Raw genomic sequence first — 109,718 nt, forward strand, 5'->3', positions numbered from 1 at the left:
TCTCCTAATTGCCAAAATAATAATTACCGTAGTCCTTTTTTAACTTAGTTTTTTAATAGTAAGTTTTTTGTTGTTAAGGATATCATTGCGGACATTGTCCATCACGATTAGGAAAACAGTTTTTACGACAGTTGTCACACGTGTTTATTGTGTTATTCTAACCTATTCTTTTATACTATACTATCCTATTTCATGGCTTTTTGGTTTTGTTATGACTACTATACCTAGAGTTCCTGTGTGGTTTCTAGTTTAAGGTTTTAAGTAATTTCCAAGCTGCCTGGGTTTGAGTACTAATCTTGTGATGTTTTAGGCACTCTCTCCCCTGAAGATGATATCAGTTTCCAGACCACAAAACGTCGTGAAAACATTGTTTGTTTTTAACTAATTTGTGATGGAAAATGTATGGTGATTGTCGGGCTTTTATGACGTGAAATTGTGGCTTCTAATACGTACAAACACGAATACATAATGCAAAACACTGTATGGCCATATAACTAATTACGGTGTGCAGGTTCAGGGTTTACGTCTTAAAATGAATAATCTTATTGAGAATACTTTTTCAAATAAACTGTTAAAAATACTAGAAAACAGTGAATTAATCCAGTTTTCCCCGCTAGTTGACCACCGGTTTTAAACCTAAGCACAGAAAACATACTCCTAAGCTAAGGTGCATACAGTTAGCTGAACACGAAGTATTTTTTTCTAATTCTTCCTCATCCCTGGGATTGTATAGAGTCGTCATAAACGCATACACGAAAACTTGTAAAATTTTAACAAATAATTGAGCGTATAGCGAAAACGTCGCATCATGTTGTCTGCAGATGGCAGTCATCACATAGGTTTAGAAATAAATTTTGCATCAAAACACAGCACTGGAATCATATAAAGTTGTCTGTATTCACGATATACAAAATGACAAGGGTCCTTTGGTTCAAATTATTATGGTCGAAATATCAGGCGTTAGTTTGTTTCCAAACTTTCTAATGTGTTAAAATTACATTTAGGCAAAGAAGTAGCCCTAACTATAGAATCCTGACTCTAGTTTACTCTTGGCGTTGGACTTGTAGAATAAGACAGTCCCAAGTCTTAAAAATATCATAATTTATTTTTGTCTATTAACGGAATACAGCAACACATATACTCTTTCATGCATAAATCGTCATTTGCTTTGCTAAAGCAACATGTTCACGCTTAATTCTTAAAACAAAAGCAAAACACAGATTGGATGCCGATTCATTATTTGGTTTACATTTTTAACAAACGAAAGTTGTTTATCATGCTTTGAATCTTTTTATTCCGTTATACTGTGTTTAATCAACTGTTGTTAAAATTGTGTCACGTCGTATGTTTCGCAAAAATAACATCAACATATACCATTTTCGCCATTTAGACGGATAAATGTAGGCCTCAACATATTTTATTAATTTCAATTTGTTTTAGTTCTGTTGGAAAGTTATACCAGTATCTTTATAACCGTATCGCCTGTTTACGATAGCAAACAACCTGGAAATAATGTTTGAGCTATTTTACAAATTTAAAAAAAAGTAGGTTATTGTAGGGAATAAGTCATCCTAAACATGATGCAGTATGATATCAAATATAGTTAATTGCAAAGGCCTCGGCTTCGCCTCGGTTGCTGTTTAGCTCAGTTGCTCTGTTTAGTGTTCGTTGAAAATTACAGATTTTTGCCATTTCCCAATATTTTTAAAACTTAGGGATTTTAACTTAGATAGTTAAGCTTAGGATAGGCTACAAATTTGAACAATTCATTTCCGATTTTGAGTTTTAAAATACCGAAATGTGTAACTACCTTTAGTAGCCAATCAGCAATTACACCATTTCATGTTCTTCCCTCACGTAATACGATGCTGGGGACCTTTGAAAAATAAAATACTTAATCAGCAATATAATTTGCATTTATTTCTGACTTTGAGAATATAAATAACTTCTTGATCAGCATTGTACGTGTTATTAAATTTACGGAAAGTAAATAAAAGAAACGTCTTATAACACTTAAAACATATATTTACGCTTATACTGTTACTCACAAGACGGTAAATATACAAAAACGATGGTAAGTGGTGATCGATTTCGATTGGACACTCCAATCATCATCAGACCCAATAGGCGAATGTGTATTCGCCTATTGGGTCTGATGATGAATGGAGTGTCCAATCGAAATCGATCACCACTTACCATCTTTTTTGTATATTTACCGTCTTGTGAGTAACAGTATAAGCGTAAATATATGTTTTAAGTGTTATAAGACGTTTCTTTTATTTACTTTCCGTTTGAGAATATACAACTCACTGGTAATCACCTAAAATAAAATGGTTTGAACACGGATATTTTTTTACATTAGAATAGTACGATGCCAACAAACCAGGGGACGTACTTGGTGAAGATGAGTGAAGGATGATTGTTGAATGAAGGAAATTATTAAGTTTCCAACTGGGATCAGCAAATAGTTTAGCCAGGACCATTTTGTAAGTTCCCAGGCCTTGGACGACTTGAAACCATAAAAAGTTACTGGCTTTTCCAAAGGATTGAGCCGGCAAACTTTTGATTGTTTGGAAATCAACCACTCAGCTACCAAGATTTTCAAAACTTCAGTGAATTACGAAAACTGCTAAACACGTTCGATATAATTCAGCCGTGCCCGTTGTGAAACTGAACATTCAAATCGACCATCAAGACAAAGAATTGTTTTCGTACTGTCCCCCGGGTTTAGTTTTAGTTTTACAAGATTGTCGGACAGTGTCAAGATAACGCAGTGCGGAGGCGGCATTATCATTTCCGAGGACATTTAGGCTTCACTTGGGTTCGACATCACAAGAAACATGGACCTCTCCAGCCTCATCTTGTCTTTAGTGGTCATCTCTAGTAAGTATCAGTTTCAAATATTTCAAACATGAAGCACAAAAACTCGCTTCAAAATAAAATAGTTTGCTTGAAAGTGTTTTGTACACTTTACACTTATAAGTATAATTCACGTAATATTTTCCACAGTTAGTTTAATAGCTTCTTTACTCATTATATGCCAAAATAGGATTTTTCCCTGTATGTGGTCTAAATTCTTGTGAACAAAATGATTATGACTAGATCCGTCACAAGTACAGCATTGCGAGAGCTACACGCAAAAAATTAAAAATTAATAATTACATGCAACATAACACAAAACAAAAAATATTCAGTCAAAACCAGTCAGCACGATTTTCCCACGGAACTTTGGACAACAATCGAAGGCGAGGGCAACTATTTTGTTGTAATTTTCAACAATTTGAACAACGTATAACTCCTATTTATCATTTAACGAACGTAGGCTATATAAACAAAACTTCAGAATTATGAAAAAACTAGATTTGAATTAATATCCGTTAAAATACATATCTACAGTAAAAAAAAAAAAAACCATAAAGATGTTGTCCTTGTAATATCAAAATGCATTGGAATAAGGACAAGTTATATGAACATTTCCAAGTATTAAGCGAGTAAAAGCCCGGAATCTCAGGTAGGTAGTAAAAATTAGGGAATTGATTAAAAAGTTTACGGAAAGTAAATAAAAGAAACGTCTTATAACACTTAAAACATATATTTACGCTTATACTGTTACTCACAAGACGGTAAACATACAAAAAAGTTATAAAAATATACACGACGTCGTCATTCGCCTATTGGGTCTGATGATGATTGGAGTGTCCAATCGAAATCGATCACCACTTACCATCTTTTTTGTATATTTACCGTCTTGTGAGTAACAGTATAAGCGTAAATATATGTATTAAGTGTTATAAGACGTTTCTTTTATTTACTTTCCGTAAATTTAATAACACGTACAATGCTGATCAAAGAAGTTATTTAAAAAGTCTATAAATAATATATGACGTGACCGCAGGTAACAAGGTAACACAGACTTACTGTAGGAGTAGTAGATTGTTGAAAATAATCTTTTTATAAATTTGTCTGTGATTCTACCCTATTTCAAAAAACATAAAAATAACTATTGCCACAGACAATATAGGCCTACCACCATGGTCTGTTCTCTGTGCTATTACAAACCATCGACAAATAGCTTTATGTAGCCGACGGCTTTCAATGTTCTTTGTTTTAATTATAGCCTAATTCAGACAACAAAGATTTCAAGAGTTGTAATAATTTGTAACGAAGTTATATTTTATGTCACAAGCCGTAGATAAAAAGTATAAGTGCATTTGAGTAAAAATTATTTACATACATACGGAACCCATTTTATCACTATCGCTACTTCTTTGGAATTTATTTGGGAATTTGCATTACTTTAAGGTGGGTTTACTCTGTCACAACACATTTGACAGTTAGGTTGGACCATAGATAAAACATACTCCCTTAGTAGATTTCTCATCGTTATGGAACAGCTGAAGACAATTTTATTGTTAGTTCTGTACGGTTTATGTAGAGGTCGTGTTTTGTTTACAATTTGTTTCCCGTTATTACAGCCATTTAAAACCTCGTTTAACCAAATAATACGATCTAATCATAAACAATAACTTGTCCCCTAGTTATATAACCAAACAGTAAATCACAAATCAAGAAATTAACCCTAAAATAATAGAAACAAAGTTTCGTCGACACTAGCGCCCATGTGTCACGTACATGAACTAGACACGAAAAACGTGCTTCAAAATTTACAATGGGATGAGAAGTCTACTTGTGTTGGTTAGTCTATGGTTGGACGTAATTTTGAGTAAAACTAAATTAAATTGAATATCAAGACGGCAATGGTACTAGGCCTTGATGGCGCTAGAACTGATTAAATTATATTCAAAAGTTACGCTGACACAACAGAGGGTGCATATTTTAAGGAGACGATGAGTGATGGGACCATGGCTGAATGAGTGAGATGTGCTTTTGTTACTAACTTGACTACGACCAGCAACTTGTACCTAGTTCACGACTATTTGTTAAAACAACCCCAATGCTCAAGGATAGCTGGAACCAGTTTTGAACCGTACAAAATCTTCCGACTTGTACAAGATCGAACCGGTGACCTCATGATTAATAGAACGTCCACTCAGCTATTGCCCGAACTTATAGCGCTTTCCTGTATTAGGTTAATACAAAATTCGCCAAAAGTGGAAATGGAATTAATAATTTCAACATTTCATAAGTCGTTATCTGAGTAAAAAAGAGATTATTCTAAGTCATCATAAAACGATCAACGTTTGACCCATGTCAATCGTCTTAAATCGAAGCTAAGTTGCCTTTTTGTCAGCTGCCTTTTGCTCTTGATGTTTAGTAGTCACTGATGCACATTTCACCCCGTTTGTGACATATTCAGGGTATATGCACCTATAAACTAAATAGCTATATTTACAGTGATTGTTAAGCAATATTACAGTATTTACATCACGGTTCACGAATGTCACGACTACAAGCGGTCAAGTCTAAGTCAAAACATTCTTTATTCGTTATAGTATCACATTAACATGAGCTTGAATAGAATCATAAACTAAGTTCAAAATTGCTCACAGCTAATTAAATACATAAAAGAGTACTAAGATTACTTTATTATTACTTTTAACAAAACCATGATTGAATGATTACAGTATTTGGGATTCAAATTAAATTAACTGTTTTTTACTAATACTGAAGAAGTCTGTTTAGTGAGTAGCAGGGAGTTCTTATAAAATAGTATTTTAAGAGCTGCTTGAATTTATTAAATTGCGTTTCTCTTCGGATGTGAGCTGGTAAAGATCAGTTGGCAAAGATCGGCATCAGCAGATGTCAAAACAACATCAAACTACAGGTAACGGAAATGGACCAAAAAGATTACTTAATTATAACTAATTCTAGAATCTTGGTGACACTACAATTATTGGAATTAGTTTTAACACTTCAAATCGCCTAATTAATTCGTCATGTGCTACCACTCCTTTCACAAGAGGCTCGTCTCAAATTAACTTGCGTTTGCTGAGTTATTTTAGCACAGTTCATGCTTGAAATGTTTAGCACACCACGTCACAAATATGTAGCTAACTCGTTGTGAAAGTAGTTAACTGGTTTACTCTGCCAGCACCAAGAACTGGTGCAGTAGGCACGGAGGACGGCCGTCGGATCCGGTTCAGCAATAAAGTTGAGCGTCCTCCCCCGTCCTCGGCTATGCACAGTTATGTCCTCCGTATATACCTCCCTCTAAAATGAAAGCCCAATGCACGCTTGGTTCACCATACGAATAGTTCAAGTGCATTGCCTTCATAATTGATTTTTCAACCCTCAATATCGAGGGTGTTGGGTGCGGTGTTATTAAATAACTCGAGGAGGCTGAAGTGTAGACCCTCTACCATTGACTATACGTATAGTCAATGCCTCTACTCATGTAATTTAAAGCTCCAATACACTGAGCTTATAGGTTGTCTAGCTTGGTAGGAAGGAGTCATGGAGAAGGGACGATTTCGAACCAAACTGCAATTTATTTCTAGGCTATTAATTGATTACGTCACAGTAACAACATGTTTTTGCTACATAGTACCCTTTCCCTTTCAATAAGTTAAAAATGCTTTGCCACAGCCGTAAAACAAAACAAAATTGTATTCTACCGACAACATAACTAATTACTTGATAAAACAAGATTTTGGATTTGTCTTAGCAAGGTTTCGTCTGAAATTTGTACTAAGTCTAGACTTTATTTCAGATCTATGTTCGCTTTTGTCAATGTCCCATCGTTCATTTAGCGTTTTTTTTTTCTGAAATGCAACAATGCAAATTTTTTCATTATTCATTCAAAAAGTTTCCCAATGAAAAGATTTAAAACATTTTGAGAAGCTCTGCTGGGAAAAAAATGTAATATATACAGAGTGTTCAAAAAAGGTGGGGACATAATTTAAGTAGTGATTCCTTGGGTCAAAATAAAGAGAAAATGACATATAAATTGTTTTCTAAAATCGCTTTGTTAACCAAATATCCGTAATTTTGTATTTTTTACATAAACATTTTTATCTTTGAATTTGTTCATCCAATCTGTATGGAACTTGGTATGTATGTTGAGGTAGAATAAACCTGTGTTAGAAAAAAATCAACTGATTAAACTAAAAATTTCAAAATCGTGGCATTTTAATTTTTCTAACTTAAATTACTCAAAAACTACTGATTTTATGAAAAATGTCAAGAACACATATATTTATAATTTTTAATTCGTCCCTATCAAACGGTACTAAGTTCCAAAAGATCGAATAAGAACTAGCTTAAATATTATGATTTTTAGTTGTAAAATGGGGCAAACCGGACTATCTTAGCCTTATTATGCCCAATATTACATCTATTAAGGCATATATAATATGAATAACAATTTTTTTTTCTGATTCTGAACTTGTGCTTTCCATAACATTTTGTCTCAGGAAGGGAAAACGAGGCTTGCACTCTCCAAAATTAACTTTGTGATACTTTTGTATTTGGTCTAATAAGAGCAGTTTTAATAACAGTAGTGAAATACCAGCTGTAACAAAAACAAATAGCCCATATATGAAAGTTTTAAAACTAAGATATACAGTATAGTTAGCTTTATACTGTAACTACAGCGAATATTGCACTACAGGAGTAAGCAGTGAGTCGGATGAAGATTTGGACTACCAAGATTCTTGTCTACCTCAGTTGGCAGACAGATGTTTCAAGGGTCTGATGACTAGCCTAACCTGTGAAATAGAAAGCTTAAACCACTGCTCTCAGTTTGGAGACTTCTGCAGGTAAAACGAAAAATATACCAAACACTAACCTCCTATCCTATGTTTGCAGCAGCAACCTCTAACTAACTATATTTTACTGTTTTCAATATCTATAAAAGTTTCAGCAAGTAAAAGTAAAATTAATGTTTAATAAACAAACAACAGAATGGTGAAAAGGGTGATTTTGATACACTTTCTCAACTAAAGAACCCTCCCGGAACAAAGAACCAACTAAAGGCTCTCTCTAAAGCCTAACTAAAGAAGCTAATGTTATCAATGTGTCAGCTATACTCGTGGAAAAGTTCATGCAAAAACTGATTAATATTGTTAATTTAATATTCAAAATATAAATTAAACAATGTCTGTCATATGCAGTGATTTCACTAATAATTTACAAGTATATTTATTTGATACCAAATTTAAAAAAAAATTTCCAATTTTACTTACGAGGTGTTCAATTTTTTTGAAAACATATCACATATTATAACAAATGTTTAGTATTTTTCTTTTTTAATACTTGCTGTTTTTTATTGGCTCTCAAGTCTAAAAATAGTGAGGAACAAACACTGAACCTGCGAACAGTAGCCGGCTCGGGGCACAGGCCCAACAGGAGGTCACGCTAACTTATCCACGACTATGGATGAAATATGCCTAGGCAAAGTGGACAATGGTATAAATAATTTCATTTTTCGCCTTCTGTTCTTGATATAATTATGTTACTCACTGCGGCACTTTTTCAACATGTGTCATCTTCAGATGTTCACCAAATACAAAAAACAAAATGACGATTAACGTTGTTTTTTCCCACGTAACCATCACGGTTACACTGAGTGGTAGCGGTGGTAGGGTTGTGTTGAATGTTTCGGGAGTAGAAGGTTGAATTTCACCACAGGTTCGACTGGGGGTGTCAGAACGGGGAGATGGAAATTTCCGAATTATACCTCAGGACTGCACGATTGGTTGGAGTGAATAAATAATGTCAAGAACCGAACAAAGCATAACAGGTTACTCGATTATAACAACTTCTTGAAACCGGGTAGCATTGCAAGTTTAATTTCTTGTTTTGGCAAACATGTCTTACATACATACACATCATATGAATATCACCTGTGAGTCTGGATTAGATTCTACAACTGAATTGTGCTGAGTAAAAGACTTTTCTCTTTGTTTTCAAATATCTCTTGAAAATGCTAAACTACAGAAGATTGAAATCTTTCAATTTTGCTTAAAGAATTTCTTTGTTTGTATTTACAGTATTGCTACTGAATCATTGCAGTGTGCTTCTGATATTATAGACAGCGACTGCCAAAAAGGCCGATCAAACTTTGACTCTTGGCTTAAAGGTCTGCAGGCTGCGAAAGAAAGAGTTTGTGAAAACAACGCTGCTCTACTCAGGGGTAAGCTACTTCTATATAATTATAAATTAAATCTTCGCCTTTAATAAATAATGTGCCTACCTACTTTATCATATTATACTGATAAGACAAAATTGTTCAACATGTATCTATCACAGTGCTACTTTTTAAGAGATATCAGGGGCGTTATTTGGGGGGGGGGCTGGGAGGGCATTTGCCCCCCCCTGGTTCCTGGGTCAGAGTGGTATTAACTAATTATGTCGTTTTTATTTTCACTAGTCCCGTCTCCTGTCAAGTTAAAACGTCATCACAGTGGCGACGTCACACTATGGATGATTTCTATTACCTACTTAACAATGTTATATAGCAGTAAAAGCATCCATTACTATTTAGAGTAATGTGCAGGGTATCATAATGTGGGCAACTTAACCTTCCATCTGGCGCATTGATTTTCAAACACCAAAGGGCGCTCACGGAGGTTACCGGGAGTACAAAAACTATACAATGATGAGTAAAAACATTTTAATTGCAATAAAATTGTAAGAAAAACATTTTTTATGAGTTATTACACTATTACTTATAAGTTGTATATACAATTTTAAAAAATATAAAAACAAATAAAAATACGTAGGTAGCCTAAGTGTTGTGGATAAAAAAGACCAACTTTTTGTACTTATACAGTACTATTGTATATTTAGAAAACAAATTTAAAAATTGTATAATATAAAAACACGTATATGGTCTAATTAAAAATAATCATTTTGTACAAGGACAACTCATTCTATCAAAGCTCTTGTAGACAAAAATTGCATCAGTGTATGACATAAAAACAGCTATGGTATTATGAAAAAAAATTATTTCATAAGGACAACTTACTTTGTCAAAGCTCTTTAGAAAAAATTGCAATGGTGTTTGAAATAAAACACCTATTGTCTAATGCAAAACATTATTTGTTAGAAGGACTACACGTTTTGTCAAAGCTCTTTTTCTTGAAAAAAAAGTTTTCCGAACTAACGCACCATTAGTACTTTTTACTAAATGTTGTTCCTTGTACTTCCTTTCAACACTAGCCAACAATCTCACAATTAGTTCTTCTTCATGGTTATTGCCAACCACAAAAACAAAATAACATATTCATAGTTATAATACAGTATAATGTTTATTTTTGTATAAACAATATAAATAAAGTCGTTGTTTGGACGGATATATCCGTCTTTAGCCCAGAAAAGAAATTTCTTGGAACGGATACATCCGTTTCCCACCTGGAACGTAAACGGATATTAACAGATATATCCGTCCATAGCCCAGGAAGGGTTAAGATTTTTGGTGTATTGTGGTGATAGCTAGTATATTTGTAAATTGTTGGCTAATGTTTTTATTATATGTTTATTTCTGGTATTGTAATTATGTTTAGTTAGGGTCTCCCTAAAAGTGGGTAGTTGTTTACAAAGCCACCGTGCTATTTCCGAAATAGAGTGATCATAAAAGTTAGAGTTTGACAATTTTGAAACAGTTTTTACTAGGGACCCAAAAGGCACTTTGCCAATAGTTTGTATTATTTTTTTTGTAGTTTAAACATATTTTTTGAATGAGGAGAGCTACCCCAGATCAAGGTTATTATTAGAGCAGAGGGTAATCTGTTATCAAGTTTGAAGAGCACAAAACAAAGTTGTTGCTTCTTACAAGTTGATTGATTCAAGGCTGCTTGCAACAGCTTATTAGTGTTTCAATTAACTAGATCAATAATGAAGCTATTGATACATGAATGAAGCGAAGGAATGTTTACTCAATAATGAACTTTGTCACAAAGACAACTCTAAGGCATGGAAATAAAAGAACAACTCTGTCAATTTTTACAAATTTCCATATTAAAATTACCCATTGATTGGACGTATTTTTTTTTTTATTTGTAATTTTAGGATGATATTGTAGTGACAAATATACACTGGTTTAACCTCTTTAAGCCCAAGGGAATAACAGATTCAACTTTTTTTATATTGCTTTTTCCTATCATACAATTTGATTTTCTTATAAAAGAAGTTGGGTGTGTTCTGACCCAACACCGCCTTATAAAGGCTTGGCCGTTGATCAAACCTAACAAACGGTCTTCACTAACAATACTGAACTGGTAAACCTAACACCCTTTGTAGTTTGAAGATAATCTCAAAGATTGCACTGCTTGCAATACATGTCAGATTGTCAGACAAAGCTTTTAACAGTTTTTTGTTATGTTCTCAAATATAGAGTTCGCGCGGCTTATCTTAGTTAAGCCGCGCAAGTGCCTGGCCACACGGGGCGGATGAACCGCTTCCTGTTGGGTTTTCCCAGTATCAGTACTCTATTAAAACATAGTTCAGTTCCACTCTTTTTAGTTGTCATTGACGAAACACTAATGTTAGTTTGTGCACTAGAAGCGTGTGGTGATCTGGAACCAAATGTTAACCGAAATCATTGGGTCCATCCTTTCATAACAAAAAACCATTTGTTTTTCAAACCTTTTATGAGCACATGCGAAACCATAATTCGGTGTTCTTTAAACATTGATCAAACACCACACAACCGGTTACAAACACACAAAATACAAACTAAAAAAAACCACTGGAAATGCCCGAAGAATATCTCCAATAAGCGCGGTGCCGCGCGGTCGAACCGTATCGTGTGGCCACTCTCATAAGACTGCATGTGTCATCCCCTCCAACGCGGCTTAACTTCGCGCGGTCGAGGGACGACATGGCGCGGCTCAACCGCACATGCGGCTAAACTTCGCCTCGTGTGGCCACTCTCATTTGATTCAATGTGTTGTCGAACCCCTAGTGCGGCTTAACTTCGCGCGAAGATAAGCCGCGCGGCTTACATTCGCCTCGTGTGGCCGGGGCCTTAGAGTTGTAAGTAAAGGGTATTATATATAATATTACTCCTGAAATCTGATAAATCTGGCTTTCAGGTTTAATATCCCTAATATTTGTTTGATGCACAGCCTTGACAGCTACCCCATGCTTCAACATTGAGGAGTTTCTTGAGTGTGTTGAAGACAAAACGAGAGTAACTCACGTTCTTGATCTGCTTCAAGTCAGCCTCAATAAGGACGAGTGCAAGTAAGTGCTTTTCATCACTCCGTACAGAAAGTAGAATTTTTTTATGACAGCTGATATAAAAGAAAATATTGCTTCCCAAGTTCTAACTTAGACATAATTTGCCTCCAGAATTGATTAATTGACATAAAATCAGGTTACTATAAACTGTGTTGTCAATCAATCCTATATTTGTCGTGATGTTTCGGGGTTAAAACCCCATTTTCAAAATTTTTCTCTTCAGTTGTCAAATTGTCAAACATATCTTCCTGAACTTGCCTTTGTCAATAAGACATCACACATAGACATTTTAATTTACAAAAGTTACAAGCCCGTCGAGGCTGGCCCTGGACAAAACCAGACTGCGGGCCTCGCGGGCTTGTACATAAATTTTGTAAATCTAAATGTTTCTGTGTGTGCTTATGTGTGATGTATTATTGACAACGACAAGTGCAGGAAGATATGTTTGACGACTGAAGAGAAAGATTTGAAAACAGGGTTTAAACCCCGAAACTAGACACCACGACAAATATATGATTGATTGACAACAGGTTAGTAACCTCATTCTATGTATAATTTGGAAGTAATTTTGTTCTAAATTTGCTTTCCCTTTCTCCCAATCAGTTCTCAATTTGCTCACTACACAAACTTTTGTTTTATTTCATATAGAGGGTTAGTAAACAGTCTGGAGACACCCTGTTAATTTTTTAACAGACCATACTAGAAAAACAAAACCTGGCAAACCTGTATGGCATGTTATGAAGTACTTTTTGGGCATAACCGCCACTTGGTGTACATCCCCAAAATGGGGGATTTTGGGGGAAACTCAAAAATTTCAAATTGTAAGACCCATCGAGTGACCCCTCATTTTGAAGGTCCTCGTAAAAGAAAACCAAAAATGCAAACTAGAGGTATCTATCTTAATCCAGTAAAAAATGGCAGCCTAATTGCTTCTTGGTTCCCAAACCCATAATGGGGGATTTTGGGGGGAACTCAACAATTTTAAATGTTAAGCTCCATCGAGTCACCCCTCATTTTGAAGGTCGTAATAAAAGAAAACTAAAAATGTTATCTAGAGGTCTCTATCTTGACACAGTAAAATATGGCAGCCAATTGAATATAAAATTGCAAGTTAATTCTGATTTCTAAAGATTTCAATCAGCTGCCATTTTTTACTGGATTGAGATAGAGACCTCGAGTTTGCGTTGTCAGTTTTATTTTATTACGACCTTCAAAATGAGGGGTCACTCGATGGGTCTTACCGTTTGAAAATTTTGAGTTTCCCCCAAAATCCCCCATTTCGGGTTTGGGAACCAAGTAGCAATTAGGCTCAAAACGTACTTCATAACATGACATAAAGGTGTGTAGAGTTTAGTTTTCCTAGTGTGAACCGTTACAAAATTAACAGTGGGTCTCCAGACTTTTTACTAACCCTGTATATACAGTACAGTAGACATACTCCCTCTTATCCGGACACCTTTTAACCGTAGGCTTACATCTGTTTAACTGGACTACACTCGGCAGAAATTACATCTTTTTAACCTGACAATTTTTATCACATTGGTTTAACCGGACTAGATCGGCAGTACAGAAACGACTGTTCTCATGGGAAAGATTTGAGACCAGTGATCATGTGTGATGTGTCTAAATACAATGCTCTACTAAATTTAAGTCGAATATCACAGTCCCGAGGAGTACGGATAAGAGGGAGTCTACTGTAGTGAAATCAGCTGATTTCACTTTTTAACTATCTAAATGTAGGATTCACCTTAAACTAATTTTACTGTGTTTCCAACATGTTTAGAGTGTTTACTCCACGATAAACATAACCTTGAATTTATAATTTTTACACTGTCGTGAATGTAATTAACACCCAAAAAAATATCGTAACTTCTTGGCATTGATAGTGATAATAAATTTAAACTTTATGTGTAAGTAAAAAAAAAAATTACAAACACTATAAGGGGATTAACAACCTGATTTCCAAAATATAAAGAACTATCAAAATGATTATGTTATATTTCAGCCTGTTACTGACCGCCCTTCCAACATGCAACGTGAGGGCTCACGCAGCTCACTCACAGTGCCACCCACCCCAAGATGCCATCAATGCCATCGTCTTGGCCTTCTTTTCCAACACTGAATGTGGACAGTGTCATCCCCGCAGTGGTCTCCTCGTATCTGGGTCTCATGGTTTACTCTCCGAAGGGTCTTTCAGTCTGCTTCTCTTCTCTTCGGCTTTGTACCTAAAATTCTACTACTGACACAGACGTGAAAGTTGTTCAAACAATTGTGCCTCTATAACTTAGTTTACATCTTGATTGATATCAAATAATGACTCTTATGTTAAATGAATACAATTGTATCAAAGATTACAGCCTAAGTAGAATGTTAGAAATTAAGTTATGTAAATAAGTGTTGATAAAGATAGGAGGAATGTAATTTATTCTAACTAGATTTATTTTTCACCTAGATTTATTCTTGTTAGATTTGGCTGTAATTTAACGTTATGAAGATTTGGCTACTCAAAATTGATCTAATTTACCCCAATGGACCTAATGAGGTAACAGTATTATCCTATTGACTTATTTATCTATTTTTCTGTATTTGTAATTAAAGATTTTACAATCATATACCATATTCCCTTTTATAAGAATCAACCTTTTCTCTCACGAACGAGCAAAAAGTATCAATGTAATGAGAAGTAAATGTTCTTCTATAACTGGGAAAATGATAATCACATTCCAAAGTACTAAAATATAAAAGTTAAATTGTGCGTGCTGCACAAACTTGACTTAGCAAGTTTCTAACTTTCTAATTAAATTTAGATCTAAACTTTTCACAATCCATAAAATTACTTCTTTTTATTTGCTATCCCAAAATATTAAGCTACAGAAAGTACTTAGAAGACCACGTAAAAACAACAAAAACACCTTTTGTACAAAACAAAAACGGCATATTAAAGCCGTACAAAACAGTAAATTAACAGTAAAAACAGTAAAATCTAAAGACTCTTCTTCTGCTGACTTTGTGTTTGACTAAATCAGCTGATTTTAAAATGCTAACATGAAGTGTATTTTGGTGTTGTTTGTGTACAAGTACAAGTACTGTTTCATGTTTTTAAAACAAATTGTACAGTCTTCAGAAGAGGCCGACTACAATATTATGTTCTCGTACAGCCTGAATATGGCACCAACTCGGTGCTGAAACTAGTAGCTGTAAGAAATTTTTAGGGTTATCATAATTTCATAAAGCAGGTATTTAACAATTATATATTTATTGGTAGTCAGGAGGCTACAACATCAATATTTACCTGGTTTTTGCAAGTTGCATAAAATACCACACAGTCTTCATTATTAGATTGTTTATTAAGTACTTCTATGTGCATTTTGAACATTTGAATATACTATTGACATGAGTTGAAATTCCACTGATCGCAGATTGCCGCAGCTGTTTAGGTTGAATAATCAAAACCCTACTGCACAGTATTAGCTTACCACTGGGTTTTCTTGATATGTTGTACACACATTTAATATTTTCATGTTTGATGATATCTATATCATATTATACGATATTACATTTATCAAAAAAGGACTAAAGGAAGTCATTTAGTTTACAGGAAGCTGGGTTTTTTTTAGTCACTAAAAAGCTAATCACATACAGGACTGGATTTCTAAACAGGTAATAGATTTTTTAAATTTATTCCAAATAATATTTAAAAAGAAATAGATCCAAGCAACTAAAAAAAGTATTGAAAGTTTTTAATAAATTTGGCAATTTATTCTTTTGAAGATTTTTCTACCTCCCTCAGTCACTTGAAATTATCTTACTAGATTTCTAATATGTATTTGTTGTTTTTATAACCATTCCTCATATTTTGCTGTTTTTATCCTGTTGAATTATTTTGACACTATTTATTGTACAATGTACATAAAAATGAATAAAGATGTTTGAATTGAATAGACTTTTGAAAGAATAGTTTCATTTATATTTACTATTTGTCATTCTTATGAAAATGGTTAAATTAAATGGTAGAGAGCATTTCTTATATATTTTACCCCAGTGTTCTGGTTTTTCAAAAACAGATAACTTAATGTTTAGTGGTTTAACCTAACTTAGAAGTTAAGGTTCTTTTAAATTTTTAAGTTTTTTAGTCATATTTTGTATGCCTTACCAGCTTGAGGATGTATTTTATTTTTTTTCCAAATTCTAAATCTCCTTTGTATTTTGGTAGCTGGTATATAGTATATAGTATAAGTAGTGTTATATAGTCAATGGTCTTTAGGTAGGAAATAGAACTTTCACAATAAAAACAACTTTTATTAATGGACAATCAGTCTTATAAATTGAGTAAAATGAGTACAATGACAGATTAAGAGAATACCAGTATCCACCGAGGGTTGTACAGTCAAGGGTGAAGTTCACCAACTCCAAATTTCACCAACTTCAAAAGTAAAGTCCTGAGAAGAAGGTGCAGTAAGGGTTGCCATGGTCAGATTGCATGCATTGCACGTTCTTGCGTTGTTGGCCACACGCCATGAAACGACATTGTGGGTGATGCATTGTGAAGCATGAAGTATTGATAAACAAATCTAACCACGGGGAACGGTGGCAACCCCTGTAGAAACTTCTGGCTGGGACTGTACTTTTGGAGTTTGTTAAACGATGGTTATTTAAAAATGATAATATTGGACTTAAATCACTCTGTTTATTTACTACTAAAACTAATAGTAAATTACTATTGGTTTTACTGCTAGATTTTACTATTGGAGATGGTGAAATTTGGAGTTTGTGAAACGTTCCCAGTCATATTGGCATAAAAACAACTAAAGAGCTTTAACATTGAAAATATACAAAACCACATTAACTATTTGTGAAACATTTGTCGTTTGTTCCACATGATGAAATAATTAATTTAAGTTTGGCTTAGGCCTACAATAACTTAAACGAAAATGAAACATGACAAAGATAAAATACTAATTTGGCAACAGTAGGTCTACTTAAATTAATTTATAATTGGTACAGTTGATTGTTAACTGTTAAGAAAAATGTACCTGAATTCATAAGATTATTTGATACAACATTGTAGGAATGTTAACAAAAAATACAAGTTAAATAAATAACAACATAACTATTAAATACAAATTTTGTTTGAATTGGTGGTGAACATGTGTTAAGGCACTTGCAAATTTACAATATAATAACAACTTGGTCAAGCCTTTTTTTTACTATTTTTATTTAACTATTAACAATGTTAACACATGACGGGTTACAATATTTAATTTTACAGAATGTTGTTTACAATTGAGCATATTTCTGTGATGGACAAGTTGAAGAAATTTAAATTTATATTGTGTCAAGAATGTAACATTTCTAGTTGGACACAGATTAACAAGAATTTTTTTATGGTAAAATACTTTACAATTACAATAATGGGGTTGAATTATAAAACTACACGATTTAAACTTTTGTACTTGATATTTGATGTTAATTGAAAATGGATGTTCCAATCACATAACTTAAACTAGGTAGAAAATTTAAGCTCACCTGATCAAAAAAATATTCTATAATAAGTATAGATGTTTTACCATCACAGATTAAGTTTTAGTAAGTTTTTATAAAGTCTATTATAAAGTTATAAACCTTAGTGCATTCAAAATTTTTATTTCGCTAAGTTTACACACTAATAAGTTAACAGAAATTTCCCTGTCCTAAATTGTTGTATTGTTTTGTTTTGTGTCCCAACTAATTACTGTTCTTTTTACAAACTTTTGTTCAATAAAATTTTGTTCTTAATGGGCCTATTTAGACCCTTAGTGAAACTACTTAAATTAATAAGTAACATAAATATCTAAATAAATAACAAAATAAATTCGCGAAGCGATGAGGAACTATTTAGCTTTGATAATCAAGTCTGTTGAGCCCCGCCAGCTTCACCAATGGTAAGGCTAATGAGAACTCGGCAACAGCATGGCAGGGCGAAGTAACACTAAGTGGAGGTTTCTCTTCCACCAACTATCCACTTCAAACTTCGTACTCAAACAATTAACGTATTCATAAATAAATTATCTATAAGATAGGTAACACAAAGTTGTCAGTTATTAAAAACTGGAGCATAGTTTCTCCCATGAAACACACAACACAGAAATAAATACTGACAAATCACTTTATAATCACAGTGGGTCTGAACTTAGCACCGAGACGTTGTGAGGTGATTGGCTTCATCTTACACAGAGAAGTCCCACTCTGGCGAATCATTTTCTTCACTGGCCCTCTGGTAAGCTAAAAACAAAATTGTCTTAGTAATGAAATCCACTAAATAAGGAACGGAAGTAATACTAGGGAGACCTAGAACTTGTTTATCTCTACAGTCGTAATACAAAGTGTAATTTTGTTCACTTCAATGGGATTGCAAAACAACAAAATTTGTCCACCTTTGACTTTGCTCACTCTGTATGAAAACTTACGCACAATTTTATAAATAAATCACAAAATCAACTTGTTTCATCAATAAAATTAGTTTGAAAATACAACTTTGGGTCCACTAAGGTTTTATTTCTAGCTTTACTATTCCCAATTTATGGTAATAGTATATTACGTTACTAGTCCTGAAAATAAGTGGATACGGGGGGATTACCATACGAGTCTGGTAATCTCATTTTGGAAGAGTGACGTATGATAGTTTACGCCATACTACTAAATCCGTTCATATCCTTGTATATTACCACCAAATAAAGGACTAAAAATCACTAGTCATAACCTCTAAGAGAGGTTATGTTTTTGTTATAACTACTCATTGCCACCTAAATACAGTATAATCAGCTGATTGGTGTCCGGTAAAACCCATTACAGTACAGTAGTACGCAATGAAACTCCATTTGATTAGGCTGGTGGCAAACAGCTGTTTTCTGGACTAAATCCTTGCATGGGAAGTTCGTCAAAATAGTGTAGTGTGGCGTAAAAGGACTTTATTTAAGAACAAAGCTATACTGCATTAAATATAAACTGTTGTTTACCATCAGTCAATCTTTAATTTATATTCGTTTAAGTGTCGTCTACATAAAATAAAAAGTGTTACAATAGTAGTAACAAAGTAAATTCAAGAACGTAACAACAATAGGCAGTAACAGATTATTAAATATCAAAGAAGATTTTACCGACAAAGTTACATATCCTCTATACAGTAAACTGGAGGCAGAGGGCACTGATAACAGCTGACAGATGACGTAGTCGTGTGAAGAAGGAAGAATGACCCTAGGCCTACAACCTTTGTGCGTTACCGTAATGTTGTTCTTGCTGAAATATTTCGTGTGATTCGGCCGATTTGTCAATAGTAGTAAACTTTTAAATAATGTGTGTCCGTATTCTTGTTTGTATTCGTATTCATTGTTTTATTTTAATGTATGACAAACACTTTTAATGTGAGCTGTTTTAACCTGTGCTACAGAGCTGAAGATGTATCGTAGTTGATACAAAACGCGTTCTGCTACAGAATTCAACTGTTTGACACCTTACACGATGCCAGTAGGCAAGCCAATTGTCTTGGCCAATTGTCATCACGTGGTTGCGGAATTGTCGTAGGCCAGGCAAGTTGAACGAGAACCTGTTCACACGTGGCCAACACTTGCCCAGGCATTTTACAGTGAACCAGGGTACTACTGCCAAAAGACAAGACAGCGCTATTGGCCTCTACACCGTTTACACGGCGCCAATTGTCACGACAACTGGGTTTTCGAGGGGTGGGGGCCTCACTGGGCCCAGCTTATTGTCCTCAGTTTACTCCCGGAGACAACTGAATTTCGGGGCAATTGGCGGGCCAATTGGCCTGAAGTGTTTTTACGAAGCCAGTAATTTCAAGCCAGTCAGTTGTCTCCTGACAATTGTCTCGCCAACTGGCATCGTGTAAACCCGGCTTCAGGCTACTGGTGAACTATACTGAATAATTGATAGGCGTCTAGGCTTTAGTAAAGAGTAAATTTTTACCGTAGCAACAGATACAGTGTGTATATTGTACTAAAACAGTGCAGAACGTCCACATCATCTGTCTCTGGTACCGTCTGTCTGTGCCGTCCCAATCCAGAGCATACTTAGCTTGAATGGGACATTTCAAGTACATAATTTGTTTCTTTTGATTCCCAAGGAATTTCACGACAATTATATTAAAATTTATCAGATTCCAGGGAATATTATTACCAATGTAATCATAACTTAATAAATAAATAATTGTAGTATCGCAGGTTACCAAATCTGAACAATGATTTCTAAAGATAATTAATGATAATGTGTTCAAACAACTTTAAAATACCTGTTTCGTACGAATGGTATAAAGCCGGTGGTCCTAGCTTACTCAAGTGTTTGACCAAGGTGTAGTCAACTTGTTTGGCGTAGGATGTAATGAATTTCATTCTCATAATATCTTGGAGTCCAGCCCTGAGGCCTGGATATGACATCACACATTGGCTCACAAAGTAGACGATATCCCTCGAGTATTGTTTCCTTCGGTAGGGTATGTCTCTTTCCACGACTGAAACATTTTGTTCAAATAAATATTTCATGAACGCAACACAATGTTTGTATATAAATACTATAAATTATACCCCCACCGCAGCAAACCTGTTGACTAAGTGAATTTCCATTTGCTTGATCTGATTGGATTTTCACTTTAATATTAATTGTATTAATATTATTAAATATTAATTGATGCATATAAGATTGATACCCCTTTTTAATAACATTAGGTATAACGAGTACTTAGCTTTGATACTACAGGGAGAGTAATAAAGTGTGTTTAAAATTCAAATAATCATTTGTTATTAAAAAATAAATAAATTGGCAAAATTTTATCAAAATATATCCATAGCCAGCAAACTACAACAGGTTACATATTCTCCATAATAATACATGGAAAGTTTAAATTAACATTTTTTTTTAATTTTCTCTGAAACCAAAAACACTTTAAGGAACACTTCAAAAATGGGAAAACAATTTTTACCACATAATTACCCTCAGTAAAACCCTAATCCTGTGGTGCTATAATGCTGGTTCGCGGACTCGTTTGAATAAACAAACTGCAAACAGTCAGTTAAGTTCACAAAAACCGACAAAAAAAGGTGTCTCAAAGTTTCTAAAAGTAATGTCACATTTCAGTCAAGGCACAATACATAATATCCAAACTAAACATTTACAAATTTACAACTTATAGGCCTAACCTAATCATGATGTAAACTGATAAAGTAAAATCACAACAAAACTCGACTTGATAGTTGTTGGTCAACAGAGATTCAGGTTAGTTACTCAGACAAAAATTCACAAAAAGTAACAGCTGGTAACTTCAGCACCAGTGGTGCAATCTAAAACAATTGAATACCACATGCACAGAATTTCATGGACTTTCGAATGAGAGAATTTATCTTATGGATAGTTATATATTTTAGTGAATAAAACCTGTTTTACGACTGCGACTATTGAAGTCGCTCTGCAACTTCACAGACACGTAAAAGTTGTTTGATTTGTTTTTGTTGTTGTGAGATCATATGTAATTATATCAAAATGATTTTTGCGCCATTATAAAGGAAAATTCTTTCTTATTGCATTGGTACCACTTGTTTCTTTTGAAGCGTGTTACTATAGTTTTATAGTAACGGTACTGGACTCATAAGGATCGTTAAGGCTCAATATAATCAATCTAGTGTTTCTAGCGACATTCTGAGTTGAATCATAAAGATCTAAAATTAATTACTGAGCCAAACCACATCCATATCACAGCCATTTTGATGATCTAATAATTTCTAATGCTTCTAATTAAATATAATAAGGAAAAGAACACTGAAAACTTCCACTCGTACCTTAAGGGTACGAGTGTGCTCAAGGTATAATTTACATATTAAGCTGAAATAAAATTATAGTTCCCTAAACCCCTTAATCCCCCCTTTACTGAAAGTTAGAACATATTCTTAAACATCTTATTCTTAGGTTAACTTATCAATTCGGCGATTCCACTCTTGACCATCGAAGTCCGTCCGCTCGCTCTGCTATCCGCCGCACAACTCCGACGCCCTCCCCGCGCTTCATATCCCCCCCCCCCCAAGTTCTCCAGCGATCAGCTGATTTACCGTGACGCGTCTTCGCTGTGACGCGAGCGTCACACTTTGTAGACAAAAAATATCACTTGTTATAATTTTTTTTTTAATAACCATGTACCATGTCTGGCAGTTTTGTGACGCCACTACAGAAACCACCTACCGCGACTATTATAGTCGCGCTGACAGTTGGAGGGTTAAGAATAAACTAAAAGTAGTAAGTAGAAAACAAGTAACAAAAAGTATTCAAACAGCTGTTGTGTTTTATTTCTTATAAATCTACAGTTTTACAATAGAATATTTTTTTATTCTCTCTGTAATATTAGACATTGACAAGGGATATTATTTACATTTGTACGGTTGCCAATATGGTGCAACAGATGTAATGTGATTCTTTACGTTCAAGATGGTCAGACGTTTGTGTTCCTACTTTCAGTGATGATAAGTCATTATAACTTAGTAACAGATTTATTCTTTGTTTTATAAATGGGGGGCCATACAAACTACTTCGATCGCATATTCTCGAGTAAGATTGACAGACTTTTGTGCGAAAATGACAGTGAAAGTGACAGCGAATTTTGCGGCGTAGGCCTATCGGACAACGACAGTAGTGATGAGACAGTGTTTTACGTAAATAGCTGTAAAACATCGACTATTGTAGATATAATTACCACTCAAAATACACAATTACCATACAACCGTACAAATACATAAATACATAAACAGCTACATAAATTTAAAATGTTTATGTAGGGAATTGAAAAAAGTAAGGGAATAAAAGCAAGAAATGGTTAAAAAATGAGTTATACTACATTTTTTGACATTATTGCTTTTATCTATTTAAGTTGAAGAGCCATATGTTTATGATTTTTTTACTGAAACAATCCAAATCAGCCATTTTTTATTGGATTCTAAAGGCTATGCTATTGAACTAAATACCAAGTCTCTCTTTGTGAGAAAAAAATTATATAGTTCAAATTAGAAAATTTTTATTAAAAAATTGAATAAAGAATAACTAAAGTATCTCGATTTTGGTCGTAAAATGAAGTTGAATGGGCTAGTCAGGTCTTGAAAGGCTATTTCAGTTATTTCTTATTCAATCTTTTTAAACTTGGTGTGCGTGAATAGGGAATTGTATATGCTAAATAAAAGTGTACTTAACATTCTTTCATAGAATCAGCCATCAGTAATTTTAGTTTTAAAATTTTAAATGATCGCCATTTTAAAATTTAGAATTGTACAAAGATAATATCTTTTCTTACATGGGTCGCTTCTACCTTAACAATGCGGTTGGAACAATCCAATAATAAAAATGTACATGTACAAATTAAATTAGTGGATACCTGGTTAACAAAGGGATTTTGAAAAAAAATGTTGTTCCTGATTTTCTCTTTATTTTTACCCAAGGAATAACTACGTGAATTATGTCCCTACCCTTTTTGAACACCCTTTATAATAACAATACAACTGAACGATTAATTGAGTTTTCAGGAGGAAACTCCTAATTTACAATGATTGGGAAACACTGGTTCTTGTTCAGTATGAGTGTTATTTGGTGAATCATTTTAGAACAAAGCATTGCAGAAATAGAATTACATTACCTTGTTTTTGAGTTTCTGGAGTCATTTTTGTCTCACTAGAGGGCAGGAAATTCCTATCCCACAACCTTGGCGGTGGTTCATTTAACACTCTCACCAAAATCCCCGGGGGGGATACATCTGAATGGGGCACTACGCCGTTTCCCAGCTCTAGTACGGTCATGCCAATACTGTAGACATCTGATTTCAAACCGAACCCTTCTCTGTTCTAGAAATCAAATTGCAAATACAGTTACAACATAAGGATTTTAATAACCGTACTAACTTCTAACATTCAGTTAGCCTTATTGAATTGTCATATTCAAAAATAAGGGGGAAGGGAAATACTATCCATTTGTATAATAAGAAATATTTGAAAGAGTATTTATGTTTTTACAAGAAATAGGCAATTGGAAAATTAAGCGATTTACTCAAAACATTTCTAATCATCAAACACAACTGTCACCTGAATTTGCACATATTCCCTTGCACAAAAAAAATACTTACAAAAGAGTCATCTTGACTTGTTTTCCTGACAGCAGTTAGTGGCTACCCGGATGTCAGGCTCAAGACCTATCAATACCTGTCTCGACACAGACACACCACCCCAATACAACTGCCAAGCTACTCACACTAAAATACGATCACAAAGAATTGACAACTTACTACTAGAAGTGTCATGTGTAGGCCTAAGGAACAGACGGATGTCAGTGCAAACGGATAGCTTGACCTTGAAGTTTTTTGACATTTCTTTGTTTTGATTCCATTTTATTTTTTTCAAATGAATTGTGGTTTTACAAAAATAATAATGTGGGAGTCTACTGCATATAAATAATGAGCAGAAATAGTTAAATATACTATTAATTTCAATATATTAGACTAAAAACAAATTTAAAAAATTGTCAAGTAATTGAGGTAAATGAATAGTCTTGGACAATGAGGTTATGTAAGCGGAAGCATATTGTGTCGGCGGCACGGTCGGACCAAGCGAGGAGTCGGACCATCGGAGGTCGGATTAGCGAGGTTCCACTGTATAATTGAAAATTTTGAAGCTTTCTGGAAACTTTAAACTGAGATTGATTTATTCTTTTACACATTTAAATCAATTTAAAACAACAATTTTTAAACAAACATAAATTTCAATGGACTGATTGTCGGATTCAAACCTTAAAAGACTTGGTTAAAAACATCTCTACTAACCTGTTGTAACATCTCAGGAGCAAGCCAGTTGAGATGTTTGCTCATGTCAACTAGAGCATTTGGGTCTGTTATTTCCTTCTGCCCAGGAGGAAGTTTAATCATGTGTCTGAAGCCACAGAGCTTCACGTGGCCTTCTATGTTGACTAAAATGTGGCTCGCCTTTATTCCTCTGTAAATTAAAAACAATATCATGCAAATTAACTATTAGTAGTGTAAGGATAGTATAGCGATAACCATGATGCCGTAAACAACATAAAACACTGGTCAGTGGTCATATCGTATGTGATTCTGATCCCTGACTTGAATTCAACAATAGTTTAATATCCAAAAGTAAAAATAAAACAAAGGCTGTGTGGTCGCTTGTTAAAAAAACTATCCAACCATTCGAGAATGTCCTCAGGAATTTCAGAACTTACAGCTGAGAGATTCAATACGTTTTTTATATCAAGTGTCAAGAAAATTGCAAAAAACATACGGATCATCATGAACCTGATTTCACTTTTTTTCTTGGAAAAGTAGATATGAGACAGCATATTTTTGAGTTTAGATTTACGTGTCGGTTGAAGAAGTTTTTAAAACTATTAATAACTTACGTACAAGTAAATGTTTGGATATCTATGGATTGAATTCAATTATTCTTAAACACACTTCTTTTAGTATTTGTGAAGTATTGACCAAAATATTTAATAGGATGATAGAAAAGGGTGTATACCCAACAGTACTTAAAAAAATTGAAGTGGTTCCAGTTCCCAAGAAAAATAATGATAGTTATGAAAGCTTCAGACCAATATCAATTGTACCAACCATATCAAAGTTGTTTGAATTACTAATCTATAACCAGGTGTATGAATACTTTGAAAGTAATAACATGTTTACTGATAGGCAGTTTGGGTTTTGCTCTGGGAAGAGCACAAATAATGCTGTTGTTAGTTTAGTTATAGATGTGGTTAAAAATATAGAGAACAAAGATTAGTTTGCTTTCGCTCTTTTGACAAAAGCATTTGATACTGTTAATCACAACATATTAATACACAAATTAAAATTTTATGGTTTTCAAGACAATTCAATTAAACTTATCAATTTGTATTTAAAAAATAGAAAACAATTTGTTAATTTCAAAAAATGAGTTATCTCTTGGAAAAAATATAGACATTGGTGTTCCTCAGGGATCGTCTTTAGGGCCACTGCTATTTAATATCTATATCAATGATCTGCCATACAATTTGATAGGTGAAAACATTAATTGTTTTCTTTATGCTGATGATCTAGGCTTGAATATTTGTTCTGAATCTAGAGATCAAATGAATCACATCCTGCAAAATGCTACGGATCTGATTCATCAATGGTGTAATGCAAATAGATTATGCCTAAATCTAAATAAATTGCAAGATTTAGAAATTTGTTTCTCAAATAGGCAGCCCCTATTAAATGAGGTAAAACCTTTAAAATTTCTTGGAAGTAATCTAAGTACAAAACTAGATTGGAAGGATCACATTGACATAACCTCAACCAAAATGTCTATACTGCTTAAGAAGATTAAAAGGTTGTGTAACACAAGATGTTTTGATAACAGTGTATTATGCACAGATACATAGTTTATTGAGCTACAGAATATTGGTGTGGGGGTTCCAATCATATACCAAAAAGTTATTTAAATTGCAAAAAAGAGTGATAAGGCTTGTAAGTGGTGTACGCTCTAGAACTCACTGTAAACCTATATTTAAACATTTCAAAATTTTAACTTTGCCTGCAATATATATTCTTCAAGTTCTGTTGTATTTAAAAAATAATTTAGAAATGTTCTCAGAAAATGCAAATAAACATAATTATGAAACCAGATTTAAAAACAACTTACAAACAGTGCTTTGTAAATACTCAAAGAGTCAAACAAACATTCAATACATGGCAGCTAAATTGTTTCATAATTTATCAGTGGAGTCTCGGGAGTTGTCCTTGAAAACTTTCAAATCAAAATTGAAAACATATTTAATACAAAAATGCCCATATACAGTGGAGGATTTTTTTACATGTCAAAATATTTCTATTTAATTGTGTCTGTATTTATATATGTATATATATATATTTTTAATACTAGAACTTATTATATTGACTGATTACATGTAAGTATTCATTTACTGTATTAATAACAGCATTATGTATTTTATGACGATTGTTAAAGCATTGTGAAATGTCTACAACAATAAATTGATTTGATTTGATTTTGACTAGGTTAAAATACTAACAGCTAAAAAAGATCAAGTGCTTGAGCACCAAGAACAACCATTTTCAAATTGATTGCTAATAGTGACTAATAATTACTCACATGAAGCAAAGAGAGGTACAGTACGCATTACATAAAAACATAACAGTGTGAACACATGAGAAACTTGCAGGTTACCCACCTGTGGATGTAGTTTTTTGAATGCAGGTAGCTCAAGCCTTGTAGTAGGTGTTTCAATATCATGCCTATGGCGCCCTCTGATAGTCCATTGGGGTAGTTAGTTGCAATAATATGGTCACAACTCATGTAGTTCATCAAAGGAGTCACCATGAGACAACACATGTCACTGACAAAACAATGCAGCAACGACACCAGTTTGGGATGCCTCACATCACGCATGTTGAGAGTTTCTTTCTAGAAATGTACAAACATCAACACATTATATGCAGGCTTGTTTTTAATAAAGGTTGGTGGCCACCACATGGGCCACAGAGGCCCGTGCAAGGAACGTATCCAGCAAAGCAAAGGGTGAGACGGTACAGTAGAATGGTGAACGTTACTGATATAAAGAGTGGCAGGGACTGGATCCGAACCAATGACATTGCTGCCCTGGGCTTGAATTCCGTGGCGCTGCCGACTCACCCCATTTAAAGATCAAATGAATGTTAAATGACAAACCTATAAACATAATTTTTCAGGTGATACTGAATGTTTGCAATACAAATTGAAACCCAAGATCTCGTATGATAGGTCACCTTGTTTGTCTTCAGGCTTATGTAACTAATCTTATGATTATAGATAACTAGTTTTCGGTCATAAGACTTAATGTCAAAAACATTAAATTGATAGTCAGACGTTTTCATCAATAAACACACTTCAACACATAACATTAACATTTAGGCTAAAAAGAGAAAGAAACAGTTCAATAAACGCTAGACCCCCATACTTAAAATCAAGACAAATTGAAGCAGGCTGCACGGCAAACACAACACAAATAGCTGTTTAATGCAAGTAAGGTCAAAGTTATGTCATGTTAAAAATAATTACTGTATGTCACTGTTAAGCATTGCTGAGGTAGCACTAGCAAGTCGTTTATAAAGTAAAAAATAAATTTCTAAAAACTCCTAGGAAAACTTGACTATCAGGAAGAATGTGTGTTGGTAGCCAAATTTGTAATTTTAAATCACCTAAAGAATACCTTAGCTTAACACAAACTATTAATTCAAGTATCGTTTTCGTTAAAATGTAAAAGGTATAAAAATAGATAGAGGCTTAAAGCTATTCCAGAAAAATACTCTTTAATTCATTGACGTCTAAGTTGTGCCAAAGCTGATTCCATTATCTCTGGTAGTTTAGTGTCTAAAAAATTTAGAAATAAACTACAAAAGTAACCTGCTCCAGGGATATATAGTTAGGGATTATATATATATAGTTATATACTACCCAAGGCTAAGTTAAATACTCACCTTCAATAAATTATATTGTTTTTCATTTAGCAGATCGAGATCAATTTTTTTCACAGCGAGGTACGTTACATCTGCCTTCTCCTCGGAGGTTGATAGTATCCCAATGAAAACTTTTCCAAAGGTCCCTTGACCAATGATATTATCTCCAATTTCGACGGTTTCATTGTGAGAGGGGGTCGGAAATTTGTTTGGGAACTGTTCCGACAAAGTTCTGAAATAAAATTACCCAAATAATTTTATGTTTATTTTTTTATAAAACAGTAGCAAAACTCTCTACTTTGACAGTGATAAATTGCTTATTGCAAAAGGTCAATCATTTACCATTATTAAATTCATTCAAGCATCAATGTAGACTTCAAGGTCAAATCAAACCTACAAATTATTGACTTTTGCACACAAAAAAGTAGCAGGTGATATAAGTAGGACCATAAATTTACTAAGAAATATAAATTCACACTACCAACCTGATAACTTGTATCAGAGAACTTGTTGATGCCATCGCAACAGAACTGCCACTCGCATCGTCTTTCTCTGCCATGGTTTTGCTGAAAACCTTTATTTGATAAGTTTAACAAACATGTGTTTTTAAACTTAATTCTAGCCTAGATAAAACCAATAAATACAAACCCTTTAGAAGCCCTTAGGAAGCTACTTATGGAGAATAGTCAGACTGGAATTCCGCTGCCGAAATAAGCTTCGCGCGACCGCCACTCTACTCTATTTCTATCTCTCTCTAAGCCAATTCTTTGTCTCACTCAGTCAGCTGAATTGGCCGCGCGCTCGCGATAGTTAGTCTACCTAGCAGCCGCGGCAGGAACTATCGAAAATTCAAATATTTCCAGACTGAATTTTTTACAAAGGCATTGCGTTTCTTAAAGGGTTTGTATTCATTGATAAAACATTTTTCATACTTTCCTACAGTAAAATAATTGTAGTAGATATAATTTCCTGCCGCCACAAACCTGTAGACTACAGTTAGCGAATTTCATTTCCCCCAATTTGATTTTCACTCAAATATTTTCTTTAACCTTGTCAGATTTATTCCCTATTAAAAAAAGGTTTGGTAATAATAATCTATTGACATTGTATACAAAATAAACACATTGCCTACATTAGATAATACTATAGTTTAATAGTAAAATTAATAAAAAAGAATGAAAGAAACATGGTTATGATACAAGTTAAGATATGAAACCCTCCCAAGCCCACATGTTCCTTACTATGTGTGGTCCATTAACTCGTTTACTGAGTAGAACACTTCAATTCAATTCAATTTGTTTATTCACGGCAGAAGCCATTGTACCATACCATTACATATGGGAGATAACAAGCAATAATAAATACCAAATAATACAACAACAATACAACAATAGACAAACAAACAACAAAACACAATACAACAAAACAAACAATAGGTGAACACAAGATGCATAAGAATAGTAATACTAAATAGAACGTACACAAATAAGTAACAGGTGGACTCTGAACAAAAAAAGCTAGCGTTACAAGAAGATATGCACGAGGATATACAGGTAACATGCAACGTGCAAAAGGCATAATAATAATACTGAAAGAGAAACAAGATGCATACAAATCATAATAGCAAGACATAGCAATAATATCAATAAATAGTGCCACACAATGTGAGTAAAAATCGGACTCTTAACAAACCAAAAAAAAAAGAAAGAAGCTAGCATTGCAAGAAAAAGTACAGGTGGTTAACAAGCAAAGACATGCAACTGAAATGAGATACAAGATGCATACGATACATAATAAACACGACATAATAACAATACTAATAAATAGTACATACTTGTCAATAGTAACAAGTAGACTCTGACCAAGACAAACACAAGAACAGGATCAACATGAACGAGAGATAATGTATAATTTGAAATTGCAAATCAATGTACTCCCTCAGGGGGGTAGCCGCTAGCATTGACTATATAACCACAAGTTGTGGTTATATAGTCAATGCCGCTAGGAATCAGAAGAAAATCGCAAACGTAAGCATAGGTTGATATGCTCATCAAATTACCAGCAAAAAAATTACAAAAATTACCAGCCATTCAAAGATTAAAAATGGCCGATTCAAGATATCTTTGAACGACTACCATTTTTTGACTCGGTTGTCTGAGTTCAAATTTGCAGCATTGTTTTCTGCTAATAACGCCCTTTAATTCAATGTACATATCAACCTATATGCTCCTATATGAGATTTCCTTCTGACTCCTTGCGGGACGTCCCCATGATACAATAGAAAACTGACAGTTCCTTCAAAAAGTAGATTTTTGGTGCCGTTTTGATTTACCAAATCTGTTATCGTTTGGAAAATTAAGACCGTGCGGGACTTTATATACACCCCGTATAACAGATGTATTACACTGGTATATGCCTTTAGCAATAGCACGGGGGGAGAGTGTTTTAGAGGTGTCTCAGCGAATAAATTACTGATGACATCTTCTTACGAACATTATCAATGTGTTCCAACTAAGTTAGCTCTTTATCTATGAGCATTTCCAGAAATTTGGAAACCCTGACCTCAACGACTGTATCATGGAAAATTTTATCATGGCTACAAGTCGGTATACATTCAGTACGGTGCTGTCTCTGAATATCATGTCACCTGCACCTCTGCTTTAGTCGAATGTCAGTTTGATACATGGATTACACCATGTTTTATCTGCTCAGCAGCAATTTGAGGTAGGGATATAAGGCCAGTTTCACCAGTTTTTGCAGACAAGTCATTTAGCCCATTCGCCATCTCTACAGGCTCCCGAAAAATATTTCTACCCACCTACAGTTGAATTGGTTGTGGCTTTTGAAATGAGTTTTTTTTTTTAATTTATTATCGACCTAGCCTATTTTGAAAGTATGTGTCCAGTATTTTGGTTACTTCATAGATTTTTGCTGTCCTTAATCGGTGTTTGTTATACTATGAATTGTAAAAGTTCCAAAATTCTATACTGTAAGTAAGTTTTTTCTACTGATCCTAGTAGACTTTTAGTCTTTCCCTTGAAACCACGGGTGATCCTGGTCCGTGATTCCAGCTTATAGTATCTTAAATTCTTTTAAGGGCAGCATGCATCTAGACGGAAATCGAGACAAGAGTTGAATGAATTTCCTCAAGGCAATCTATTTTATATGTATAGCCCAATCTTCTTATTCTATTTCTCTGCGGAGCAGGATTACTTTTTTGGACAGATGTCTCTGCTACATCTGATAGATCATGAGAGGTGGAGTGGAACATTATCTACAATAAGAGCGAACTGAGTGCGAAGAGCTTATATGGCAATGGAGATGGCAGACTGAATTCCTCATCGAAAAGTAAATGCTCCTTACACCAAAAAACAAGAAATAAATTTACTCCTTGGGAGAGGAAAGTGTATTCAATGAGCTAATAACCAGACATTAGATGATGAAACTAAGTTCAAAGCAAATTTCCGGTTTACGTGTGAATGTTAGTGAGTTTTGTTGAAGAAGTGAAGAAGCAAATCCTGAGTATTGAATAAATGCCGAATGTCGCAGTGTGAAATTGCAGTGGTATTCGGCAGGTAGGAAATAGGGCCTTCATGTTGTCAATGGCTGACCGTGATGTTGGTTTCACCCAGGTGGGTGAGCTCATGGACCACTTCAACTGAAACCCAATTAATATGTCCCTAAAAACAATGGATTTGAAGTAATTTTTCATCAACCTTGGCCTATTCATTTTTTACCCCATAAATCACAACAGGACTACTTAGGCTGTGTTCATGCACGAGGAGCGGCATCGCTATAATATAAACAAATACCCGCTCCAGTGTGTAAATTTTGACAAATTGTACAAGCGAACGGAGTGGGGGACACAGTTTTACCAAAGTGTAACTCTCTAGTTCACATGAAACAAATAACATTTAACCGACTCCAACGTGCGCGTAGGTAGGTTGGCCAAGTTGGCAACCCTCGCTGCAGACGCTCCTGCTCCCTGCTTTTAAAATTATAAATGTTCGGTAAGAACGCACTTTAGGCTAACCTAACCTAACCTACCAAACTTAGTACCTAGTATCCAAACTTATTCTACATATAGAGCAAGAAGGCTAAAGAGAGCCTGTATTGAACCCTAAAGCAGCCTAAGTGTGTTGTTCACCCACCTAAACATCACGATTATGTGAGCAATCACATATAACTTTTCATGTTGTTACTGTTATCACCTGGAAGGAATCACAGAAAAAATACAATCAACGTCCCTCCTAGTTCATAAAGGCATGCCTAAAGGATCGGTCTTAGGACCCCTACCCTTCATCTTGTTTGTAAATTACCTGCCTGACTATATGGGAGAATTCTAATAAGCTCTTATGTATGGTGGTGACACAACTCCTACTAAATGGACAAACGACCTGGCGGTATTATCTTAGATTGGCCTCAATAAGGCATACCAACATTGCAACAGAAACAACCTAGTTTTAAACACAAGCAAAACCAGCTAGATAGTACTTGGAAGAAGGGCGTCCAAAGTTTGCATCATCCCAGAAGTGAAAACGGAGACACAAGTCAAGTTTTTAGGCATCACTATGGATGAAAACATCACCTGGACCGCACACATAGACATCCTGTGTAAAAAACTAAATACTACCGTCATAAAACAAATAAAATCTCCTAGTAACCTAGAAACAGCAAAAAGCCTATTCCTCATTGTGAATTCCAAGTACAATATGGCCTTTCTGTATAGAGGCAGTACAACGAAAGTCAGCCTCAAAAGAATTCTGACATTACAAAAGAAACGTATCAGGATCCTGGCTGGCCACCTGGATGGTTGCAGAAATGCTTTCAGAGCAAGGAAAATAATGTAAACAGTCTCTCTGTATACCCTAGAGACACATGGATAGAAAGGATCTGCAAAGGAACAAGGGTATTCACCATCACAAACCTTAGAAATGGTAAACTGTACATCCTGCCAGCTCACCACCCAAATCTGTCTGAAACTAAACCATCCAAACATCAACAGAAAACTCCACAATTCACTGCTTCAAGGGATGCACGTACCAAGAAAGGGAACTTGCTGCGATCGGCACTGAAAGCATGGCTCCTGAACCACCTGTTTTACTCCCTCAAAGAATTTTACTATGAAAATCTTACCCACAGCTGACTCCAAATTTTAATCCAACAAAATTATTATTTTTATGCAACTGCAATTTGAAACTATTTGTAATATCAACGGTTGTAAATAAGATTACTCTGATGCTGATACTCACTTTAATACAGGAACAGCACTGTCTGCTTTTATTACTGCATCAACCAGCAGTCTTGCGAGGAAAGTCTTCCCCGACATGGAAAGGTGCATTCCATGCCGGGTGAAATAACTTCTTCTTATTTTATTGAAGTCGAACAGTGTTACTCTTGAACACTGTTCACATAGTTCTTCTAGAAATATGTTGACCTTCTTCGTTTGCTTGTTCACAGAGTGATTTTTGGAAAGGTCATGACGGTGGGGGAGCGTGGCCACAATAACTGTGGTTGCGGTCTTGAGACGACTAGCTAGTTGCTGCTCCATATACCTAAATATGTTGTCCTGTTCTCTTGCCGCTACATCATTAGTGCCAGCTATGAGGATGCAGCAGCTTCCAGGAGGTGGTGCTGATCCAGATGTTACATCTAGTAACTTCGCCCCGGGCTTACACATTCCTACCACTTTAGTGGTGTGTACCATAAATGTTTTCATTAGTCCGGCAATGTGGCGAGCGTGGCTGTCACCCTCTATGCATATATGTGAAAAAGAAGTACGCCTAACGTTATTTGACATATTGGAATGTTTTAGAGTTGAAGGTAAGGTGTTTTTATCTTCCAGCCACCGTCCAATGCTCTGCTGGCGTTTATCATAATTCAAATGTAGCCTATTTAGGGTAAATTTTGAAGAAGAACTTCAATTATAGTTTTAAGTCTGCAACAGGGAAGGTAAGAAAGTGTTTTAGTGAAATTTTAATGGCTTATTACCAATATAAAATGAATAGTTTTGTCCAAATTTGACAAATTATATGCATAAACAAGTAAACTAAATAAATAAATCAATAAACTAAATGAGCTTATTAATAAAAATAATAATAAGTTTTTGGAATTTTATTTGTTACTATTCGGCCTACTCAAAACAACACTGTATAATAAATTATCTAGCCTATTTGTTTTTAAGCTTTTTAAGCTACAAAATGGATTATAAAGAAATTTAAAATGTTAAGTTTTGACGATAAAAATGGCAAAAACCTATTTTTTATTGTTAGGCTAAAGTAAATTTGCTAGGTCTGCAGGTTTGCTGCCACAGAGGTATTCATGAGTTATCTTTCACAAAATTCTTACATTATTAGTTTACTATAGTGTATAATAAATAAGGTTTGTGCTTTGCAATGGTGCCAACACCATGAGTTTTATGATGAGTTATAATGAGTTTTATGACTGAGAATACAGAACCGAGAGATACAGTAGAACCCCTCTTATCCAGCCACTATAGGACTGAGCTGGATAATGATTAGGCCGGAATATCCCACCTATTATAAAATGAATAATTGATACCGAATAATAATAATATGTAAGTACTGAATGTAGGTAGTTCAAATAATGTTGTAAAACTCTTTTACCTACGACCGTTTATTAAAGTAGCCGTTTCATTACAGTTATTAGAATTGAAAAGTATCTCATAACATCATTGTTTACTTTCATAACAGCATAGTTTTACTCATAACAACACGGGTAACAGACCAATGAGGTTCAAGGATTGGGAGAGGAGAAGTAAAATTGTAATGATTCGAAATTCAACTAATCAGCTGTTCAGGCCAATTTAATTGTTGATTGGTGCAATTAGTGTTTGATACAATAAGAGGTTATAAACGAAAACATAACCCCTTTTAGAAGTTATGAGCAGTGATTTTCAGTAATTAAAACAATGTCGTAGGTAAAGTAGTATACGCAACTCGCGTAAATAATGTTAACGACACTCGTAGAAGTTTTTAAGGCACTCGCCAAGGGTTGTACCTTAAATTTTCTACTCGTGTCGTTAACACTATCTTTACGCAATCGTTGCGTAAACTACTATAGAGATTGTTTTTTTAATGAAAATTAAAAAATAGAAAGAACATTTTTGTTCAATCACCACGTTACGTTTTTGTTTCCATACAATCATTTTCACGACACATTGTACAATGCTGCAGGCCTACATAATAGACACTGCAACATAATAAACATTACTTGAAAAACAAAACAATTACTGTAGGTACTTAAAACGAAGCACACTGAAAATAATCAAACATCTGTTTAGAGGTTGGTAAGCTTAAATACTAGCTCAACTGAATGGTGACAGTAAAATGTAAACAAACAGATAAACCGTGACAAAGCTCCAGTCGCGGAGAATAGTGCTACAAGGGTAGGCCTATATATTTTGGTTTTGCCTTTCGAGAAGTGGATAGATAAACCAAGGACAGTTAAAACAGAGGCCGGATATGAGGAGTATTACTGTACCTACTAGGTCAGTGATTTTGATTAGCCTACGTACACCAAAGATGTTTTCTGAGTACAACACTCTTTAGTAGGATTATATAAAATCAAAATAATAATCACATTTAATAATCCATTTTGTAACTAACTTTAGACACAGTCCCCGCAAGAACCAATTGTTCTTGTTTAAGTTACAAACTTTAAATAGTCCACTAACTTAACAATTAAAATTACTAGGCCTAGACAAAGCTTTAAATATCCTGCTTCTGACTCAGTAAATTTCCATTTGACCCATTGGCACTAAAACATTTCTATAAACGTGTAATTTATTCGCTTTTAAAAACATTAGATTTAAGAGTAGGCCTACTTAGGTTAACTACAGGCTACAGGGTAGGTTAACAGGAGTGTGTTTTTCAGTAAAAAATGTTAATATGTTACGTTAGTATGAAACAGATAAATTTGCTAAACCATAATTTACCAGTACCCAGCTTACTAACATGCAACCTACGTACAAACACACTAATGAAATGAAATGAAATGAAATGAAATGAAATGAAATGAAATGCTTTATTGTCGTTAAAACTGAGTACAAAGTTCATGACAATCGTCAAAAGAAAAAGAAAACAATCAAGATGGCAACTAAAACTAAAACTCTAAACCAAAGTACTCTTCATGTTTATACAGGCAAGCCTGGGTTAGAGTAGTTTTTAAAACATGTTTAAATTTTGAAACACACAGGTTTTTGATGGATGCAGGCAAGAAATTGTACATTTTAACACCTTGGTACTCAAAACTATTTTGAGTGGCTGTATACTTATGCCTTAGTGTAGACAGATTATCTTTAGATCTAGTACAATAGTTGTGAACATCAGATATCTTTTCAAAGTGAGAAATGTTTTCTTTTACATACAACAAACTTGCCAAAACATACAAGGATGGAAATGAGAGAATGTTAAGACTCACGAAAAGGGGCTTACAATGTGTTCTTCTATTCACACTACAAATTAACCTCACCGCCTTCTTTTGTAAAGTAAAAAGCAGCCTGTTAGCACTACACAAAGGCATACCAAGTATAGGCTAAGATAGTATGAAAAAGATAAATAGGAAAAAATAAGCTACCGGTGTACAAAAACAAACTAACTTACATGTACAAGGACAAAAGTTTACTTAATTCTCTGTATGTAAGAATAATATGGAATCCCGTCTCAGTTTTTCTCACCTGAAACCAGAAAACACAGTCAGTTTTTTTTTCATTCACTACTACGGTACATAACCATTTGTGTATACCCTTATCAAATCACTTATTTGGCCATTCAATACAAGCAATGTAATAGGCTTAGTCATAAGCATTAATAAAACCTGCACAACTTTAACTAAATTAAAATAATGAAAAAAAAACAAACATGCTAGCATAAAAAGCAAAAAAGCATAAGCTAAAGCAACTGTTCAAAATAAGCTAGGGTAAACTTACTTTATATGCTCCTTTTTTAAGATCTACATAATGTTTTGATAAAAAATGTGTGCAAAAAAGTTTATGCTTAAGTTACCTTTGCCCCAAAAATCCCGCTCCTAGCCTATAGTTTGATAATGCTGTTTTGCAAACTCGTGTTTGGAATTTCATATAAATTGGATGATATCCAGGCCTAGTTGAATTAGGCCTATTGTGTTAGCTTACTTACATATTTTTGAAGATTAAATTTTGCTGCACTTTTCTTTACGTCCTACAAACAACCGAATGATAATATCAATTATTCAATTGTTTCATTCGTTATATCATTTGGTTAGTTAGGTTAGGTTAACCTTACCTAACTAACAAAACAATATATCGAGCAATCGATATATCGATCGATATTTTCATTTGAATGTGTGTAGGACATAAAGTACAGTGAAGCCATAAATTTAACTTATGGCATAGATAAATATGAATGGATGGTGTTTTTGGCCCCTAGGAACACCAAAACCAAAAGGTTGGTCCTCGGTTTAGTTCTTGGGTAGTTAGGACCTATTCCCTCAAGGGAAAATTTGCTTAGTAGAATGGTAGCCCAAATAAAGAAAACTAAATATTTCATGCATTTATTTTTAGCCTAGGCATAACTTAGTGTCGACATCGACACAGGCTTCCACTATCACCCTTACTTTCTCTCTATGAGTGCAGATTATGTTTTATTGTGGCCAACATATTCAGTAAACTCTTTTAAGTAGGAATTGTAGGTTTTCTGTTATTTTAGGTTAATAGGCTTAGCTGAAGTTTGCCTAGGTCTAGTGATAGAGCACTGGACTTTGGTCCTTGAGGTCCCGGGTTCAAGAGTAGGCCTAGGCCTACCATTATTTTAACTACCAATGGACTTGATCTACAGTAATTGATAACACCGCCAACTCTAGGCCTGATAATTATTCCGTATAGGTGCCTCCAAACGAATTTTGAATTTTGATATTTTATAGTTTTTTTACCTCCTGAATCCAAATATACCATTATTTTTCACAGCTGATGAATATTTCTCAAGATATTGCCGTATAATATACAACATTACAATAAACAAGGTAGGATGAATGACATTTACAAGTGGAATGAACTATGGGATAAGTAAACCAACAGCTGATTGTTTTCAATCATAGTCAAGCAAATGGAAGTGACAACCTTAATTAGGCTAGCCAACTCTGATTCTGCAATATGAAAATCACCTGATTAAGTAACACTTTTCACTTTCTAAGACAAATAAGTTAATAATGTATTATTGTTGCCAGTATTTTATCCTTATTAATGATTTATTGATTTGGTATTTCGCCGTTTAGAAATTTCATAATAAAATGGTGCTATTCTAACATAACCTAACCTAACCAAACCTCTACAATGTGTAAGCAAACTCCTTTTGATGTCAGAAAAGGCGCATGTCAGGGTGATAGGTCGTGCTTTATGTGAATTGGTGACTGCATTAAGTCCTTTGAAGGTAGGTTAGATTAGGTAAGTTAAAGTTTAGGTTATAATGTATCATGTTGTTAGTTTATGTCGCCTGCAGACTGTTTTTGTTAACACAGACACAGAAAACATATTACTATAACCCAGAATGCCAACCGCGTGGTAAAAAGCATTAAGTGTTTTGAGAGAGCTTTGCCTGTCAATCGTAGGCAACGCTGGTGGCGCTGCCTACGATTGACAGGCAAATCTCTCTCAAAACACTTAATGCTTTTTACCATGCGGTTGGCATTCTGGGTTATAGTAGTATGTTTTCTGTGACGCAGAGGATACGCGTCCGGTAACAGGACGTGGATTAGGCGTCCGGCAGTTACTGTCATAACCTAACCTAACCAACCAAACTTGCTGATAATGAAAAAAATCAAATGAAGGTTAAATTCTCTTCATAATATAAAATTATAAATGCCAAAAATTCTAACAAAAGATGTAGGCCTACAGTTAAGAAGAAATTACATTCAAAGCAAAATCTGTGACAAAAAGTTAAAGAAACCGTTGGGTTTCGAACCAGGGACCTCTTGGATATCAGCCGAGCACTCTATTTACTACACCACGAACAACGCTGGGCGAACATCGTATCGTTGTGGTAATGGCGTTCCGGGACCCCACAACCCGGTGACGTCACTACCGGACGCCTAATCCACGTCTGGTTACCGGACGCGTATCCTCTGTGTTTTGTAAAATTAAAATCCAGAAAAAACACTTCAAATTACTATTCCAAAATGCAAGCATCTATATCTCCATAATGTGACGAAATTCCTATTATATGCTAGAGAACATTAAGTTATTTGACTACAGAATCACTTGAAATGTTATACATCCTATCTTGTTTATTGTAATGTTTCTACGGCGATATCTTGAGAAATATTTATCAGCGGTGAAAAATAATTGGGTACCTATATTTGGATTCAGGAGGTAAAAAACTAAGTATAAAGTAAGTAAGATATCAAAATTAAAAATTTTTTTGGAGGCACCTATACGGAATAAATACCCTAGGCCTAAGTTTAATCAGAAGTAATGAAAACATCTAGCCTACTGGCTAGAGCCTATTAGTAATCAAGATGTGAAGAGTCAAAATAATGAGTTGAGTACACTCAAGATAAGAATGAACTCAAATCACTTAGTTTTCAACTTGAGAAACCTGCCACTGGACTCGCAAAACTAAAACTTAATTGGCTAATCGCGAGTCAGACACGAAAATTCCACGTTATTGGCCAAAAGCAAGTTAGACACACAGAAACCTATCCTATAATGCCATTGGCCAAAAGTGAGTCATAAGTTACCGTACTCACAAAACATGTTAACAAGCTACAGACTAAGTTATTAGGGAGATAGGTCTAGTATGCCTCGTTAAACTACAAATTCATGTAGAAGACCCAAACTAGCCTAGGCACAATATGATAGGCCTAGTTAGCCTTGTAACTCGATTGTGTCAAGCTTTGAAACCAGTGCCCTTTTTGAACTGTTGTGTCTAATATCTCATGATGGTTGGCCTATGCGTTAACTAACATATTAATACCATCATAGTTTGGCCATCTTGGTGTTGGGCCTATGCCTATTAGGAGGACCTAATCATGCCTAAGGCTATGAGGACCTAGACCATGTTAAACTAAGGCTAAGCCTAACAAACTACAATTAACTTACGGAAAGGCTACAATTCCTAAGAGTTGTTTAAATATGTTGGCTACAATAAACTGCACGGATAGTGAGAATATGGAAGGTTTTACAGGAAGCCTAGGCCTAAGCCGAGATGCTGACACTAAGCCTAGTGGTACAAATAGCCTAGGCCCAAATACATGACTCGTTAGTTTTTCTTACATTTTTAGATGAGACTAAGTTTAATACTCATTAAGTTACTCACTATTTTATTAAAATCTTTAAAACGCGATAGAATTTTGGACTGGTCAGAACTCAGAAGTGTTCGTTCAACAGGTTCAGAATAATAACAACAACAACAGTTAGCGACTTAGCGGGTTAGCGTAACATAACATAAACGAAGAAATGGCGCGGCCCAGGCGCGGTATCAAGCGATCAAGAGCCATGTGCCATGGAGTAGGAGTATTATAGAGTACAATCATAGACTATATGAATAGTACAACTGAATAAAAGTAGTTTGGTTTGATACATCAATCTAGCTTTTTATGTTTATACACTTACATGTTTTCTTATTAAAATAATGGTATTTATTCCGTATAGGTGCCTCCAAACGAATTTTAAATTTTAATATCTTACTATATAGTTTTTTACCTCCTGAATCCAAATATACCATTATTTTTACCGCTGATGAATATTTTCTCAAGATATCACCGTAAAAACATACTTAACATTACAATAAACAAGATAGGATGGATAACATTTCAAGTGATTCTGTAGTCAAATAACTTAATGTTCTCTGTTTTCGTATTTCGTAACATTATGGAGATATAGATGGTGGACTAATTACATGTAGTTCTTATTTAGGCATGTCAGGGTGGTAGGTCGTGCTGTATGTGAATTGGTGACTGACCCATGGGGTTTTTCCCGATGCATTGAAAGTCTCTAAAACCGTACCTATCTTCAAGAAGGGTAACCCTGAAGATATGGGAAGTTACCGGCCTATCTCTATAGTGCCTATGTTCGCAAAAGTTTATGAAACCATATTAAAGAATCAACTTGTTAAGCACTTTGAATCAAACTGTCTGTTTAGCGACTCTCAATATGGATTTAGGAGTGGTAGAACCACCACTACTGCAGTTCTTAAGCTTGTCACTAAAATAGTCGATGCCTTTGAAGAGGGAAATACAGTTGCACTGACTCTAGCCGATTTAAGTAAAGCTTTCGATTGCGTTCCCCACAATCAACTGCTAGACAAGTTGTATTTGTATGGTGTTAGGGGGTCAACACTGCATGCCTTTGAATCCTATCTCTCAAATCGAAAACAGATAATGGCTGTAAGAGGGGCAAACTCACAACCACTGCCAGTTAAACATGGCGTGCCCCAGGGATCTGTGTTGGGCCCTGTGCTTTTTTTGGTGATGGTGAACGACCTCGGGCAGCTTGGTAACGTCTTGCTTTTTGCAGACGATACGACCATCTTTGCAGAAGGAAGTACTCCTGAGAAGGCCAGGGTCAAAACTGAACAGTCTTTTGAGATTACTAAGAACTGGTTCAAAGTAAACAAGCTCTGCCTAAATGAAGGTAAAACCCAACACATGACCTGTAGTCTGTCTCGAAATCTTATCCCTGGCAACCTGCCTGAGGTTAAATTATTGGGCTTCACTATCGACCCCAAACTCACCTGGGAAAATCATACGACAAAAGTTTGCACTAGGCTTGCGAGGGCATTACATCTCCTCCAGGAGGCTCAAACCCATGCTGACAAAGCAGTATTTGTTGACTGTTTACTTTGCTTTGTTCCACAGCCATCTCAGCTATGGGTTGGAAGTTTGGGGCCATGCAGCTGGTTGTAAGGATGTACTTCTGATACAAAAGGCGGTTAGAGTCATTTCATCTGCTGACTACGACGAACATTGTAGACCCCTTTTCAGAAACCTTAACATCCAAACAGTATATAATCAGTACATCCTTATCACCCTAAATGACTTAAAGACCAACATTGCCAATTATGCATTGAGAGAAGACCTACATGTCCACAATACAAGGTCAAAATCCAACCTTGATATCCCTTACTGCAGACTGAATAAAAAAAGAACAGTTTCCCTATGTTGGCTGTTAGGATAATACAATGCAACCGATTGCCCCAATACTTGAAAAACATTCGAGCCCAGGATTTTAAAAATCAACTGAGAGAGTGGCTACTGGCAAGGCCCATGTACTCCCTGGACGAATTTTTTGAAATATGCGTCTAACCTGAAGCCTAAACTGCAAAATGTAAATTTTTAAATATGTATATTAATTGTAAATAGTTTGACTCTGTCTATCCAGCAAGAGCTGGTCATGGACGTCGAGGGAGGTAATTCAGGTAATTAAGTGTTTTGAAGTTAGGTTAGATTAGGAAGGTAAAGTTTAGGTTATAATGTATCGAGTTGTTAGTTTATGTTGCCTGCAGACTGTTTTTGTAAAATTAAAATCCAGAAAAAACACTTCAAATTACTATTTCAAAAAATGCAAGCATTTTTTAAAAAGTAATTTGAAGTGTTTTTCTCAGGATTTTAATTTTACAAAAACAGTCTGCCGGCAACATAAACTAACAACTCGATACATTATAACCTAAACTTTAACTTACCTAATCTAACCTACCTTCAAAGGACTTAATGCAGTCACCAATTCACATAAAGCACGACCTATCACCCTGACATGCCTTCTCTAACATCAAAAGGAGTTTGCTTACACATTCTAGAGGTTTGGTTAGGTTAGGTTATGTTAGAATAGCACCATTTTATTATGTAATTTCTAAACGGCGAAATATAAATCAATAAATCATTAATAAGGATAAAATACTGGTAACAATAATACATTATTAACTTATTGGTCTTAGAAAGTGAAAATTGGATTATTGAAAATCTTTTTTTTTATAACAGGTATGTATACAAATAAAATCTGTCAATGATGACCAATTTGGTATAAAATGAACATGATTTTTTGCCAAATCACAGTAATTCATTGTTTTATTTGTATTAAAATATTTCCCCTCCACTCCCTAAAAAAAGTCCCATTTTAAAAACATCTGAACAAAGTCGAGCGTCGAGTTGCAGTATTGATACGTTAACATTAAAATCACCCACCACAATTATCTATAGGCTTTATATTCTTTTCTAGACCGTTGGAAATAAGTTCTAGGAAGAGGTCAATAGCTAGCTATTGTCCAGGGGGTCGATATACAGCTATAGTTCGGCCGCAAAGCGACCTCCTCCAGCATTGGTTTAGCATTAGAACACAGGTCGTTTTCTAAGCGGCCGAACTATATAAGATTGTTTTCGTTACCTGCAGTTACTTTTGCAGCTGTAATCTCGCACTTCCCTTCTTCGCAAAATTCCCTTGCTTCGATGCTTTAGAATCAATGCCCCCTTGCTAGTATGCATACACAAGCTTATTCATAAATTGGCAACAATACGCACTTACTAGTCTTAAAATAAAAGTCTTAAAAGTCTTGAAATGGTGTGGCCTTGTTGTCGTACCAAGTTATCAATTTTGTAAACTTTTTGTGGTGGTTTAAGTCTTTCAATGGCTTCAAAAAGTTCCGCTTTCCTTGTTGTCATTTCTTCGTAGTCTTTGCCGTGTTTTGACAACCACTCAACCATTACTTTCTTTGTTGAAGACTTATTAGGGACTTTGTCTTCCTGTTCTCCATGGTACGGAGCGTTGTCAATGACTATGACTGAATTTGACGGTAAATTTGGCAATACACGTTCCCTAATCCATTTTTCAAAGTTGGAAAAATTCATTTGGCCATGGTAGTCTCCTTTGGCACTGTTTCCCTTATAAATAAGCCGACCCCCCTGCAAAAACCCTTCGTTCGACCCAATGTCTACGACAATCACGCGGTTTGACGCGTTCATATCAGGCAACACACCATCGACGTCTACACTTTGCCAACATTTCTGGAACGTTAAATTACTGTCCATCCAAGTTTCGTCCAGATAGAAAATTTTCCTTTTTTGTTCCCTTAGCTTTCTTATCTCTCGCAAATACTTAAACCTCCAATTAACAATGTCAAGCCTTTCAATCAAACATTTTCTTTTGGAACCACATTTCTTCCACTTGAACCCCATATCTTTTAAGAGACGCCGAAGTGCCCATTCGCTCCATTTAAAATTATTCTTTCTCTAATAATAGTTTTTTACATGTAGGGACAATTTTTTTGTTCGTGTAAAAATCGCGTATTACATCTACAATTATACAATTATACACGCCTATCAAAGCTATCTATTTGTACTTTATGGTGGTCAGCCTTCTTGCGTTTTTTCCTGGGTGTACAGAGTTTTTCATCCGGAGTTTGTTTGCCGGCTTTTCTAATTCGTTTAATAGTTTTTTCTGACACTTTACAATAGTTTGCGGCACGTTCCGTTGCCTTTTCTATCGGCACTAATAACTTTTTGTCTTTACATTCGTTGTCACAACACTCGATCACCCGTCTAATTAAATCCCTCTCTCCACTATGTATAGTAGCACCATGTTTTCTTAAATCCATAGCTACAAGGACCGTCCAAAACAAAACGAACTCACTACGCGAACACACGAGACTACACTGAATCAAATGACATGACCACATGATGATAATCCACTTACCAAAACAAAGATATGAGTAATTATGTTTACAACAGTTGTTTACAGACAGACATCGAGGCGAGGCGCTCAGATGCTTAGCGCCTGCAAATAGTGCGCGATAACCTCCAAACATAGCTGCGTATAGCTTTGGCTCAAGGGACTTCTTTACTCTCGCGGACAGTACATTATCATAGCTTTTTAGCTTACAGCTTTCGAGTTCATGATCCCTGAGATTATGTTCGGACACAAAACAATATATGGTATTTCGTGTACCAATAACATTTCAATGACCTCATTTTTTGAAGCTAGGCCACGTATATTTTGATGTAATAGTTTTAGATGACTCGGGAGAGCCCGCATATGGCAGGCTCTGGAGCCGTCCACGGTGAGCCCAATTGCCCCCCCCCCCTGTTTACATATCTAATCAGGTTACCGAAAACCGATTTCAAATATCTCAAATAGTTAAAAAGATAAAGGGGGGTGGAAATTAATTTTCAGCCACCCTCATGGTTATTTGGATTTGATACGTTTTAGGGCGCCATTTTGTTATTAGTGGGCCGATTTTCGTTTTCTTCATGTCAATTGTTTTGTTTCGTCAAGCCCTGTAAAATGATACTAAACTCGACTATACTTGTCATTTGAAAATTTTGGGCTACCCCTACCCCCGATACCCCTAAGGGCAAAGTTTTCAAAATTTACCATAATTATTGTAGCCCCTCATATCTAAGAAGGTTGCCGCAAACCGATTTCGAATATATTAAATGGTTGAAAAGTTAAGGGGGGGTGCAAGTTACATTTCAGCCACTCTGTATATGTAATAAGTGAGGCAATTTTTTTTTGTAATCAGTACTCCTCATTCATTGGTGAACGGAGTTCAACATTTGAAGTCTCCAAACAATTCGTAAAAAGTAAGAAATTCGTAAGAAGTAAGAATTTCGTAGTTTCGCAAGGTTTAAAATTTTGCAATTTCCCATCCTCAAAGGGGTGAGGTGCCCTAAAATGTCCAGTTTTTCATCTAAGAATTACATAGGAAAAATCCTATATTCTTATATGAGTAATTTTTGCTTTTATGTATGTATGTATGTTTGCTTGCACAAAGATCTCGAAAACTGCTTCGACGATTTTCTTCAAATATTCTAAATTGTTTATTTCTGGCCTAAAAACGACTTTACTGCACGTAGAAAAATGAAACTGAAAGTCACATTTTTTTAACATTGGTCTTATGGGTTGCTAAGTAACCATGTTGGCTGAATTAAATACAGTAATAAGGAAAAAGTAAACTAAAGACTAGTAGTAGTGGAAGTAAACCATTTTGATCACACAACTCATAAGGTAAACACAGATGTAACGCCACGAATTTGGTTTTTATATAAAACATGTATACCTTATATTATCGTTAAAAAGGGTTTTCGAGTAGTATTAGTAAAACAAAGGTGGCGTATCGATTAGCTCCGGGCCACAAGTGTGTGTAATGATAAAGGTGACATTGTACTACTGTTTTCAAGAACAGTAGGCCTATAAAAAAACAGGTGTTATACGACCAATTATTTCAAATTAAATTGTAAAACTGATTCCAATCCGACATATAGGGGGGGGGGGGGCTATCCCCAGGCCTATATAAAGCCCCTGTCACACGTAGCTTGTTGCAGCAGCTAGTTCTCGCTGCAAGATCCAGCAGCTTTAGTTGCTAGTTCTCCAGCGCGCTAGAAGTCCTGTCAGACGAAGCTGGAGAACTAGCACTACAGCTTACAAGTTTGGTGATGTAATTGGAACTGAGTGCGTAGTTAACAAAAATAATGTCATCTGTTGGTATTAGAAGTGATGTTTTGTCTATGATCAGCCATCGTAGAATTAAAAAGTGCAAAAAAAAAATAAAATTAATTGTAATATATATATAAGCTTCAGCTCCTGTCACACGGAGCTGGTTTTCTCGCCGCTGGTAACTAGCAGCTAGAACCAGCAGAAATAAATATAAATATTAAATATTTATTGTAAACAAAAAGCTGCCAAGATGAATTAAAACATGTAAACATTGTTATTTTCCTATTCTTTCCGCAAAAAGTTGAAAAGAAAATTAATTTGTCATTCCTTTGAAGACTCAGGGGCAGAGCCTCATTTTGTATACGTCAGTGGTTATAGAATCTTTCTCATTTCCTATAATCAATGGAAAATCACAGAATAGTAAACTAACCTGATAGTTCTATACAATAATTTTATATATTTAACCAGTTGTTAGTAAAAAAAATTATATTGCACTAAAAATAACTTAACATTTTAAAACAAAGTATAAATAAGTCAAACCTATGCATGTCATTATTATCCAAATGCCAAATTTGTGTCACACACGCTTAATGTTTACAGCTGTTACGTTAAGCAAATGGTATTATACCAAAAGCTATATAGTGTAAAATGTTAGCGTCGGCTGCTAGACTTTTAAAAATTTTAAACTTATTTTCTAAAAACTGATACCCTAAACTAAAATTATGGCTTCGACATTCCCTAGTTCTCAATATTCTCTTTCTTTCAACATAAAAATTATGAAAATCCGTCAAGTGGTTGATTCAGAATCGTGAAATAAAAAACCCCTGTCATGTTTTAATATATAGGATATTTCCATAAATACTCCATACATATTTATTCCCAATAGTATAGTATGAAATAAATAAATTCCATAAATAAATCATTGTCACACTTTATTCGTATACTTACTTGTTATAAAAAAAAATTAAAAAAATCCCTAACTTAGTAATTTTTCTCCTTTTGGGGTAGAAAGTTTCGCTTTGCTGACGTTATAATTATTCTCGATCAAATGTGTCTAGTTATTAATGGAATTCAAGTATATCTAACTGTAAGCATTTATTATGTCTGATGCAAACTTACAGTGAAATGAACAATATTTTAATTTGATTTAATCGTGTTGGTTTACGGTAGTAAACAATCATGTTCATCATGAGGAACTTTTCAAGTCGCCGCTTATGAGAGGGCCTAGTGTTTTGCTATCTACTGACCAATGCCTTTGCAATCTTGTCTCGTTTTATTGATGTATAAATGTAGCTCTGGTCATTTAACACAGACACAAGTATGAGAGAGTGTGTTGCGTACATCCACGATCACGTCAACTTTCACGTGCGTTTTGCGGTCTTGATGACCATCATCTCAAACCAAGATCCATCAAATTTGTTTCGCTTCTCCTTTTTATTGTTTTTGTGTTAATTTTCGTTCCATTTCACTTCGACATACGTTTTCTTCATTTAATAGGTTTCAGTTTGGTTCTCGATTCCTAAATCAATCATCATTCCGCAATTAGGAAAATTCTCGTTCTTCAAAACGATATATCTTTTCTTTAAAAACTGCCTTCTCTTCATTGGGAGCCACATTTGGGATATGGTTTTATTTTTCTTCAAATTATTTACTATCGAATGACAGAAGTGTCTTTTGCACAAACACGTTTTCCTAACCGAGTAAAATCGCTTAGTCCATAAACACATTTCATAGTTTAACTTATTTCAATTCCATACATGGATAAAATGTTGTCATATTTCAAAGCAATTACTTGTTTTGAATATCTTTTGTGAGATACGCTTCGACTTCGACGAAGAGAGATTCTCTATTGGTGCATCGTGAAAAGATTGAAAGGACCACCCATGAAAGACCCTGACGGTTAGTATATAGCCTATCATTACTCATTAGTCAACTAAAATAATTAAAAGAGGTCATTTTTCTATTTTTAGGGGCCTATCGATAATGACATTGATATTACGAGTAATGGACCAAACAGTTTAAACATTCACATACACATTTTTATGTCTGCAAATGTAATTCAAATTGAGGATTTTATTGTAAAGTTATAACAAAAATAGTTAAAAAAATTTAAAATCATGTAAAATATCATAAGATATTTCAGTGGCTTATCATCTGGTGGACCATTTCTTGTTAACCAAGAGGTTTATAAGAAAAAACGAAAACTACTATTGTGGCGTCCTGAAATTTCAAGGTTAAAAATGCCATTTACGCACGAAACAAAAATAGGTTATTGTTATATATCCAATACTTACTGCATTCTTATGTATTAAATCATAATTTCTTAAAGCTTTTTGGGCGAAACTAAAAATCAAATATCTTCAATGTCTTAATATTGCAATAGTTTGTTTCAAAGATTCAAAACGGTTTCCTTAAAAATGTTTCTCGTGAGATCTTTCTATGGCGGCTTGTTTAGCGAATTTCACATATTAGAACACTTCGCAGCAAACCTGCAGACTAAGCGAATTTCCATTCTCCTGGCTAGATTTACACTAAAATATTTCCTTAAAACGTCAACATTAGTTCATATTTAAATAACATATTAATGTTAACGAGTACTTAGGTTTGCTAAAACGAAAAATAAAATCCGTTTCTGGTCCAGGTCTTTAACATTAACATATGAGACCTACGGTTTTAACTTGCCATGACTTAAACAGTCCACCAAATTAATTAAAAGCAAAATGTATTTTGACTGGGTTTGGTTTAAATTTCCCACTTTTCAAAATTTTGAAAATATTATTTAAGTACCTTATATAATCATTTAAACTATGTTTGTTATTTGTTCATAGTTGGGTTGCATCAGTGATCAGCCGGTAGTAGTAGAATGCTATCGTGGTGGCATAGCAGTGGCTTGTGAAGCCGTTCTAATTTTAGCTTATGATAGCTCTGTTGTGGAAAGGTGCCAACAGAAAGTAGACAACAACATTGCGTTAGTTGTCAACAAGAGGCAGACCAAATTGTTTGTTTATAACAAAGTAGCAAAACCTTTATTCACACAGTTTTTGAATGGGTATTCGGGAATGTGTGAGTTCATCAGCCTCTAGTATCCGAAAAAACTTGATTTTTATTCACGCTTTCAGGTTTCCGTGTCTTGTTTATAACGAATTAACCTTTTTTAGTTGTATAAATAGTTCAGTTTAATGAAATCTAGTGCGGGTCCTGTCCCTACTTGTCTGGGCTACTACGACCAGGCGCTTAAAAAAGGAGTTTTTGGAAAACGAACTAGAGGTAACACATCATTATTACTTGCACGATATGTTTGTTTATAAGATATTATTTCCTTAATCATGTCAGATTCATTATCTATTTCGGTTTAAGAGTACTTTTTCTGCTACAGGGAGGGTAATAAAGTGTGCTTTATTAGTAAAATGTTCATAGCTTAATACAAAATAAATAAATCTGCAAAATTTTATCAAAATATATCCACGAACAAGCAAGCTACAACAGTGTATTTATTCTCTATAAGACCATTATGGAAATGTTAAATTAAAGGGTTGTTGAATTTGTTTCGTAACCATAAATGGTATAACAACGCTCCAATATACACATTTTTCAAGCTTTACAAAATGGTATATAAAGAAATTAGATTGTTACATACTAAGCTATTAACTTTTCATTTAAAATCAGTTTACTATCTTTCCTGTAGTGTAGTAGGAAACCTACGTATCGTTAAACTGGAAACTTCTAAAGTGTTGAAAGAACTATTTTAGTATGCAAATGGAAATTCGATTGGTCCGGTACCATCGAACGCGACTGGTTTGGTACCAAGGAAGAGCTGGTTAATTGTTTACAATTATGTCGTTTAATTTGGTTTAAACTAGTTTAATGTTAAAACCCGAAACAACAGGAAACAAGTATTAAACTAAATGTCCCTACATTAACCAGACAGAACTAAGCTGATCCATAGGATGGCAAATTAATCTTTAAGGTAGTGTGTAGTGTACCAAACGGCTTTAAAAGTGGCAAATTTTCCGGGGAAGAACCCCCAAGAACCCCCTCCTGGTCTGGGACACCCCCGTTAGGGCCCTTAAATTTTATTTGTTCGAATGCGTGTAGTTCATTGTTGTTGTCATTCGTAGGCGAGTACTGTGAGGGAATGTCCCATATAGAGAATAGCTATTGCCGTAGCTGTCATGGTAAGACCTGGACCCGAGGCCGTTTTACTTTTTCGTTTTGATATCCCCAGTGGCCAAAAACACCATCCGTTCAAACTCATATACACGGCTCTTCATTTAGGGTCCGTTAGGACGATACATCGAGTGATCCGATTTGGACGAAATTTGGTACGAACGTGTAAACCTGCGTTTATTCAAACGAGTTTGCGAACCAGTAGGATCGGGCTATGGAAAAAGGGCTATGGGGTAAAATTGTGGATTCTATTTTTTCCCCTTAAAAACCCAATTTTCCCCATTTTTATCCAAACCATTTTGAAGAACTAAAAAATCAAATAATTCAGTATCTTGTAGTGTGTTTACAGTGTATTGGTTGTTGGTTACAGAGGAAATAAAAAAAATGAAACATTCCTATGACGTTATTCTTATGACGAATAAGTAAACTGTTGTATATGGATCCTGTTTGTGAATATATGTCGATCAAATTTAGTAAATTTATTTATTTAACACAAGTTATGCACATTTTACTAAAAAAAAACACACATTCCCTCCCTGTATCAGCAAACCTAAGTACGTGTTAATCCTAATGTCATTTATGGTAATTAGGCAAATGGAAGTTCGCCTAGTCTGTAGATTTGCTGTGGTGGGTGTCTTATCCTACATGACAAGGTTTCGAACTGGGCAACTTCACAAGTACTGTACCTGAAACTGACGATGGTTTTCGTACACCAAAACATGTCCTGAACGAGCATATTCTTTTTGAGCTGTCTGGCGGAAATTTGGATTTATTCTTAAATTGGATCCACGACCTCATTGGCCATACCACATAAGCCATCAACCAGATCAACGACGCAATAATAGACAAATATTTAAGATAAGAAATCGTTTAGCTAACGTTAAAATGGTTTTACTCTGTGCTTCGATAATATCTCTTAGATGCGATTGATTTAACAATTTACTTAATATATGATGCAGTAGTTTATTATTATAGTTGTTGTCTTAGGAAGGGCAATGCTAATCAAACGATAGTTTGATTAAGAAAGTGCTCCGGCAGGATATGGTGATGGGAACTGAACAATTAACCCATCAGAAAGAAGCCCCACTTGACCCAAATTAACTCCCTACTTGGTCGAGAAAGTCTTCAGCCAGAGCATAAACAGATGCTGATGTGATATAATTGATGAGGGCTAAAGGGATTGCTTATGTGCTCTACCATTTTATGCATCAAACATCGTTGTCACGGAATGTGTATGTATACTCGTGATATACACGTAACTCTTATATTCTGAGAAACTACCTTATTAATTTGTTATTTCATATGATGCACTATACGAAATATATAGTCCAAAATGTTGGATGGGATTCGAAACATGAATTTAACTAAAATAGACAACATAATCCTAGAACTTCCAAAGCGTACTGTACGTCTTTCCATTGACTTCGCTGAAAACGGTTGTTATTACCAGCTCAAATTTATGTGAATGAATGAATGTTATACATGATTGTAAAATAGTTATATAACGCAAATAAATAAATAAACTTTATTAAAATAGTCAGCCTCTTAGTCACGGATATTTTTAATTGAATACGGTTGGTATAGAGAAAGAAAGGTCCAAAAGTATAGCTATACAGGGTGTCCCGTAACTCTCTGGACACGTATATAGCGTTCGTTATTGCTTAGGTCAAGACAAACACATTTCACCATAGGAACATGGGTCTGCGGTGACTAGTTTACCGACTGTCGGTATTTATGTGTTTTTACAAAAACATTAATAACTCCTAAACGGTTTTGAATACAGCGTTGAGATTTTTCAAAACTGTTTATCTTATTAAGACTTATCTTTGTTTAAAATTATACTAAAAAATCATTAACCGTTTCAAAATGGCAGCACTTTAATATTTGATGCCAAATTTCACGAAAACCGTTAACTTAACTAACAAATTGCAAAAGACAAAACATTTAGTAAATTTTATGTAGTTTTCAATGATACCTTATTTGTTAAGAACGGATAAATAATAACAGAGAAATGCCTTCTTTCCAAATGCATGACAACTTTTCTCCATTTAAACAATGCTAAACAACGTAAAAGGAGTATTAGCATTGTTTAAATGGAGAAAAGTGCTCATGCATTTGGAAAAAAAGGCATTTCTCTGTTATTATTTATCCGTTCTTAACAAATAAGGTATCATTGAAAACTACATAAAATTTACTAAATGTTTTGTCTTTTGCAATTTGTTAGTTAAGTTAACGGTTTTCGTGAAATTTGGCATCAAATATTTTGAGGTGCTGCCATTTTGAAACGGTTAATGATTTTTTAGTATAATTTTAAAAAAAGATAACTCTTAATAAGTTTTGCATAATCTCAAAGCTGTATTCCAAACCGTTTAGGAGTTATTAACGTTTTTGTAAAAAACACATAAATACTGACAGTCAGTAAACTAGGCATGTTCCTATGGTGAAATGTGTTTGTCTTGACCTAAGCAATAACACTGTATACATGTGTCCAGAGAGTTACGGGACACCCTGTATAACGTAGTAACCAAAGTTAAGAGAAAAGTATTGTTTAATAGAACTAAGTAAAAAAATGATTAAAATATCAAATAAATACAAATGGGATGTATAAATACGTACGGTAATATTGTTGTTGAATGTGTGCAAGACACTTCTATCCATATCAACTCTTTCATAGTAAACAAGTTTCTTGTAAATTCCCTTCAAACTCAATTTTCGCTGATCGTTGGTAATTTTAACAACCTTGATGACACAAGTGCAATAATAATAGAAAAAAATCAGTTGGTGGTATTAATTGAGAAGGAAAACTACTTAGCATTTTTACAGGCACACCCAAAACAAATTGTCGTGAAAATGTAATTACCAACCAATTACAACTAAGCCTACTGCTGTCCCCCTGTATGCACACAACAAATACAAGTTACATGAAACATTCAAAGTTATCCACCTATTTACTCTGTAAGGGAGTAAATCTTAAATCTTTACAAAATCTTGTTCCTTCTGATTCTTTGATACACCGGAGGAGAGTTGTGAACAGAGAGGCAATAGATCAAATATCTCATCGATTGTTGGGCGGAGTAGACGAGTAGTTGTAGACTTCAGACTACTACAGCGACTTCAGTTTGCCGGGAGCGCTCTTGGGAATAGGTTCTCTCCATAGTATGCTAAAGGTATGGATACAATTTCTCTTTACGAAACCAATTCCATTGGTCAGTTTTGCTGTTACATTTTGCAATGATATCATTGCATTTCAAAACAAACTATGTATACACAAATTTGAACTGATCTCGTTATAAATAATATTTTCCCTGTATATTGTCTTTTTAAAAGATAAATTTAACTCAGCAAAACATTTATCTAACGTTAGCAATTTACGTCTTGAACAAACTGCATATACATACGCTACTCTTAGTTATATACTAATGATACCTTTAACCACACCTTTGATATAGTTATATGACATACAACACTGTAATTAGAAAAATTGTATGCATTTACTACAATATATTCAGTTATGTGTACTGCAGTTACTATAAACTGTTGAAATGTTCATCGAAGTTTTGTTTTAGCGAATTTACTTATAGGGAAGGAGCTATTACCGTAGGCAACACGGAAAGATCTAAACCAGGGATCGATTCATTTTTTAATGTGTCCAAGTGGCCAAAACACTATTCGTTCAAACCGTTATATTTACTGTGTGTGTTTGTACGTGAACACAATAACTAGAGAAATATTGGCTCAACTTTGATGGAATTCAACCTGAATGCGTAGTGCTGGATAAACTTAAATGAGTTCGCGAACCGCCAAGATCAGGTCATGGGAATGAAGTGTGGGATTTGAAAATTTTAAAAATTTTTGGGGTTTTCCGAATGTTTACCATTAAATCATAGAAGAAGTGCAGAGCTTAAAACCCCAATTTTGTATTTTGAAGCATTGTTAATCAAGTTTTTTTCTTACTTCAAGTTCTATAAAACAATACTTTTACGTTAACTTACTGTGTATATCGCCTATACTTTTGCACCTTTCTGTATACCAACAGTATTCAATTTAAAGTATTCGTGGCTAAGTGGCTGAGTATTTTAATAAAGTCAATTTATCTATTTAAAGCTTATTAGTTATAGGTTACGGGAAAATGAAAAAAAAAAAAAAAAACTGTACATTTAAAATGCTCTCGTTCTAAATTGCGTACCGTACACATTGTTGTCATGGCAGTATGTTAAGGTTTGTGATTAAGCACCTGAAATTGCCAGTCAACGCACGCGTGTGTAACATTTATTTATGCATTATAATGCAATTTGCGTTTATTCAGGGTATGCAATGTTCGTGCATACGCTGAAGTGATTATTTTTTTATTATTGTTTACGTATAATCGTATATAACATTTCGAAAGTTAAAGATTTGTTCTATGTTACACAGATTAACTTTGGACTGAGTAGTTAAACTTTGTCCTCTTGAAAATGTTTACATCGAGCTATTATCTTTCTTACGTCAACGAAGGCACAAATTCCTGGAAATATCAGTTCTGCCCCTCAGGGCTTGGTAGTTATCACCGCTTATCAAACAATGGGGTCGTAACCCCAACATCAGTAATTTATACAAAAAATCTGTTACACACGTTTTCGGTCCAGTCTCAAAATTATTAACTGATGTCCAATAACTGAAGATGGATGTTTATATACACTACACATAATATTGAAATTTATATGATGTAGACAACTTACAATACCAGCTCCGCTGTTAAGTAACTGTTTCTAATTAACTTATTCTACATAATTAAAAATTGCAGAAATTTCAAACTCTTTTACTAGTCATCGCCCGATTTAACTTAACCTTCCAGCATTGACTCAAAATTATACTAAAGCAAAAATAATTGTCGAATAAATAAATAAATAAATACACTCATTTTCACATATAGCAAAGAAAACGAATTCTTTTGCTTACTTTCACCTGTTCACATTGCTCGACTGAGTAGCACGTGGTTTTCCGGGGTTTTAGCACCGATTTTGGTATAGCTTTTCCCCGGAAAACGTTGAGTTAACCTACTATAGACGAATATTAATCGAGAGGCTAGCCGTGCTTGATAAAAACAAAACATTCTAAATAAACATGACTAAACATAATAAGAATAACCGGTATTAGGAACCACGAAATAATAATTGATGAAACCTAAACTAACCTACTACTGACTTATTACGCATAACAAAGCGTTATTTTTGTTTTCTTTCTGCAGATCTTACCTAGACAAGAATTTGTATTCTTTTACAGAATATACATATCAGTAAACAGTAAAGTTTCCAATTTAATTAAATTAAATCCTCACATTTAACCCGTATAATTTGACAGTAAACTTAGAAGTTACCATAGTGTTTTCGCAATCAACGACTATGCAATATAGACATATTTTAGTGTTGGAAATAATCAAGATGTTACCTATCAGCAAGAATCAACATAATCGATTGATCTAGACAAATTGCGCAATCGAGGGAGTAATTTTGACGTTTATTTAGTCTACATCTACTTGATGATGGTCCCACGGCGAGCCTGACAGCGTGAGAGACAAAGCGACAGTTGTCCGTCCTAAACAAACGCCGGTTGTTCAAACTAATTTATTACCACTCGAATGGAGGCAACAACTAATGAAATCCAGGGGCCTACGTGGACAGTCGCACGCACTGGAACTGATACAACTCAACGAACTGTTGATTGGTGATATCGACGCTATGTTGATGCATTGGTGACGATGCATGTGTAAACGTGAACTTTGACCTTATATTGTTAACAAACATAAACTTTAACGTCAGCGTGTTCATACCTTATGATCCCCTTTATAATCTAGTGACAACCTAAATATCTTTGCATGACATCCTCACCTTCATAGCTCACAATCGACACTACTCTTACCTATAGCTTTAATTCCCCCCATTATGTCCATTGCCTATTTGATTACCTTTGTTTTTTAGCCTGCAGTTCTTGTGTAGGTCCTACACAACACAAAAACAAACAATCAAACAAAGGTAATCAAATAGGCAATGGACATAATGGGGGGAATAAAAACTATAGGTGAGAGTAGTGTCGAGTGTGAGGTACGAAGGGGTAGGTAAGATGTTTGTGTCATGCTTTTCACCAGCTTGTGTGGCATCTTCAAGGGCCTCCGTATCACTTTACACTGACACTATAGTGTACACATGTGTGGTCACTATAGTATCACGGTCGGGTTGATCCTAGGAGGATGTTTAGAGGTCTTTCTTCCTCAGTTTAATTTTCGGTCTAGGGTTGTTGGAATTTGAATTTGGGCCTATTGACAATCGAGGGTAGTTTGAAATTTCCTGTTTTATGGTCGGATGGGTGAATAATCCACATTCTAATTACCAACACTGTAATATATACTTACGAAAATATTTACACAGGCGGTCATAGTATCACGGTCAGGTCAATGAATTCAAGTCACGAGTATAAAAGATGAATTCGAGAAGACCACTGAAGAAGCCATTCAAGGTGGATAAATGCATAGCATGTGACAAATATATTACCTACAAGAACTCGGGAAACCCCACAAAGGTAATTCAAATATATCTATTACTATTGCCCTCTTGTGTTATAGCCAAGGAAAAAAGCGTAAGGTGTTAAAAATTGTATACTAAAAGAAGTGATGCAAAATAGGAATGCATTTAAATTCAATTGAACTGGACATGAAATAATTTCACTTTAAATTTAGACTTCAGATTTTGCAACATGATAAGACTAGAAGTCTACAGGCAGAATTCTATACTGCGTTCAAAAAAATTAGGCGGGGAAGAATTGTATCTCCTCCACTTCATCCTATATTTAAAACTATAGCACAACAGCTGAGGTTTGCCAAAACGTCAATCAGCTGCAAACATACAATTGCTAAAACTTAGTGGGGGAACCTCCCCTCAAACCGCATAAATTTTGTGAAAGGACTGTAGTGTCCATAGGCATTGATCTGCACGGTATCCATAGGCACCTAAAGTGATAATGCCGCAACCCCTATGTCTAGCCTAAAGTAATGTGAAAAACAATTCCGGGCTCGCGCCTAGCGTCTTTAGGACAAAGAGATAGGCATTGATCTCTCGGTATCCACCAGCACACTGACTTCTGTCCTCAGTAAACCTTTTCGAAAACCTGAACTAGCTTTCTGAAATTAGACCACTCTGACCTCTCGCTAGAACTGGCTCTCGTCCATCTAAAAAATACCGCTCCTCCAAACACTACAAGTGTTGCAACGTACCGTTTCTTGCCAAAGAGTTAAGAAAACTGCTTTTCCCCGTTTAAACGTCCATACGTATTGTAACTATAAATCTATGTTGGGTAGATCGCAAACCCTTAAAACGCAGTTATAGAATTGCATATTCTGTGTACTTCAACGTTAACGTTACATAACTTACACTATTATCACTCGAGTAATTTTATCCTAAACATGGGGTTATTTTTAAGCGTCAGTGTCTCGGTGATGAAATGGGATAATTTGTACGATTGAAGTTATTAAATTAGTGTAAGTTCAATAAATCCTCTAGAAATTGATTGAAATTGAATGAACGATACTTTTTATCACGACGCAAAAATACACACATACAAAATACCTAACATAAAAATCAGTAGTATTAAACTAGTTTTTGACTACACTTTATCCTTAAAAATACACTTCACAACGAACACATTATATGGTTTCAAAATTGTAGATTGTTTCGATAAATGTATTAATAAATACTTCGTCACTTACTTTAATTGACTTAACATTTTGTAATTTGTACCTCCGGCTTCTTATATTCCACTTCTTATCTTTCCCGTGATTTATCTGGTGGAAGGTGATTAGTTAGTACCTCTGCCCGACCTCTGCCTCTGAAGCAGCGACCACAGTGAAGCTGTTTTCATCAAATAATCAGTAATGTTAGACATACTTTGAGCAATTTCAAACATGCACTATGCTAAAAATACAGCAATACAAACTAATACTTGTTTCTGTATAGATTTAGATTGTGCAACAATAAAAATACCCCCGCCGCAGCAAACTGCTGACTAAGCGAATTTCCATTTGTCTAAATTGATTTTCAATTAAATCTATTTAAATAACATTAGGTCTAACGAGTACTTAGGTTTGCTGCTACAAGGAAACTAATAAAATGCGTTTTTTAGTAAAATATTAATAGCTTAGTACAAAATAAATATATTTGCCAAGTTTGATCAAAATATATTAATAAACAAGCAAACCACACCATTTTACAATATTCTCCATAAGAATAACATGTGAATTTTAAATTTACAATTTTTTTGAGTTGTCTCCGTTACCAATAACCGTACAAAAACACAGGATGCGGGATAAACCAATGCTTTGATGCCTGAATTTTTTAAATGCTTGCTTGTTTGTTTTACTATAGTATTACATAAAGGTTAAAATTTAATTATTTTACCATACGACTTAAAGGTCACTCGTGATAATGACGTTTACGTTTAAACAATTCAATTATTCAATTCATGCAGAGTTTTATTTTCATTTTTTTACTTTTTTTATTACTTTACAATCTGTTCTATAATAAGGTGAACGGCAAGTAAATACCATGTAATACAACAAATTAACTTTTGAGCATTTAAAATAGCACTGTAAACAAAATTTTTTTGATAAAACACTAATACAGCAATAAAAGTTATGCAGAATTGAACGGGATTTTCTCTACCTGGTGAGCGGGAATTTTTGTTTTGTTTGTTTGCAAACACTGAATTGCAATTGAACATGAATGAGAATTGAGATTGAGATTGAGTCTGGAGTGAGAGTGAGAATGAGAAATGAGAATGACAGTTGACAGACGAAGACGTCGTCCGTCAGCACGTCAGCAGAGTTCAGTTTTTCAGTTCAGAGTCTAGAGTCTGAAACTTAAGTTTGCCAGTTTGCGTATTTTATGACTGCAGTCAAGTGTAAATTCGTTGGAATCTTTGTGTACAGTGCAGATAAATATTTTAATGTTAAAGGTTTTCACGGAAACCTTTAATCTCAAATGTGCCCTTACTTACATAGATTGCTTTAGTTTGCAACGGTCTTTCATACTGGTATGGTTGTAGTCTAACCTTTAATATACCTTTAATCTCCTTCAATTTTCTTTCTACAACACATTTTTTTTTAAACAAAGATCGAACATAAAAAATGCTTCTTATGAACAAACTTAAATCTTAAATTTTCTATAAATAAATGTTATTTAATGAACAATTGAGTTAGGCCTAACTTACTGTAGGTTACTTAGCGTTAGAATTACCTATGGTAGGTCAATACTTAACTTATGTCTCTGAAAATAGTTGAATACTTAGTTCTAGAACGTTCCTAGATCTTGGCTAATAAGTTACCGTACAGCCATCCTTAAACTGTGAACTTCTAATATTTTATTAGAAATGATAACTTGAATGTGTTAGCGAGCCCCTTTTTGCAACAGCAAACCCAATTAGGCCCTACTCATTCTGCCTTTTGCTGTTTTGTGAAAACTAAGTTAAATTTCTTTTTACAGTAATTCCCACACTTAAATTGGGGACCAGTAAAATGTTCGACAACTCGAAGTTAATGATTCATTCAAAATTTAAGTAAACTGTCAGATAACTTAGACTAAGCTTAAGTATTTTATCCTAAGCATAGAATAAATTTAAACACCATTTATATTACTTCATCTATGGCCTAAGTAAGTTAGGTACATCCTTTTGAAATCAAACAAACGAGATATCACTTTTAGTAGTAAGGCTGCGGCCACATGGGCGTTTTTTCACGCACAAACGTAGCGTGAAAACTCGTGAAAAATATGAGCAGTGTTAAATGTAATGGGGAGTGCCACACATAGAGTGTTTTCCCGCAGTAACGGGCGCCTATTAGTTTCAATGCTACTCTAATTTCTCGTGTGTTTTCACGCTGCGTTTGTGCGTGAAAAAACGCCCGTGTGGCCGCAGCCTAAGAGTCAACTTAAGTTTACATAGTACCTAGGCCTAATACAGTGAGTTACCCGGCATCTAAATTGGTGCCTCCAAATTTAACCAAAATTTATTTGAAAATTGAGAGATTAACATACAGCAGACTTGGGTGTTTTGTTGGCCCGTTTCCTCAACCATGGCCAAATTCGTTGATTAATAAGTTAACTTAATTACTCTTCAAATCGTCAAATGTTTCTCAAAAGCTGTAACTTCCAACTATTTGATAATTAACTTAACTAAGTACTGCACCACCCTTTTTTGTAATAGGTAGGCCTACCGTAAGTTAGTCGATAACTTAGTTGCTAATAAATATCGTAAATTTGATTAATCTTTCCAGATTAACTACCTAAGCCGAACAAGACTGGAATTTGAATCACTTCTAAAGACATTATACATATATGCAGTATCGTCTGTGCATATAAACAATAGGCTACCTTATTATCTTAATGGTCTTGTGTTAAGTTAGGCATTTGAAGTTGCAAATTCTTTATTCCTCAAAACACCAACGGTGGACACAGTGAATATTTTATGGTGTGAATTGAAAGACCAACTTGGAAATAATCTAAAAAACTGTTGTCGCATTAAAATGTTTGTGGGAGCTAAACCTGAACGTACTAAGTGGCACTACATCTCAACTTTGGTTAAAAAACAATTCCATTCTGATGGAATACCTGGTGAGTGTGAATTAATAATTTATTTATAAGTATTATGTTCCGAGTATCATACTGCATCACACATCTGATACCGTAGAGCTTTCAGCCATTTTTCTTGTCTTGTACTTGTACTTTGTAGTAGAAGTTTGTTCATTGAGCTACAGTCTTGGTTCCGATATTATCGGTCTTGGAGCTCAAAGGGTTAAAGTTACGGTACTCCCTAAGCACAATGAAACTTCAATAACGAGTCACCCTTGATAACAAGTGTCTTTCAAATCCCCTTGTATTTATTTGACCCCTAATCACATGCTATTCAAACCTCAATGAGAAGTCGACTTGGTCCAAGTCTTATTTAATAATCCCCATGAGAATCTTGTTATCGAGGGTCCACTTTACTCTCTGAGCTTGAAGATACCTAGGCCTATTTGTTTGGCTCCAGTCTTTTTTATTACATTCAGTCCAGGAGTGGAGTCATCCATTAAAATTTTAAGTTCTAAGTTTTAGACCTCTTTTAATCCATTTAAGCATGAATGTATATTCCTTTCTATACAAATTCTTGTGAATGATAAATTTCTCACATTATCTAAGGCTCCCACAGTCACACTCAACTACAATATCGCTGTCTTAAAGAGAAAACCTTATAGTCGTATTAAAGTAAACTTGATCTGACGTTTTGCCTCCATTGCAAATTACCATCTTTAGAGCAGTAAATGGGGCTCTAGATGTAGTTGTAGTGGGGTTTTCTCGTTTCCCAATCTACTATGGTTGTACCTTTTTCTTGAATTAATTTAATGCTTGTATTGGCATTGACTAACAATTGCTACTTAAATTTACGATAGTTTGCCTGCGTCTAAACATGTGCATTAAGTTCTTTAAATGTGCAATTATCTCAGTGCATTAAAGGATCTATTGCGGCAGCAATGATAACTGTCTTGTACTAAAAAAAATAAGATGCAAGTTATTAATTACTCTGTGATTCCTAGACATTTAAACATCTCAATGTTTTAGTTAAAACCAGGCAAGTCTACTGGTTGTACTTGATATACTTTTTGATATACTTTGGTCTACACATTAATGAAAATGGTAATGTTTCCTATATATTTTATGCTACCTACTGGTTTAAAGGATTGACAATTCCCTTGAAATTATTTTCCCGCTTCCCCTTTTTTTGCTCTTGTTCGTGTCTACATTAGGGGCATGTTGTGTTGAAGAATCACAAACATTTTTAAGAATCACAAAAGAGGTCTGAAACACTTAAATTTTTATAAAATAATAGTGGTTTAGTTACCTTTACTTTCGTCCCAGTTCAATAAAAAGTTGTAATATCTACAACCATGGTTTTCGACGCTAGTTGCGTCATGGTCACGTAGTTAGCCACGTCAAGTCGAGAAGTATCTTGTCATAGTCGGTCGCTTGGACGTCGTCATATTTACACAAACACGGACACGGACATAAACACACACGTACATTGATTAAAATAAAAGGTTCTCGTGGACGGAACACAGGCCTGTGGTGAACAGTTAATTTGTACCGTCGCGGGAGCCGGCTGGAGAACACTCATACTTCTCGACTTGCTAACTACGTGACCATGACGCAACTAGCGTCGAAACCATGGTTGTAGATATTACAACTTTTTATTGAACTGGGACGAAAGTAAAGGTAACTAAACCACTATTATTTTATATTTGTCTTACCAGTTCAGGGGCAAGCCACAACAATGAGTAAACTTAAATTTTTGTTCAAATGCCAGCAGTTGAACTCGGCCATCTAGAACTGAAGTCCAAGACGCTAACAACTCTGAGGTTAGCAACAAACCCAGAAACAGTTGTGTTTCACTTACATTATATTTATGATGGTTTTGCAGGAGGAGTGAAGATGGCGTGCAGCTCTGTAGCCTTGGCGTTGGTGTTGTGGATAGTAGTTCAGTTCAGCAGCCAATCAGGTATGACTGCTGTTCTAGAGGCTGCTTCAGCTGTCAGGATGCCAGTCAACACCATCCAGTCATACCTTAATAACTATGCAGGTCAGTAGGGCCTAGTTTGGTCACAACAATAATCGATATTTATGATTTTAAAATTATTTGGGGAACAGTTTTGGGACCCATCAATTACAGTACCCGATAATATGTCCATACAGCAAACAAATATTGAAATTGAGGCTTGAATCCAATTAATACTCCAATTTCTCTTGCCATAAGTTCTCTGGTGATCTTGATCCCTTGATATCCCTTGAAAATAATAACCAAGCCTAGTAACAAATTTTGGTCATGTTCATGAATTACTTGTTTAAGTACCTGTTACTAAATAGTAATGTCATACATTTTTGTTACAGAATTTTGTTTAAAATATGTTTGAATTAATAGGCCTTGTTGTAGGCTGAAATTTACCTTTCCGATGACACTGTAGACACACATTCCTGAGTACTACAAGAGGCTTAGCAATACCAGTCAAGTTCTATACTTTCCTGGCAATTCTTATGTTTTGAATTACTTCTGAACACCTCAGGAGTAGATAAGTAGAAGTAGTAGTAGTAGTAGAAGTAATGCAAAACATAGGATCCTACTGAGGATCTAAAAAGAAGTCTGAATCATCTGAAGTTTGATAACAATCATTAGATGGCTACACGTTTCAAAACCACACATCAGGTGTGCAAAATTACTAAACTATAGCACCAACTGTACTAATCGATTAAGGATTAAAGATTAAAGCAAAAACACCTGTAGTTAAAGAAGAGCTCAACAAACAGGTTGTGACCTTTTTTTATGTGACCATGGACAAAGCAGTATGTGTAATTACGATCCAAAGTCCGATCTAAACGGATCCGGACAAGAAATACACTATTGTAGCCAATATGTTTAGGTCAAGTAATTTTGAACACGTTGCTTAATTAAATGTCTCTCATAAAATCCAAGACTTTGTCTGCGCAGATCCCCCAATTAAACCCACCTCAATGCCCATAGTTTAAAGTAATGCTTGTTGTATTTAATTAAATGCATATGTTGTTTGAGGATACAAATATACTTGTATACGTAAATCCAATTTGAGGAGTATTTACTGTTTGGCGAGTTGCCACAAAGAGGTAAAATGAATCGGTTAGTGTTTCAAGTGGTCATCATTTAAAAAATATTTAGTGAGTTTGGTGAAAACAGCAACCACTAATTTCAACCTATTATTTTTTTAAGAATAGAAAAATGTCTGTGTAATTTGGATTTTCCTTATTTTTAGTTATTCAGTGACTGGGACGGTGGCGTCATCCTGTAATTCAGCTCCTAGGAGGTCACGAATTAGGGATATTTATAGGCATGCACAGTTGATGCGATACTCCCTGGTGTGGATTAACGTCCGCACTAGTGAGTACTGTGACTAACCACATCCTAGTTAGACCAATTCGTTAATAACAAGGCAAAAATGTGGTTTGGATTCCACTATAAACTGTAGGTCCATTAGTTGCCATTAGCTGTATGGGCTATTAATGAACAGCTGTGTCTAAGGAATATGTCTGCCTTAAGGCTGTGTCACACTAGGCTACTTACTAGCTGCTATTTAGTAGCGGCTAGTGAAGTAGCCGCTAGTAAAAGCTGTCACACAACAAATGTCGGTAGCGGCTACCTAGTAGCAGCGATTCAGCCAGTCAGTGTCAATCCTGTGAAAATGTCGTCTGTTGGTATAAGCCGGGTTGAATTACGGCGTTTAATTTTGATGTGCGTTAGTGATGTTTGTTTCTTTTTGAGCCCATCTTCTTGCACCGCAAACCGGAATAGTCTAATTCCTGCATCAGTTGTGCAAATGCCTGTCTTTTTACTTCCCGCTTTAAATAATCAGGGCACTTAATATCCCAAAGGCATTGATATTTCCAATAAATGTTTAAAAAGTTAATTATGTCCCCACCGGACCACTTCACTTCACTCATTTTTCACAAATTTTAATTGAAACCAACTTTTCCACAACAAACCAAACCCAAACATGCACAGCCACTAGCCGCTACTACGCTAGTACACATGTCACACCGGCTACTCGGTAGCCGCTAGTCAATCACGTGACTCACTAGCCGCTAGTTAGTAGCTCGGAAAATTGGACATGTTCAATTCTCGACGCTAGTGAAATGAGACTAGCGCGCTACTCCTACCAGCCGCTACTGCCTATGTCAGATTGGCTATGAGTAGCCGCTATTTCGCTAGCGGCTAGTAAAGTAGCCTAGTGTGACACAGCCTTTAGTCACTAACAAGACTACAAGATCGTGTCACTCATCCTACACTCATCTCCATCCATACTTGGCTTAAAATACCTACTTTGTATGGTCGCCATTTCAATGAAAAGTATTAACAGTGTTAAAGTATACATAATTAAAAATACCATCAAACCAATTCTGATTCACAGACTGGCACAGTTCTGACAGAGTGAGAAGAGGGGCCAAACGTCTCCCACAGCTAGAAAACAAAGAGCTTCACTCGACCATTTCCTTTGTGGAGAATCAGTTGACCATGATGGGAAGACACGAGAAGAACATCATGAGCTCAGATGTGAGGGTAAAGCTAGGATCTGTGCTGCACGGAGCTTACATCGAGTCTCTGCCAACGTCTGATGCTCTCGTCCATGGCAAAGATGCATTTGTGGCACTGAAAGCCAGCCAGCATATTGGCAGCAAGTATTGTAACAGGTCAGTTAGTTAACCAAATTTATAATCGACTATTGCTTTGTTATTTTCAAAGATCAAATACTCTTTGTTGATAATGCTTAGTACATTACAATGGATACATTATAAATAGATAGGTAATAATTGCCCACAACATTGGGGGGCCCTCCCTTCCCCCCTGAACCCGACACTCAAAACGGTGTAACTTTTAACTATACAATATAAACGCAGCCAAAAGAGAAAAAAAAAACCTTAATAAAATCTTAAGTTGTTTTGGGGACTGGGGTTAACAGTTAGGAGTCGAAAGTAAGCCTTTACTTTGGATGTTAAGATAAGGCAGATTATTTTAACTAATTCCAACATTCTAAACTGATTTGTAGAAAACGTTGGTATACGGTAGGCTACGGTGCCTACCTAACACCTAATTTAAGCATACCACATTATAGTAAAAATAAAATCATCACAGGAGTAAAATGTGTAAATAAATCTACAAATATTATGTTAAAAGCCATGCGGAAATAATAAATTATACAAATTTGGATTTGTGTTGTGGTGGTGTTGTGTTGTGGTGTTCATTGGTGAAAGGGGGGATTTGTGCCACTGCACCAGGTGGAAAATATGTCTACCACTGTGACAGCATGGATATTATTTTTCAAACGACATCATAACATCATAAAAATCATATTAGCCTATATAATAATATTATAACATCATACATCTATTTTGGCAAATACTTGTAATTTACATTAAGTTATGTACTTATAATTTCTTTCAATTATTGTACAGCTTTTCCAGATAGTTTTTATTATCATTACAGTATATTTTATTTAACATATTAAAAACATTCCATGTATTCTAATGTAGTAAATATTTTATTGGATTTACACAATTACATGATTCACAAATGAATCTCATTAATTCCGTTTGGTTTTAGGGTATGGTTGGTTATCAAACCAAGGTAAATTTCAATCTTGTGTTTAGACTGGGCATCGACGACAGAAACTGTGCTTTGCTAGTCTCAAAATTTTCGCTCAACCCAACGAGTCTTGGAACCAAGTGTGCCAACCATTACCGTCAGGCAGTGTTTTGCTCAGATGTTGCAAAGTACCGGACCAATGATGGTTCTTGCAACCACCCCCACCATCCTGCTTGGGGTCAGGCACTCACTGCCTACAGTCGGTTCCTACCCTCGCATTATGATGATGGTGAGTTTTAACACCATTCTACGTACTATAGATGTAAGAAGTAATATAATCTTAAAGCAGTGATTCAAGCGGTAAGGAGTAAGCACTCGAGATTACTAGCTGGTGCCACCCCTTGCATTCTTGCCACAACTTGTTTTTGTTTAGTTATCCTTAAGTTTTGAGCTGATATCAACATGTTTTAAGCTAATATTAAGGTTTGAGACCTCAAAAGAGTGTTCTAATGTCAAATTTTTTTTACATAATGTTTCATTTTACAATGTTTTTACCCTGAAGATTAAAACCCACTCTCAATGTGTTGAGGTTTGAGGATTAGTGCTGCAACCCAGTCAGACTATTAGACTAGTTCATCATCGCCTTGTACATAGTTTTGTTCACATATTGTCCCATAAAGCTATGGCTATTTAATCAGTGTTAAATCTGTGCTGGTTTAAGTTTGAATCTTGAAACTTAACAAAAAAATCACAAAACTAAAACTTTTCCAAAATTTTTTTGGTTTTGATTTAAGATTCGGTTTTGACACGGAACTAGAATCAACAATAAGTTACAATTCAATAGCCCGTATTCTGTTAGTGTTGTAAAATAACAATTTAATCTTAGAAAGTGTTCACCTATTGAAGTTTTTATTTATGTTAAAAAGACAGTAAAAATGTTGAGTTTAATAAAAGAAAATGTAAAGCATTGATGGCTGCTGCAAATAGGCAGAAATCAAATATCCATCCAATAACCATTAAAAAGCTATCTAGAGTAAATCAAATATCTGAACGATATACAAGGACATACTTTTCTTTGCCATTTGATTTAAAAAAGTTTTTTAATAAATTGTTGGTCTCATGAGTTCTTTTTCTTTTCTAAATGCCACATGGGAAATGTCTACAATAGTTTATTAAATGCAAACTATCTATAATTGACAATGAACTTAAAAAGTATGAATCTGTTACTCAGGGTTCCAGAAACCTCGAGGTTCGACTCTTACCAGAGAGCTGCCGAGTGCTAGACTGATCAGTACGACCCTGAGTCAAGGGCTGGACTCCCCAGACACAAGTATCACCTTGGCAGCCCTTCAGTGGGGCCAGTTTGTGGCAGAAGATATGACACACACAGCTGTTTCAAAAATGTGTAAGTATTGCTGTAGTCTTGACTATCTGAGCTAAACCAGCCACTGCGAGGTAAGAAGGAAGAATGTTTAAATGGCATAGAAGATAAAATCATCAAAGAATCTATTTTCCATGTTTTTTTTTAACCTATCCAAGGCTTAAAATTATGCCCTCCACTACTAAGTTTTCTGTATTAAGACAGTCATCACAAGTACCGTAAAAAACAAACAAAGTAAAAATACAACTACTGTAGTAATTTATAAGATTATGCGATACTCGTCCACTCAACCACAGATTGCACTATGATAAAATGTAGGATTACAGAGAGGTATTAAGGAATGTTTTAACGAACTGTGGTATGCAGTTTGTAACGATCAAAAAGTAGTTAAGAGTAAAGTGCAAGGGTTATGTATTTTCAACAGGAGGGAAAAGGATTGTCTTTACGTTCCCAGTACATTGTATACTCATATATTGTAAATAGAAACAATTTCACATTTAGACCCCGATTAACCACAATGAGTGACAGTGAACATTCTTTACCAAACTCCAAACAACAATAATAACCCTTGTATAGAGTGTTTTCATGGCATTATCTTTCATTACATTTGACCCAAACTTGTCGTACATCTATGTGCATTTGCTTGGCTTCCCTATTTTACTTACAAATTTTCCTGTTGCAGTTGTCTAGATGAATATGTGAAATACAAAAAAAGGTTGTTAATGTTTGTGTGGTTTTAGTTGTTTGTAATAAGTTGTTCTGCATAGGATGATTTTTGGAGCAGTAACGGTTTAGGTGATTAGTTGCACTTTTAACAAAGTGAAATTAATCTTTGTAATGTGATTTCCCATTGTTGTGTTGTATTCACAAATAATTTTGTGGACGCCAACTTTACTAGATTAATCCTGGGTCTACTTGAATGCTCTTTTAGTAATGATCCATGTATTAGAATGATACTGACATATTGGTTAGCCAGTTCATTCTTTGATGTGTGATTTCATTTACAAGGGATGTTAGTTAGTTATAATTCTTTTAGTAGCTGTTTGTTTTTCTTTTGGATATGTGGAGCTAATAATTTAAACACTTTTTTACTTCTGAATCTATTATAAACTTTTTGTGCTTTTATATTGATTGTTATTCAGAGATGATCAGACACGATAATATTGAATCTTAAGAATAACATGAAGATGGGGCTGACTTCTAGTTTTGGAAACAATCAGAATAGGATAATTTATCTTGCCATATTTTTTGGATATTTTTAAATAATTGTATTAAACTTTTGCTACAAGTAACAATACATTAATATCCTTTGTACTCTGATTTACTTGGCTGACAATATTTGAGGTAGGCTACATTAACTAAATTTTTCCTAATCACACAAATGTTGTAGATATGTCTCTTGCGATTAGGATAATATTAAGGGATTCCCACTCTAACAAGTCCTAAAATTAACAGGATCTTGGAAAAAATCTTAAATCTTCCAAACTTTTGATTTGTTGACAATCTCTACAATATCTGTTGATTTTCGTTCGTTTGTTAAGTTTAGTCATGAGATTGTTTTTTCTTTTTAAGTCAAGCCTTAAAACTAGGGATGGACGGGATTGAATTTTTAGTTCGGGACGGGACGGGACGGGATTTTTATTTCCTTCCCAATTTTCGGGACGGGACGGGACGGGATTTTTTCTGTGCATAAAAAGAAAGTCTTGAGTATTGCAGTTACCAAAAAAAAGACTTACAAAATCAATTTTTACCGTTTGTGGTACTGATCTATAAAAACCAAAAAAATGGGTAACAATATACAGGTACCTATAGAAACTTGTGACTCGCGGTCACGGTGCGATCGTCAAAATGACCGAGGTCACGGGGTGATCGTCGGTATGACTCGCGGTCACGGCATGATCGTCAGTATGACTCATGGTCACGGCGAGTTCGTCGGTGGGACTCCACGGTCACGTCGTGATCATCGGTATGACTCCGCGGTCACGGAGCTATCGCCGGTATGCCTCGCAGTCACCGCATGATCGTCGGCATGACTCCGTGGTCAAGACGTGATCGTCGGCATGACTCCGCGGTTACGGCGCGATCGTCGGTATGACTCGCGGTCACGGGGTGATCGCCGGTATGACTCGTGGTCACGGCATGATCGTCGGTAGGACTCCACAGTTACGGCGCGATCGTCGATAGGACTCCGCGGTTACGGCGCGATCGTCGGTATGACTCGCGGTCACGGCGCGATCGTTTGTAGGACTCCACGGTCACGTCGTGATCGTCGGTATGACTCGCGGTCACGTCGTGATCGTCGGTATGACTCGCGGTCACGGCATGATCTACGGTAGGACTCCACGGTCACGGCGCGATCGTCGATAGGACTCCGCGGTCACGGCGCGATCGTCGGTATGACTCGCGGTCACGGCGCGATCGTTGGTAGGACTCCACGGTCACGTCGTGATCGTCGGTATGACTCGCGGTCATGGCATGATCGTCGGCATGTCTCCGCGGTCACGGCGCGATCGTCGGTAGGACTCCGCGGTCACAACACGATTGTCGGTAGGACTCCGCGGTCACGGCGCGATCGTCGAAATGACTTCGTCTCCTGCGTTCGCGGACCTATAGCGGCGTCATCAGCACTCGCGAAGCGGCAAAATCGCCAACGATCGGACCTAATCCCGTCCCGAAAAATTCCCGATTAAAATGTAATCCCGTCCCGATAATCGGGAATATTTTTTTCCCGAAAAATTCCCGAAATTTTGGGACCCGTCCATCCCTACTTAAAACAATAACAATTGTGTGTAATTATTTTCCTGAATTCAAACACACACAAGTGTTAGTTAACATAAGCTTTCTTTGGTTGACGATGAACTGTACATAGATTTCATCAGCACATGGCTTATAATGTATGATCTTATCTCTTATGATGAAAGACCTTCTTGTATGGTTCGACGTTGGGTTGTTTGTGACCTACTGCCTGCCAAAGTGCAATATCTGAATCTTTTAATGAGTTATTTAAAGCAATTGTATTTAGTGAATTAATTTAAATGTTGGCTTCTTTGTATGAGAAAAACAATATTTGTTGTTTTGTAAATAGACTGAACCCTCCTTCATGCCAAGGAAAAAGTTACTCTCCTCTTTTAGTAGTAATCCCCCCCCCCCAAAAAAAAAAAATTGTGTGCCAATAAATATCAGTACAGTACCAACATGGATACCAATATAATCAATGTCTGTACAGGGACCACTGGAGGGAGCATTGCCTGCTGTGATGTTGAAAACCGTAAGCTTTCTCCTCGGCACGTCCATCCCCTGTGTTTCTCCATTGAGATTCCCTCTGATGACCCGGTGTATTCAGCCAGCCGACAAAGCTGCATGTCATACGTCCGCAGTCTTCCAGCCATGCGATCTGATTGTACATTCGGCCCTTTGGAACAGGTACAGTAGAATCTTGCCATTCTATTTACTACTGCTGTAAGAAAGTGCACATATTAAATGGCATGGATAATGTAAGAAGGACATAATAAAAAATACCTCCTTAGCAAACCTGCATTTATCTGATAAGATTTTCTCAAAACTATTTCATAAGATTCATTCCCTATTTTAATAAGATTAGGTTTAAAGAGTTCTTAGGTTTACTGCTACAGGGAAGGTGATAACGTGCCTTTTAAGTAAATGTCAATAGCTTAGTATAAAATAAATATATTTACCAAATATTATTGAACCTGAATATCCTATTTTATCCATTTTGAGCCATAACTATCCATCACAAATACTATCCGAACTGAAATTCCACTAGCCGCACACCTGTCAAACAATACAGTGTAACATAACCTCAAAGGTAAAGAAGTAAGTGATCTAGTACACCCCTCTTCGGTGAGAAACTAAACTTTCAAGATGAATCTAGGTCATTTGCTCGCAGCGATGTGATTTGTCCTCCAAGACCAGCCGGACAATTTGGTGGCCGATCCAAACAAGCCAAACTGAAGGGCGGCTACGGCTACTGTAGCAAATTTGTCCATTTATTTATTTGCCCCCAAAAATTCAAAATTGAAAAACAATGACATTCAAACATTTATTTAATTAAAATTGTATGTTTCAGCTGAACCAAGCAACTCATTTACTGGATGGCTCTATGGTGTATGGCAACAGTGTAGAGAAGGCCAACTCTCTAAGATCTCGAGTGTTTGGGCGACTACGGACTGTACTCAAACATGGCAGAGAGTTTCTTCCCACTATCGACAACCTCAATGTCAACTGTCATGTCGGAAAGAATAGCACATGCTATCAGACTGGTAAACTTGAGTTTTGGTTTATACTAATGTAGGTCCCATCAAGTGCGGGGATTTTGTGAAATATTTTAGATTAAAGTTCATGTGTATGCAAGATCTAAAATTATTTTAACACAGATAATTTACCTTTTTCTAAAAATGGATTTAATCATTGTTTCATCAATCTGATCTTATATTTGGAGAGGACATACATAAAAAAGTAGTGTGGATTAAATTGTGTTGAATCGTGATTTATCCTATTTTTTTGTACTAGTTAGCATAATTATTTTTCACCACGTGTATTAAAAGAAAGATATTTTTATCAAACTAAGCTGCAATTAAATTCTGTTTCTAAAATATATGGTGGATGGGATAGCTTTCTCATGCAGTAGAGTTGTTTTAAAGAAACAAATTGTTCCCTTCCGTGTCTTTTCCCCTTTGCAAAGCAAGGTTATAGTGGCTAGTTTTCTTAGAAACCCTTGATAATTTGCAGGTGACACAAGGGTCAATGTTCAACCCCATCTCGCAGTGATGCACACGTTGTGGGTGAGAGAACACAACCGTGTTGCTGAAAGGTTGGCAGCCCTGAACCCCCACTGGAGTGATGAGCGGCTCTACCAGGAGGCTCGTAGGATCGTAGTAGCTGAGATTCAACATATCACTTACAATGAGTGGCTTCCTGCCGTTTTAGGTTGGTAAAATCAATATTATTTACCTCTAAACATTGTTTAACTTTCTTAGCTCCAGAAATAATTTAGTATTTTATTTTAAATCACAATTTTCCCTCATCCATTAAAGACAAAAATCCTTGGTCGTATAAAACAGATTTTCAAAGGACACACGTGGTAAGGATGAGTAAAAAATAAGCAAAATGCCTGATCACTCATGTAACTCACAAGTATACCACCCTATCCTATCAACTGTGTATGTTTATTTTAGCACGGTAAACAGGGAAAATAAAAAATATAATAAAATGAAGATTTCAGTTAAAACTATAATTGACATTTTTAATTTATTCCAGATGTTTGTCGTAACCAAATGTTTTGGTTGTCTTGAGTAGCCTATATCAAGTGAAGTATGATTTATTTTCATGGAAAAATTTAGTTTTCTAGCCTATACAGAAAACAATTTACTCTTATTAATTTGGACACTCTTATTGCAATCATTTAATGCCGGTTTAACTTATTTTCTTTCATTAATTTGGACACTCTTACTGCAATCAGTAATACCCATTTTATGTCGGTTGAACTGTTATCATATCATGTTGTATTCTCAGGTCTGAAATTCATGAGGGGAGAGCCATTGCTACAGCCCAAAGCTTCAGGTTACAGCAACCTGTATAAGGACAACGTGAACCCTGGAGTCAGTAACAGCTTTGCCTCCGCTGCTTTGCGATCATTTAACTCCATGTTGGAGGATCAAGTCAGGTAGTCAACAAATCTATACCACAAATACAAATGTCTTTTTAAATGCTGCCTCATCTATGAATAATGTCAGGTAGCCTACAAATGTTAAACAGTTACGTTTTGTTTGAAGAATTATTAAAGTTATTTTTCATCAGGATTAGTAAAAATTAGGTTTTCAAGAAATCCTTCAAATACCATAAATACCATAAACCCATTATCACACAAAAATCAACTTCAAATAAAGAATTACTTGCCGTTTCTTTTCAAATACAGTCTTAATTTATGGAACAAACTTGGGTAATCTACAAACCTTATCCACCTCAAACAGGATATTTCTTTAAAATGCAGCCCAAATTAGAGATAAAGTCAAAGTCTGTATTACTCAACTGCTGTATTACCGTACTACTGTCTGTTCGGGGGCCTCTCTTGGGGCCTTTTTTGCTTAAAAAATTAACTTCACTGATAAAATCTGTTTGGGGGTTTTATTTTTGAGGCAACCTTTTATTCTCGTTTCACAACCCAATAGGCTGCAGGCTGGGTCGTCTATCGTAATACCTATCGTTGCTAGAGTGAACGACTCTAAACTGTAACCACAGTCTAGAGTTACACTTCCCAGTGGCCACTGTCCTACTGGGCATAATCACCAAAAAGTATAATTTTTAGAAGTTGAAAACAAAATATCTAATAATACTTTCATTTAACCTACTACTGGAACTAATTGACTCAACTTAACTTTGAGTACTCGTAAAAATCCCCATTCCTAAAAAAAACAAGCAAACTCTTTTAGATCTGTCACAGATAATAGACTGTATAATTATTGTTGATAGGTTGTACAATGAGCATCGCAGCCCGATGATAGAACCGATGAATCTGCAGAGATTGCACAGCCGAGAGACGATGCACAAGGATGACAAGTTGGATGCTCTTGTGCGAGGTTTAGCCACTCAGAGCGCTCAGAAGATGGATCTTCACCATTCACACAGAGTAAGTCAAATTGAATAGTTCTTGATTTCATAAAACTTATTGGTGGCATCATTTAACGCCGATAACAAAACAGTTGACCTAGTTGAAACCAAGTATGTATCGATTCTCAGATACTTAGACATTGGTATCGGTATCGAGAATCGATTGTCAAAGTCGATACTGATACCAATATATACGTCTGCGAAGATTGCTATCGTAAAATTATCCCTTATGACACATGATGACGATGTCGTTTCCGTAGCCGCAGGAGACGACAATATGTTTATACGACTGCTGGAGATGATCAGAATTTTGCCAAGAACGCGGAAGACGACGATATTGTCTACACAATCGCGGGACACAATAATGATGTGCATACGGGCACGGGAGATAATCAGAATTTTGCGGAATCAAAGATTACGAAAGAGAACGATAATGTCTACCATTTGGTTGTAAGATGGTTCTACTTCATTTGTTCCTCCGTTCCCTTCACAGTTTACATTACCATTACCAGCTATAATTTTCCAATAGAAAACAATACTTACTTTGTTGAATATGAATATTAAAATGTCTACAAATCAAATCAAATGTGATATCAAAAAAATTATTCTTTTTGCTCCGGTGCCACTTTGACTGGTGACACAGGTCTGATATTTTCTATGTATTTATTTACCCTCTTAAATTTGAACAAAACTGTAAATGAAGCTATATCCTTCAACTATCAGACATGTTGTGACTATAGTATTTTTTGCAGTTCCAGCACAAGTTGTTCTCTTTGTCGGAAGATGCAAGTTGGGGCTTGGACGGCCTAAGTCTGGACATACAGAGAGGACGAGACCACGGATTGCCTTCCTACAACTCATTCCGAGACAAATGTGGCATTAGGAAGGCCAGATACTTTGATGATCTAGCTGACACTATTCCTACCCAGGTACCTAATAAGTTTCAACCACCACTCAGGTTATATACAACTTAAGAATATCCCCAATTCCTCATGAAAATTCCCAGTATTTTAGTCCCAAATATCCCGGAAACCCTAGTGTATTTTACCATGTATCCCCAATTTTCTAACTTTTTTTTACCCTTGAGGTATTTCATGCTGACCTGTTGGAATTGTGTTGTCAGCTAATTTTATTTTTCTGTGAACTGCGATGTGCTCGGTAAACAAACTACAAAGCAACATCTTTGGTCAGCTAAGCTAAAAGCAATCGTGACATAGAAAAAGTAGTAAAATTTGCCCCTGTTGCAAAAATGTTGCACATAATTTTATTATATACATAAAAATCCTTTAAAAATTGATGGTTAAGATCCCATAAAACCCTTTAAAATTACATAAATATTGTTTTGCTGGTACTGTGAAAAATAAAAATAAAACTGCTTGAATAAAAAATTACAATATTTTATGTTATAGACCTTTTAACTTTTAACAAAATGGTACAACCCCCATTTCTGTAAAAAGCATGATTCAAATGTTGCAACTCTTGTGTTTTGCCCATAACTCCCATTATTGTCACATGTAATATTTTTGCAGACAATATCCCAGCTGAAGAAGCTGTACAAGAGTGTGGACGACATAGACCTGTTGGTGGGAGGAATGGCAGAATACGCGTCTGAGGGAGTGGTAGGCCCTGTGTTCAAGTGCATCATCGCAGAACAGTTCAAACGAACCAGAACTGGTGATAGATTCTTCTATGACAATGGCTTTGTACCCGGTGCCTTCACTGAAAGTAAGTCATAGATTTATACCATTGACTTAAAAGTAGACATAGGCTACCATCTATACGGAACAGCTGTAGATACATTTGTTTCAAATATCGTAGAAAAGAGTTGAGCCTTTCACAGAGTGTGCTATTCAGTGTTGCCACCCGTCCCGACTCTGTCGTTGGACCTTTAGCCTGTGTTTACACCTATGCTTATCCTAGAGAAGGGGAGACCCGTCTCGATTTTTCCCTAACCAAAAGTGGCAACCCTGATGAAAAAGTTCTAGACTCCCTTAGTTTTTGGCAGGTACTATGATGGTTTGATACAATTTTATAAATTTTAGGTTGTTGTACAATTCAGTAATTTTTTGCCTATTAACCTACTGGAAAAAGGAAACCCCATTATTTTGTTTCTTATAACTGGTTTTAGTCACTCCCATTACAAAATCTACTATTTTCCTCCTATAAATTTACTTAAAATAAACAAGCATGTAAACTTTCAAAAAGAAGTTTTCCTCAAAAAAGCTAAAAAAGGGTTCATAACATAGCCTAAAGTATTTTTTAAAGTTTGTAAAAAAACTCTTAATGCTGTAGAACTTAAAAAAAAATTCAAATTAACAAATTATTATTTACACACCCTTATATTGCACAACCCTCCCTTACCCCTTCCAATATTCGTTAAAACTAATTATTTTTTAAAGATCCACAATGATAAACATAAGTTTCACATTGACAGAACTAAAGTGTTCAATAAAAATGGTAATTTTATAGCAAAACAACAATGTTCAATGTTCAATGTTTGTGGAAACCGTAAAATTATGTTGGTTTATCAAAATATAAAAGTATTGTCATGAACTATAACTGGAAAATGATTGTAAAACCAAAGTTATCAAGGTCAGGAGTTACATTCAACAATTAGATTCCCTGGTAAATTAGTGTATGCTGCAGTTACATTTTACATGTGCATTTTTTTTCATGTACATTTTCTGAGCAAACTATTATCAGTGAGTTTCAATGTTTCAGGTCAATTAAACGAGATCAAGCAAGCAACGTTGGCCCGAGTGTTCTGTGATAATACCAACAATGTTCTCACCATGCAACCATATGTGTTCAACAAGCCCCTTACCCCAAGGTAGGCTACTGCTGTTTGTTATACTTTCGTGGTGGAAAATATTTCAAATACGATATCGAAAATTTCATGTATAAAAAGTATTAGAGACGTTGAACATTGCTAATTAAATTTACGCTTTTTTCAGACTATTTCAACTTTAGAGCATATATTCTTCCTTAAGTTTGGGGGAACTATGTAGAATTCTTAAAACGTCCACAAATATTTAAAATATTTATAATTGCAATAGTATAAAATAAAACTTGATTATAATAGTATAAAAAGTGTGAGTGATAAAAGTTTGTGGTTAAATATAATTTTGTATATGGGGAATAAATCTAACATGCTTTAGGTAATATTTCAGTAAAAATCCAATCAGACAATGGAAATTCGCTTAATCTACGGCAGCAGGAGTGTTTACTTTTTTATCGGTTACGGTTATGTGACCCATCTGTTTACCCAAACTTGCTGTGGCTAACTTAGTTTAGATAATACATTATAGAATCTATTTGTACTTTGAACTTTCTCTATGTAAATTACTAACTCTATTCTGATGTTTCTAAATTTACTTTGTTTCAAGAGTTAATGGGAAATTTATTTTGCAACTTATATTGCAGCAATGATTTGGCAGCATGCAGTGAGTCAATAAGGATTCGGCGCATGTCGTTGGACCCTTGGCTTGAAGAACCCCCTCATAGTGTGTTGGAAGGCATCTAACCAATTCAGATATTGTTTTGTTACTAGTCAGGGGGTTTGAAAACCCCAGCAAAGGTACAAGTAAAATTTAACTCTGTTTTATCATAAATAACAATGTGTGAAAGTCAATTGAAATATCTTTTAGAGTGAGAGGCTCATTTTTTAATTTACTCTTTTACAGATCTTTTATTCTGAAACTGTATTTCAGTTCTTGATCAATGGGTTTTATAAACAATTTTATCATTTATCTTTCTTTCCGATATAATATAGCTTCTAAGCGAGATTATATAATGCAATCTATTTCTGTTACCTTTAAATACTCTATAGAATCAGTGGCTTCAGATTTGTCCAAATCCAGTGAAGACCATTTAGATAATAAGAATATGATCTCAAGTACCTGAACAACTTTGATGTTTTTAATACTTTTCTAGTAATAATTCACATTCCACATAATCATTGCAAACAAAATAATTAGTTTTAATAATCTGATACATGACAACATGTCATTGGCTGTATATTTTGAGCAAATATGCTAAGGCAGAGCTTTGTTACCGTTTATAACCAAAAATATGTGACAAGTATTAGTTTAGTTTAAGTAGGACTAAGCAAGACTAAAAAACCTAGACAATATGAATTTGATCATTCAAACAATCCAGAGGGCTAACCAATAAAACTGGCTGGGTAGCTCAGTGGTCATAATCCGATCCTGACAATCTAAAGGTTGCCGGTTCGATCCTGAAAAAAGTCAGTAGCTTTTTGATGCTTTGAAACTGGACCCAGCTGTTCCTGATCATTTGACTTTAAATAAGTGATCCTGGCTAATGAAACAGCTGATCTTAGTCAGACAGAGATAATCTCACTCCATTCTACACTCATCCTTCACTCATATTTGGGTTAAAATTCGCACCTAGGTGGCGTCCCCTATCTCAATTGATAAATAATAATAATTGAAAAATCCCTAAAAGTAGCTAATTTATGATTTAAGGGAGAGTCAAAAGGTATAATTCTAGATGGTATCGTAAATGTTTGAAAAACCATAGAAAATTTGACATTATTACACTAATATTAATTTTTTTATCATACAATTTGCCAACCTAAATAATAAGATATTTTAAGCAGTACCTTTTCTAAACATTAATGGTAAGTTTAAATTTGTTCTTCCTCAATGTGCTCCTCAATGTGCTCAATACTTACTAAATATAATTTATCGGGATCACTCTACACACCATGTGTTATTTTTAGTGGTTAATTTAGATTTAGACCTAATGTAGTTTTGAGTATTTTATGTTAGAAGTGTTTACTATCGTGTTTTAGTTTAAAATAATTCATTAGAATATATTTCAATTTTAACAATCTAAATACAGGACTGGTCCAAGACATTAATTTAAATTATAAAACAACTTATTCCTTTAACTTCGTCAAACAATTTTTTTAACTAGCAGGATTAGTTTTGTTAAAAGGAGTCTTTGATTCTTGTTCATGCCCTTTTGCTGTGAATAAGCTTAAGACTCTGTATTTCTTAGGACTAGCCCTATTTCAACATTTTTGTTTGAAAAAGTAATGAACGTTCATTGACGTTCAATATTCTGTGCCATATCTTAGCACATTTCAAAAAGAGGGTCCTCAAAACGTCCAGAATTGGCATTTTGTTTTTTGAACCATTGCAGATAATGAAACAAAGCTTTGCACTTAAGTATCGTACCCGAAAATCTACAGTTATTTCTTGTTATCTATTGTTATTTAAAGCAACTATCAATTTCTACAATTAAAAGTATAAGTAACTTAATAGCAACTTAGCTCTGTTCAAAATGTTCATAATTTTGAACTGCCACTGTTTTAGCTAGGATTAACTTTCTGAAGTCAGGTTTACACTACTATGGTTCCCCAATAGAGTCCTTCAATTTAATGGCTACTCAAGTAAGATTTTGTTCAGACTCCTTGTGAGTCGACGAAATTCATATTTGCATCAAAAAGTAAATTTTAGGTAGGCCAGTTTTGTTTGCTGATTGTTGTTGCATTATTTCCAATGGTTCAAAAAATAAAAAGCCGTTCCCAGACTTTTTCACCCTGTAGAGCTTTTACTAAGCTTTATACTTTATACTCAGTGACAGAGGTATATACAGTGTCTTTCAATCCTGATTTTGCTCTATTGCATGATTTTTATATTCCTCCAATAAAGTTTTCTGGTTATGTACCTACACAAAAATAAAATATATCAGAATTGGAAGACAGTGAAGTTTATACCTATATTATAGCCCATTAAGTTATGAGACTTTATAAACAGTATTTTGATCTTTTTATGCTTGTTAGGTTAAGTAAATATTATTCAGACAAAAATTCCTAGCAGTGTCATGCTATTTTTTAGTTCTTTTTGTTTAAAAAATAAACTTGTATAAAGTGTATGATAATTTATTTTCCTTTTCTATAAATCCTCCATGTTGTTTAGCTGTTGCAAATTCAACAAATTCTTTCAATTCAAAATTCAATTCAAAACATCTTTATTCATTAGTATTTAATTGGGATTTAATTAAGAAAAACAAAGTATCTAGTGATGTAGTAGTACCAAAGATTGATTCAGACATTATAAATGATTACTTCATTAACTCTATTATTGATATAAAAAAAAAACTGGACAACCAAAGGACATGTAGCTCTTATTTGGACTTTGTAGATGAAAAATTGAATAAAAATAACACTGTATTTAGTTGGGATGAAATAACACCTAAAATGATAGTTAATGCAGTAAAGAAAATGAAAAATTCTAATAGTAAAGATGTGTATGGAATGTCAAACAAATTACTTAAAAGTATTATCCATAGTTTAGATGTACCCCTTGCTATGAGTACAAATGCATTGTTAAGGGAAGGATTATTTCCAGATTCAATGAAGATTTCTCGCGTTTGCCCGGTTTATAAGAAGGGCCCCAAAAACGAGCCCCAGAGTTATCGTCCTGTCTCAATTGTCCCAGTCCTTGGAAAATTAATTGAAATACTAGTCTATGAACAAATCAGTGAATATTTTGAGGCAAATGACTTGTTTAATGTTTCCCAATTTGGATTTAGAAAAGGAATGTCTACAATTGATGCTCTTGACAATCTCATCAGGCAAATTCATCAGTCCTTTGAAAGCAAGACCTTTGCTCAGGGCACCTTTTGTGACCTGAGCAAAGCATTTGATTGTGTTGACTTTGAAATTCTTATTAAAAAGTTAGAACTGTATGGGTTTAACGGATCTTCTCTAAATTTTCTTTCATCTTATTTAAAAAACCGGAAACAACTAGTAAATTGTAATGGGAAAAAGTCACAAGAAAGGGAAGTAACTTGGGGCGTTCCACAGGGATCAGTCCTTGGCCCACTTCTGTTTTTAATTTACATTAATGACCTTCCAATGGCAATAAATACTAAAACTATTCTGTACGCGGATGATACAACTTTTTTTCATGAAAACAATAACCAACTTGTACTTCAAAATTTAGTCCAAGTCACAAAATTAAACGCATCCAAATGGTTTCATGCCAATGGCTTTCTATTGAATGACTGTAAAACTCAAGAAATAAAATTTACATTGAAACACGATTCTGCCTTAAATAATGAAAATAGTGCTGTCACTACAAAATTTTTGGGTCTTCATATTGATAATAAACTATCCTGGAATGAGCATGTAAATTATTTGTCTACTAGACTATCTCGAGTAATTTTTCTTCTTGGTCGTCTCAAAGATGTAATTCCAAAGAACTATTTGAGATCGGCTTATTTTGCATATTTTCAGTCTGTAATGAGATATGGATTGATATTCTGGGGTGGGTGTGGACGAATTAATGAAATTTTAATCTTACAGAAGGGGGCTATCAGAGCTATGAATGGATCAGAGCCAGACGAGCACTGCAAGCCTCTTTTTAAGGATTTTAAGATTCAAACTGTAATAAATTTGTTTATTTATGATCTTGCCCTTTATATCTTAAAAAAACCCCATTACCTAAAATTCAATAATCATAATCACAATACCAGATTTAAAAATAGTGCCTTGTTAGAATCACATCGTCTGAGTAAGACTAGCAAGAGCCACATAGTGTTATCAACTAAAGTATATAACCTTTTAAAACACAATATTGATGCTTATCCGCAAGAAAAATTTAAGTCCTTGTTTTATAATTGGCTATTAGACAACCCTTCTTATAGCCTGGACGATTTGTTCAAATCTGGCCAAATAAATCTTTGATTGTATAACCCTGCTGCTAACCTGTTGCTTTATCAGGTCCTTATATTGTTGTTTGTATAGTCATTTGTACATATTTTAGTTATTAAGCCCTCTATTGTTTTTTCAAAATATTGAAAGTGTTTTGATTTTGTTTTGTTTGACAATTGATGTATAATCATGATTTTGACTTTGTCGATGATCTAATGTATCCTTATGACAAATAAAGATTTTTATTATTATTATTATTATTATACAAGAATTCATTCACTACTTCAATAACATTGTATACTACATGAACGTAATATCATTTGCTCAGTATAATGAGTTCTCAAAAGAGCTATTCAGAAAGTAAGGAACTTTTCCGAATAAAATGAAAAGTTTGTTCAACAAAAAAATATATACATTTAAACGAACAACTAAATACTACTTTCTACATAGTCGCCATAGAAATATAGGCACTAATAGCGGTGGGCGAGCTTTGAAATTCCTTTGTCATAAAAGGCCTGCAAGCCCAACTACAGTAGAACCTTCAAACTCAACAACTCAAACTGTATTTATACGTACTGAAGAGTAACTTTGGAAACAAAATAAAACAATTATAATGCACTTAAAGTACTGTATTTATTATTTGGCAATAAGTTTGATAAGGTACATGAAAAAACATGTTAAATAACAAAAAAAAAAAATAGTTTAAATACTGTACAAAATACAAAACAATAATACAGTATATATCATCCATACACGGAACTACATTTACTGTGTATAATGTCAGTTTGAAGCAAACGTTAGTCAAACTCTTCATATGTACTGTAAAAACAAGCTACTGTAACAACAAAAATACTGAATAGGTACAATACTGTACACACAAAAAGTATGTAGAGAGTAATATTTAAAGGGAAAACACTAGTGTGATTAAAATACTAAACAAAATGCAACGTAATGTAGTTAAGTACTAAATCTACTTTGGCAAAACGGGCAAACTACAACTAAAGGGCGAACTACACTGACTACAGTACCTAGCCGAACAGACACAGGAAGTTGGATTTTCACGTCTTGACAGGAATCAAGACACAACTGACTTGCACTGTTAAGGCAAAACTTCAAATTATTGAGGCACATTCGTGCGAACTTTGACTTATAAAGGTAAACTTCGGGTTACGGAGGCTCGATGACGGAAAAATTCGAGTTACAGAGGTAAAATGTTACTGTTCAAAAGTTGGTAAAATTTGACTTATTGAGGTTAAATATTTAGAAACTTCGACTTATAAAGGTAATTTTAATATTATGATTAGTGTGGATTTCAAGGGGATTAAAAAAAAATTGAGATATTGAGGTTCCAGTAATTGAGGTTCTACTGTACCAGGGACATGACATTTTAGCTCCTGGTGGTTGTCATCAAAGAGCTGTGCTGATAACAATGTCTTAATTTCTAAACAGGTGAAAGTCAATCGAAGCAAGGTCTAGACTGTAGGGTGGTTGAGGGAAAATCTCCTATTTGAAATAATTAAGGAGATCTTGTGTGTGATTTTATCACGTTGTTTTTTTAAAATTTCACAATAAATTTCTATAGGTTTTAAGTTTATGGCAAGCAAAATCCGTACTACAGATGATAGCACCTCACAGCTAGCAGGATTTTCAACTGCAGTACACTTTTTCACTTCAATATAGCAACAACGGGTAGCCCAATAATACTTACGCTCTGACGGCTGGACAGTCATTGAGTAGGCAAACATGTCTGTGCTAGAAAGAGTGCGATCTTAGTCTTAAGGGGGTTAGATGAAACGTTCTTTCCTTTCTGAATAGTCCTCATAAAAATATTAACAGAAGATGGAAAAACTGCTTCGGTTAAGGTCAAACCTCACTCTCCGTTATTAAGGATGTTATTATTAGGATTTGATTTTTGCAAAATATGGGATTTTGCTGCACCTCAAGAGTCATCAGGTGACAAGGATTCTTTTCAGCCATTACCTTAACAAATCACACAAAAAGCATCCTTGTGAAGTTCTCAAGATTGCTTCTTTGAAAACATATACAGTAGAACCTCTTTAATCCGAACTAATTGGGACCGGGGGTAGTTCGGACTATTGAATAGTTCGGATTGCAGAACATATTGTTGTTTTTACATAACAATAGCTAGGGAAAAGTGAAAAATGCTTTATAAAGTAAAATACAGTTTATTTAATACAGTAGTAAAAATAGGGAATAAACAGTACTGTACATTACAATTAAAATAATTACGGTGTATATATCAATAAATACAGTATACAATAAAGAACTACTGTAATGTGTATAGAGTACAGCAATATGAGGCGTTCGGATTAGTGGACGTTCGGATTACAGGGGTTCGGATTAAAGAGGTTCTACTGTACTTCTAAGCAATGTTAGGTGTAGCGAATAGCAGTTTATTTCTGTTTTTTTGGGTAGGAGGTAAAAATTTACACACACTGAGATGCTCAATGGCCTCTCAGTAGTGCCAAACTCCCGCAAGCTAAATGTACCCGGACTACCGGCTAAAACTCCCCTCATCACCTAGGACACTAGCCTGGAACTGTTTAGCACGTTACTTCGAGCCTTAGGCCTTTTAAACTATACCACTAGGGCTTTCCTTCTTATTTCGTCTGAAAACTAAGGCCGATCAAGATTGACCTTCCTATTCCGAAGTATGGCCTCGGTTAACTGTTTTACACAGTTCCAGGCTCCTTCCCCCTAGAGCATAGCTCCAACTATGTTGTCGGGAGTAATGTCGACACCAACCTCAGAGATCAAGGAGGCTTGGCAGACATGCCACCTGTCGCAAAAGAAGAAGGCGTGCTCGGCCATGTCTACAATGCCGGGACAGTACAGACAGTTCAGGCTGGCGGCCTTCCCCATTCTGTGCAAAACGGCCTGGAAGTACCCTGTGACCCGACAAAACTGGGTTACGAAATACCCAACATCATAGGTTTCCCGTTCCACCCATGGTCGGATGCTAGGAATGAGACTGGCGGTCCAACGTCCCTGAGACTCGGGTGTCCCATTCGCGCTGCCAGCAGCTGAAACTGCGGTCGCGTTCTTCTCTGGCATCATAGTCTCTCTGTCTACTCCTGCGGTAGATCACCTGTCGCTCCCTCGTGAGATAGAAGACGGGGATGACAGTATTTGTTTGTCAAGTGGAAGCATCCCAATAGCTAAAAATCTAACTTACATATAACATAATTACATATAACAAATAAAAATAAAAGTGACCTGTGCCCAATCATGATCATCATGAAGAATTCTCCATCATTGGATGAAATTGGCAAAATTATCTTTGTGATTGCAAAAGACGATTGACAATCATTGAAAATATTAGATAAACAATTCTAAATCGGTTTTAAACAGTGTTTTAATCAGGGGAGATATTAAGTTAATAAAGTTACAAAGCCCACTCCGATTCTAACACCCAAGTTGAGTTAAATTTATGTGTTACATTTGTAGAGGTTGGTAGGAGGGACATCGCTTGTGATGTTGTACATTTTTGTACAGTAGGATTGGATAAAGTTTAAATTTGAAAGTTGCTTGGGATTGCCATACCTTTAAAATGATTCTATTTGACATTTTTTAGTTTTACTCCGTAACTATTTTCAAAAAAGGATTTATTTGGAAATTCTTGTTTTTGTGATATTATTTAAATATTGCATATCAAATCAAAGATAAGCTCATAAGCATAAGGAATGCAAACCTTTAATCAGAGTAGAGATATCTGCATGTTCAAACAATTTGTAGGATTCCAAAGCATACAAAAATATTCACAAAAAGAGCCGACATTTTAAAACAAATAATAATAGTCAAATTCTTGTTCCACCAAAATGTCTGCGCTAACAAGAGCTTTAGGATTATGTATTATATGTCTTATGTTTGTTTTTTACAATTGTGATGTTTGAACTAGTGAACCTTTGTTTTTGGCACATCATGTATTTTAAAAAACATTAAAAATATTTTTAAGTTGGGGTTAACTTTACTTGGGGTTGGTTTAATAGGGAACATTTTAATTTCATCACTGAAGGACCAACAGTTTGTCTGAGATTAATAGTGGACTGGACACCTTATGTGGTTCACTCTGCATCTGTGTCCGAGAACGGAACTCAACTAATTTTGGTACGATTTTGATTGCATTTGGCTTGAAGTTGTAGGGCTTGATCATTCAATAAACTTGAATTAGTAAGCGAACCAGCATGATCGGATAATGGGAGCAGGGTGTTATGGGGGTTTGAATTTGTGTTCCAATTCTCACCCTTAAAAAATGAAAATGCCCAATTTGAACTACAGCCATCGTGTAGAGCTGGGAAAAAAAACAATAGTTATGTGTATGTTTAAGCGTTGTTGTAAAATTAAAGGTTAGGGAGAAAATTCAAAAAATCTGTTCATTTAACATTTTTATGGAGAAAAGGAAAACTTTTAGTTATGCTTGTTTATGGATATATTTAGATTAAATTTGGCAAATTTATTTATTTACTATACTATTAATATTTTTCACAAAAAAACATTTTTCCTTCCCTCTAGCAGCAAACCTAAGTACTCATTAAAACTAATGTTATTTAAATAGGGAATAAATCTGACATGTTTAAGGCAATATTTTAATAAAAATCCAATCAGACACAATGGAAATTCGCTTAGTCTACAGGTTTGCTGCGGCCGGGGTATTTCTGATTCATCATTGAGCAAGTGCACAAACACAGGTTAGGTGGAGTGGTAGATCATGGAAGCGGTTGCTACAACAATACAAAGATCAATAAATTCAAACTCTTACCTACAGCACGTCAGTTGATAAACAGTATCAGATTAAAAATGCATTTATTTAAGTGACTTTTACTGTCCTATTCGCCAGGTATGTATTTACTACTGTTACACTATTTCAATTATCTCAAGTAATATTGTCTAATGTTTTGTACCATTTAGTTGAATGTTCCAGAGGTTTATGGGTTGTTAATACCCATAAATATACGATTCCTCACATGAACAAGGTATAATATGACACGTTATTAAATTAGGTAGTTTTTAAAAGTAAACTTTAATAACTATTTTTGAAGCAGACTATCGGGAAGATATTTAATCTGTTCATGGACATTGATTAGCTTACTTGATGTTTAGTTGGTGTGACCAACATTTTTATGAAATTGTTATTTTTCTACAAGCTAATAATAACAAAAACAATTTATTATTTATAATACTAGTAATAATAATAATTATCAATAGTAATTGTAATCATAGTAGTTAAGTCAATAAGACGATTATCAAAGAAATTGGACATTTATTTTTTAAATAAAGTCCTACCAAACTACTCAAAATATTTAACTAAATCCACAACTATTTTTTGTAAACAATGTGAATAGAACAACCTAATGTCCTAGCTAATAAGGGTAGACGAGTCGATTTAGCCCAAAAAAGCCTCTAAGATAGAACAAATTCCAACAAATGGTTTTTCGACGGTTTTTGGTAGTAATAGGTGTAGAAAGTACCAGGAAAAAAGTCTACCAAAATCGGACAACCGGAAGTCGGGTTTTTCCAAGATGGCCGCCGCGAGATCCTCAAATCGACAAGATGACTGCAAATTCGTCAATTCATAGTTCAGGATTAGCCGATTTCCACGAAAATTGGCAAACACATGTAGAACTATATTTCCAACCTTAAATATGAAAACTAGGCAGACAAAGTAACCCAAAGATGAATTTTCAGGGTATTATGTGCTAAAAAATAAGATTTTTTACCTCAAATATATGTTTTTCTAATATTTTGTACAAAGTTTGTTATAATTTCAAATTTATTTTTTCACCATTAGATTCAACACAAAAAACCTAACAATTTAGTATATTGAATCTTTGTTCTGCTTCAATTTGTTACAGAGATATTGAAAGTAATAACTTTAGTATGTTTTCTTGCCGAGATAACTCAATGTTAATCTTATGGAGAATAAGCATAAATATTAATATTATTTTTCATTAAACCTATATAGATAAGACTTTTTGTTCTGCTTCATATTATCTGTTTTAATATTTGTTTACTAAAAATTCCTTTTTTGGCAGTTACCATTGCAGCAAACCTACGTATTCGGTTCCTCAGTTTTAATCATAAAGAGAATAAGCAAAAATCAATTTCTTATTAGTCCGAGAAGTATAGAGTATAACCTTAAAAACAATACAAGAAAACGTTTTATGGTTTTATGTTGTAGTTTTGGGTGTGCAGAGTCGGATTTTCCCAACATTGGACAAATTTTGAAAAAAAGATACCATAAGCATTTTCTATGCACAATTTTCTAAATATTGACTTGGGACCAACATCGATATTTATTGGGTGGTCAGTACTTCATTTCGATTGGAAACGTATTTTGGCCGCCATTTTGGATCCACCTTATTGGATATAATTTTTTGTTGTTGTAACGACAGTGTTGTGACATATTACTACTATATACTAGATTTTCACGCATATTCCATTGCTAAAATCCGTTTTTAAATACATTTTTTGTTTTGAACGTTTTGTACTTTGAAACTTTTTTAAGATTATTTTCCTTATCTTCAGTTAGTAGTTCATTCTTAAATAATTAATGATGTAAGGGCTTTCATTTGAGCTATTGATCATTAAAAATGGACAAGTTAGAAACGAGCTACCAATCCCAACAAAATATTAAATTTAACTTTTTATAAATCAGTTTTTATTAAATGATTTATATCTCGGGTTCTTAATACGTCACAAAGTTCTTTCTGGTCTCAAATTACTCAGTAGAGAATTAGGTTTTTTATTTTATTAGTCACTAAATAATATCTGACTAATTAATAAAAAATGAGTCATGCACCTTAATTTAATATTAAATTATTTGCATTTGAAATTTGTCTTTAGTTAAGTACATATATCCCCAATTCTAATAACTCCCAATAAATAATCCATAACTACAGTAAAAGTCAATACTTTGATGAATCTTTTAAGATTATAAAGAGCATTGAGAGTTATTTTTCGATTTGGGGGTATATGTCTTAAACTAAAGACAAATCTCGAAAAAAAATTTATTTTTAAATAAGACAGACCCATATTTAATTTGTCACATTTTATTAAGTGATTAAAAAATTAACCCAAACATTTACTGAGTAATATGAAACCAGAAAGAACTTGGTGGCGTATTAAGAACCCGAGATATAAATATTTTAATAAAAATGTATTTCTAAAAAGTGAAATTTAATATTTTGTTGGGGTTGGTAACTAGTCTCTAACTCGTCAGATTTTAATGATCAATAGCTCAAATGAAAGCTCTTACATCACTAAATGTTTAAGGCTAGAACGAACTGCAAGAGTTAATATGTACTGGAGATATAAGAAAAAATAATCTTAAAAAATGTTCAAAATATGAAATGTCCTTAAGAAATGTATGCAAGAGAATTTTCGTTTGAATATATCTTTAAAACGAAAAAAAGATATTTAAAAACTCATTTTGGCAATGGAATGGGCGTCAAAAACTAGTTGAAAATAATGTGTCACAACATTGCCATTACATTAAAAAAATTATTTATATCCAATATGGCCGATCCAAGATGACGGCCAAAAACACGTTCCCTATTGAAATGACACTGTCATTACATAAAAAAAAATATTTATACCCAATAGGGGGATCCAAAATGAGGGCCGAAAACACGTTCCCTATCGAAATGAAGAAATGACCACCCAATAAATATCGGTGGTGGTCTGAAGTCAATATCAATGAAAATGCATATGGATTTAATTTTTATTTTTCCAATGTTGAGAAAATCCGTCATATTAAATCTTGATTCTAGGGGTTTTCCAGTAGACCGATTTTTGGCAATTTTTACTATGTTACTCTGCATACCCAACACTACAACATAAAACCATAAAACGTTTTCTTGCATTTTTTTTTAGGTAATATTCTATATTTCTCGGACTAATAAAAAAAAAGATTTTTGCTTATTCTCTTTATGATTAAGACTAAGGAACCGAATACGTAGGTTTGCTGCAATGATAACTGCCAAAAAAGGAATTTTTAGTAAAAAAAATATTAAAACAGATAATATGAAGCAGAACAAAAAGTCTTATCTATATAGGTTTAATGAAAAATAATATTAATATTTATGCTTATTCTCCATAAGATTAACATTGAGTTATCTCGGCAAGAAAACATACTAAAGTTATTACTTTCAATATCTCTGTAACAAATTGAAGCAGAACAAAGATTCAATATACTAAATTGTTAGGTTTTTTGTGTTGAATCTAATGGTGAAAATATAAATTTGAAATTATAACAAACTTTGTACAAAATATTAGAAAAACATATATTTGAGGTAAAAAATCTTATTTTTTAGCACATAATACCCTGAAAATTCATCTTTGGGTTACTTTGTCTGCCTAGTTTTCATATTTAAGGTTGGAAATATAGTTCTACATGTGTTTGCCAATTTTCGTGGAAATCGGCTAATCCTGGAACTATGAATCGACGAATTTGCAGTCATCTTGTCGATTTGAGGGCCTCACGGCGGCCATCTTGGAAAAACCCGACTTCCGGTTGTCCGATTTTGGTAGACTTTTTTCGTGGTACTTTCTACACCTATTACTACCAAAAACCGTTGAAAAACCATTTGTTGGAATTTGTTCTATCTCAAGTGCCTATATTGACTCGACTAGGGAGTATATTTAGGAGCCTAATTGGATAGATTTTTATCATTTAGTATTACAGAATAATTAATGTAATCTGTATTCATTTATGATAAACAAGAAGCTTTCTCTAATCCCGGGTAACGGTATGTTTCTCTACAAACCATCTTATAAAAATCAAGGCAAATCAGGCTATTTCATATTTTTTTTTCAAAAACATCAGTTTCAACCTGAATTAGATGGCAATACATTTGTTTAATCTAACCCTAAAAATAGATTATGCACCCCTACATCTCAATATGTCTTTTCCAGTTAGGTTACTTACTTGATAATAAATTTAATAGAGTTCTTCAAACCTTTGAATTTACAATCCCATTTCCAATCTGCTGGTAGTTATACAATATACTGTAGTTTACAAGAATTCAAAGTTTAATTCCATGTCCCTAAACAACTCCAAGTTACCTGTAGGGTATTTTTTTTAGTTAAAAAAATCTTGAAATAGCATGATGGGATGTAGAAATATGTATCTGTACATACATTTTCTTTTTCTAGGTTCAATGGCAGCTTCTTATTATGACAAACTTCAGGATGATACAGTTTTCTTCAATATGTTTGATATTCCTTATGGGCCTTGTACATGCTTCATTTCTTGTAAGTTTAAGCATTTGTTTGATTTAGATTAGCCAAAGCACTTTGCCAGAGACATCCCAGATATTAAATAAACTCAAGTGAGTGAAAATACTTTGAACGATTAGAAAATATAACTGTTCATATTCGTTCAAAATAAAGTATAACATAAATAATTTATTTTTCAAAGCACCAAACATGTTGACCTATCTTTAACAAAATGACACTTAATTTATCACTAGGAACTTGAACATTGAAAAGGATTGAGTTTAACTAGCTTACTTACGAAAATTAGTCCTTGGGTTCAGGAGAAATAGATACCCACAATAAAAGACTCTTTTACACTGCACTCATCCATCTTTCGATTTATTAATGAAGGTCAATAAATATGAAGCTTATAAATACGTATATTGATTTATTACATCAATAATTTTTAAGTTGGAGAAAACATTAAAGAACTCAACATAACAGGACACACTCACATAACAGGATGACAACTAAGCCTATAATCTTTGTTCTTAATTTTAAACTATAGTTATTTGTGCAACTAGTGAGAAAAGTGAGCAATTGACTCACTCGAGAGAAATCCTTACTCACGAGCCGTAGGCGAGTGAGGAATGGTTTCTCGAGTGAGGCAATTGTACTTTGAACTCGAGTTGCACATTATACTTTTCCTACAGTTACCATAAAACAAATAAATTGGTGAAGAAACATAACCTATTTTTACACAGAAGTGAACTTTTAAATATAACATTTAATGTGAAGTGACAAATACAACAGTACAACAGCTGACCAGCTGATTTACAGCCAGTGCTGCCAACGTATTTCGCGCGCATACGACGTTGCCTGCATGTTACGCGCTTACTATTTCGTGCCTTCACGTTGCAAATCTGGAGTGAGACAAAGTAATTAGAGTGAGACAATGTTAACATTGTCTCACTGATGAGCGAATTGGCCACTTTGCTTTCTCAAATCAGTGAGAGAACATGTACATTGTTAGGTAACTGTAGGAAAAGATATAAATATGTTTAATCATCTAAAGGATCTAAGGATAAGTTTATTAAGTACGGTATTTATTGAATTATTTTAAATATTACTTTCATTTTTCATCAACACTTTTTGAAGGTATATACATTTCAAGAATTTTTGTTCTGTAAGGGAGTATGTTTAGCATAAACCTGTATGCAACATGTTTTCAGGATGGAACTTACAGTGAAAAATATCAAGATGAAAAGTCTGGGGATGAATTTTCCCAGAGAAATGATTTGAAGTTTAGACAATATACTGACAGTATAATAGTTGGAAGTGTTTTCAAAGAACACTTTATGTCCAAATATAAATCTCATCTCGCAAACCTGCAATGTGAAGTCTTTGATGTGTGAGTACCACAATATTTTACTCAAATGTTTCTGGTAGATTTTGCATTCAAGTGAATTGACTGTAAAAAACAAGACAATTATATTTCATGTTTAAGATATTTATTGTCAAAGATGGGAATTTTATTTTACCTTTTTTAGTTTCCTTAAAAGCTATTCTTAAAATGCCTTTGTATTGGACACCTAGTGCTGTAGTGCAACAGAGAAGTAAGGTACAGAGAAAACATGCTTATGGGATAACCGCACGCTTTCAGGTCTGGTATGTTGTACCAGAAATACATTTGTGACAGGTAAGGAAGTGCTCGATCAACGAACACGCTATCAAGAGCACACCAGCATAAGTGCTACACCTCTTAATTACTTCTCTGTATAAGTATTAAGTTCATACTTTGCCATTTTTTAGATATAAGAATCAGTGAGGGACATGCAATATAACAAACAACAACAACATAAAAGTGCAATATTGATTTTTTAGAGTGCAAAGACTTGTTCTTGAATCTTGCAAATGGTGAATGAGTCAATTGACAACAACTTGTTTACAGATGTGGGGAGTGTGGAGGGACTAGAGTTGACAAATGCAACGTTTGTGGTGGCAACAACCGTTGTGATGTAGTCAGCTGTGATGTTAACAACCACGGACATCAGCTCGATGCATGTGGCAACTGCCTTCTTCCTGATCTTCCCTCCTGGAACAGTTAGTATCGATCAACAGTAATGTTTTGTTTAGTTTTTGGTCAAATAGACTTTTCCTACGCTATATGTTTTGACTACACTATGTTTCAGGGCAAGGGAACTCCTACAGTTTTCAAGGGACCTAAATCTACATTTGCCTATTGCATTTACATATCCAACCAGCCTACCGATTTGTTTTTCCTTTTCCACATTTATTTCATTTTATGTATCACATAACCTAAAAACAATATACAACATTTTACAAAAACAATAAAACTAAAACTAAAGACAACTATAATTAACAGCACGAAACCTCCACGCTAATCTGGAAAAAACCACAGCATATTTGTAGACACCTTCACCTAAATGTGCCACACAAACCAAACTAATTAGTACGAAGGGTTGCCGAGTGGTAAAAAAGAGCACTCCTGTACCCGATCGGACGCATGACTGCAGAAACATGATAACTTGTCAAGAAACTCACCTGGAGACTTAAATAATCAAGGTTACATACCTTCAGTCAAAGCAAGCAGTCCGAGTCTATTGCTGGCCGGCTTCATGACCTTAAATTACTAAACTCTATACTAGGAGTTAAGGAAAGGCCAATTGGCTGATTAGGATTATTATGTACAAGGATAGGGATCAGCTAGCTTACCTGGTAGATAGAGTCCAGATTAGCCTTGATTACACATAAAAAACACATGACACAACACAGAAAAACTTAATATTTCGTCCCAGTTAGGGACTTCATCAGAAGGGAGAAGAGAAGAAAGAAAACTGGCAGTTACAGTTCAAATTCAAAAGTTCCACTTCAAATTCAAAAGTTCCACAATAGTGTTGCCAACTGTTGTTTAAACTTAAATGAAAATTCCTGTTGTTATGTACATCTATATACACATACACTTCTATATATACATATGGTGGTTGATTTTTATAAAAATGAAGCTAGCTGAGGGAAGGGTTGGGTGAATTATCTGATGTTAAGGTTAGGAGGGTTTCTGGAATCAGTGATGTATTGGTAGGCTAGTTCCCACCTTCTGAGTAGAGAGCTGTTACATTGATCTTTGGGGAGGGATTTTATGGCTTTTGTGGTGAAACATGTATCAAAGTCTAAGTTGTGGTTTGCTGCATGTATTGCAATGGGTTTGTATTTGTTTGTTTTAACATCCTGTCTATGTCCATTCATCCTTTTCCTAAGAGTTTGGGTGGTTAGGCCTATATATTGAGCTTGACAGAGTTTGCATTGTAGTTGGTAGATCAGGTTTTCGCTATTGTATGTTATGTGGTCTTTTATTTTGTACTCTTTGTTGTACGATGTGCTGGTGAAGGTTTCTGCAGGAATGTTGATGCCACAGGTCTTGCATTTGGTTTCATTGCATGGGTAGGAACCTGGGGGCAGTCTTGGAGGTGGTTCAACGGACGGGTCGGGTAACTTGGGATGGACTAGGATGGTTTTTAGATTGGCAGGTTGTCTGTAGACTATGGTGGGGGGTTTTTGGAAGAGATCTTTGGTCTGGGTGGAGCTTCGAAGCATGTTGTAGCCGGTTCTCAAAAGGTTATTGAGCCTGTTGAGACCTGGGTGGTAAGTAGTCACCAGGTTGACATCGTAGGTGGTTTTGGTTTTCTTAGGTGGATTGTCAGTAGCATTTTGGGCCGCTTTTATTTGCGAAGAAACTGTTTGTGTCGGGTATCCTCTATTTTCAAAAGCAGTTTGGAGTTGTTTGTTGTAAGTTATCAGATTCTTCTTGTCGGAGTTTATTCGTTTCCCTCTTAAGGCAAGACTGTAGGGTAGGGAGCGTTTGGTGTTGTTGGGATGGCAGCTGTTGTAGTGTAGGTACTGTTGGTGGTTGGTGGGTTTGGTGTAAACAGATGTGGAGATTGAGCCATTTTTCAGTTCCACCATGACGTCAAGGAAGTGAACCGCAGTTTCAGATAATTCCCAAGTAAATTTCAATGTTAAAAATAATGTTCAAAAACTAGTTTGCAATTCTTGTTTCAGATTGCTCAGCAGTAATATCCATTAGACCATTAGTATTAGACCAAGCATTGAATTCTCCAGTACAACTGAAGTTAGAACTGTCAAAGTCTTTTGAGGAAGGTGACCAGAATCTGAAATGTGTTGTTGAACAAAACAATGCATCAACTGTAAGTAGTTTAGAAAAATGCTGTTTTTTTTACAATATTTTTTGCTGAGTATGAGAATGTTACAATCAGTTTTTTTCCTTGTGCAGTCCATTTAAGTCCATGTTGGCTCATTTCCTACAGGGTATTCAATTTTTGTTTGAATGAATGAATGAATGAAAGAATGAATGAATGAATGAAAATGAATGAAAATGCTTCTTTATTGAGGCGAACTTAGGACCACATGGTCCTTTCTTACAGTTAACCTCTAAAAAACTAATAATAACAACAAAATAATAACAAAAAATACAATAAAGTTTGTAACATAGCTAGTAATAAAATAGCATAAATCTATTCACCTTCCCTAACATACAGTCTCACACACATACACCCTCTGCTGCATCTAGGCTTAACGCACGCCATCCCGCCAAGCCATGGCCATCCGGTCAAGGTAATATTCTTTCAGCGCCACCATCATTCGGGATCGGTTTTCTATAGACTTGATGGGCATAGGTATGGAGTTCCATAGGCGGCAGGCTGTTACTAAAAATGATTTATTATAAACAGTTGTTCTATGATGAGGAATGCGAAGCGTGGACGAGCCAGAGCGGGTATCCCTTGCGCCTCTTCCATTCAAAAATTTAAAATTATTTGCAAGATAATTTGGAATTCCAAGATTGATGGCCGAATGAGTAATGGAAAGTATTCGTATTTTTCTGACGTCCTCTAATTTCAAAATTGATTAATTAATGTAATAGGGTGTGACATGGTCATCACGCCTAAGATTGAACAAGAATCGAACACAATAATTTTGTACACGTTGCAATTTTGTTGCCAAAGCCACAGTCATATCATTAACCACGGTGTTGCAGTAGTTGAAGTGTGGAAACACGAGTGATTTGACTAGTAAGAGTTTAATGTGAAAAGGTAGAAGTCGTTGCATCTTCTTCAGTGTGTGAACAGCGGCAAACACTCATTTACAAGTGCTTACCACCGCGTCAGTCCAGTCCAATGTGCGGTTTAGAGTCAAACCAAGACTTTTAACTTTGTCCTGGTATTGCAAAGTGGTTCTGTTTACAGTGATTTTTTGTAAAATGTCTAAGTTCACTTTGTTGAGTAACCGTGAGTGACCTATGATGATTGGCTTTGTTTTGTCAGGATTGAGTCTAAGTCCGTTCTTTTGTTGTAGTTTTTGAAAGAATTGCAAACAACAGCTTGTTACTACTGTTTGCTCTTGTTTTATTGATATATTTATTTGTGCATGTTATCCAAACCACACGCGTTTAACTTTCTCTCCCTATACTATAGTGTATGGAGAAGTATTGATATTGTCAACATTTTAAAGTTTAGTTTTGGGTGGATCGTTTTAGGTCCCCTGAACTCAAAAAAGGTCTGAACAATTTTGATTAAAATTTAGTATGCTAATCCTTTTAACTTTGAACAAAACTGTATAACCTTTATCGCTGTAAAATTACGGTTAAAAAGTTATTGTATGTGATTGAAAGGGAAATGTGATTTTCTATTAAACAAGCTCTACCGATTTTAATTAAAATTTATATTGTTATGCTCCTTATGATCCTAAACAAAATGGTACAACCCCCCATTGCTGTTAAAAATTACGGTTCAAAACTCTTAAGGTATTATGATTTTCCCCATAAATTATCATATAGTTACTCCAACCGCTTACCACTGAAAAAGGTTGTTGAAAAACTAATGGGAGAAAGTATGTGTTAGATTTCTGATACCGTTTATTTTAATTGCAAAAATCTAGTTTTTTGTAAACCCGTTACTGTAACCCTGATTTTGGCTATGTCAATCAATCATGGATTTGAAGTCTGAATGTATAAAAGTACCATGATACCCTTTGTTCCTCAGGATGCCACAGTGACAGCAATGGATGATAACCAAGTGACATTGTCAGTTCCTCTACAGAGTTTTACTCCAGAAGTAGAATCCAAGCTGAACTGTGAGGGCTGGACTCTGCCCCAACACACCCTCATGGTGGTCAACAGTCTGCGACTTACTGTATCCTCTGTATCCCCAAACAAAATCTCTCTTGGGCAGTATACCAAGGTAATTACATCGATCTCAGTAGTTAAAATAACATTTTCCATGTTGTTATGATAAAAAATACCACAGCAAACCTGTATACTATGCAAATTTTCATTCTCCTGCAATTGCTCATATTTCCTTTGTCAGATTTACTCCCTATTTAACATTAGGTTTAAGGAGTACTGTGGCTTGCTGCTCTAAGGAAGGTAATAAAGTGGGGTTTTTAATAAATAATTAATAAATTTGACAAGTTTTATCAAAATACATCCATAAATAAGTAAACTACAACATTTTCTTATTCTCCATAGGATAACATGGGAATTTTAAATTTGCAATTTTGTGAATATTCTCCGTAAACAACAGTTGTACAGGAACACTTAAAACACTAAATTTATTTTTTTAACCTTTGCCTTTTGAAAATGATAAAATTTAATTTAACCCCATAAAACCCTGTTTCCATAGTCCAATCCAATCACGTTGATTCCTGAACTCTTTCTAATAAACGTAGGCTTACAGATTTGTATTAAATTTCATCCTTATTTTAATTGCTTCTAGTATAAGAATTTTAACTGTACAGTAGGCCTACCCAAATTGTACCTAATTTTACAAAATATTACTTTAACTGTATGTTTCCTGAAAGGGAATATTTAACGTGAAAATCAATTTTCTCTCACATTTTACTTTACATCCTCTTTTATAGCTAGTTAAGTATTTTTGTATTTTGAGCAACATGTTATTTCAGCTCACGCTTATGGTTCATGGAATCCCTGCTCCTATGGATCTTTTCTGCTTCGTAACCAATCGAAATCGCACGATGCTGATGATTCAACCAACCAACCAGATAGCAGGCAACCCCATATCTTCCTCGGTGGTCTGCGATGTGACTGTCTTTCAGTTCCCAGACTCTCAGCTGTTCCTCGGAGTTTCATTTACCAGGAATATTGAGACTTATTTTAACAAAATGTAAAGTATTTGCATTACTCTATTATTAGTATAATATATATTATACTTAATAATATACAGGGTGTTTGGTACTCAGTGTGAAAAAAAATTGTTGGTGTAAGTACAAAGTAAATGCAGTATGATGATGCATATAAAATGTCCCAAGTCTAAAAATTAGCTTCCCAAAGAATTATTTTATGTTTTTCAAAAATAACTATGTTTTTAAACTTAATACAGCTATTTCTCAATTACCTGTAAATGGATTTGAGTAGACAATGTCATTTTCGTGTTCTACATTAAATTTTGAATAAGAATAATACAAAATGACAGAGGATCAGTTGTAAAAACTCCATCGTAAATAGATTCAAAGATAAAAATTAAGATGTTTGGTAAAAATTCAAAAAACATTGGTCAATTGCATTTGTTCACACCCTGTATACAGGAAAGTGTCGGAATATGTTAAAAACTGCGCCATTTTATAAGCTTTCCCATTTTATTATACGCGCTCGTGCGCTTGGGTTGCTACGGTACCGTGAACAGTCATCCGACCGAAAATGTAAATGTTGTAAATAGTGCTTGTGTTATGTAATATAAACTGTGCTCCTGAAGATGCCACACCTGTAGCGAAATGATCAAAGAGCAAGATATCCACAATTTTCAAGAATCTGGCAACCATAAGGTAAACCAATTTATTAAAATAATACACAAATAGTATACAATTTTTATATGAGAACTAATGATAATATTTTGTTATTTCGTCAGGTCTACTAACAATACAATAACACTAGAGCTGGTGTCAACTCCCCTGACACCACTTCAAGCCGACTATTCTGAGGTAAAATAAAATTACACACTTTCTTTAATATATAAAATATAAATAATATAAAATGTATTGTCTGTAAAAAATTATGTAGAAATTATCTTGCCTCTCAATTAATTCTGGTAATCATTTTAAGATAGTATATGGAGGAAATAAGAATAGAATATACAGAGGAGCCCATCCCCCCCAAAAACCAGAGGCGTGATTCCCCCCCCCTGCCAAGCTAGAGGAGCAGTTCCCCCCATTTTATGCTGCCCTCTATATAAATTAAACCTCACCCCGCCAATTTACTTGGCAATTTCACCTTACCACATTTCAAGTATTTAGTAAACTAATGAGGTTAAAGAAACACAAACTTGCTGACAGACAATCAAAATGAAATGTTTAATAGGAAACGTCATTTAACAATACAAAATTATATCTAACTAATGAAGGATTTGGAACTTTTTCAATTTACAATTCAGAATCTGTAAGCCATCATGTTCTCAGTATTTCGATAGACAACATCTTCAAAACGTTCAACAATATACTCGGTGAATTAATCTACTCTAACACAGTACCATACAATATATAAGGTGGCGTAAATTTTTACAGGGCTTAAGAATTCAAACAACTACATAATACTTTGGCAAAAAGTATCTTGTTTCAAAATTAGACATATTAATGTTGAAAGCAGAGTCACGAAATAGGGCAGACTAGGAGGAGTTCAATACAATAGTCCAATATCAGCTGTTGATGACGCAGACAACAATCCAGAGACCACGTCGGTCCATCATACCCTGATTCAGTTTACTTCCAGTCTTGCCCGTGGCAAATGTACACACGTGAATTGATCTGTAATCATTTAGTGTTTTGTGTTAAATGTTTGTAACATATTCTGACGACACCTCCAGAAGTACCTAGATCATTTTGTAAGCCTGATGATGGTGGAGTTAAAGAACCGCCAAAACATATGTAGCAAATAAAATTTGACACTACCGTACATGTTAAGGATTGTCTGACAAGGTGCGTTTTTGCCATTTTTAGAAGTAATATATCTTAATTACGAATAGCAAAATGTTGATGGTGTTTATAGTTAACTACTTGGAAACACTTTTTTGTACTGCTTATACAAAAGCATACATCCATTATGACAGCTAGCAGAAAAATATCCCCCCCAAAATCCCCTTAATAATCCCCCATAAAAAATAAAAAACTCCAGTGGCGCAAGCGCGTCACTGTACCCCCCCCCCCCCTCTGGGCAACCCTGAGAATATAAATTTTTCTGAAATAATATTATATGATAAAAAATATTAGAAATCATTCAGGAACATCAGTCTTGTTATAAAAAACTGCTATTCACAAACAAGTATCCATTGGCTTTGACCTATGTAAATTTGCCATTAAGCTGATTGAATCTGTATAAAACAATAGTTTAGGATTAATAATTTTAATGGTTTGCATTTGGTTTTGAATGTGAAATTTAGAGTCTGATTATTTGATTTTATTTTGGAGACTATGTTCAGCAATGAGTCTTAAGGAAAATTGAAATTAAAGCTTACCGTTTTACTGAAATATATTTTTTTTAGGATCTAAACCAAGTGCTGATAAAGTTCAATCAGAACATTGAAGGTCCAGCTGATTGTTCCGGAGTGTTCAGGACCAACTCTCTCCAACTACTAGGAACTGGTATGTACAGTGATAATTCTTTGATTTGACTCTGATTTAATATTAGAAAGGAAAAGGAAAATCATGGTTTTTGCATATAATGATAACTAACCAGGATCACTGACAGTACTACAGATATTTAACCTTTTATTAGTAAAATATATGATCCAGAGGCTAAACATGTTAAAATATATTTCAACATTTTTACAAAACATAGTGATACGGGAACTGGCGCAACGCTCGGCACTAGAGTGAGTAATGCCTTGATCCCCACTCCTGGTGGACAGAGCGAGGTAGCGACGGCTTGTTTTTAGCGCTGTACTTCAACCTGTAACCGAAGTCCCAACTCCATTGATCAAAAGGGTGAAGGGGGGGGGGCACTTGGAAGCGCAAAATCAATGGTGGGATTCCAGCACAATATTGCTGAGGTGGAGAACCAAACAATAAGAAGACAAGAACTGGATGGACACAAAATATAAATTTATTAAGAAAAATAAAGACATTTATATAACAGTATGAGTATAACAAGCATTCTCTTTTAATATTACAAGGCTATGCCCTAGCCTAAAAAATAACCTGATTTTTAAAAGGCTTCAAAAGTATATAAAACTTAATTAAAAATATAAAAGATTTCATTTTTAATCAGGCCTAAATAGTACAGTAGAGTCTCGTTAGTCCGAAATGGTTGGGACCGGGCCAATTTCGGATTACCAAATATTTCGGATTAAACGTTTTTATTGTTATTTTTTTTTTTTTTACTAAAAAAAATACTTTTTTGTCTTAGGACGCAGGCACGAGCCCGGGATTGTTTTTCAGATTACTTTAAGGCTAGACACCTAGTGGCTGCAGCATTATCACTTAATAAAATCCATTTGTGATTTGGCGGACGAAAATGAAAAATGTTAAAAACAAAAATGGCGAAATATTTACTAACTCAACAAAAAAAGTCTATCTCGCCCGGCCGCTACAGAATACTTTGACAAGGTACAGCTAACTGTGTAAAAAGTTTAATAAAAAAAATTTCAAAAAATTTTCAAAAAAAATTTAAAACTAATTTTTTTAAATAAAAAATATAAAAAAATATATTTTTTTGTTTCGGATTAAGCGGACTTTTGGATTACCAAAGTTCGGATTATCGGGACTCCACTGTAAATACTATTGAGGTAGGCCTACAAAACAAAAGTTTAAGTGACAAAATTCAAATTTACGATAGTTAGGTTAGGTCAAATAAAAAATAAAGTCCTTTTGGATAATAACGGTAGCCTACATATGCTACATTAAAATAAATAAAATACGTTTACAAACACAGAAATTACAAATATCACAGTTTATAAGACAAATGTGGTCGCCTCGTATATAACTTGCACTAAGCGGTTTATCAAAACCGGCCAAAAATTAAAAAAATACCCTCACTCAAGGGGTGTTACGCAGAGTTAAAATGGAATGAAATGGAATTGAGAAAAATATAAAACATTTAAAACCAGATATAAAATTATTTAAATAAAAATTGGAAGTTAAATTTGAATGTGTAAGCCTAATTAATTAAATTTAAAGTATAAAGATTACAGGGTTTTTCTTGTTCCTTTTTAAAGCGTTGGTGTTAACTAAAATTTCTTTATAATTGAAGTCGATCGGTGAAATCCTCCAAATGGACTGGACTGACCTGACCGTTATATATAACCTTGCTGAAGTCCAGGCAGCTGGAAGTAGGTGTTGGGCCGAGTGAATGATAGCCGCCACCCAGAAACTGCAGCACGATGTAACGAGTTATTTTTCCTAGGGGGGTAAATTTTCGCTATTTGGCCGCGCACCGGTTGTTGAGGTAGGCAGGCGGCGGCGGCGAAGCTACCTAGCGCCCTTTGACCCGGCTTATCAGTTCCGATAAGCCTGGGATATCCTAGATCTTCAGGACAGTATAGGAGAAGGACATTCGAGTCGTGGATCCCAGTGAGTGAGGATAGCGTGTGTCTAGTGAGACGTCCAGTGGTGTACGTAGAGAGGAGTGCTGTGGTGACATCGGTGTCGTGTGAGGTTGGTGCTCAAGGAGTGAGTGTCGGCATTCAAGTTGGGTAGTGAAACAGTGACCCACTTGGGGTGAGTGGACGACGTGTTATTATATTTTGGTTTAAGAGAGTTAGAGAGTTAGAGTGGTAACCGTGCTGGTCGAAGCCTGACGGTAGTTAGGATTTATTAGTCAGGAATAATATTAAAGTATATTCCTGACGGTTCTGGGCAGGTGCTAGAGCGCAAATAATATAATTTAATTGACTGTAGTAGATATTATTTTGCGTTGTACCTAGAGTTAGTTATATTACTAATAACTCTGAGGCCCGACAAACCTAGGCTGCACGATTTAGCGTGCGTAGTTGGAAGCACGAGGCCAGCAGGCTAGTAGCTAGTTTTATTAGCCTATTAACAGAAGCCCAGCTAAGTAACATAAAGTTGGTAGTAGCAGTAGCAGTAGTAGGGTTGTTATTGGTTATTCATTTGATTATTTTAATTTAACCTGAACAGCTTGCTTAGTAGTCCAACACGTTATCTTGGTAGCTTGGATAGCGGAGTACCGGCTATCAGATAATATATTTATCTAGTGTTTGGAACGTATTTAATATTTATTTATCTGCTACTAAGTAGCTCAATATTTTAATAGTGCAATTGCCATTTAGTTTTGCTTGTTTGGCTTGGTATTTATTGAGACCAGCTACTAGTGGTGTAGTCACTCTACCTATAGTGTACTTGTATATTATTATGTGGTACGATTATTGAGTGAACTGTTTGATTCTTAGCTTGGGCATTAGAGTTGTGTATTGGATTATAGTAGCCTAGTGGGACCCCGCCTGGTGATAACACGCGTTGTGGTTTTTATTGGCAAGTCGTCGTGTAACTCACCGTGTTTTAGGCACTCTGGGCTTAACTATTGGATAGTTAGGACGAAGCCCGAGTTGCGTAGTCAGCAACGACCCCCTAGGAGAGTGGAGAATCGGCGTAGGCCTGGTAGTGATTATTGCACGTTTGTTGTGGTGACTTGTTTTTGACTTGTTCACAGTGCCCGTGTATGAGCCAGTCCTATACCGGTTAGACCCGGCTATTGGCCTAGTGGTTTCCCTGACCTTATCGCAGACCCTGGAACAATACCCAGCCATTGTAGGCTGAGCTATCCCCGGCAAACGGTTGCGACGACTGCACTTTTAATATTATTTTTCCAGTGCAGAAAGTACGCGTCCCAAGATGGCGCCCGAACAGGGACTGAGGTTGGCAGTGGTGCTGAGTTGCTGACGTATTAACGGCGCCCGAACAAAATCATTTTATTTGTGCAGATTTGCTGCGGACTTGTGCAGATTGGCTGCGGACCTGAGCTGTTGAGCAGAGTTTTAGGCAGACCTGCTGTGATTTTATAGTCGGTTGGGTAGGCCTAACCTGTTTTCTGTTACAGCGTGGTGTGTTGTGAACCCTAATTTATTTAGTGGTTGTATACATAGATATTAGTTAGTAATTTTAATTTTGCTAATTAATTGAGCCTTATCATTGAATATTATTTGAGTGAGAACCCTTATTGTGTATTTGTGGTTTGACTTTCACACCTATAATTGGTTTGATTTATTATAACGGTGTTAAATATATTTTAATTGGTTTCGCTCTTATTTTTGCGGATTAGTCGTGGTATTTGGATTTTAAATATGGTTGTCACTACGAGTACGACGTCTGTGCTGGGCGGTACGCCTATTACGTCTGCTATTGTTACAACTAGTTCTGGGGTTAGCTCCGAACTGTCGGTGATGACGACGTCGTCATTGTGGCCTGCGTCTTCGCCTGTTTGGCCGACTATTTCATCTTTCGTGGGTACGACGGTGACAACGTCTCTGACTTATTCCGCGCCAGCGACTATGTCCTTGGGGTCGCAGCCCCGGGACGGTCGCGTGGGTTGGATATATGACCTCTCGAAAGGGGAGCTCATAAGGACGATGGACCAGTATGGTTTGGTGACCACTGGTACTTCTGCGGAATTACGGCAGAGATTCTCGTCGTTTTGGAAGCAGCGGAATGCCCGCCGGTACAGCGATGATAGGCTGTGTACGATGGCTGGGGCTGCTGCACCGACATATTTACCGCCGGCTATTACCACTATGGGACTTTCTGACCCCCCGAGAACCGTACCTCAGGTACTGGTTGGTACTGAATCGGACCAAACAGAGATATTCAGGCTTAGCGGGGAGTCAGAGGCGATCAAAGAGATCCTTGGGTTGTCTTTAGGGACCGATACCCGGACTCTTAGAGAACAACTTGCATTGGTGGTGCGACAGGCGAGGGGCTCGCCGAGTAATGGGGTCGGCTATGGGTTCGAAAGACCCGCCAACCCTACGTCCCCTTTTGTGGCTGCTCCAATGCCTACCTTTGGGTTACCAAGTAGACCCGAGGGATGGCAGCGGCCCAATGATAGTTTGGAGAGACCAGTTCGTCCTTCTAACGTGGAGGTACCACGTGGATCGTATATGCTCTCGAATGAGGCCAGCAGGGTGGAGCCGAAGGATTGCTCCAAGATATGCGACATGGTCCGAAAGTGGGGTTTAAGGTTTGATGGCCGACGAGACCCTGTGTCATTCTTAGAGCGCCTAGAAGAGCTAATGGTGTCCTACTCTATATCATCAGAGGACCTGCTCAGAGCGTTACCGGAGCTGCTGCAAGGTTCAGCACTTCTTTGGTACAGGAACTGCAAGGAGCTCCTGTATTCATTCGAAGCTTTCCGGCATCAGTTTGAAATCCAGTTCTTCCCACCAGGATATTGGAGGAACTTGGATGAGGAGATCCGGAAAAGGACACAGGGTGAAAGCGAGCACTTCCGGGACTACGTCGTTGCCATAAGTACCTTGCTTAGGCGTAGCGGTACGTTGTCGGAGCATAGTAGGTTGGACTTGATCTACAACAACATGCGACCTGAGTACAAACTCATGGTGCGACGGCGGGACTTCAGCAACCTGGCTGAGATGGTTGAGTTGGCTGAAGACTATGAGGCCTATCTGCGAGAGAAGGCGGCCTTCCGACCTCCTCCTTCACCAAACGTAGCGCTGGTTTTGGAAACCGCCTATGTTCCCAAGAAGAAGGCTGAGAAGTGTTTTGAAACGGCCGCGGTTGAAAAACATAGTTTTCAGAGACCATCTCTTGAGGCTAAGTCGATTGGGCGGCGAGTAGATTTTGACTCTAACCGGGTCCGTGAACAAAGGCCCGTAATGACTAGGGAAGTTGCAGATGGTGCAAAGGATGTGCGTTGTTTTAGGTGCCAGGAGATTGGTCACTTTGCCAGAGGCTGTGGCAAACTGAGGACCGTCTCCTGTTTTGGATGTGGGAAACCTGGTTTTACTGTGAACCAGTGTGGATGTCGTGCGGGAAACGGCAGGCCAGCTCAGACATCAGGAGGTCAACTGGGCAAGGCCACCCAAAACGAACGACCTCAGAAGAGTGGTCCGAGTGGCTCGGAAAACTAAACAGCCTGGTTGGTGGAGTAGACGAGAACCGGCTGATTTCGGAGACAAGGCCCTTTGTTGAAGTTGTGCTGATGGGCAGCGTTTTTAAGGCGTTATTGGACACTGGGTCCGTAGTTAACCTGGTTGGGCGCGAAGTCGCCGATCATCTTCAACGCCAGGGGGTAGAACCTTTTAAGAAACCCTCTCCTCTGAGGATGGCAGATGGGTCGCGGTCTAGGGCCGTGTATTCATTCCGATTGGCAGGAGAAGCTGCGGGAAGACGGTGGGTTGGAGACACCTTGTACGTTCCCACTCTTACCACGGATTTGATTTTGGGTATGGATGCCATACGAGATCTCGGACTTGTGACGGTCGTGACGGAGGTGATAACAATGGGCGTGGGTGATGACTGTTCTGGCCAAGGGGGCCGCATGGACAGTGTCAAAATTGGTGACGAAGACCCCGAAGGCCCTTGCAATGGAAATCCCCGTCTGGTTCCTGATGCCAAATCTTTCAGTACCATGTTGGCTGGTAGTGGCAATTAGAAGAGTTTTTCTTTGTTTTAAGTTTGAGACCTGTGGTGTAGGATTCACCATTGGGTTAGGGGTTGGAGTATTTTGTTTTGGCCGGAGTTCGAATATTTTTTTTCTTTTTGGCCGTTTTCTTTTTTTTCATCCCGATGTAAGTGGGGGATGTAACGAGTTATTTTTCCTAGGGGGGTAAATTTTCGCTATTTGGCCGCGCACCGGTTGTTGAGGTAGGCAGGCGGCGGCGGCGAAGCTACCTAGCGCCCTTTGACCCGGCTTATCAGTTCCGATAAGCCTGGGATATCCTAGATCTTCAGGACAGTATAGGAGAAGGACATTCGAGTCGTGGATCCCAGTGAGTGAGGATAGCGTGTGTCTAGTGAGACGTCCAGTGGTGTACGTAGAGAGGAGTGCTGTGGTGACATCGGTGTCGTGTGAGGTTGGTGCTCAAGGAGTGAGTGTCGGCATTCAAGTTGGGTAGTGAAACAGTGACCCACTTGGGGTGAGTGGACGACGTGTTATTATATTTTGGTTTAAGAGAGTTAGAGAGTTAGAGTGGTAACCGTGCTGGTCGAAGCCTGACGGTAGTTAGGATTTATTAGTCAGGAATAATATTAAAGTATATTCCTGACGGTTCTGGGCAGGTGCTAGAGCGCAAATAATATAATTTAATTGACTGTAGTAGATATTATTTTGCGTTGTACCTAGAGTTAGTTATATTACTAATAACTCTGAGGCCCGACAAACCTAGGCTGCACGATTTAGCGTGCGTAGTTGGAAGCACGAGGCCAGCAGGCTAGTAGCTAGTTTTATTAGCCTATTAACAGAAGCCCAGCTAAGTAACATAAAGTTGGTAGTAGCAGTAGCAGTAGTAGGGTTGTTATTGGTTATTCATTTGATTATTTTAATTTAACCTGAACAGCTTGCTTAGTAGTCCAACACGTTATCTTGGTAGCTTGGATAGCGGAGTACCGGCTATCAGATAATATATTTATCTAGTGTTTGGAACGTATTTAATATTTATTTATCTGCTACTAAGTAGCTCAATATTTTAATAGTGCAATTGCCATTTAGTTTTGCTTGTTTGGCTTGGTATTTATTGAGACCAGCTACTAGTGGTGTAGTCACTCTACCTATAGTGTACTTGTATATTATTATGTGGTACGATTATTGAGTGAACTGTTTGATTCTTAGCTTGGGCATTAGAGTTGTGTATTGGATTATAGTAGCCTAGTGGACCCCGCCTGGTGATAACACGCGTTGTGGTTTTTATTGGCAAGTCGTCGTGTAACTCACCGTGTTTTAGGCACTCTGGGCTTAACTATTGGATAGTTAGGACGAAGCCCGAGTTGCGTAGTCAGCAACGACCCCCTAGGAGAGTGGAGAATCGGCGTAGGCCTGGTAGTGATTATTGCACGTTTGTTGTGGTGACTTGTTTTTGACTTGTTCACAGTGCCCGTGTATGAGCCAGTCCTATACCGGTTAGACCCGGCTATTGGCCTAGTGGTTTCCCTGACCTTATCGCAGACCCTGGAACAATACCCAGCCATTGTAGGCTGAGCTATCCCCGGCAAACGGTTGCGACGACTGCACTTTTAATATTATTTTTCCAGTGCAGAAAGTACGCGTCCCAACGTAGTTAGGCCGGAGTGGACGGTAGGCCCATCGCCATCGGTGGGTGGTGACAGGTAGTCAGTAAGAGAGCAGTCCCAGTCTAGGAGATTATGGTGAAGGGTAATGATCTCATGAAGCCAGGCCTCAGATGGA

General features: G+C 35.5%; 5 protein-coding genes across 8 annotated transcripts; 3 read left to right on the top strand and 2 right to left on the bottom strand.

Moving 5' to 3' along the window:
• The first annotated feature begins 2,810 nt into the window (after positions 1-2,810).
• Positions 2,811-14,756, top strand: LOC128998400 (uncharacterized). Its single transcript, XM_054424514.1, has 5 exons — positions 2,811-2,883; positions 7,571-7,718; positions 8,952-9,094; positions 12,030-12,147; positions 14,150-14,756. Exons 1-5 carry the CDS (start codon positions 2,841-2,843, stop codon positions 14,385-14,387), a joined length of 690 nt encoding a protein of 229 aa, XP_054280489.1. The 5' UTR covers positions 2,811-2,840; the 3' UTR covers positions 14,388-14,756.
• A 1,613-nt stretch (positions 14,757-16,369) lies between these two features.
• Positions 16,370-40,991, bottom strand: LOC128998726 (STE20-related kinase adapter protein alpha-like). Its single transcript, XM_054425046.1, has 9 exons — positions 40,957-40,991; positions 37,270-37,343; positions 29,131-29,211; positions 28,667-28,877; positions 27,382-27,614; positions 24,980-25,148; positions 23,804-24,008; positions 20,429-20,647; positions 16,370-18,405 (listed from the first exon to the last, which is right to left on the bottom strand). The coding sequence occupies exons 3-9, from the start codon at positions 29,202-29,204 to the stop codon at positions 18,350-18,352; spliced, it is 1,167 nt and encodes a 388-aa protein (XP_054281021.1). The 5' UTR covers positions 29,205-29,211; positions 37,270-37,343; positions 40,957-40,991; the 3' UTR covers positions 16,370-18,349.
• A 1,410-nt stretch (positions 40,992-42,401) lies between these two features.
• Positions 42,402-44,806, bottom strand: LOC128999064 (uncharacterized). The gene is made up of 2 exons (XM_054425420.1): positions 44,213-44,806; positions 42,402-42,554 (listed from the first exon to the last, which is right to left on the bottom strand). Exons 1-2 carry the CDS (start codon positions 44,804-44,806, stop codon positions 42,402-42,404), a joined length of 747 nt encoding a protein of 248 aa, XP_054281395.1.
• A 3,599-nt stretch (positions 44,807-48,405) lies between these two features.
• On the top strand, positions 48,406-79,503 carry LOC128998032 (peroxidase-like). Of its 4 annotated transcripts, XM_054423970.1 has the most exons (15): positions 60,101-60,290; positions 61,528-61,864; positions 63,708-63,866; positions 66,220-66,499; positions 67,457-67,680; positions 68,623-68,796; positions 71,999-72,195; positions 72,860-73,052; positions 73,522-73,719; positions 74,305-74,455; positions 75,262-75,418; positions 76,152-76,328; positions 76,929-77,124; positions 78,121-78,229; positions 78,823-79,503. In XM_054423970.1, the coding sequence occupies exons 2-15, from the start codon at positions 61,777-61,779 to the stop codon at positions 78,920-78,922; spliced, it is 2,403 nt and encodes an 800-aa protein (XP_054279945.1). In that variant the 5' UTR covers positions 60,101-60,290; positions 61,528-61,776; the 3' UTR covers positions 78,923-79,503. The 4 variants fall into 4 exon arrangements, with proteins under 4 accessions (XP_054279947.1, XP_054279946.1, XP_054279948.1 ...); XM_054423972.1 differs by lacking the exons at positions 60,101-60,290; positions 61,528-61,864 and adding an exon at positions 48,406-48,962; XM_054423971.1 differs by lacking the exons at positions 60,101-60,290; positions 61,528-61,864 and adding an exon at positions 50,056-50,330.
• A 12,761-nt stretch (positions 79,504-92,264) lies between these two features.
• LOC128999065 (uncharacterized) lies at positions 92,265-104,038 on the top strand. Its single transcript, XM_054425422.1, has 9 exons — positions 92,265-92,359; positions 93,535-93,713; positions 94,254-94,405; positions 96,383-96,528; positions 98,380-98,577; positions 99,299-99,519; positions 100,261-100,333; positions 101,887-101,986; positions 103,875-104,038. The coding sequence occupies exons 1-9, from the start codon at positions 92,282-92,284 to the stop codon at positions 104,036-104,038; spliced, it is 1,311 nt and encodes a 436-aa protein (XP_054281397.1). The 5' UTR covers positions 92,265-92,281.
• The last annotated feature ends 5,680 nt before the right edge of the window (positions 104,039-109,718 follow it).

Source organism: Macrosteles quadrilineatus, unplaced genomic scaffold, assembly GCF_028750875.1.
Source record: "Macrosteles quadrilineatus isolate MER2022 unplaced genomic scaffold, UCM_ALF_1.0 Scaffold_7__1_contigs__length_78375512, whole genome shotgun sequence".
Classification (NCBI taxonomy): domain Eukaryota; kingdom Metazoa; phylum Arthropoda; class Insecta; order Hemiptera; family Cicadellidae; genus Macrosteles; species Macrosteles quadrilineatus.

Excerpts from the sequence above, each read along its gene's own strand:
- LOC128998400 (XM_054424514.1), top strand. The coding sequence starts at position 2,841 with ATGGACCTCTCCAGCCTCATCTTGTCTTTAGTGGTCATCTCTA. Across the intron at positions 7,719-8,951 it reads CAGTTTGGAGACTTCTGCAG|TATTGCTACTGAATCATTGC; the intron begins GTAAAACGAAAA and ends TTGTATTTACAG. Across the intron at positions 12,148-14,149 it reads CTCAATAAGGACGAGTGCAA|CCTGTTACTGACCGCCCTTC; the intron begins GTAAGTGCTTTT and ends GTTATATTTCAG.
- LOC128998726 (XM_054425046.1), bottom strand. The coding sequence starts at position 29,204 with ATGGCAGAGAAAGACGATGCGAGTGGCAGTTCTGTTGCGATGGCATCA. Across the intron at positions 27,615-28,666 it reads AACAATATAATTTATTGAAG|AAAGAAACTCTCAACATGCG; the intron begins GTGAGTATTTAA and ends GTACATTTCTAG. Across the intron at positions 18,406-20,428 it reads ATACCATTCGTACGAAACAG|CTTACCAGAGGGCCAGTGAA; the intron begins GTATTTTAAAGT and ends TTTTGTTTTTAG.
- LOC128999065 (XM_054425422.1), top strand. The coding sequence starts at position 92,282 with ATGACAAACTTCAGGATGATACAGTTTTCTTCAATATGTTTGATATTC. Across the intron at positions 98,578-99,298 it reads CTCTTGGGCAGTATACCAAG|CTCACGCTTATGGTTCATGG; the intron begins GTAATTACATCG and ends ATGTTATTTCAG. Across the intron at positions 100,334-101,886 it reads TTCAAGCCGACTATTCTGAG|GATCTAAACCAAGTGCTGAT; the intron begins GTAAAATAAAAT and ends TATTTTTTTTAG.
- LOC128998032 (XM_054423971.1), top strand. The coding sequence starts at position 50,243 with ATGAAATCTAGTGCGGGTCCTGTCCCTACTTGTCTGGGCTACTACGAC. Across the intron at positions 50,331-63,707 it reads TTTTGGAAAACGAACTAGAG|GAGGAGTGAAGATGGCGTGC; the intron begins GTAACACATCAT and ends ATGGTTTTGCAG. Across the intron at positions 63,867-66,219 it reads ATACCTTAATAACTATGCAG|ACTGGCACAGTTCTGACAGA; the intron begins GTCAGTAGGGCC and ends TCTGATTCACAG.
- LOC128999064 (XM_054425420.1), bottom strand. The coding sequence starts at position 44,806 with ATGGGGTTCAAGTGGAAGAAATGTGGTTCCAAAAGAAAATGTTTGATT. Across the intron at positions 42,555-44,212 it reads TTTACAAAATTGATAACTTG|AAGTACATCCTTACAACCAG; the intron begins GTACGACAACAA and ends CTTTTGTATCAG.